Source organism: Trichosurus vulpecula, chromosome 4 (genome assembly GCF_011100635.1).
Source record: "Trichosurus vulpecula isolate mTriVul1 chromosome 4, mTriVul1.pri, whole genome shotgun sequence".
In the NCBI taxonomy this organism is placed as follows: domain Eukaryota; kingdom Metazoa; phylum Chordata; class Mammalia; order Diprotodontia; family Phalangeridae; genus Trichosurus; species Trichosurus vulpecula.
This window is the reverse complement of record NC_050576.1, coordinates 293,800,924-293,945,102: the sequence shown is the minus strand read 5'-3', so window position 1 is coordinate 293,945,102 and position 144,179 is coordinate 293,800,924. Positions and strand designations below refer to the sequence as shown.

Genomic DNA, 144,179 nt, shown 5'->3' with positions numbered 1-144,179 from the left:
GAATGAAATCTTCAATAACATTTTATTTAATTGGAATACTGACAAATAACATCTTCAATATGATTTCCATCATTTGTGATGCAAAGGTTGATGCACTTTGCAAGATTCACGTGAACTTGATGCAATAACTCCACATTGCCATCAATTTTAGTACATTCACTCCTTATTCGTTTATGAGTTCAATCAAGTGTGTTGCATCTGTGATTTTCATTGAGTACACCTTCTGCTTCAGCATACCCCAGAAAAAGAAGTCGCTGAACAACACAGAGTCTTCGGTGAAATGGTTAATGAAATGTTAATGAGATGTCCTATGTGTCCAGACTTTAGGGACACCCTGTACATGTTCACTGGCTGTTGTCTATCCCTGGAATAGCCTCCCTCATCTTCTCTGCCTCTAAGTACCACCTTTTATGAGAAGTCTTTTCTTATCTTTCTTAGTTCTAGTGCCTTCCCTCAATTTTTTTTCCCTGCACATAGCTTGTATGCGCATAGTTGTTTGCGTATTGTCTGACCCATTGGACTGAATTAGGTCCTGGAGGGCAGAGACTGTATTACCTTTCTTTGTATTCCCAGGGCTTAACACAGTACCTGGCACTTAGTAGGTGCCTAATAAATGCTTGTTGGCTGACACAAATTAATAAACACAAAGTATACATACATGTATACATATACATATATATATGAATATAGTAATACAGAGTAATTTCAAGAGACAGTAAGAGTTAATAATTGAGAGCATCAGCAAAGGCCTTGTTTAGGCTGAGTTGGTTATCAAAGGAAGCCAAGGTTTCACCAAAAATGGAGGTGAGGAGGAAGTATATTTCAGACAAGGGAGCTCATTTGGGCGAGGCGCAGAACTGGTGGATGAAATGTTATATATGGGGAGCAAGAAGCCGGACAATCTGATCAAAACAGAGAGTAAGCAGGGGAATGAGAGGCAATATGTATGAAATTGTAGACAGAAGCCAAATTGTAAATGCCAAACTGGATTTTGCAAATTATTCTGGAGACAAGAGGGAATCTTTAGGGGTTATGTGTGCGTGGTGTGGTCATATACATATCTTAGGAGTATTGATTTGGAAGCTGTGAGGAGGATGCATTGGAAAGAGGAGTGACAAGGCAGGGAAATGAATTAGGGGATTATTGGAACAGTCCAGGCAAGAGGTGATCAGGTCCTGAATGAAGGTCAAGCTTTCCAGAATAGCAAGCAAGGGGTAGGGGTAAGTCCTCATGGTAGAGGACTCAAGTCAGCTAAATGTTGGGCATAATTAATATGCTGTCAAATGACCATTACCCTGGGCTTGACCTGCCTCATAAAATCATAGTTATGGATAGATAGTTTTAGAGGGAACACTCAGGGAATGAGCAGCCACAAGGTCAAGTCTTTGAGAAGATTCCTTTGAATTCCTTGGGGTAAGAGGCTGTCCGTGTTATATCGGTATGAAAACTTGCCTCTAGTAGCAATCGATTTTAGTGTGAGATAGTATTCAAGGGCTATCTCTATATCCAGGGATGTTGGCAGACAGTACTCTGGAGACAACCTGTTCAGGGCATGACATCAGAGAGAGCCACAGACTGCTTCATTATCTGTAATGCTGTGTTAAGTTGAGAGGAAAGCTCATTCTCAAGAAAATATCAGGCCTTAAATATTTTGAAAGATGGCATAAGACAAGTGACACATTTCAAGGGATGCTACATGACCCACTAGTTCTAGTTGTTTTTTTTTTTAGGAGACTAATTCTGAAAGGAACATATTTGAATATGCAATGACATTTAAAACAAAAGGCCTAGAGAGAGCATAAATGAAGGGGGAGCCTTGTTAGAATTATAGTTCATCTAAAATGTATATCAAAACATACTTGTAAAAACAGCTTATTTGGAACTTATTATTTTTGGTATCCAAACACACTGCTCTAAATGGTGTTGCCATAGCAAAATATAGATATATGCGATCTCAAGTTCTTTAAAAAAAAAAGCAAATGTCTAATTATTAACACAAGCAGGAGATTAAACGAGGATAAATTTGTCAAAGGTGTTTGCATTGTCATGGAGGAGGTCTTTTATGAAAGTGGGGTCCGCTAGATATTCCTGTTTGTAAATGACATGGTGCTATTTCTGCTGAGACCCAGAACACTGCAGTTTCCTAAATGAGATGCACAATCATACAAAAGAGTTCAGATTAGCAATACAAAAGGAAAAACCAAGTGGATTGAAAATGCTTTTTGTTCAGACTATAATATGCAGTTGGGTGGATAGTCCATTGAATTGATCTATTAGTGTGTGTGTGTGTGTGTGTGTGTGTGTGTGTGTGTGTGTACGTATTTATATATGTGAGTATGTATTCATGCATACATTGTACATATGTATGTGTGTAAATACATACATATATAATTACATATCTTGGATAGTTATTGCCAATAAAAAATCAACTTGGCCTAGCACTAAATAGAAGGAAGAGTAAGCTGTATTGCATTTGGGAAATCATGTGATACCATCAACAACCCCAAGCTTCACCTTGAAACAAAAAGTCATTTTTCTAAAATCAGTTTGCTTTTGGTAAGAAACAGCATGACATAGTGGAGGGAAGGCTTTCCTTGGAGTCAGAAAGAGCTGAGTTCAAATCCTATCTGTGAAACATATTGACCAAGTGACCCTGAGCAAATCAGTGAATGACCCAGCACCCCAAGCAAATTGCTAAGACTATAAATTGCAGACAAATTGACAAACTATATTGATGGAGGGAATTTATACACTGGGAGGTCTCCACTCAGTTGAAATCACAATTCTGGAACAAAACAAAACAAAAAGTTTTCCAGTTATGCTACCAGGCTATGAATCATAAAATAGCATAATTTCTGAGAAATCAAAGTTACATTTCATCAAAAGATATATAGTGATAATAAATAGATTGTAGCATATTACCTAGCAAGTGTTATGTGCAAACATGGCATAAAAGGAATCATCCAAGAGACATATAACTGGGAAAGGAGGTAGGTTCATCACAAAATGAGAGTCAGGAGTAGTGGGTAGATCTCATGCCATTTACACAGTGTTAACAGACTTTTTCAAAAGTCCCAGCACATTAGACAGACCCCATGTGCAGGATTTATGGGACAACGTAGACAAAGTCTCAACAGATGAAAAAGAGTGAATGGATTGTGATTCCCATAGATGACATTGAAGCTCCATTGGAGGAAATGCAAAAATAATCTAATTTCTTATCCATGACTGATAATGCATACTCCTGGACTAGATGATCTATAAGGTACCTTCTAACTCTTAGATTCTGTGACTTTTCAGTTTCCTGTTATCACTATCCTGCTATTCTTACCCATGCTAAAACTACACAATAACTCAAGAACTTGTAGCTATGAGTTATTTTATTTTATGATTATTTTTTAAAGAGTAGGTCTCCCTGTCTCACCCAGACTGGAAAGGGAGGGGATTATCCATGGGCCCAATCCCCTGCTAATCAGGACAGAAGCTTTTTCTTGTAGCATTTCAGAACTGGGCTGGTTCACCAGCTCAGTTGCCATTAGATTATAAGATCCTTGAGGGCAGGGTCTGTCTTTTGCTTCTTTTTGTATCAGTAGCACTTAGCACAGTGACTGGCACATAGTAGGCACTTAATAAATGTTTATTGACTGATTGACTTAGGGGCCTCCCTGCTCCCTAAGAACTCTAAATTATTTTAAAATTAAGGAATTGCTAAAAAAAATGTGACTTGTGCAATGCTAGTAGGATAGGGTTTGAAAAATTTCGTGGAGGCAAAGCACAGCTGGTTTTCCTGTCCCTAGTTTCAGATATCATTACCCAAAAGATTTTTCCCCCAAGTAGTTTGTTTTACATAATAAGCACTTACACTTTGAGATTGGTTGCTATTTTATTCTTGGCAATGAAATAAAGGGAAATTAAGATGTTTTTAGAGTTGACAGTCTTTCTGTTTGAATATGAATGCCAAGTTTCTCTTAGGGTTATATGATCTAGATAACATAGCAACTGTGAGGGGAAAATGAAGTGAAGAAGAGCTATATTAGCCCTCTGTCTTTGTTAAATACTTGTACCAGAACTTTAAGTGAGGCTTCTCTGAAGGATACAAACCTTTACCCTGTGGTGTTTTTGTTTCCACTATATTATTGATATTATTTACAAGAGTGAGCTATGTCTTGTAAAGTAAGAGGCATCCATTGGCCCCAAGCCCCTAAAAAAAAAAATTATGCCAAAACAAAATTGGATAGTACGCTTTCTGCCCCTTTCACCTTCTTCCCTCTAAATCATCTTCGATCAATTCAACCTGGTTGACTAATGGTAAGCTCCCTTCAAAGCTTAGCTTTGAAAGTCACCTCCTGCAAGAAACCTTTCTTGATTTTCTAAGTTAATTAGTGCTTTCCCCAGTGAAATTTCTTTCTATCAATATCACACACACACACACACACACACACATACACATATACACACATTGTATTTATTTATCTCTGGTCATCTTACCCCATTCCCACCTCAGTAAAAAATAAGTACTTCGAAGGCAGGTCTATTTTGGTTTTGTATTCTCAAATGGGTCATGGAGAGTTGAACACAACCGAAATGACTCAACAACCAAAATTCCCAGCACCTCGGACAGAGGCTCTTGCCTAATAGGCACTTTCAAAAACACTAGTAGAATGTAATTAAGTCGAGAACAACTTTCAGGACAGCCCCCTTTCAGAGAGGAAAGCTTAAGTGGGAAAGGTGCTGGATTTGGAACCAGAAGGCTGGGCTACAGATCCTGACTCCTGCACTTTACTGACCACTTGTACATACTTGGATAAATTACTTAACCTTCTTGGGCCTCAGTTTCATAACCCATAAAATGAGGGGGTTGCGCCACCTGCTCTCCAAGGTGCCCTCTAGCTCTAAACTCTACCATCTTTTAAAAAACACTTGCATTACATACCATGTAGGTTTGTTGGGAGAAAAATGTTTCGTAAGCCTTAAAGCAAGCTATTTTTTCTAGCCCAGGAAGGGAGTATGATAGATTTGGCATGCTTTTCTACTCAAGCTCTTCTATCATTTCCTCTCAGGATACTTCCTCTTAATTGTCCTCACTCTTCCTTTCCTTCTTCCCCTTCCCATCTCCCTTTAAAGCTTCTTTCACTGTGTTGACCCAGCCCAGACCTACTACCTGATTAACCCCTACCTATTCTTCCTTTGTCCTGAATGGGCTGTCTTCCTCTTGCTGCTGCTGCTAGCATCTGTGGGCCTTGCTGCCGGCACTGCCTTTCAGTCGAGCTCCCTGTTAAGCTGCTCTAGCTACCTTATTAGTTCTTCTTATAAAACTTCAGCACTTGAAAACATAGAGAGAAATGTAGGGCTTTGTAAAGCAGTGAAAATAAAGCTTTGTTTGAAAAGCAGCAAAAGCCTGGCAACAGTTTTTTCCCTCCCCTCTCCTAAAATAGAAATTTGGATTCTCACCCCTTGAGTCTGAGTGGGAAAACTGTGTTTGGGGGTATTGTTCCTTACAAATCTATTACATCAATAACATAGATAAATAATTGCAGGGGGGAAACAATAGATCTTTCTTCTCTATCTGTGGAATCCTTGAAGGAAAAAAAGGAACTAGAGAAAATTCTTTACTTAGGATACAAAATCAGAACTTCTTATAAGATCACTCAGGATTCACCTTGGGACTAAAAGACTACTCAGGTTTTTCATGTCATACTAAAATGCCAAGTTCTTTCACTTCCAGGCTACTACACTGCAGAAAGCTTCCAGAAGGTCAGTCATCCCCCAAAAGCCCAGGTGATGTATCACTACATCCTTGGAGACACCTCCGGGGGAACTCCGGAAAAAATGCTTCCTGGAACATCTCCCTTTGGGTTCATTAAGTTTCCTCCACACCTGGCATTTAGTAAGTGCTGAATAAATACTTGCTGATTGATTGAGTAAAATGCATTTTATATCCTCTTTGGTTTTCCAGTGTTTCTAGTCAAAGCAGGCTATTTTAATAATTCTAGATTCCACAGAGTAGGCTTTGTAGTATTTCTAGGCTTGATGCAATTTGTACAACATTATGGGCAGATAGAAGCATTTGAAGAACAATTTTTTCCCTTTTTTGGGGGGGGCAGGGGGAGGGCAGGGCAATTGGGGTTAAGTGACTTGCCCAAGGTCACACAGCTAGTAAGTGTGTCAAGTGTCTGAGGCCGGATTTGAACTCAGGTCCTCCCGACTCCAGGGCCGGGGCTCTTCTCACAGCACCACCTAGCTGCCCCAGGTAGGTATTACTACTACCTTCTTTTTACAAGTGAGGAAACAGCCTGAGAGAGGTTAAGTGACTTGTCACATAACTATTGGGTGTCACAGAGAGCATTTAAACTCAAGTCTTGCTGACCTCATCTGTCTGTTGTGCTACCTAGCTGCCTAATCTTATGGAGAAGACTCCTTTAAATGATTTATGTTGGATACATTTTTTGTTTTATTAAGATAAAATAAATATCAGGGGTTTTAAAACTAAATAATGTTATACAAATTTAGTTTTTTTTCTTTATCTCATTCATTTGATCTTATTTTCACCCTAAAATTAAAGTTCATATAGTTTTAAAAACATGACATTTTAAAGTCACTACATGTTATAACTTCTCCCATAATAAATACAATTTAAAGCCAATTTGTGTAAAAGAAATTATTATTAAGTTTATTTTTAAAACCACAATGTAATTGTTTTTAAAAATGAGTTTCAGTGAGCAAGTTTCAAAGACTGAAAGCTCCTCCCTTTCCCCAGGTTTTAGACCCTGACTGATAGCCTTCATCTTTGCCCTCCAATCCTTTCTTATTCCCACCCCTGCTTGTGCCTCCACCCTGTCCACTTCCTACTTCTCACTCAGCACATGTGTCCTTGGCCAGGCCTTTCCCAGAAGGGCTGGACCAATGGCTGGAAGGTATAGTCAGCATTCATTCAGCTAATCCTTTGTCCTACACCTACCAATGTTAGCTTACAGAAATTAAAATTCAAAGCAGAGTTTTAGCCTAAAATAATCACCTTGGGGAACTCTTGGGGAATATCTAGCAGTATTTAAATTATTTTAAAGTATTGTGTATTTTAGGACTAAGCTAACTTATCGCTAGGCTAAGTTACATGGGCATATTGCAAATGAAATTAATTACAAATTATGAACACCCAATGGATATGAGAGTTGGACTCTAAGGTCCTTTAGAGCTATGGGATTATGTGAGTCTATAAAACCTTAAAACAGAATATTTTATACTCTTAGGAAGCAATAAATGACTAGTGCTAACATGAGAGATAGTAATATAATTTTTATCAGACTGTGACAAAAGCCACCACACATTAGTAGTAATGTTACTGCTATGCCATGCTAATAAATTCCAATGACTATGATGTGTTAGGTTGTTTTCCCATCTCCAGTAGAGTAGCAAAGCAGTGTTTATCTTTCCATTCTGTCTTCTCAAAGATTTATAACTTTCATTCCTGTAATTTTTGCATGCCCCAGTGCTTCAGCTGAGCTGATTTTATTGTTATATAGAAGACTTGTCCTAAGAGTCATCAGCATATGAAGAAGTGATAAATGGGCACTGGGAGGCAGTTGGTTCATGTGAAAAATCCATATAGATGCATTTCATGAGCAACAGAGACAAGATTTATGATAGGAGAGCCAGTGGTGAGCATGGGAACTCCAGGAGAAGGAAAACAAGTCCTGAATCAATAATATCAGAATGAGAGGTCAGCTAGGACTTCAGGATTCTGATGGGATCGAGAAGACCTGGGTTTGCAAGCTTGCTTTCAGCTCTGTGATCTGGGCAACTTAACACACTGTCATTTTCATTGCTGTCATGGAATGATAATAATAGCCACCTCTCCCTTCCTTTTTGGAATGTGTGAAGGACAAATGAGATAACAGATGTAAAAGTCATTTAGAAAAAGGCACTTATAGAAATCTGGGTGCTGTCATACCCAGAAAAAAACTGCACATTTGATGTTTATTTTCAAAAAGGGTAGTTTTTAAGAAAGGCAAAGCGGTCCAGTGGAATGAGCCTTGGTTTTGGAGTCTTAAACTTGCCTCTGCCATTTATTTACTACCTGTGGCAACTTTTGAAATCTCCTATCCTCTCTGAATCTCAGTTTCCTTATCTGTAAAATGAGACTGTTGGGCTGGAGAGTTTCAAAGTTCCTTTCAAACTCTAAATCTATGATCTTAAAATCACTCTCTGGAATGTCTGTGTCTTTTTTTTTTTAAATTAGGTTTCTGATGTTATTGACGTAGGTAACATTAAGTGAGGAAAAATCCCTCTACCGATGCAGAGCAGCACCTACTCTTCAACTTCTACAGAGAGAGAAAGCAGAAGCAAAGGGAGGAGAAGAGGAAATGTTCTGACATATGGCTACTCAGATCCAGAGAGCAGAGCAGAGTGTGGGACCTGAACGAAAGGATGCTGGAAGTTAGGCAGGGCCTATTTCTCTCCCCTAAAGATTCCTAGGGAGCAGAGACCTGATCTGGCTGAGGCTCCTGCCTCCCAATAAGAAAAGGCTAAAGCCTACCCGGCAGTCCACCTTCAGGGCCTATGAACAGGTGGAGGGGAAGAATGAGCAGGGGATTACAGGTAATATAAGGAAATGGTGGAAACACCAAATTATCAAGAGAAGAGGTGAATAAAAGCCTAGTGCACAAACAGATAAAGCAATAGATAATGTCCTAAAAACGGGCAGGGGTGGGGGCAGGAAATGAGTAAAGCCTCAAAGAGAAATAAAAAGCATGTTCAACAAGTAATATGATATGAAGGAAAGTGAACAGATATTCCCTAGTGAAAGATATAATCCTGTGGATTCAGAGATCCAGATGTTAAGGAACAATTGCAAGAAATTCTAGAATGGTTCAGAAATAAAATAAAATTCATAAAAGTAGAAACTAGGAGTGAATTTAGATCTGATAATAAAGCTTTTGATACACAAATGAAAACAATCAGCAGAGCAGGAAAACTGAACATATGGTAGAGAATTTCTCTAAAAAAGTAGAAGTTGTGAGCAAATAACAGATGTGGAATACAAAAATACTGAAGTGAAGGAAATTTTGGCAGAAGAGAAGCAAAAGGCAACAACACTAAAAGTAACCAACACTTGACTTACTTGCCAATTGGAGTAAGAAATGGCAGCCAAAGACAACAGCAGTTTAGAATATAAAGTCACTATAAAATCTTATGGAGAATGTGATGGAAAATTGTGAGCAGTATTGCTTCATAAAACAAAGAAAAGCCGTGGAGGTAAAAACCAATTTAAAAAAGGCTTGGTGAGAGACCCAAATGTTAGTCATGGAGATAAAAGTAACAACCACATAGGGACTGTGTTTTGTCATTGTTCAGTTGTGTCTCACTCTTCAAGATCCGGTAGACCACACCATCTAAGCGGTTTTCTTGGCAAAGATACTGGAGTGGTTTGCCATTTCCTTCTCCAGCAGATCAAGGAAAATAGAGGTTAAGTGACTTGCCCAGGGTCACACAACTGTGAGTATCTGAGGCTGGATTTGAACTTAGTTCTTCCTGACTTCAGGCCCAGAACTCTATCCACTGAACCACCTAACTGCTTCAGACTGTGCTTACCTCAAGTCAATTCCCTGCTTTTCCCTCTTCCTTTGTCTCTTTTCTCCCTTCCTTTCCTCATACCCTTTCCTTTTTCCCCTTTCTTTTTCCCCTTTTCAATGTAGAGGTACCAGACAGAGATGGAAGCATTAAAAAGTAGGGAATGTCGATTCGCAAAAGGATTAAGCTACTTTGTCCAAGAGGGTAGGGATTCTAAACCTGGGATGCACAGACCCATAGGCCTGTGTTTAGATTTCAGGGGGACTGTGAACTTGGATGAGAAAAAAGAATTACATTTTATTTTTACTAACCTCTAACTGAAATTTAACATTTCCTTTAATTATTTTAAGTCATTATTCTGAGATAGAATGCATAGGCTTCACCAGATAGATTGTTAAAGGGATGTGTGACCCACAAAAGGTTAATAATTGCTGCTCTAGGGCATCATTAACATTCTGAGGCTCTGGAGAGGGCTCATAGAAAGAGGAGTCCAGTTCAACTTCCTAATAGAACATCTAGATAAATACAGCATGTTTTTTTTCCAAAATATGTTGCAGTTAATGTTAAGCTATGCTTTAGAATTACTCATCAGAAATATCATGGATAAAATATTTAAAATAAATCCATTTCTTTGCTTGTCATAGGTAAGGACTTCACTAGACATTTTCTTTTCAGTTTTAGGACACATTTTGAGGAAGGTCCAGGTGTCTTCAGAAGGCTGGCAAAAGACTGTAAAAATGGCCTAGAGTTGACAACAAATTAGGAAGAAGATGAAGGAACTAAGATTATTAAGTCAAAAAAGAATGAGCAGGGTGGGGAGGGATGTGATAGTGCTGTAAAAATACCTTTGGAGTTACATATTCATGGTGATCACTGAGGTAAAGAGTACTGGATTTAGACTGAAACAAAGGAGGTTTAAATTAAGAGAACATTTTTAATGACTTTAGCATTTTGAAAACATTTGCCTACAAGAGATCTAGAACATCACTTATTTGAATCTATTAGGAATTGATGACTATCTGACTGTCTGGAATGCCCCTTCATTACCCCTCTTTATACCTACTGATTCTGATCTGTCAATCAATTACTAGGTATTTATTAAGCATCTACTATATGCTGGGCCCTGGGGATACAAGTACAAAGAATCAAACACGCTCTAATGGGGGAGACAACAAATACATATATAAAATGTAGACAGAATAAATATAAAATTAATTGATATGAATATACAAAAGGTAGTTTGAGAGAGAGAGTGCCAATGGGTGGGAAAATCAGTAATGGCTTGTTTCACATAAGATGGGGCTTGAAATGGGTCTTAAAGGAAGGGAGGGAGTACATTCCATGCATGGGGGACAGTTGGTGCCAGATGTGGAGATGGGAGGTAGGATGCTGTATATGAGGAACAGAGAGAAGGTCGGTTTGTCTGGAGGGAAGATAATGTCCAGCAAAGCTAGAAAGACAAGTTGAGGTCAGGTTGTATAGGGTTTTAAAAGCTAAACAGAGGAGTTTATATTTGATCTTAGAGGTAATAGGAAGCCACTCGAGTTGGTTGCATAGGAGAGTCACATGGGCAGATCTGTTTTTAAGGAAAATTTCTTTGGCAGCACTGTGTAGGATGAACCGGAATGAGAAGAAACATGAGACAGTGAAACCAATGAGGAGGCTATTCAATAATCTAGGCAAGAAGTGATGAGGGCCTAAACAAAGTGGGTAGCTAGGTGAGTGAGGAGTCGGATCCTGGAAAACTCCAGTTCTTCTGGAAGCCTGGCCTGACACCTTCCCACTCCTCCTTGGGAGCAATCTTCCATTCCATACCTCGCATAAGTCAATTCAATTCAGTAAGCATTTATAAAGTCTCTATCACGTACAAGGCCCTGCCTGGTACTGAAAAGACAAAGACAAAAGCAGCATGGTCCTGCCATCTCGAAACTCATATTCAAATGGAGAAATACACAAAGAAGTAAATGTGAAGTCATTTGAAGAGAGTGTGGGGGAGAGAAGTTCAGGCTATCTTCTGAGAAGAGTTATCTTGGAAGAAAGATAAGGATTTAAGGATTCTGAGAGGAAGAGATAAGGTTTTGCATTCCAACCACACGAGATGGCTTAGACAAGAGCGCTGAGCTAGAAGATAGAAGGTCAGTTTGGGGAAACAGTAACCCGTTAGTGTAAATAAGGAGAGAAAAGTAGGTTTGAGCCAGATCAATCAATCAACCAGTATTTATTAAGCCCTTACTATGTGCCAGGCACTGTGATTTATACAAGGTTTTAAAAGCCAGGCTGAAGAGCTTGTATTTTATCTGAGAGGCAGAAGGAAGTCAATGGAGGCTTTAGAGCAGGAGAGTAATGGTCTGAAAGTCCTGGTTTAGATCCTTGAATCCTCGATTTTATCAATTGTGAGCCATTGCGAAGTTTTAAACCAGATGGCGAGCCTTATTTGGTTGATGTAACACGAATTGATCTGGGCCCACTCTCTCAGAGCTAGGCCTGGCACATCTACCCCTCCACCCCTTCCTGGGTTCTCAGGTACCCTGAGGGGTTTGGAGTGTCTCTTCTACCATCAGCTCTATCCCCCTTTGACTGTATTCACCCCCTCCCCTCCACTGGGAGGGTGTCAGTAACTAGTACCCTAGTTCCATCTAATCACTTAACACTGGGTAGCTTTTATAAAGGTATAGCAAAAAAAAAAAAATAAGCATTTCCCCTAAAACCTCAGGGGCATAATCTGTTCTACACCACCTGAGAGGTTGCATGGGGATTAGGCTCAAAATTTAGCTCAGTTCCTACATAGCATTCCGGCATAACTGCCAAGATGAACCTGTCTCAGCTACCACTGAACTGAATTCCTGAAGTTCACAGCCCAAAAACATTCCTTGCTTCTCAAGGCATCAGTACTGGGCTGACTTTGAAACCCAGATAATGGAATGAAGGAATGCCAAGGAAGGCTCCACTCTCTTCATACCTCAGGATGTAGATGCTGCATAACTCTGGAACAAGGCTGTGCCAAGCAACCTTCTGAATCTTTCTGATGACTCCCTCCACTCGTCACCGAGCTCCCCGAGAGCCAAAAGAATATAATTCAAGCTGACAGGACTCTTTGAATGCTTCTGCAACCAAAGGGCCTCCTCTTCCATCAGTTACAGAATATCTTCTCACACTCCAAGTCGGCCTCTTCAAGACATTTTCTTATACATTATCACAATTCTCCCAGAAGCAGCAGCTTCCGAGCATCCCTTTTGTGGAGAGATGCCATCTCAGGGGATCTGGACATACTCCAGACACTCATTACACTTATAATTCATGAGTAAATCAATTCATTTTAAAAGTCTGTATGTGAATTTGAAGGGTATCAACCTTAACCTCTTTCATATTGAGGATAAATCTCATAAAATTCAGGTACCTGCTCCATTCAGGAAGAAGCCTGCTCAGTGGAGCTATGATTGGAAAAAGGAAAACCTACGAGCTTCTGAGTTATTGCAACTACTTCAGATGAACATTGATTTGGTTATAAACATAGATCAAATGAGATAGTATCTGTAAGTGCTTTGTAAACTTCAAAGTGCTATAAAAATGTTAGCTATTATTATTGGAAATGATTTGTATCATTGAATATTTCTGTACCAAACCATCCTGGTAGCTAAAATAACCTTGGAGTCCCTTTCAATGTTATTTACCCTTAATTTATTCTATAATTTGACAGAAATCTCATGGTAAGTTCACAGGATCCTACCTTTAGAGAGGGATCTTAGAGGTCATCTGTATAGCCCAAACTTCTCTTTCAATATCTAGCCCAAAATCTTGTTGCAGATGAAGAATCTGAGTCTCAGAGAGGTTTAGTGGTTGCTCAACAGGAATAAATAGCAGGATTGGACCTCAAACTCAAGATTTTACTCCAGATCCAACACTTTCCACTCTATCACATGATCTTGCCTAGTGATAGGTTTTGAAAAATTAGGTGCAAAAATATTCACCCAACCAAAAACACTTGATTATCTCTACTTGTGAAATTGTCAGTATCTCCACTACCCCACCAACTGTGTACCATGGCAAAGAAGGAAAGAAAGAAGAAAAGAAGAAAAGAAGGAAGGAAGGAAGGATAGAAGGAAGGAAGGAAGGAAAGAAGAAAAGAAGGAAGGAAGGAAAGAAGAAAAGAAGGAAGGAAGGAAGGAAGGGAGGGAGGAGGAAGGAAGGGAGGAAAGAAGGAAGGAAATAAGTGCATATTGAGTACCCACTATGTGCCAGGCACTGTGGTAAGCACTTTACAGACATCATCTTATTTGATCCTCACAACATCCCTGGCAGGTGCTATTATTGTCCTCATTTTACATTTGAGGAAACTGAGGTAGACAGAGATTAAATGACTTGCCTAGGGTCACACAGTTAGTAAGTATAGGGGGTCATATCTGAACTCAGGTCTTCCCACCTCTAGATCCAGAATTCTGTCCACTGATAGCACTACAGACTAAGAGAATACAAGTTCATCTTTCAGTCAAACCAACAGAATGCTCACAGAAATGCAAAGTCTCAGGAAAACTTTAAAAATTAAAGTAAGTTGAGCTTATTTTATTAAAGCTGATGGCTGATGACTGGTGACTGATAGAATTTAGGGCCTGAACAGAGAGGCACTTCTGTTCTGCATTCCTGTGCTCTCGTTCTTCAGTCGCAGGAAGACAGTTAAAAAGTCATCAGACCTAAAGTTGGTAATATGATAAAGAGGAGCAGGCAAATGTAGAATGCAAAGGCAGAGTTTTTAATGTCAGCATTCCCTCTCCATATGCTCTCACTGCCTTCTCAATCATTAAATATGAGCATATGCAGGGACTTATGCACTATGGGATGTTTGAATCCTATGTAAGGGAATATATCAGATGGAGCAGTTGGTTTGGGATAGATGAAGACAACGAGACAGAGTTCAGAGACAGAATAACAAAATTGCTGAGCTGGATGAAAGAACTGAACCTACCTTTAAGTCTCATCTCCTGCTACTTCCCTTTAAAAGCCTGAACTACAAGGGCATAGAACTACCCCCACACCCATCCCCTTACCAAATCTCTCCTCTCTCCCAACTGGGATTTGCTTGCTCACTCCATGTGCATACATGTTGGTAGATTGGTGTAACTGGTATAATTCTCCAAAGGTGTGGCCATGGAACTACAACTCACTTCCAGGTATCTCTGGTGTGGTGAAATATACGTATACACTAATAACTATAGCTCCTGAGTCCCCACCACTGTGCTTCCCTTTTACCCAAACTGATCATAATGACATCATTAACTCTTTTTTTAAAAAGTAGATTTGTATTGATACCTTTTTTTTTACATCATTTATATTGTCCCCTGCATCCTTTACTTTCCCTGCCTCCTAAAGAGCCATCATTTGTAACAAAGTTTTTTTTTTAAATAAAAAGGAAGGATAGAAAAAAAAATCACCAAAATGGATGACTACATAGAAAAAAATGACATTGTATGCAATGTTCTACACCCTTGGAAATATTTACCTACTTTATTTGCACAATTTCAAATTGATTTCCAAAATGGTTGTACTAATTCACAGTCCCACCAACAATGCATTAGTGTGCCTGTCTTTCTATACCTCTTCAGCATTGACTATTCCCATCTTTTGTCATCTTTGTCAATTTTCTGGGTGTGGGGTAAAACTTAAAGTTTGTTTTGACTTGCATTTCTCTTATTATTAGTGATTTGAAGTATTTTTTAAAAGTTTTAAAATTTATTTTAAACTTAAATACAAAATAAGAAAAGAAAAAAATTATCATGTACACAAAACATAATAGAGGATTCAGTATAAAGCAATAAGTTTCCATTTCAAGAAAATCTATATAATAAATACTACACATTATTTTCAAAGCTGTCCATCTTTTCTTTGCTTCCTTGTAGGTTTTCTTTTGTCTTCTGCTGTGTACTTTTTAACTTTATTTTTCTCCTTCTTCCCCCACATCTCCAAGAAGGCTACAATTAAGCTTGAAGATAGATATATAGTTACACATATACATATATATATATAAAACACATATACACACATATGTATATATACATATATCCATAAACATACATGCATAATATAAGACCATATTATGCTTATTTAAACAAATGCATATATGTAAGACCATATTATGTAAGACAATATATGTAAGACCATATTATGCTTATTTCCACTTGTCATCTATTTCTCTGAAGGTGGATAGTATCTTCCTTCATGAGCCTAAGTCTTTTCATATTTTTCTAAATCTATCAGCTCACCATTCCCTATACCACAACAATATTCCAACTCAATCACATTCTATCTGAGAGATTGTCTATAAGAATTCCGCCCCCCCCAATTTTCTGCATTCTTCTATTCTTGGCTACATAAGTTTTTATTTATACAGGAGATTTTTAAAAAATAAATTTTTTTTTATTTTTAGTTTACAACACTCAGTTCCACAAGTTTTGGGGTTCCAAATTTTCTTTCCCTCCCTCTTCTTCCCTCTCCCCCCAAAGAGGGCATGTAATCCAATGTAGATTCTACACGTACCTTCACGTTGAACTTATATACATAATAGTTCAGTTGTAAAGAAGAATTATAACCAATGGAATGAATCATGAGAAAGAAGAAATGAAACCAAAAAAGAAGGAAAAAAAGGAGAGCAAATAGTTTGCTTCAATCTGCATTCAGACTCCATAATTCTTTCTCTGAATGTGCATAGCATTTTCCATCATGAGTTTTCCATGCTGTCTTTGAATCTTGCATTGATGAAAGGAGCTTATACAGGAAGTTTTTAATTTAAAATAATCAAAATTATCTGTTTTACACTTCAAAACTGCTCTCATCTTATAATATGGTTTAAGGTCTGATACTACTGAATCTAGTTCCTTCACATCTTTTCCCCCTGGTTTCCTTAAAGTTCCCAATTTTTATTCCAAATGAATCCTGTTATAATTTTATTCTGACTCAGTAAGATTTTTTTTAGTAATTTAATTGGGATGACATTACATAAATCAATTAAAATTGTCATTTTAAAAATCATATTAGCTTTACCTATCCATGCATAATAAATGTTACTTCAATTATTTGGATCTAACTTTGTATAAAAGGGGTTTTGTGTTTATATTTGTATAGTTCCTGTTTCTGTTTTGGCAGGTATGCTCTCATTTTTTTTATACTCTCTAGTCATTTTATACAGTCTAAAACTATTGATTAATATGGTTGACATATAGTGTAGTTTCCCCATTTTCTCTTTGATTAAATTTATTTTAGCTTTAAATTTGTTTGAGATCATGATTATTATCCCTGCTTTTTTACATAATAAATACTATTCCTGACCTTTATTTAAGTTTGTATGTATCTCTCATTTTTATAGCATTTCCTGAAAGTAACATATTGTTGATTTCAAATTTTTTAATCTGTTATCAGTTCCCATTTTATGGGTAAATTCATCTCATTCACATTCTAAACTATAATTACCAGTTGTATATTTTCCTCCTTCCTATTTCCCTCACTATACTTCTTACCCTATTCCTATCCCTCCTCGTTTCTCTACTTAACTTCTACCTGCTACCTTGCCCTTCTATTCCTTAATTCACTCCACCTTCAAGAATCTCTCCCTTATCCTCTCCCTCCACCCTATCCCCTTATCCTCTTATTTCTTTATGAATTTAGAAAATTTTTATATCCTTCTACATATATATGTTGTTTCCTCTTTATCCCATTCCTGTTAGTCTAGACACCTTTCCATACCCCCTCCCCTTATCCTATTCCCTATCTGTCTGTTATCCTCTTCCCCCTCCCTATCCCCTTATCCTCTTATTTCTTTCTGAATTTAGAAGACTTTTATACTTTTCAAGATATATATGTATTGTTCCATCTTTAATACATTCCCGATGAGTGCAAGGTTCCAGAACTACCAACCCTTTCTCCTCCATCTAATTCCTCTGTATCAATTCTTCCACTCGTACCTCATTTGTATGAGATAATTACTCATTCTACCTTTTCCTACATCATTTTACTTTTTAGAGTCACATCATACTCAGCTCTACCCCACTCTTTTCTTTCAAACTACCCAATTACTAATGACAATCTTGATTTGGAGCATTCTTTCATATAGTTGTTAACAGTTTTCAATTCTTTTATCTATTGCAGCATAGTTTTTGGTCATACATATTTCTGCTGGTTGTCTATATATTAGATTCTAAACTCTTATCTGAGAAATTTGATAAAAAGATTTTTCCCAATTGACTACTTCCCTTTTCATCCTAGATGAATTAAATTTGTGCAAAAGCTTTTCAATTTCATATAATCATAGGTGTGAGGAAATCAAATTATCATTCTTTGCAGATGATACGAAGGTGTACTTAGAGAATCAATCAACTAAAAAACTAGTCAAAATAATTAACAACTTTAGCAAAGTTGAAGGATATAAAATAAACCCATATAAAGCATCAGCATTTCTATATATTACCAACAAAGTTCAGCAGCAAGAGATAGAAAGAGAAATTCCATTTAAAATAACAGTAGATAATATAAAATACTTGGGAGCTGACCTGCCAAGACAAACCCAGGAACTATGTGAACACAATTACAAAACACTTTTCACACAAATAAAGTCAAATCTGAACAAATGGAAAAATATTAATTGTTCATGTGAACGCCAGGCTAATGTAATAAAAATTATAATTTACCTGAATTAATTTAATTATTCAATGCCAGGCCAAACTAACAAAAAATTTATAGGACTAGAAAAAATAATAACAACATTTATCTGGAAGACCAAAAGGTCAAGAAAATCAAGGGAACTAATGAAAAAAAATGTGAAGGAAAATGGCCTAGTCTTACCAGACCTTAAATTATATTATAAAGCAATAATCATCAAAACAATCTGGTACTGGTGCTATATCAGTAGGGGAGATTAGGTGCACAATATACTGTAGTAAATGGCCACAATAATCCAGTGTTTGATAAAGGCAAAGATCCAACCTTTGGGGACAAGACTCACTATTTGACAAAACTACTGGAAAAACTGGAAAGTAGTTTGGCAGAAACTAGGTATAGACTAACATCTGATACTGTAGACCAAGATAAGGTCCAAGTGGGTACATGATTTAGACATAAAGGGTGATGTAAGCAGAGTAAGAGAACGTGGAGTAATTTGCCTGTCAGATCTATGGATAAAGGAAGTATTTGTGACCAAACAAGAGATAGAGAGCATTACAAGATATAAAATGGATGATTTTGATTATATTAAGTTTAAAAGTTTTTGCACAAACAAAACCAATGCAGCCAAGATTAGAAAGACAGCAGAAAGCTGGGGAAAAAAATTTTTTTTAGCAAGTGTCTTTAATAAAGGCCTCATTTCTCCAACATGTAGAGAACTGAGTCAAATTTATAAGAATACAAGTTATTCCTCTATTGATAAATGGTCAAAGGATATGAAGGATATAGACAGGCAATTTTCAGATGAAGAAATCAAAGCTATCTATAGTCATAAGAAAAAATGTCCCATATCACTGTTGATTAGAGAATGCAAATTAAAACAACTATGAGGTGCCACCTCACATCTATCAGATTGGCTAATAGGACAGAAAAGGAAAACGAAAAATGTTGGAGGGGATGTGGGAAATTGGGACAGTAATGAACTATAGATGGAACTGTAAACTGATCCAACCATTCTGGAGAACAATTTGGAACTATGCCCAAAGGACTATAAAACTGCATACCCTTTGACCCAGAAATATCACTACTTGGTCTGTATACTAGAGAGATTAAAAAAAGGAAAAGAACCTATTTATACAAAATATTTATAGCACCTCTTTTTGTGGTGGCAAAGAAGTGAAAATTAAGGGGATGCCCATCAATTGGAGAATGTCCAAACAAGTTATAGTAGTATATGATTGTAATGGAATACTATTGTGCTATAGGAAATAATGAGCAGGATGATTTCAGAAAAACCTGGAAGGACTTACACAAACTGATGCATAGTGAAGTGAGCAGAATGAGAACATTGTACACAATGACAGCAATATCGTATGATGATCAACTGTGAATGACAGCTATTCTCAGCAATACAATGATCCAAGGCAATTCCAAAGGACTCATGACAAAAAATGTTATCCATCTCTAGAGAAAGAACTCTTGGAGTCTGAATGCAGATCGAAGCATATTATTTTCCACTTTATTTTTTTTCATTTTTTTGTGTTTTCTTTCACAACCTGACTAATATGGAAACATGTTTTGCATGATCGCACATGTGTAACCAATATCAAATTGCTTGCCATCTCAAAGAAAGGGAATGGGAGAGAGAGAGAGTTAGAGAATTTGCAACTCAAAATGTTAAAATGTGAATGTTAAAAATTGTTTTTACATATAATTAGGAAAAATAAAATATTATTTAAGAAAAGAAAAAATGGAAAAAGAACAAAATAAAATAGCATTCAAAATATCATATAATCAAATACATTTTATCTTTTCTAATTGCCTCTGTCTCTTTTAGGTTAAGAATTCATCTCCTGCCCCTAGATGTAAAAACTATATGACCTGCTTGTATTCTAAATTTTTAATGATATGACCTTTAATATTCAGGTCATTTATCCATTTTGAATTTACTAGAGGATATGATATAGGATGTTGGGCTAAGTCCAATTTCTGCCAGGCTGCTTTCTAGTTTTCCCTGAATCTCTTATCTAACAGGAAATTCTTTCCTAGGTAACTATGTTTTCAAGTTTATTGAACACTGGGTTGTTAAGATACTACTAACTCTTAATCATCCAACATAATTAACCAAGAAGGTAAAAGCAGGAGTAATCAAAATGTAACCATCTACCCATAAACCCAGGTCACACTCTCCCACCAATGCACACTGTGGCCATGGAAGGAGGCTGAGAATGGGCACAAACTTACAGACAGAAGGAAAGCTAGCAGTGAAGACCATGAGCAGGGAAACCCATGTGTCTGGGGCCTTACAACACTGGATTGACTCCCTCAATGTCTGTGGTCTGTTTAGGGAACAGTGAGACAGCTGCTCTTCTCAGTTTTGCTAAGCTGCTGTATGAAACTGCTTCTTTGATACTCTTGGGTCAATGAAACAGCATTGAACCCTTTTAGCCTTTCGAATCTTCAGAGCTTCCCAGATCTACTCCTTCCCCTCCTAGATTGACTTTTTTTTAACTAGGTAAAAGAGGCCATTCTTTGACTCATTTCTAACCTAGCCTTAATCAGGGAATGGGCATTGCTTCTGTCAAACTGAGACCTGTAAAGACCCTAGCTTAAAAAGACCAAGGTCTCCCACTGCATTGGGGCCATCTCCAGTCATCCTGATCTATATTTTGCCACAGGACCCAGACATTTCTGGAGAAGAGAGTAAGGCTAGTGACTTTGCAAAGCCCTCCCTCATCCAATTCACTTACGTGTCATGGCATCACCTCCCTGATGTCATGGTCCTCTTTGAGAACGAAGGACAAACAACAAGGCAGTATGACACTTTCAGGGGAAAACAGTTCCCTTAGATCTGCAAAGGTATTCAGTTCTCTCTATGGGCTTTGAGGGGTTTTTCCCTTTCAAGGTATACAGGGTAATAGAGGCAAATCTTTGAGGAACTTCCCCTCTCTTGAGTCATAGATGATTAGAGAACAATGCAGCTTTTCCCCAGCCAACTCTTCCCACAGAAGAGGAGGCTGCTTTCTCCAACCAGCTCCAGACAGATCAGCTCCCCAAAGTCAATTGCTGAGCCTGCCTTTCTCTATGCAGGTGTGTTCAGCTCTACCGAGCCTCGGTTCTGTTAGCATATTTGTTGCCTTGTCTCCTGGTATCTCAGCTCCAGCGTCCATGTTCTGTCTTCTGTAAGCAGCTTTTTTTCTTTTTAACACCTTCTCATGGCCTTTCTGCCTCCTGTCATGTGTAGGGACTCAGCTCTCTCTTGGCTTAAAAACCCCTAAATTCACATTTCCATCAGAAATCATGCAACTAGTTAATATACAATTTTCTCCACAGTTCCCAAACAGTTTCTTGATTCGGGAATTCCCCAAAATAACCTCCAAAGTCATGAAAAGTCAGATTCGAATTAGCTGCTGGGCCACAATGTGCTGCAGCCAGATCTTACCTCAGTCAGCATTTTTTGGTCTTTGCTTTGATTTTTAAATTCAATTTTATTTTATTTTCAAATCTGCATTTTCTCCCTCTTACTCCCCCTCTCATCTTGCCATTTAAAAAAGCAAGAAAACAACCCCCCTGTTACAAATTTTTCAATCCTGTCTGACTCTTCATGACCACATTTGGAGTTTTCTTGGCAAATACTGCAATGGTTTGCTATTTCCTTCTCCAGCTTATTTTATAGGTGAGGAAACTGACACAAACAGGATTAAGTGGCTTGCCCAGGGTCATACAACTAACGAGTATCTGAGGCCAGATTTGAACTCCGGAAGATGAGTCTTTCTGACTCTGTGTCTGGCCCTCTATCCACTGCTCCACCTAGCTGCCCTAACAAACATGTATGGTCAAGTGAAAAAAATTCCTTCATCAACCAGATCCAAAGGGAAAAAAAAATTAATGTCTCAATCTGCACTCTGAGTTTTTCGCTTCACCATCAGGACTGCCAGTACTGTCTCTGAGCTGCTTTCACTTGAGTCCTCTCAGTACTTTTATTTGGGGGATTATTTTCTCTCAGGTCCTCAGAACTGTCTGTGTGTCTTCTCAAGCTCCTTTTCTGTGTCTGTCTCATACAAATATTCTTTTCAGGACCTTTCAGTAAATAAAATATCCACCTAAGAAAGGGGTGGTACGTTGCATTTGCATAGATCTTAGCTCTTCCACTAAACTGTAAGCTCTGTGAGGACACGTATTATAACCGACTTTATGCTTGCATTTCCCCACCCCTATCTTCAATGCCTAGTATGGTACTTTTGGCCACAGGGGAAAATGAAATCGGGAATGGATCTGTGATTTCATTGGCCTAGAGAACTCTCAGGTGAGGAAACAACCACCAACTAATTCAGATAGGCACCTTCTCTGTAACTTATTGTAGAGAGCTGCCTAGAGCCTAAAAAGATTAAGTGACATACTCAGGGTCCCATAACTAGTGTTTGTCAGAGGCAGAATTGGAATCCTGGTCTTCTAGGCTTTGAGGCCAATTCTTTAACCACTATATTATAATGATAGGCCCTCAATAATATTTGTCAAATGAATAGATACTGGATGGATGATAAAATATGCCTTGACTAATGATTAGTTATGTACTTTTTTAAAAAGTATCTGTGCATCAAAAGAAAAATATTTTGCACAGTGCAACAAATTAATTAGGCCCTACAGTTTGTGTGTGTGTGTGTGTGTGTGTGTGTGTGTGTGTGAGTGTGTGTGTGTGTGTAAGGACTTTTTTTTTTTACATCACAGTCATTTCTGGAAATACTCTTCTACCTCTTTTCCCTTGACCAAAATAAGCCCTTATCCTTATAACAGAGAAAAACAGTTAAAGAAAAATATCCAAACCAGCCGCCCCATCTGACAATGCATCCATCTTTCTGCCCTAGTTGTCCCCTTCACATCTGCTGAAATGGACATGTGTTTCATTATCTTCTCTCTAGGACCATCACTGGCTTTTCATTTACTCAGAGTTTGGATTCCATTTAGCCATCTGTTCCTTCACATTGTTGTATTTCATCATGCATGTTATTCTTTGGGTTTTGTGAATAACACTTCTCATCAGTTCACGTATATCTTTCAAGGTTTTCAAATGCATTTCTCATGTTCATCATTTCTTACTATACAGTAATATTCCATTACATTCATTTGCTACAATTCATTCAGTTTTTTTCCTATCAATTGTTTTGTTTCCATTTCTTTGACACCACAAACTACTGCTATGTTATAACAGATAATGCATACATAAGCAAAAAAAAAAATAGAAATGGCTATAGGCAAGGATAGTTGGAACAACCAGCAATACTAAACTGAAAACTCTAAAATAATTCCTCCAATAATTATGAAAAAGAAACTCAAAATGAACAACACAAAAAACTTAGCAACTGTTGAGATCTTAAATTATGGAAGAACAATATCCTCAGAGTTTCTACCACTTCACTATGACTTCAGCCTTTTAGAACTATAGACTTGAACAAATGACTGCAAATTATGAGACATAGAGCTTCAGTGGGAACAGAATATAGCAGTATATTTCACAGATAGCTACCCTTCCAGCAAAAGTTGGCCATGGCAGACCCTGAATCACTACAGGCAAGGCAATGATGAGGTGTACTCTTCCACTAGTTTCCTGAGGGTTGTTGCAGGAATCCTCAGATAATAAGATATTCCTAGCCTGCTACTTATTCCTGATTTTCTGTGAGGGGTCAATCTTTCCATGTTCATTATGTTTCTCTTTTTCTGGGATATGATTAATTTAAAAATTTATGCGTACATGGTTAATACAGAAATATGTTTTTCATGACTTCACATGTATAATGGGTACCACCATAGCCTTCTCAATTGGGGGCAGGGGGCTGGAGAAAGAGAATTTAGAACTCAAATTTTTTTAAATGAATGATTAAAATATTTAATTAATTTTTTAAAAAAATCTATGAATGATGACCTAGATTTCCCCCAGTGAACAAACCTATTTTCTGGCAGTACACACCAAGCACTTCTACTTTTTATATAAAATAATTTTTATTGGTATCCTTTGTTTTCCTATCACCTTCATTTCTAAATATATTCTAATCTTTGCTTCTCCTCAGAGGGCCTCCCTTGTTTAGACGACCATCCTTTGAATCAAAAAGGAAAAAAAAAGAAAAGAGAGGAAAAAAAGCAGTTCAATAAAACTAACCAAGACATCAATTGAACCTTACAGTATATGCAATGTTCTACAACCATGTTCACCACCTATGCAAAGAAAGGAGGGATCTGCCTTTTATCCTCTCTTTTTTAGGGCAAACTTCATTATCATAATAATTCTAAGTTCAGTTTTTTTTGTTGTTATTCTTTCCACTTACATTGTTGTAGGCATTTTTTTTCTGGTTCTCTCCCTTCACTGCATATGAATTCATATTCCTTTCCACTTTTCTTTTTTTTTCACATTGAATTAATTTATACACTAGTCAAGCTGTGGAGAAGAATTATGACCAATGGAATGAATCATGAGAAAGAAGAAACAGAACCCCCCCCCAAAAAAACCCAAAAACAAAAACAAAAGAGAAGGAAAAAAAGGCAAGCATGAAGTGTGCCTCAATCTGCATTCAAACTTCATAGTTCTTTCTCTGGATGTAGATAGCATTCTCCATCGTGAGTCCTTTGGAGTTGTCCTTGCACCTTGTGTTGCTGAGAAGAGTGAAGTCTGTCAGGGTTGGTCCTTACGGAATCCATATATCTGTGGTTGTGTATAATGTTCTCCTGGCTCTGCTCCGCTCACTCAGCATTATGTCGTGTAGGTTTTTCCAGGTTGTTAATGAAGTCCGTATCATCCCCATTTCTTATGGCACAATAGTATTCCATTACCTTCATATACCATAGCTTGTTCAGCCATTCCCCAATTGATGGGCATCCCTTTGATTTCCAATTCTTGGCTACCACAAAAAGAGCCGCTACAAATATTTTTGTGCATATGGGTCCCTTTCCCTCTTGTGTGATTTCTTTGGGATACAACCCTAGAAGTGGTATTGCTGGGTCAAAGGGTATGAACATTCCCATGGCCCTTTGGGCATAGTTCCAAATTACTCTCCAAAATGGCTGGATCATCTCACAACTCCACCAGAAATGTAACAATGTTCCAATTTTCCCACATCCTCTCTAGCATTTATCATCCTCCTGTTTTGTTATTTTAGCCAATCTGACAGGAGAGATGTGGTATCTAATAGTTGTTTTGATTTGCATTTCTCTAATCAGTAGTGATCCAGAGCATTTTTTCATATGCCTGTAGATAGCTTTAATTTCTTCCTCTGAAAACTGCCTGTTCATATCCTTTGACCATTTCTCAATTGGGAAATGGCTTGTATTCCTATATATTTGGCTCAGTTCCCTGTATATTTTTGAAATGAGGCCTTTATCAGAGATACTAGTTGTAAAGATTTTCTCCCAATTTTCTGCTTCCCTCCTAATTTTTGTTGCATTGGCTTTTTTTGTACAAAACATTTCAATTTAACATAATCAAAATTATCCAAAATTATCTTTTCTTTTTAATTAATTAATTAATTTTTAGTTTTCAACATTCATCTCCACAAGATTTTGAGTTCCAGTGCCACCCCAAGATGGTATGCATTCTGATTACCCCTTCCCCCAGTCTTCCTTCCCTTCCATCACCCCATCCCACCCCTCTTATCCCTTTCCCCCTTATGCTCTTATGGGGCAAAATAGATTTCTTTACCCCATTGCCCGTATCTCTTATTTCTCAGTTGCATGTAAATACACCTTTTAACATCTGTTTTTAAAACTTTGAGTTCCAGATTCTCTCTCCTCTTCCCTTCCCTCCCACCCTCATTGAGAAGGCAAGCAATTCAATATAGGTTATACATGTGTAGTTATGCAAAACATTTCCATAATAGTCATGTTGTGGAAGACTATATCTCCCTCCATCCTGTCCTGCCTCCCATTTATTCTGTTTTCTCCTTTGACCCTGTCCCTTTTCAAAAGTGTTTGCTTCTGACTACCCCCTCCCCCAATCTGCCCTCCCTTCTATCATCCTACCCCCTTATCTCCTTCCCCCCCTACTTTCCTTAAGGTAAAATACCCAATTGAGTATGTATGTTATTTCCTGCTTAAGCCAAATCCAATGGGAATAAGGTTGACTCATTCCCTTTTACCTCCCCCCTCTTTCCCTCCATTATATCCTTTCCACTTTTCAAATCTTCATTCACTTGAAAAATCCTAGAAGGCTAACTAGAGAATTCATGCTTCCATATCCTCCCTCCAAAGCCAGTGGATTTTTTTTTTCACTCTACCATACACCATATGAATTGGGCAGGTCACTTACTCTCCCTGGTTCTCAATACACATTGGTGAAATAAGGAGTTTGGATTAGAGAGTCTCGAGGTTCCTATCAATGCTAGTTCCACTGTATGATCCCCATGATCTCTAAGTCCTGGAAAAATGGGGAAATCATACATTAAGTGACCTAAAGCATCTTTTCCATTTCTAACTCATGATTCAATGTCTGCAATTTAGTGGATATTGTCAGAAGTAGGAAAAGAGAAATCAGCATACTCCCATCTGAGCTAAGCAAATGTTAAAAAAAAGCATCATAATATGTTGAAAGAAAGCCAGTGACCTAACAGTACCATCGGAGATAAGAACTTGACTTCACCATCTTGTATTCTTTTTTGAAATATCAATTTGTTGAAGCTTTTACAATCTTGTAAGATAATAACTTAGTTAAAAGTAATTTGAATCATTTTCCAGTTACATAGAAGAATTAAAGACCAGTGTCTTAGAGCATTCTCTTTCAACATAAATATATTTGACAGCATTGAGGCATTAAAATCTATATACAGTATCAGGGTGCCTCAGAGATGATGATGATGATGATAATGATGATGATAACATAAAATTATTATAATTACAGAATCTTAGAAATGAAATGGACTCCAGAGATCAGCCATTTAGTCCAAACCAAATCCAAGCAGGAATATTCTCTACAATATGCAACAGATGGTCATCCAGGCTCTGATTGAAGTGACACCTAGTATACATTGTTGTTTTTGTTGTTCAGTCATTTTCAGTCCTTTCTGAATCTTTCTAATCTCATTTGGAGTTTTCTTGGCAAAGATACTGGAATGGTTTGCCATTTCCTCTTTCAGCTCATTTCACAGATGTAGAAACTGAGGCAAACAGACTTAAGTGACCTGCCCAGGGTTACACAACTAGTAAGTGTACGAGGCCAGATTTAAACTCAGGAAGATGAGTCTTCCTGACTTCAGGTCTGGCACTTTAACCACTTAGTCACCTAGCTGCTCCTGCCTGGAACATAGTAGGTGTTTTAAAATGCTTAATTGATTGGTGGATTTATGGGGACCTTACCAACTGCTGAGGGAGTTTCCTTCCTGCTTCCCTCCCTCTTTCCTTCCTTCTTTCCTTCCTTCCTTTCTTCCTTCCTCCCTTCCTTTCCTTCCTCCCTTCCTTCCTTTCCTTCCTCTCTTTCCTTCTCAACCTTCTTCCACAGGAGATTAATGTATATAATGCCAACTGCTTTTCCATACAAGGCACACTGATAATTTGATGGTTAGCAATGGTAGTTGCCTGAAAATTCTTGACATAGTAGCCTAAGTCTTTGTTGTTTGTGGAAACAAACAGGAAATGTTCACATGGCATACCATGGTGCAACTTTTTATTCCTCCCATTCAATAGTGAGATAAATTCAGAAAGTAAACCTTGTGACTCATGTAGCTACAGAAATAAGCAGAGTTTTGATTTTGTTTGGGATATGTGGACTCAAAATTGGAGGACTTATTTTGATCCAGCTTAAGTCATTTCCAGTGCAGAAGTTTCATTGGAGTCTGTCAGATCCATAGAAATCAAGGTTTCAGAAACTTGGCCTGGACCTATAAAGATCTGTTGACATGGAGCCAACTCTGTACCTGAAGCCTTAGTCTTAGGCCTTCGTGTTTGAAATATATGCAGTTCCTACACATTTACCACCTGGTGTTTGGTGTCAATTCTCAAGTCAAATGAGAATGTCAAATGAAAATCATAATAGTCTAGGCTAAATGTCTACCCTTACTTTTAGAAGCATCAATCAACAAACATTTATTGTACCAGGCACTGTGCTAAGTGCTGGGGATAGAAAAAGATGTATCTATCTGTTTGCTACCCTTTGGAAAAATTAGAGTAATTATGAAAGTACAGTGGTTATTCCTTTATTTCCAATGAAAAGGAATCAGCTAAAGCTAAAAGCAATAATATGGCATATAAATCTCGGAGGGAAGAGTACACAAAGAAAGTATCCTAGCAGAAACATACTTAACATACTTATAGGGTTTCCTACCTAAACAATTTGAAATACCATTTTAAGAAGTACCATAAGAATACACTATAAATATTCAATGGCTCTGCAACAAATATTAACAATTTTAGCAGTCATAGCTGCCCCAAAAGACTCCAGAACATCCTTGTACTTATCTTGTAATTATTTCATATTTCATATATGTGTATATATATATACATTATATATATATATACATTATATATATATATATATATATGTATGTTGTCTGCCTGATTAGAATGTAAGCCCCTTGAGGGCAAGAACTATTTCATTTTTGCCTTTATATCCATAGAACCTAGCACAGTACTTGACACATAGTAGATATTTAATAAATGTTTGATGATAATGTTTAGAACCCAGAGAAGTACTCTTTGGTAGAAATTGCCTGATCTACATTTCCCAGGAGACTGTAGAATACAGCCACAGAGCAATGATGTCACCAGGTAAAGACTCTAAATCATGATGGCAGCTTTAAAAAATGAAGCCAGTGCCACCTAAGTGAGCAGTGCCTGGAGCAGCAACCCACAGGCTGCAGCTGGAATGCAGAAGCAGAAAGGAAGTATGTGAAGGCATATAGCCATGACATCCCCAAACGCCAGAGACCCAGCAAAAGCCCGAGAGTTGTAAAGCAAAGTGGAGAAGCAAAGCAGCTCTGAGCCAGTCCAAGAAGCTTCAGTAGAATTCTATGGGGCAGAGATCAATATTTAATCTCTAAACTTATAAATCAACCAACAAGCAGCTACTAATTATGAAAGTTAATTATTACCATTGAGCCATGAATTCTGAAGTGATTGGGTTCCTTCCCCCATGTTCTGGTAATGAGGGAAAAGAATGGGCAAATTTGTGCAGGAATTCCTGTGTTATTAAAATTATGTGATTGATTATATCATAGGTCCAGGCCTGTGATTATAATTCTGCATAATAATAATAATCATATATCCTTACTAATTATAATTACATATAATCATGATGTTATTAATAACAGTAGAATAGACTACCACCTACACATTAACAAAAAGGCCACCCAAGGCAGGGTACTTAAGGCAAAAGTGAAATTTCACCTTGTAGGTATATTGTCTTCCTAACAACTACTCTCTCCGGCTTTGCCAGTCTGGTACATAGCCTCCAGATATGTCAAGTGGCCAGATTTTCATTGTTAATGTGTGGTTAATAGAGAACATTCATTTTTATGACACTTTCATCCTGAAAGAGTTAATAAAGTGGTTCTATAGTCTTACATTTCTTTTGGCTTCCTAAGAGGAAGCCTGGAAATGGAATAACTTGGCAGAGGAAGTATGAGTGTTCAGACAGAACCCTGGAATCTTGGCGTGTGGCAGTTGGGATCAGGGAGAGCTGGCAGTTTAAGAAGTACTGGGTTGAGGAAACAGGGAGCTTGATGTTTGGATATAGGCTATTAACATTATTGGGGTGATCAGAGGGAAAGAGAAACAAGGCTACATTCTCCAGAATCAAGAAGAGTAGTTGCATGGAATTTAGTAGTAAGAAAAAAAAGGCTAAATAGTTGCAGGGAAGTTTAAAATTGTAATTATTTTATTTTATCCTACCTATCTACTTAAGATGGCAAAGTCAATTAGATAAGGAATTGGTGATACCAGGAAGTTGTAGGGAGGATTGTTGAGAGATTTGGAAGAGCTAGAATGGTAGTGAAATACGTAGACGTTTGGTAATGGTGGTAGGAAACAGTGGTGCAATACCTAGTTTCTGGGGCCTCCAATCAGCCTTTAAGATTTGTGGTTATGTCAAGAGTCAACTATCTGTTTTCCAAAAAAAAAAAAAATGGGAATGATATAAAATGTAGCTCAACTGTGGAAGCTCTTAGTGGGAGTGGTTATAAGATGAAAAAGTTTGGTAATTACTAACAAAGATTAGGAAACGTCAGATTTGACTTAACAGGACTAGTTGTGTGTAGGAATGAATGCTTATTTGCTGAAATACAAGATTTGGGAGTTCATCAAAGTGGGTGCTCCCTCACCAATGCAAACTGCATTCCAATCAAGCCTTCTCTTCTGTGACTCATTCGTTTCCTATCATAAGTCCTTCCCAAGACAATCACACAATGTCCTGCGGACACCTTTCTCTGGCTCTCTTGACATTATGGACATACCATTGAAACAAACTGGATTCTGACATCCTTCATTCTCACTGCTTAACCAGTCCACATCCTTTCCTGGTTGTACATCTATTTGATATCCTTTACACTGCTTCTGGTGTGTAACTCTTCGTTGGTGATAAGCTGAAGCCTATTTATATAGTATGTTTCCACTGCCCTTTTGGTTACTTGCCACCTTCTTCAGAGACTATTATTATTCCATTGTTCAAAGTCACATATGTTATCACTGGTCTGGTCCTGTCATTAGAAAGTTCTATTATCTGTAGTATATATTCTTTCTGTTTGACATTTTAAGCCATTTTCAACTGGTTTCAGCCTATCCAGGTTGATCTCACATTCCTCCCCCTCACAAATTCTGCATTCCAGTCAAACTGGCTGACTTGTTATTGTTCCCCGTATATGATATTTCATCCCTCTATCCCTTTGCACACGTTCTTCCTTATACCCAGAACTTTCTCCTTTCTCACCTTTGCCTCCTGGAAGCCCTTGCTCCCTTCAAGGCCCAATTAAAATGCTACCTCCTTCAAGAGGCCATTTCTCATTCCCCCAGTTGTCAGTGGCTCCCACCACTACCCTCTGCCCCTCCATTATTTTGTATTTATTTTTTATATATCCTGTATCTACTTACCTGTGAACATGCTATATCCTTTTGGTAGAATATAGGCTCCTTGAAGGCAGGGAGCATCTCATTTTTTATTTGTATCCCCAGTTAATAAATGGTCATTAATTCATTGCTTACTGGAAGAACATTTCTGTTAACATTTCTTTGTTTCAAGGTTTAGCATGGAGTCATTAAAAAGCACTTTAGTTTTCCAGATGCAATCCAGTATGTTCTCTTCTTTCTGTTCAATTTTGTGCCCAATTTTAGTGTCCAAGATATATGTATATGAGTCTTATACATGTATATAGCATATAGATATATGTGTTTGTATCAAGAAATGTGTGCGCATGTGTATGTGTTCACACATATACATATACATATGCATTTGTATATATATTTTTATATATATATATATATATATATGTATGTACTGAGATACCAACTCAATGGGCTTTCCATGCAACTGCATATCATATGGTCTATACATTAGGTATTTTTATCCACTTGATTGTCCTATGTGAAGAATTCAGCTGACATCTCTTGAGGGGTTATGTCTCATTTAAAAGGCTCTACAATATTCTGAGGGCTTGATGGAATCAATACCATGTCATCCATAACCAGGAGCATCTAAAGGACTTCACCAGGCTTCCATTTGAACTCTATGCTACTATCCTCCATAACAGTAGAAAACAAGTCTGGTGAGTACACATCTCCTTTGCTTGATATTAATAGAGTCTTATCAAAATTATCTTTATTGTCACATGTCTTCAAAGATTCTTGTATGATTTTGACACATATACATGAGAGACATCTTGTTGGAGCAGGGTCTTTGAGGCAGCGTTTTATTCTTCAGAATCAAATACTTTTTTTTTATGTAGCCAACAAACATAACCACAGTGGAGTCTTGTACTTTTTTTCACCCTTCCGTCAGTTATGTGACTATAAAGATGTGCTCTGCTGTGGAATATAATTTATGAAATTTTTTGATGTGTGTGTAGATAATTCTTACATATTTCATACAGATGGGAAAATAGAGCTATGAGTGGATAATCACTGATATTTTTTCAACGACCTTTTTATGAGTAACAATGTTTTTGATTTTTTCCAAGTGTTTGACATTTTTATCCTCCTATTATTCACATATATTGATCATTAATCTCTTGATGGCCTTAAAATTGTGTTACCTCCAATATGGGCCTCCTTCATGTATACTTGGTCTAATCCAGCTGTTCTTCCTATTTTTGGTCTTTAGTGTCATTTCTACTACTACATCACATTAGAACTATGATGGTTGAGTCCAAATGTGGTGTCTCCATTGTCAAAAGAAAGAAGAAAATAGTTTGTTAAAGAAATCTTGACAGATCATTTCCATTTTTCATCTATTTGCTGTCCTTCCAATTTCTTCTTTATGTAATATGAATCACTAGGAAAATGCCCTTTTTATTTTACTTGGGACCTACTTTTTGGCCCATTTTCTCAATCATTCATTTAAACCTTTAATTTATTGTGTCCCTTGTTTCTGAACCCAAAAGATAGGACACAGTCACAGAATAAGACTGAACCAAGAGTAGAGTCTTCTCTAGAAGGACATGGGGAAATCTGTGGCCTTCCAATCTATCTTAGGGCCCAAAGTCCCAGAGAGAAAAGAATTGTTTGTATGCCAAGTGCTGCCTAAGAAACGAGATTTAGTTACAGTAATTTTAATGGGCTCTATTGTGAAATGGTGATCCAGGTGAACTTGATAGCAGGAGAGAAACTAAGGCTTAGAATGAAAAAAAAAATGGAAGGAATGTTGCCCCACACCCATTTTGTCAGATTAATTAGTAGTATTTGCTAGAGAAGAAACTAGAAACTTGCTGAAATAATTTATTTATTTATTGGGTTTATATAGCCTTATCCTTCTCTGAGGTAAAGAATTGAATAATTAACTTTGTTTAATAGTTAGCATTTTAATATCCAAAATGCCTACCTATACAGTGGGAAAACAAGCCTTGAAAAAGCAATGGTGAGAGAACGGAAGGGGAGCAAAGGCACCAAAATGCAGACGAAACTGGAGAGTACATTAACACCACACTTGAAAGGGCAACAGGCCAGAACACAGAGTCCCAACACCTTACTTACTATCAAGTATTAGATTTCTGACCACTTTCTTCCCATAACTCATGATACTGGTGCAAAGATAAGGAAAGACCAGTTCAGGGGACTCTTACCACCATATTACCTTGTGGCTTACTCAGGGTTAAAATGCAATGATAGATTTGTGAACCATAAAATGTAGTAACAACTACTTTACTAATAACAAAAGATAAAAAGGATATAATTCCTAAGGTTAAAGAAAGAAGGAATCCCTCCTCTTCAGCATTCACTAGATGAGAAAGACATTCCTGTAGGGGAATAGAAATTCTGCTAAATTTTCTGATGCCAACTTCTTGTAGGCTAGCCTTTTCTGCCTCAGGTGACATGAAAACCAAACAAATCTTGAACTCCACCCCCTTAAAGGGAAACCAACCCTGCTCTATAAAACTGGAGCCATTGCTATAACAAGCCCCTATTGTCTTTGGTCTTGTTTAGTGAAATTCAATGTAATTTCATTCAACAAGTATTTATTGAGCACCTAGTACATGTTAGGCACTGGGGGTACAAAAACAAAAAAAGAAACCATTTCTGATCTCAAAGAATTCATATTCTACTGGAGGGAAACAACATATATATACACACACACATGTATGTATGTATAGGGTAAATGGAAAATACTTTTAGAAGGATTACTAACATTGGGGGAGATGAGGAAGAAGGGACACCTGAGTTTGCTTTAACTAGAGACAAAAGGAAGCTAATGGAAGACAGAGATTCTGTGACATAGAGCTAAGACATGGGAGACAGCCTGTGCAAAGGCACATTTGTGGGAGATGGAATGCTACAGATTAACCAGAAGTAGGCAGTTTGACTGGAACAGTGAGTGCATGAGAGAGATTAATGGGGGCTCAATCTAGAAAGATGAGGTGAGTTGGATTGTGAGGGATTTTTAGATGCCAAACAGAGGAGCTGGTATTTTAGTTAACAGGTAGCCACTGAGGTTTCCTGAGCAGGGAAGTGGCATGGTCAGACCTATACTTTAGGAACATTGTCTTCCTAGCTAGGTGGAAGACAGATTGGAGAGGAAAAAGACTGGAGTCAGGAAGCTGCTGCAATAGTCTAAGTGAGAGGTGATGAAAGTGTGAACTACGGTAGTAACTATGTGAATAAAGAGAAAGAGGTAGATGCAAGAGATGTTAGAAAGGAAGAATCAATAGAACTTGGCAATTGGTTGAATATGCGGGGAGGGGTGAGACAGTAAACAAGGTCTTCAAGGTTTTACAAATCTGAGTGATTGTAAAGCTGGTGGTGCCTTCTACAGAAACTGGGAATTTAGGAAGAGAAGTGGATTGTGTAGGGAAGATGAATTTTGTTTTGGGCATGTTGAGTTTGAGGTGACTATGGGACATCCAGCATTCTCTTAATTTCTGTGGAAAAGTTACATTTGCATACCTATGAAAACATTTCCTCTGCAGTATGTCATTTCATCTGCATTAGAACGAAATTAAGGGAGAGGTAGACTTCTAACAGTTTAGTTTTCAATCAGAGAGGCCATCATAACCACATAACCAAGTTTCCTCTTTGGAATTTAGAAGGCTATATGTTAATAAAATGGAAACTGAATTATCTCTGCCAGAAGATACTAGATTTGTCGCCTAGAATATTATTGTGAAATGTTTAAGAGTTCTATTTCTGAGAAGATGAATATGGTTGGAATGCATTTCTCAAACTTTTTCTCCTAACTGTCAAATCTACTGAAGTTCTTCCTCCCCCTTGCTGATTTTCCCTTTATAAGATAGACTTCTTTTGAAGAGGCTGCTGTCAAGCAATGCCTCTGGGGAAATAGAAAAAAAAATGTTAAATAATTGCTAGAAAAAAGATTCCAACTACAGTGAAGCGGCTGCAGCAAAGGCTCCCTTTTAACATCAGTAGGAGGTGACATATCTCAAGAGTAACAAGGATATTATAAAGGCAGACTAAGAGGGAACAGTAAAACCTGTATGTACTGGAAGCAAAAAGCCTTGGAATTTATGGAGGGGAAAAACAATAGAAAGACCATAAACCACCATAAGGCAATAAATAGTAAACAGGAAGAATACATGGTTTCAGGCTTTTCCAGGATTTTGAAGGAAATCTGAAAGATCATTTCGTCTCCCCTTGACTTCAATTAGCACTACATTCAAACTACTCCCCAAAGGCGATGATGATCCCTTTCCCATTTCAAAAGAATTTCAGAAAAGAAAATCTATATAACCTGCCTTAGCTCATGAACAGTTAGTCATAATAAGAAGCTGGTCTTGGCCACTTGACCTATTTCCATGTTTAACAACTTTTCACTGTTGTGAAATTGTTCCTTGCATGTATTAACCTAAATTCTTCCTTCTATGATTGGATGCTGTTTCTTCTGTCCTCTGAAACTGAGAAGAGCTGATTACAGTTCTCTGTGTTTTCCATGGGAATGCTATGAAACTGCATTTCACAGCCTTTCCTTCTCTTGGTCTATAATCTCAACTCTTTTTGCGTTCCTTAGAGATCTTGTTTTCAGATTCATTAATCATTATGGCAGCTCTCATATAAACCCCCTCCACATTTGCCATAATGGAACATAATACAGTAGTAAGGGTTTGTACAAAGCTGATTGTGTATGTTACTGTACTCTTTTTGCATGTGAGGATCATACTTTTAAAAACAATTGTCCTCATGACTTACTATTACCCCATACTTTTTTTTTTTGCTATACTTTGCACTTCTTTCCCCTTTTATGAAAATGCTTCTTCCCCAAAAGCAAACCATCTCTTCCTTTCTTCCAGTTTACTCTAAATCAAGTCTTATCCATCCCACCATTATCCTGCTCCCACCTTAACTCCATGTCATATTTAAAGTTACTGAATTTTCTCTTCATCATTCAGGTAATTTATAAAGATGTTAGACTACAGTAGACTCAGGATACTCCCTCTCCATGAAACAACAGATAACAGTGATACCCAATAAACACATAAAAACTCCTAATCAGTTGTGTATGCAATAGGCTTGTGATTTAAGAATTTATTTTCTTAATTTATTGATAAGTACAGCCTGTTGTAGTGGGTAAATACTGGATTTGGAATTCAGAAGACCTGCGTTCAATGTTGTATGACCACAGTCAAGTGCCATAATCCCTCAGTGTTCCTGACTGCTACAGATCTGTATTAGCGGGGAACAGTTTCCACACTGGGAGTTCCCTACGCTGATGAAATCATAGGCCAGACCAAAAAGTAATAATAATAGGATATATATTTGTGCCGCACTTTACAAATATTATCTCATTTGATCCCCATATCAACCCTGAAAGGCAGATACTAAACTTACATGCCTAGGGTCATGTCTGAGGCTGGATCTGAACTCAAATTTTCCTGATACAATGCCCCTTGCACTATCCACTAAGTCACTGAGTGGCTGAGATTCAAATGAGATAAACATATGGAAAGCACTTGGCAAATTTTAAAATATATAAAAATTATTTACTGTTATTTGCTGTATAGAAGTACCAACAGCAGCTGTAATAGTAGCATCAGTAGTAGTGACATAAACTCTTACTAAAGTCAAGGTAGATTATTTCTTTTTCTTCTGCGATCTGTGTGATCTGACATTCTATCATAAAAAGAAACGTAATTAATCTGACAGTATTTGATGTTTATAAACCCATATACATTGTTTTTTCAAGCAGTAGATTTTTCAACTTGACATTTGAGGTGCTTTCTAGTAACTTTTGGGGTGTAGAAGTTACAGATGTTTCATTTCTGAAGGCATACTTTTTCATTAACAAAAAGGACTACTTTAGCTCTTTCTTGATTTTTAGATTCCACCATGCATACTAGAATTCTGAAAAAAAAATCTATGAAGGATACAATTGTCAGACTTCAAAAAAAAATAAATTCTAGAATGTGAGTCACTAGGTCTTACAGATTTGGCTCTCTCTAGTTTCTTTAAACTGTTTTTTTTAACCTTATCTTCTCTTAATTCCAGCTTGAATTTTCACCCTTTCTATTTGTTTGATGCCTATTTCTAATTCTTTCTCATTTTTTAAACCTAAGGTAAAATAAACATTAAATCTTTTTAAATGTCTTACATCCTTTCTCTTCCCATCTAATAAAGGTAACTTCGCGAGTGGGAGATCTCTGATGTATATACATTTTTAAAAATTTCTTGAGCATAATAAGATTTTCTTAGATTGCCTGAAGCCCCACTCTACAAAGGGTATCTTTAAACTCTTTATATAAGCCTATTAAAATCAACTTTCTTAAAATGCCCCTTTTCTCCCCAGTGAATTATCTCTTTTAAAATATCCTTAGGAGGATATCTAAGCCCACCGTCCCATTTGAAACCCTCAGAGTGATCTTTCTTTTTTGCATCCGTCAGTTCCCAGGCATCCCTCCTGGTTTCTGGAGACCATTTGCCCAGTTTGCCCCACGCTCCCTCCCGTCTCCGGTCGGAACGTAAAGTAAAACACTCAAGGCTGGAGAAATCATGGGCTTCAGAGGAGAGGCCCTAGCTTCCAGGCAGTGAAGGAAGTGAGGCATCATCGGCTTGGGGGCCCAAGAGAGGATGGAGGATCCAGGAACAATAGGGTTAAGAGATACTGTGCATCAGATGTCAATGGGTCTGGCACAAGTTTGAGAACCAAGTTAGGAGCCCAACCGGCAGCGCCCCTCTTCCAAGTTCATTCCCCCATGGCAGTTCTCTCCCCCCCAACATCTGGAGAAGGATGAATGGAATTCGTCTCTGAGGATGTTAATTGTGAATAGGAGGGGTTTTTTTCCTTTTTTTTTTCCTTTGGGGGGCCTCTTGGTTGGGAATGGAGTAGATTACTGGATTTCCTGAGTGATTCCCGTTGGATTGAAATGCCTTCAGGAATTCTATGATTAATAGACTTACGCTCTGACTGGCTAGACTAGGTCTGGGAAAGGAAGCGGAGATGGGGAGGGGCAGGGGCAGGGGCAGGGGCAGGAGGAGGGACAGCCAGAGGGGGAGGGGCTGCCGGGGCGGGGGCCGCCCGGTGGTGACTGTGGGGAGGTCTTTGTGAGTCACATGATAAGCACTCCAAGGGGGCGGGAGTAGAAGAGGCACTCTTCTGTTGATTGGTTCTTAGTAGCCAGGTGACCCAGAGGCATTCAGTGGTTGGCGGGCGGTGGGTTTCCCTGCTCCTCAGGGCGTTTTACCCGGGGAAAAGAGAGGGAGGAGGAAGAGGAGGAGGACGAGGACTAGGGAGGGAATCGAGCCGAGTCCAGCCCAGCCCTGTGGCCCCGGCAGCAGCGGCGGCGGCGGCGGCCCCTCCTGTGCCTCGCGTGTTCCCACCCCTTTTAAATGAGCCCGATCTATCACTGCCCTCACAGAGTAGGGTGGTGGGAGGCGGCGGCGGCGGCGGAGCGGGAGCGGGCGCGGGAGCGGCGGCGGCGCTGGGTGTTGCGGCCGGGGCGCAGCTGCTACCGCCCTGCCGGAGCGCAGCCGCTGTCCTCAGCAGTGCGGGAAGGGAGAGGCGGCGGACTCGGGGCGGACATGAGCCGCCCAGCCCGGGCATAGCTCTGGGGCTGCCCATGCCCGGCCCCGCCATTGTTGGGGGAGGGGGCGGCGGCGGCGGCGGCAGCAGCAGCAGCACCGGCGGCGGCGGCTAACCCGGGCCGGGGGGACGGGCGGCAGGCAGGCGGGCGGGGAGGGCGGGCGGACAGAACGAGCGAGCCGGGGGCGGCGCGGGGGTGAGCCGCAGGACGCGAGGGCCGGGGGGCCGAGGGGTTGTCCCATGGGGAACACTGTGACCTGTTGCGTGTCCCCGGATGCCAGCCCCAAACTCGGCCGGGGTGCGGGGGCGGCGGGGCCGGAGCGCCGGCTGGACGCCTACGACGCGGCGGCCGGGGACGCGGTGCTGGCGGCCGCCGAGCCCAAGGAGGCGGACTCGGCTGGAGGCGAGGGACCGCACCTGCAGCATATCAGCGACCGAGAGTTTCCCGACGGTAAGCCCCCGCGGCCCCGGCACCGCCGTGCTCAGGCCGCCCCGCGCCGCGGGATCCGGGAGGGCGAGCCGGGCCCGAGGCGAGGCGGCGCTGCCCGGGCCCTCCCCCTGTACGCTAGCTGGGATTCTGGTGACTGGTGGGGCTCCCCTCTCTGCACACGTGGGTGAAAGTAAAAGTGAGCTCCCTTCCACCCGGGTTACAGAGCTTCCGCGTTCTGAGCTGCTAATCTCAGCTGCTTTCTGGTGCTCAGGCAGAGCCTGGTAGGTTCATGAAATCTGCGCCGCCTCCCCCCCCCACCGCCCCGTTTTCTCCTCCCTGCACCCCCCCCAGTCACACATTCTCATTCACTCACTTCCCACTGGTAAAATCTCAGTCCGCTTGTTCCAAAAATGAGTCGCAAAAAGATCATTCTCTCAGAAATTGCAGATCCTTCTGGAAAAAAAAGTTAATATACCCCTAATTAAATGCTTTTTGAATGAATGTCTATGATGGATTGTAAACTTTTAGGCAACTGAGTCAAATTAGAATTTGGCTGAGAAAAGTTGAAAGGGGATTCACTCAGTTCCCATAGGTAAAATCTCAGTCCACCTGTCCCAAGATTGAGTTGCCAAAGACTGGCCTCAGATAATCACATCTCCCTGTGAAAAACAAAACAAAAAAAAGTTGGTGTGTCGGGGAGCCTTGCCCATGAGCCCTAATTAAATACTTGTTGAATGAATGTATATGATGGGCTATAAACTTTTAGGAAACTTTAAGTCAAATTAGGATTTGGCTGAGAAGGGTTGAAAGTGGCAGAGAGGCTGGTAGCAGTGAAGAGTGGGGTGATAAATTAGGCCGATCCTGGCTGTGTTAACATTGAAGGAAGGAAGGAAAAGGTGGGGATAATTGTTTAAAATAAACAAAACATAGCGTGTGAAATGTCACTGCTACAGCTGGACTGAAGGCAGTTGATAACACAAAGGAAATGAGTCCCATTGAAAGCTCCACTTTGACATAGCTATTCCATTTTAGTCTTGAGTATAATCCTTCCATACCCAGACTACACCCACATGATATATACTACATTAGAGGTGAGTTGTTGAAATCATTTTGGCCGTAATTAGACTAAACTTGTAGAGTCCATTTTTTTTTCCAGAGTTTTATTTTCTTGGCTCTTCTATCCTTTTTGAAAATTTTGATCACTTGAATGTAAACTCAGATCCTTATAATGATTTGTAATTTTCCCTGTACTTTGGAAGTTCTGAACTCCTCCTCTGCCTTACTTCCTAGACAGAATTATCTTTAGCAGTGTTACTCTTTGATTAGAGATTTCCAAAATTTGCCACTAAAACAATGTTCTTACTCTGTTTTGAGGGATACTCTCACTTTTTTTGTTTGTTTCAAAGGATAGTTTTGCCTGCATAACATGGAAAGAATTAATTTTCAAATATGGTGTAAACATAGACCATTTCTTCTGGAGGTCTGTGAAAGCAATTTAAGGAGGAGATTTCTTGGCCCTGTTTTTCCATTTGCCTTTTTGAAATATATGGGAAGGCATCCTAGCTCTGTGAGGGGGATGTGTAAGTGCTTCAGTTAGTGTACGGAACCCTTATTTAAAGTTTCTCTCAGTTGATAATGTCATTCCTTCACAACACTGAAGAAACAATACCTTACTTTTGAATAGGAGTTAATGGGTTTATTGCCCTTGGTTCTCATAACTTTATAGAATAAATATTTATCCCCATTTTGCAGATGAGAAGACTAAGACTCAGAAAGACTTATCCAAGTATTTGGATGCCTGTTGCTGTGTTCTTTCCAGTTTGAGGGAGTGAACTAAAGCGCTAGAAATGATGTACTCAGGACTGTATAAAGGGTTTCCCCAGTTTCTTTTTGGCCTTGTAGACTTATAATAAGTTATGGATAAATTAAGAGGTATAGATTATTTGTATAATTGTGTTAAAAGGGTGTTTTTACTAAGTTAGCCTGCTGTGAGGCAGGTGTATAACAGAATAGCTCATCTTAGAAATAAGATAATAGTGATAGTAGCTTAATATTTATACAGTTCATGAAGGTTTGTAAAATGCTTTACATATGTTGTCTCATTTGATCCTCACAACAACCCTGTTAGGTACCATTACCCCCATTTTATAGATTAAGAAATACAGACTGAGAAAAATTGTGACAGGCCCAGGGTCACACAGCTAGTAAAGTGTCCAGAGGTCCACCATACCTTCTAGCTGACTGCCATATCGATCTGTTACTATCCAGCCCTTGTCTCTCAAAGCTAGCTTCTATAAACTAAAGTGGCTTATCATGTGGTTCCTAGAGCTATAGTGAAAAGGACTAATACACAGAAATAATAAACATCAATAAAGACATTCATGTCCAAAGTGTTTTAAACAGCTTTATTATTAGATATTCAAATACTATAATCACATCATTTTTTTTTGTTGGACCTTGACATTTTTTTCCTTCTCAGAGAAATCATCTTGGGGTATGGTCTGTATTCATAGTAACATGGTATCTGTTCAGTATTGGCTTAAAAATGGAAGTAAAACAATGATTATCATGGAAGAGAGTAACTGTTTGTTAATTTTTTCCACTTAATTCCTTAATAAGCATGAAAAGCAAATGCAAATTCTTGTATAGTTGACTTAATTTGAGGCAGAATGGTGAAGTGGAAGGAATGCTGTATTGGGGGTCAAATTCTGGCTCTGCCATTCTTTTGAGCCTCAGTTTCCTCATCTCCCAACATCCAGAGTTTTTTGACTAGATGACCCTTAAAGGTCCCTCTCAGTTTTAAGTCTGTAAACGTGTGGATTCTGTACTTTATAGTTTCAGTGAATGAAATACATCTAGAATATTCAAGATCATGAACTATGTTGAAAGGAGAAATTAAATAATCATTTTATTTTTGTGCAGCTGTCAGCATACTTGCACACCCAAGAGTAGTGGGTAATTAAGAGAAACTTAGTTTGAAAAGACTTACATTATGGACTCACATTTTAAAAATTGCCTGTCTAAGAAGACCTAAAGGGTTTTAAAAACAAAATTGACACTCTTACTGTTCATTCAATCCAAGTTGATAAGTTGTCACAAATTACATGGAGGGTTTGGAGAAAAGTCATGTGTATAGAATTTTGCAGGTAGAAGGGGACTAAGGAAATGAAGTTTAGTTCAACCCTATGGTTCATATTATAATGATAAACCTCCGAAGTAGACATCGTACTCAGTTCTGGAAAAACTGGGGCGATAGCATACTATAACAGTATGTCCATGAAGATTTTGTCTAATATAGCCATAGCATTACTTCCAGGTAGGAGCTGGAGAATTCAGTGCTGTGTGGCATAGTGGATAGAGAGAAGGCCTCTGAATCAGGAAGACCTGGCTTCTTATGCCAGTTGTCACCCTTGCTGGCTCTGTGACCATGGGCAAGTCACTCACTGAACCTCAGTACTGTAGAGAGTTCTTTAAGACTAAGTTGCAGAAAAGATACCAGCTTGCATATGTAGAGGGAGGTTCTTCACCTGGGAGCTCCCTAGAAGTCTGTGTTTGGTGACAGAGAGGTACGCCAGCTTGAAATCCTGCCTCAGACACATACTGGCATTTGCAGAAAAGGTATTAACCTGCATTGGTAGATGGAGTTCCTCATCCGGGGTGTTCCTTGTATCATGAAAATCCTAGGTCCAGTCTCTTTTCTGATCCTTGTCCTTGGAGTCAAAAGTTGTGGGTATGGATTGTATACTTCCCATGGTTAACTATGTAACCTTGGTCATGAAAAGTCAGACAGGGTTCAAATGACTGAAAAACAACAAATGTTCTTTGAGATGCCACATGATAAAGCAGATTATAGTAAGGCAAAATTCTGACCCAATGTGCATAAGTAAAGGCACTGGTATGTGAAATATTGCTGTTTAGTCATGTCCAATTCTTTGTGACCCCATTTGGATTTTTTTGGCAAAGACACTAGAGTGGCTTACCATTTCCTTCTCCAGCTCATTTTACAGATGAGGAAACTGAGGCAAACAGCATTAAGTGTCTTACCCAGGGTCACACACCTACTAAATGTTTGAGGTTGGATCAGAACTCAGGAAGATGAGTCAACCTGACTCCAGGCCCAACACTACTCACTGCACCACCTAGTGAAATATAGGTTTTTATTAATAATCATAGCTAACACCATATAGTGTTTACTGCCTGCCAGGCACCATGCTAAACTTTTTGCAAATATTAGTCTATTTGATCCTCGCAACCAACCTGGGACATAGGTGCTATTATTATCCCCATTTTACAGATGAGGAACTGAGGCAAAGAGAAGTTATATTACTCTGGGTTACACAGGTAGTTACGGATCTGAGGCAGAGTTTGAACTCTGAGTCTTCCTGTTTCCAAGCCTGGTGCTCTATCCACCAAGATGAATGAGCAGACTAGATAAAAGTAAAGACTGCCTATAGTGTCTTATGTTAACTAACATAATGACTGTTGAAAATGTTTTCATCTGCACCTGACTTTTGAAGCTAATTTTTTTGGCTTTTGGCTTTTAATCAATTCTCTGAAAGTGATGCGAAAAACTTGATCTATTTCCACACTTGTCTACCGCACTTGATTTTTGGGCTGCCCTTTAATCTCCATAGAAACAAAATCAGAGCAACACATAAGAAGTGCCCACATTCCCCGCCCCCCATTTTTAATTTCTTCACCTTATTTTAGATGATCTGTTTCCTTGGAAACTAAAACTGAAAGAACTACTTTGCCATCAAATATTTCAAAATCCTTTTTTGTGATGAAGAATTCTATTATTTTGAGAGAGGCTGTATGGACTGGTGAAAAAAACATGACCAGGGTTGGTAGACCCATGTTTTGGTCCTTGCCAGGGTACATATAGCTTTGAGACCATAACCTAGTTGGTTAACCTCAATGAGTTCCAATTTCCCCATCCGTATAATGTAATTTCATGAAGTATTGGCCCTTGTATAAGTTGTGGGACATCTCAGCAAGGCCTCTGCCTGCCTTTCCCCTCTCTTAGCTCCTAATACTTTCCAGTGCTACTTTACAGGGTTCCCCTGAAGAATAAATAAAATAATGTAATTGAAAGTGCTTTGTAACTGTGAAGTGTAACATAAAAGCTGCAATTATTATTTATCCAAATTCATTCTTTGAATGCCACTTTGTTTCTTTAAAAGAGATAGTATTTCACATGTATATTCTTTGAACTTTCTGTAATTTGTCATCCATTCTTTTAACCACTAATTCATTAGTTTTTCTTTTTAGTCCTAGTATCATAGAAATATAGCTAATAGTACCATTGTTCATGTCAGATAACTATGTGACTTTGAGGCTAGTTATGATAGGAATCTTGGGATTGGGTAATTTGTAAAGGATAAAGAGCTAAAAATAATAGGTGCAAAAAAAAAATAATAGGTGCCTTTCCTGGCTATCTACTATTCCTAGCAGCTATTGTTGAACAAAAAGAAAAACAACCTCAAAAACAAATGTTGGGTATTTTTTTTCACCATCAATTCATAATTTTCAATTTAAGCAGCCTCTAGTCATAGAAAGCAAAACTAGATTGGCAAAGTTTTGAAAACTCACTCTGTTAGCTCTTCCACTATCCATAATGACAGCTAGAGAGAACTGAAGCATTTAAAAAATGAACTTTACATCTTATAATGCTGGTTAACTTGATTTGGAGAGGGTATGCATAGAAAAGCAGTAAGTAGTGAACTTTGCCGTGCACTTAGAACATTGTGTTTCAGTCAGAGACCAAAAGAGTCTTGATATTTGTTTTTAGAGAAAAAATATAAAAATATAAGGTGTTAAAAGTACTATACTCTGTGAAGGTTGCGGGTAAGACTAGGAAAAGTCTAATCTCCCTTTCCTGAACTAGAACCATTAGAAAGAAAAATGAACAAGTCAACATCTTCCTGTATTTCTGGTGACCAAAACATACTCTCTTGAAAAACATTAATTCCATGAGCCAACATTTTCTACTTTATCACTGAATGGAGATTCCTCATTTCCCTCATTATAGCCTCCCCCTCTTGATCTCATCCTTTCTTGTTGATTCATTTATTATTGTGTTATGGATAACTCCTAAATTTCTAGTCAAAATTCCCATCTTGCATTACCTGCTGCCTTCTAAACATTGCTGTTAATACATGTCCCTTGGCATCTCAAATTCAACATGTCCAAAAGTCTTTTTCCTCTTCAATCAGTCAGCTAGGTAGCATTAAGAGCCATGTACGTGCTTTACATTGTAAAGAAAGACAGATAGACAGACAGACAGAGAGAAAACAAAGGCAAAAGCCAGTCCCTGCTGGAAAGGATCAGTTAGTTCACAGTGTTGTAGAGAGAGCCCTGTATCTGGAATCAGGAAGACCCAAGTTCCTCATCTGTAAAGTGGGGACAGTAATAGCACTGCCTTCCAGGGTTATTGTGAGAATAAAATGAGATAACACATGTAAAGCACTTGGTGAATTTTAAAATGTTCTATAAATGCAAGTTATTATTATTAAACTTGACTTGCCTCCACACTTGACCTATTTCTGTTGTCTTGTCAACCTAGGCCTGTAACCCCAGAAAATCACATTTTATTCCTCCAATTCCCTCACCTCTCTCCAACTCTACTTATGTCGGCAACCTTAACTCAGGACAGTATACCCTCTCATCTGGGCCTTCTAACTAGTTCCTTTCCGTATAGCTGCCAGATAATCTTCCTGTGTCACAGATCTGACCCCATTACTCCCTTGGTCATAAATCTTCAGTGGTTCCTTATTGCTTCTAGAATAAAATCAAAATTCTTTATCTGCAATTTAAAGCCCTTTCCTTTGGTTTTAACCTGCCTTTCCCACCTCATTTGACCTCCCTTCCCTCTCCCCTTTCTTTTAGCAAATCTGGACTACTAGTTCCCTGTTAAGTTGCTCCTTGAACTCAATAGTCTATCTCCGTTTTTCTGTCTTCTAACACATTCTCTCTGCTCCTTTGCTCGGAGCGCATTCTATCTTTTGCTCCTCTTCCTCTTTATCTACTTTCTTGTGTGTGTGCCTTGGGGCTACTGCCTCTGAATCCTCACCTGCATCTAACTATTAGTTGTTAGTGTTCTCTCCTTCTTCACTTCATCTTGTATTTTACTTGTTTGTATTTGTATCCCCCTCCACTGCCCAATAGTATACAGACTCCCCTTAGAGCAGGAATTGTTTCATTTTTTGTTGTTGTATCCCCAGCCTTTGTCTATGTCTGACTCGTAGTATTAACCCAATTGAATATTTTATGGAAGAATGGAAATTATGTATTTCCTATGCCTTTCTTTTAAGACTCAGTGACCTGCTTTTTACCCTTTGCATATTTAAATTTTGTTCCCTTTATAAAGTCATGTAGATGAAGGTTTGAGGTGTCTTTGAGAAATGTACCTCCCCCACCAAACCAGTATGTCTGAAAAGGAAAATGTGCTAAAGAGCCCGATTCCCTTATGAATTGAATTTATACTTTTTATCTAAAAGACATGAATTAGAAAATTTCTTTTGCTGTTAAAATAAGGTATTTGTAGATTGCGCATGGATATTGCCAATTTCAATGCAACACATTTTTGTTAGGTATCTATGTAGGGGAAGACAAAGGCAGCATGCTAGATATGGTGGGGATAAAATGATAAACACAATCCTTGCTCTAAGAAAACTTAATCTAATAGGTAGTTAAAATGTACACAGAAAACTATGATAGAGAGGAGAACCCATGATAGAGAGTAAAACCCCAAAGTGAATCTGAGTCTTCAAAGGCTATACCAACAAAACTCAAATTCTGCTAAGTTCAAAAGGCTTATTGTACAGTTCTCACAGGATTGTAGATAGATATGCCCTAACTAGGAAGTTTGAATGGAAAGGTTGATGTAGAGAGCAGCTGTGCAGTTTGTTGGCCAGAATATCATGTTTTTGGCCTAATGATTTTAGAAAACTATTTTGATCCTTCAGTTTCCTCATTAGAGGGATGGATGAAAATGCAAGAAATAACATTCATTATGATTATTTAAAATAGAATGGGCAAGAAGATAAGTAACTGGAAAAGTCTAGTGGATTTTAAAAAGTCTGTCTTCCTTTGTCTCATTAAAAATATTTAAAATAACTATCAGAATCTTGCTTTTAAAAATTACCTTTAAATATACCATTGATCATAATTATTTTTATTTCTTCCAGTCTTTAAAATGGGAGTCTTGTAATTGAATATTTTAAGGAAGATCTTGAATTCCTAACTTAACATAATTTTCAATAAAACCTGAGGATACAGGGAAAGAAATTACTTTAAACTTTACAAAAATCTGATTTTCTTAATATAATTTTACTATGCATTTTTCATGTTGGTTCAGCTTTTTTTATATTTCTTCTCAGCAGTGAATTCAATTCAGCAAGTTTTTATTAAATACCTACTATGTGCTACAACACTAACTTTGGGGTTTAGTAAAGTAGAGATTTTAGACAAATTGAGCATTTGTTAAACATTGATTCCGGTCAGTTCCGTAGTAACTGAATCAAATAAACATTAAAAGGCCCACTGTGTGTAAAGTACTGTAGTATATGAAGTTTAAGAAGTGGCCCCAACACTTAGTGAACTGTGTTTAGTACAGGGATATCATAAGTGAGTGAAGTGATACGTAAAGTTCAAGGTAGAAAAGGCCGTCACTAGGACTCATGGAAGACCTCTTGGAGAGGACTGTATTTGAGCTGGGCATTGAAGAATAGATGGTGTCAAATTAGCAAAAATAAAAACAGACAGAAATCGTGTTTGAAGGTCTATGGGAAGACAGGCTAATGCTCTTAGTATGCATGTGAATTAGCACAGTTCTGGAAAATCATTTGGAATTATGTGGAAAAGTTCCTGTCTTTTTTTTTCTAATTTATTTTATTGTTTATTTAATATTTTAGTTTTCACCTTTGATTTCCACAAGATTTTGAGTTACAAATTTTCTCCCCATTTCTACCCTCCCCCCACTCCAAGATGGCATATATTCTGATTGCCCCGTTCCCCAGTCAACCCTCCCTTCTGTCACCCCACTCCCCCCACACACACCCTTTCTCCTTTCTTGTAGGGCAGGATAGATTTCTGTGCCCCATTCCCTATATATCTTATTTCTCAGTTGCATGAAAAAACAAATTTTTCTTTTGAGCATCTGATTTTAAAACTTTGAGTTCCAAATTCTCTCTCCTCTTCCGTTCCTACCCACCCTCCCTAAGAAGGCAAGCAATTCAACCTAGGCCACACATGTACCATTATGTAAAACACTTCCACAATATTCATGTTGTGAAAGACTATATTTCCCTCTATCCTATCCTGTCCCCCTTTATTCAGTTTTCTCCCTTGACCCTGTCCCTTTTCAAAAGTGTTTGCTTTTGATTACCTCCTCCCCCTATCTGCCCTCCCTTCTATCATCCCCCCTTTTTTATCCCCTTCCCCCTACTTTCCTGTGAGGTAAGGTACCCAATTGAGTGTGTATATTATTCCCTCCTCAAGTCAAATCGAATGAGAGCAAGATTCACTCATTCCCTTTCACCTGCCCCCTCTTCCCTTCCAGTAGAATTCCTTTTTCTTGCCACTTTTATGTGAGATAATTTACCCCATTCCATCTCCCTTTCTCCCTCTCTCTCAATATATTCCTCTCTCATACCTTAATTTTATTTTTTAGATATCATCCCTTCATATTCAACTCACCCTGTGCCCTCCGTCTGTACATATATGTGTGTGTGTGTGTGTGTGTGTGTGTGTGTGTGTGTGCGTATATGTATATATTCCCTTCAACTACCCCAATACTAAGAAAGGTCTCATGAATTACACACGTCATCTTTCCATGTAGGAATGTAAACAAAACAGTTTAACTTTAGTAAGTCCCTTATGATTTCTCTTTCTTGTTTACCTTTTCATGCTTCTCTTGATTCTTGTGTTTGAAAGTCAAATTTTCTATTCAGCTCTGGTCTTTTCACCAAGAATGCTTGAAAGTCCTTTATTTTATTAAAAGTCCATATTTTGCCTTGGAGCATTATACTCAATTTTGCCAGGTAGGCGATTCTTGGTTTTAATCCTAGCTCCTTCAACCTCCAGAATATCATATTCCAAGCCCTTCAATCCCTTAGTGTAGAAGCTGCTAGATCTTATGTTATTCTGATTGTGTTTCCATAATACTCAAATTGTTTCTTCCTGGCTGCTTGCATTATTTTCTCCTTGACCTGGGAACTCTAGAATTTGGTGACAATATTCCTAGGAGTTTTCTTTTGGGGATGTTTTTCAAGAGGCAATTGGTAAATTTTTTCAATTTCTATTTTACCCTCTGGCTGTAGAATATCAGGGCAGTTTTCCTTGATAATTTCTTGGAAGATGATGTCTAGGCTCTTTTCTTGATCATGGCTTTCAGGTAGTCCAGCAATTTTTAAATTGTCTCTCCTGGATCTGTTTTTCAGGTCAGTGGGTTTTCCAGTGAGATATTTCACATTGTCTTCCATTTTTTCATTCCTTTGGTTCTGTTTTATAATATCTTGATTTCTTACAAAGTCACTAGCTTCTGCTTGCTCCAGTCTAATTTTTAAGGTGGTATTTTCTTCAGTGGTCTTTTGGACCTCCTTTTCCATTTGGCTAATTCTGCCTTTCAAGGTATTCTTCTCCTCATTGGCATTTTGGAGCTGTTTTGCCATTTGGGTTAGTCTATTTTTTAAGGAGTTATTTTCTTCAGTATTTTTTGGGGTCTCCTTTAGCCAGTCATTGACTTGTTTTTCATGGTTTTCTTGTATCTCTCTCATTTCTCTTCCCAATTTTTCCTCTACTTCTTTTTCTTGCTTTTCCAAATTCTTTTTGAGCTCTTCCATGGCCTGAGACCAATTCATATTTTCCTTAGAGGCTTTTGATGTAGGCTCTCTGACTTCGTTGACTTCTTCTGGCTGTATGTTTTGGTCTTCTTTGTCACCAAAAAAAGATTCCAAAGTCTGAGTCTGAATCTGAGACCGTTTACACTGTCTCTTCATGTTCCCAGCCAACTACTTGACCTTTGAGCTTTTTGTCAGGATATGACTGCTTGTAGAGTAGAGAATGCTTTGTCCCAAGCTTTAGGGGCTATGCTGCTGTTTTCAGAGCTACTTCTACTCCACTGTCACCGCAAGCTCTGCCACAGCAGCGTTCCTCCTCCCCCAAGAACCGCAAACCAGGATTGCTACCCAGATCCAAGCAGGGCAAAGCAAGTCCTGCACTCCTGCTCTGGTCTGCCACTTGATTCCTCCCACTGTGTGAGCCAGGGACACCGGAAGTAGCTGACCCTGAAGCTCTGAAAGCAGCCGCAGGGGCTTCCTGCTGCTGCTGTTACCACTACACACCACCTTTGCCACCCCTGGGGCTGGGGCCAGACCGCTTTCTAACCCCATCTAGCAGTTTTCCCACTAACCTGCTCCGTGGTCTTTGGCATTTGTGGGTTGAGAAGTCTGGTAACTGCCACAGCTCAGTGATTCATTGCCCTAAGACCTGCTCCAGGCCAACTCCTGGTCTGCTCTGTCCTGGTGGGGCCCACGCTGGGCTGCACTCTGCTCCCAGCACCGTGCAATAGACCCTTCCCAGCGACCGTTCAGGCAGTCCTGGGCTGGAGACCTGCTTCCCTCTGCTATTTTGTGGGTTCCGCAGCTGTAGAATTTGTTCAGAGCCATTTTTTTTACAGGTGTTTGGAGGGATTTGGGGGAGAGCTTAAGCAAGTCCCTACTTTCCAACCACCATCTTGGCTCTGCTTCCCCAAAAGTTCCTATCTTTTGACTGTGATTCTACTACTGGGAATGTACCTTCAGAAGGGGTAAAGATAGAAAGGTTCTATGTGTAACAAAATGATCATCATAATGCTTTTTATTATAGTGTGGGAAAAGTTATATGGACTAATTGCAGAATGAAGAGGGCAGGCCAAAATAATAATATGTACAGTGACTACAGTAATATAAAGGAAAACGGCACTAACTGGCCATTGAATTTGGATTAAATGCATTCATATTAGTTTCAGAGGAAATACACCCTTTCTTGATAGAGATGTGGGAGGTCACCAATGCATAATGGCTCCTATGCTCCCAGATTAGGTTCATGTGTCCCTTGGTTTTTTCTGAGTTATTTTTCTTGTCAGAAGGGTGAGTTCTTTTTTGGGGGGTGGGAGGGAACAACAAGGCTGAAGAAGGTACAGAGAGACATTAAGTAACTGGTATTTTAAAACGTTAATAAAACTTTTGGAAAGACAAGCATTAAATAGATTGAGGGCTTTCTAGGAATAGGGAACAATTTGAACAATCAATCAACATCCATTTAGGTGCCTATAGTGTGCTGGGCACTGTACTAAGTGCAGGGGGAAGACAAAGGTATGGTTTCTTACCTTAAGGAGCTTTACATTTGGGAGGGGAGGGGCTGGGTAAGGGAGTGATGAAGATAAGAAAAGGTAAGTAAACACAAAATATATACACTAAATAATTAGGGTAGGTGCAGGAGAGGAAAGCTCTCCGAAGATGCATTTGAGCTGAATTTTGAAGTGAGCTAAAAATTCTAAGTTGGGGTGAGGACTAAGTATATTCTAGGTATGGGGAACAGACTGGGTACAGATACAGAGACAGAAGATGGAATGGCTTAGATTTTGAAATGCCAAACAAGAATTTGAATTTTATTCTAGAGGCAACAGGGAGCCATTGGAACTTTCTGAGCAGAGAAGTAACATTCGGTCCTGTGATTTAGGAATGGCAGATCTGTATGGAGGTAAAATTGAAGAGGGAAGGGCCTAGACAAAGCCAGGCCAGTTAGGATGCTTTTGCAGTGTATGTTCTACTTGAGAGGTGATGAGAACCTGGACAAGGCTGGTGGTCCTGTGAGTATAGGGAAGAGGACAGTTGCAAGAGATTCTATGGAGGAAGAATTGGTAGGACTTGAATTAGTTGAATATAGGCAATGGGGAAAATTGAAGAGTCATGTATGATTTCAGGGTTGCAGATTTGGGTAACTGAAAGAATGGTGTTATCCTCGATAAAAGTTGGGAAGTTAGATAGAGTAGTGGAGTTTTAAGGGGAAAATAATGACTTTTGCTTTGGATTTGTTCATTTTGATATGCCTGCAGCAGTGATGTCAAACCTAAACAGAAAACAGATCCATGCGGGCTACGTATTGACATAGAAAGCTACAAGTTAACGTTATTTTTGTTGTGTTGTATTCTTACATTATTTTTAAAAACATTTCCCAGTTACATTTTGATCTGGTTCAAGCTACACGTTTGTGAGCATGGAGTTTGTGATGTGACAGCCAGTGGGAAATGTTCATTTGGTGATTGGTGATGCAGGACTAGAACAGAGGAGATATAGAGCTCTGGAAGTCATCTGCCTAAGTTGAATCAGTAGGCATTTATTAAGCACCTACTGTGTATCTAGGGAAAGCAGCCCTTGGCCTCCTAGAGCGCACAATTTAATGAAGAAGAGAACATGGAAACAGCTATATTCACATGTAAAACCATCTGGCCCTGGAGATTTTTTCCTAGGGAGTTCATTGATGGCATGCTCAATTTCTTTTTCTGATATGGGGTTATTAAGAAATTTCACTTCCTTCTCTGTTAGCCTGGGCAGTTTATGTTTTTGTAGATTTTCATCTATATCTCTAAGGTTGTCAAATTTATGGGCATACAGTTGGGCAAAATAATTCCTAATTATTGTTTTGATTTCCTCTTCATTAGAGGTGACCTCACCCTTTTCATTTTTGATACTGGTAATTTGATTTTCTTCTTTCTTTTTTTTGATCAAATTGGCCAAAGGTTTATCAATTTTATTGGTTTTTTCATAAAACCAGCTCTTTGTTTTATTTATTAATTCAGTAGTTTTCTTGGTTTCAATTTTATTAATCTCTCCTTTGATTTTCAGTATTTCTAATTTGGTATTTAATTGGGGATTTTCAATTTGCTTTTTTTTCTAGCTTTTTCAGCTATATGCCCAGATCATTGATCTCCTCTTTCCTTATTTTATTCATGTAGGCATTTAGAGATATAAAACTTCCCCTAAGAAATGCTTTTGCTGCATCCCATAAGTTTTGGTATGTTGTTTCATTATTGTCATTCTCTTGAATGAAATTATTAATTGTTTCTCTGATTTGTTCTTTGGCCAACTCACTCTTTGGAATTAATTTAGTTTCCAATTAGTTTTTAGCTTATTTTTCCATGGTACTTTATTAAAAATGATTTTTATTGCATCATGATCTGAAAAGGATGCATTGACTACTTCTGCTTTTCTGCACTGGATTGTGAGGTTTTTATGCCCTAGTACATGGTCAATTTTTGAGTATGTGCCATGTACTTTTGAGAAGAAAGTATATTCCCTTTTATCCCCATTCAGTTTTCTCCAGAGGTCTATCATATGTGCCTTTTCTAAAATTCTGTTTACCTCCTTCACTTTTTTCTTACTTATTTTGAGGTTAGATTTATCAAGTTCAGAAAGGGGGAGGTTGAGGTCTCCCAATATTATAGTTTTGCTGTCTAATTCTTCCTGTAACTCCCTTAACCTCTCCTCTAAGAATTTGTATGCCTTACCACTTGGTGCATATATGTTAAGCAATGATATTGCTTCATTGTTTATGGTGCCTTTTAGCAGGATATAATGTCCTTCCTTATCTCTTTTAATTGAATCTATCTTTACTTTTGCTTTGTCTGAGATTAGGATTGCTACACCTGCTTTTTTTACTTTAGCTGAGGCACAATATATTTTACTCCAGCCTTTTACCTTTACCCTATGCGTATCCCCCTGTTTCAAATGCGTTTCTTGTAAACAGCATATTGTAGGATTATGGTTTTTAATCCATTCTGCTATCTGCTTCTGTTTTGTGAGAATGTTCATCCCCTGCACGTTCAGGGTTATGATTTCTATCTGTGTCTTTTTCTCCATCCTAATTCCCCCTGTTTATGCTTTTATTTCTCCCTTTCTCCTTCTCCTCCTCAACAAAATTTTGCTTTTGACCGCCGCTTTCCTCAGTTACCCCTCCCTCTTTATTCCCCTCCCTTATCTTACCGTTACCCACTTGCTACTTCTCCTCCCCCTTCTGACCACCCCCCTCCCTTTCCCCCCCTTATCCTCCCACTTCCCGTAGGGCAAGTTAGATTTCTAAACTTATCAGAGTATGTTATTCCCTTCTTGAACTAGATCAGATGACAGTAAAGCTCAAATACTGCTCTTCTCCCTCCCTTCTTTCCCTCTACTATAATATGTTTTTGTGCCACTTCATTTGGTGTAATTTACCCTTTTCTACTACCTCCTTACCGCTTCCCTCATAGCCCTCCCTTTATATCTCTTACTTATATTTTATATCTTTACATCAGTTAATTTATACAGGCATTCACAACCTATGTATATCCCTTTCAATTGTCATAATAGCTGTACCATTCACATGAATGACTTATATGTGTGTGTGTGTGTGTGTGTGTGTGTGTGTGTGTATATATATATATATAACATACATCAGATGATATAATCCCACATAAAGATGTAAACAACCTAACCTTATTGGTTAATAAGGTTTGTGGGGTTTTTCCCCCTGGTTACCTTTTTATGTCTCTCTTGAGTTTTGTATTTGGAGATCAAATTTTCTATTGAGTTCTGGCCTTTTCATCAGGAAGGTCTGGAATTCCCTTATTTCATTGAATGTCCATCGCCTTGCCTGCAAAGTTATGCTTAGTTTTGCTGGGTAGTTGATCCTTGGTTGTAGTCCCAGCTCCTTTGCCCTTCGGAATATCATATTCCAATTTCTCCTGTCTTTTAATGTGGAAGCTGAGAGATCCTGTGTGATCCTGACTGTAGTTCCACGATATTTGAATTGCTTCTTTTTAGCTGCTTGCAGTATTTTCTCCTTGAGTTTATAGCTCTGAAATTTGGCTATAATATTTCTTGGTGTTTTCAGTTTGGGATCTCTTTCAGTGGGTGATCGGTGAATTCTTTCAATGACTATTTTGCCCTCTGGTTCTAGGACCTCTGGGCAGTTGTCTTTGATAATTTCTTCTAAGATACTGTCAAGGCTCTTTTTTTCATCGTGGATTTCCGGTAGACCAATAACTCTCAAATTGTCTCTCCTGGATCTATTTTCCAGGTCGGTTGTTTTGCCAATCAGATAGTTCACATTTTTTTCTATTTTTTCATTCTTTACGTTTTGTTTTATTACTTCTTGGTGCCTCATAGATTCATTAGCTTCCACTTGCTCAAGTCTAATTTTTAATGAGTTAGTGTTTACATTTTGCTTTTGAGTCTCCTTTTCCAATTTTGCCTCTTAGGGTGTGATTTTCTCTCTCTAGATTCTGAATCTCCGTAGCCATTTCGTCAATCTTTTTTTCCATATTTTCTTTTAGCTCCCTAATTTGGTTTTTAAAATCCTTCATTAGCTCTTCCAGCAGGGCTTTTTGGGCTGGAGACCAGTTCATATTACCTTTTGAGGTATCTGATGTATCTACCGTATCATTACTTTCTTCTTCCATATTTGTATTTTGATCCTGCCTGTCTCCATAAAAAGAATCTATTGTCCTCGGTTTTTTTGTGTTCTTCTTCATGTTGGTTTGCCTTTTGCTGGCTTTACAACGAATTTCTATCTGTGGGCCTCAGGGCTTTCTTTCCCAGCTTTCTTATTCTGGGGGTGGTCAGTCTAGAATTATAACCTTCAGTTTCCTGAGGTGTGGGGGAGGGGTCTGGCTCCCTTGCGTCTCACTCCCTGTGGGTGCTCTCCAGCACTTGCTTTTCAGCAATGGTCTCAGCTGTTTGTTGTTTGAGCTGATGACTGGCACTTCCCCTGGGGGAGCAAGATTATGTCTGGGCTCCCGGTGTTGACCCCTGCCGACTCTGCCCCTCTGGGACTAATGAGGTTCTAGTATTTGTCCTGTGAGGCCCCACTATTTTCTCCTCTGTTTCAGTTCTTTTTTTTTTTCCCAGGAATTCTCTGGGTGAGGGGGGGAGGGATTAGAGCCTTTTACCTGGCCATTGAGTCTTCCGGAAGTTCAAGAAGCCGAGTTCCTGGGTTTAGCAAGCGTTAGGAGTGGGTATTTTCACGGCCGGTGGCGTTGCGCTGCCTCTCATAGCTCGCACAGACTGCCGTCCTGTGTTGGGAGGTCTGGGGATCTCCGCCGGTTTCCGGCGCCCAGCTTTCTCCCAGCCCGTCTCCCACGTGGATTTCCCGGCCAGCCGCTTCCGCTTTGTTCTGGAGCAGCTCCGACCGAGCACTCTCCGAGCCTATAGGTTTGTGCCTCCGGCCTTTCAAACTCTCCTGGCTCGGAAATTTGCCCCACGCAGACTGCTTGCAGTTTCTGACTCTCTCAAATCTGCCCAAATTCACTTTTTTATGGGAATCTGACAGACCTTGTGAGAGAGCTCCGGTAAGACGCTGCCTTCATGCGGCCATCTTGGCTCCGCCCCTCGGAAACAGCTATATTCAAACTAAGATATATCCGGGATAAATTGGAGATAATCAGCAGAGGGAAGAAACAAGCATTAAAAGGGGTAGGGAAAGTCAGGAAAGTCTGCAAAAGGTTTTCGGCTAAGACTTGAAGGAAATTAAGAAATAAGGAGAGAGAATTCTGGGCATGGAGGATAGCCAGTGAAAATACAAGAAGTTGGGAGGTGGAGCGTCTTTTGCTAGGAACAGCAAGGAGGCCAGTGTAACTGGGTCATAGAGAGTATGTCAAGGGAATGAGGTATAAGAGGACTGAAAAGGTAGGAAGGGGCCAAGTTCTAAAGGGCTTTTAAAAGCCAGAGAGGGAATCACTGATATCTGTTGTATATAGTGGGGCTGGGTGACATGGGCACATCAGACCTATACTTTGAATGCTAGTTGGAGAATTAGCATGGGAGAGACTTTGAGGCGGGGAGACCAACCATCAGGCTGTTGCAGTAATCGTGCCGTATAATGATGTGTCAGGACGGAAGGGAGCGTATGTGAGAGGTATTAGAAAGGTAGATGTCCATGATGGTAATAGGGAAGTTAGCAAGAGGGGAGGGTTTTGGAGGAAAGAATGAGTTCAGTTTTGAACGTGCTGTGTCTGAGATGTCCTTTAAGCCAGTGGAGATTGCCTAGAGATAATGTGAACTCCTAGTAGCTGATGAGGTCACCTAGAGAGGGAAAGAAGACAGCTCATGATAGCCTTGAGTCTCACCCACTATTGGGGAGCAGGATTTGGATGATGAACCTGCAAAGAGAAGGGAAGGAGGCATTGTTGGTTTAAAAATAAAAACACCAAGAAAGCGTAGGTTATAGATGGAGGATAAGTAGTGTACTTTGATTGAACATAGATATATCAGAAAAATCGGCAGGAAATCCAAATGGAATGGTATGATAGTGACAGATTTTGGAGCTCTTGGATGTTAGGCAACAGCTTTATGCTTCATTTATTTTATATAGGGCAGGTAGGTGGTACAGTGGATAGAGTGCTGGACCTGAGGTCAGGAAGACCTGAGTTCAAATGTAGCCTCAGATACTTCCTACTTCTGTTCACTTCAGTTTCCTTGTTTGGTAAATGGGGAAGATAATAGCACCCACCTCTCAGGGTTGTTGTGAGGATCAAGTGAGATAATGATTATAAAGCCCTTAACCCAGTTCCCAGCATGTGGTATGCACTGTGTAAGTGTTAGCTGCCGTCCTCACCATCATCATTATTGTTACTATCTCGGTAAGCGGGGGAGTCACCGAAGGAATTTGAAGAGAGCTTTGATCTGACTGGATCTATTCACAAGGAAACCTACCTAAGTTTATTTAATGTCTTCAGTCAGAAATGGGTTTGGGGTTGTGTTCTTTCTTTGAGGAAAGTTAAACTTCTTTTTAGATAGGTGCAATGAGTATAATTTTAGCCCTGTATTGGAGTGTAAGTTTTCACATGCTATACTTCTGTTTGATTTTAATCTAAGCATATCTATGAACATGGCACATGGGAAAGACCACAGGACTTGGAGTGAAGAAGCCCAGGTTCTCATCATACTTCAGGCACTTCAGAGCAGCGTGACCCTGGGTAAAGGTCTCTCTGTGCCTCAGTTTCTTCATTTGTAAAATGGGAATATTAATTACACCTACCTCCTAGGAGATCGTGTTAAGGATCAGATGAGTTACCATGTATAAAGTGCTTCGAAAACCTTAAAGAGCCATGTAAATGCCAGCTGTCAACCAAATCACAGCCAGCTTCTGATTCTAGAAGCTTAGATTTTTTTTTTTCCGGGACATAACAGTTTGAAGGATGTGTTTAAGATGTAAATACTTTATTTTTGACTCATATGAGGATTTCCAGCAATAGGGCCTGGGAAATTCAGGGCCTGCTTAGGTATTCAATTTGAAGTTAGAGGTAACCAAATTTCATTTGGTCCATTCCGTGAATTCCTGAGAACAGATACTTTAACTTCTCCACATAATAATGCCTTTCACCTAGGTGTCTAGGAGAGACTGGAAAGTATCATACATAGCTCTTTCTAGCAACAGAGTCCAAATATAGCCTTTTAATTCAAAACCCTCATTTTAACACGCTCTCCTTTTGTTTCTTCCAATGGCGTGTTTACTTATAAGTTAAAATCACACTATATTTTAAATGCCTTGGATTGGGCTTGTCACTGTAATTTACTGTTTCCATAAAGAAAAACATCAGACTTTATCTGTGTTTTGGGTGGTACCTGATGACTAATTTTAATTTATTTTTTCTAAAGAAGAGTTCTTGAGTATTAAGGTGGCCTCATTCTTTAGAGCTATGAATCCAGTTTCCTGTTGAATATTTAAATTGGTTTCAGACATTTAAGATAGTGCCACTTGTCTCTCCTAGAATTATTAAATAGTAAAAGCATGTAAAAACTGAATAAAGTAAGAAAGTTAAGCTTAATTTATGACATATTTTTATGTTATGGTCTATTTTCAAGATAATTCAAGGAAATTTCTGTACCAGGAGTAGTATAGTATAATATAGTATTCACATACTACAGGCGGTGAATACTTTACCTTCATTTACTTTAAACTACACTCCTCCTTAAGCTGTAATATATTCGCCAGCTCTGATACAGATTTATTTATATCAAATAGATCCTATTACTATACGGCACTAACAGAGAAGAACTCTTTATTCTGAATAATAGTATAGAAGTTAAAAAACAGCAACTTGAAATCCTGTGGTTCCGTGTAAAAAAGTGATTTAAGCAAGAATCAATTTCTTTGACTTTTCTTTACCTGGGCTAATCAGGAAGGAGATAAAACAAGATGTCTATTTCTACTTACTAATAATCTAGATTTAGGTATAGCAAACATACCAATTACCCATGTTAAGCAAGTATCTTACATTGTGTCCCCTTAAAATAAGACACAGTACTTGTTAGTATAGTTAATTTAATTATAGTAAGATTTTATATTAACTTAGATACATTAGTATGGAATTGGGCTGCTGGGCTGAGGTTTACTTTGTACATCTGTTTCTAGATAGATAACTCTCCACCTCTAGTTGGGCTAAATAAACTAAGGCTGTTTTCAGCTTTTAAAAATTCTAGGAGCCTGTGATTTATTTTAAAAACAGTCTATAGTTCAGACTGACTTTCTACCTCAAATTATTTAAGATTTGTCATAGAGCAAGAAGGGAATCTTGACCTGTAATTTCTTTGGTGTAAGAAACTCAGTCTTCCCTGACTACAGATTGACCATTCTTCTGCAATAGGCTTAGAATATTTAAAGCAACTCTTGAGGTTCTGCCTTCACCCCATCAGATTGGCAAAGTTGACAAAATGGCACATGATACAGGTGCTTTGGAAAAACAGGTACGTTAGTACACTGTTAGTAGAGCTATGAATTGGCCTAGTCATTCTGGAAAGCAATTTGGACCTATGCCCCAAAGTTAGTTCTACTAAATTTTGATCCCACAGTGCCATGACAAAGCCTATCACCCAAAGAGATCAAAGAAAGAGGAAACGGACCCCTATGCGCAAAGATATTTATATCAGCTCCTTTTGTGGTACAAAGTACTGGAAACTAAGGGGGTGCCCATCAATTGGGGAATGGCTGAACAAATTATGATACATGAATATAATAGAGTACTATTGTGTCATAAGGAATTATGAAAAAGGGCAGTTTTAGAGAAGCGCCATAGGGTGGCTTGTATGAACTGATACCAAGAGAAGTAACTAGAACTAGGAGAAGAGTTATTACAGTATCTGTTAAGACAGATAGTTTTGAAAGACTAGCAATGCATTGACCAGCCACAATTCCAGAGGTCAGAAGATGAAGCATAGTACCTGACACCTGATGGAAAAGTGATGGACTAAGGCTGCAGAATAAGATACATATTTGATGGACATAGCCAATGCAGGGATTTGTTTTTCTTGAATGTGCATATTTGTCATAAAGGGAATTTGGTTGTTTTTGTTGGTTTTTATATTAGGAGAGAAGGTGGGAGGAAGAGAAAATTGGTATTAATTGAAAAATTGAATCTAAAATAATCTTAGGGCATTGCTGGGACATTGTTAAGTGACTTTCCCATGGTCAGTCATTTAGTCGGTTTCAGAGGCAGAACCCAGATTTTTCTGACAGGCTGAGCACTGCGTCCACTCTGCCAGGATTCCTCTCATTATACTTTTATATTGGAATTCTGTGCAACAGTATAACTGCTATATACTATGCAATATGGTATTGCACTTAACTGCTTAACATACTTCTGTGAAAGTCCATCTTAGAAGCTGCCTTGTGACATGGAATTGACTCCGAATTCTGGCCTGTGATAGGTTCTCTCAAGTTGGAAAGGCTTTGAGTATGAGCCTAGTGAGAGGCTTTGCCTTTATTATGTGCAACCTGGCTAAGTTTGTAGAGGTTCACTAAAAACTGTTTTGCTTTAACTCCTGTAACTCTTGTAATTTATTTTTAAAAAAACATAATTCTGCTTCTGCAATGACTGGCAGAATGGTTAAAAGGGGAGCAACCATTGATTGGGCAGATGAATGTAGTAGATTCTTGCATACTAGTTAATGATCAAGTATGAAAAATTCAGAGGAACGTGAGACTATTCATATGAACTACCTCCGAGTGACATAAACAGAACCCAAAGAATAATAGGCATAGTGACTGCAGTAGCTACAAAATGTAAGCAAAGACAACACTGCAAGGAAGCTAGACTCTGAATGATTGTGATAACCTCTTGGTCTTCAAGAAATCTACCTCTTTCGTCTTCGCAAAACCCAGGGCTAAGTGTTCTATCTTTTATAAGATAGAACACTGTCACTGTATGCACACTCATTTCTATAAGCTTTCTAATATAAATTTAAGTGTCTGCCTTTCAGAGTTTTTCATAAAACCTTCAGCTTTATATCTGAGCCACTGTAGAATATTGAATTTATAGAACTGTTCATTATTAGGGGCATCTAGGTGGCGTAGTGAGTAGCGTTCTGGGACCAGAGTCAGAAGACTTGTCTTCCTGAGTTCAAATCTGGCCTCAAACATTTAGTAGGTGTGTGACCGTGGGCAAGTCACTTAACCCTGTTTGCCTCAGTTACTGGAGAAGGAAATGGCAAACCACTCCAGTATCCTTGCCAAGAAAACCACATTTGGGGTTGCAAAGAGTTGGACATGACTGAAAAATAACTCATTTGGCCTCAAACTTGTTTCAGTATGCAGTGATAGTTAAACCACTGCTTTGAGAGGACAGCTTTACTATATGAAATAAAACAAAGTTAATTTGCAACTTGGTAAAAATGTAATCCGTCCACAAGCTTTTATTAAACACCAGCCATGTGCTAGGTGCTGAATATATGGTTTCTCCCTTTACAACATCTATCCCACATCCTTTCCTTCCTTCTTTCTACTCATACAACTGCTGCCGCTCAAGGGTTCTTATCACCTCATGCCTGGAATGTTGCAATGCTCTGCTGGTTGGTGTTCCTGTCTCAAGTCTTTCCCTATTCCATTCCATTCCATTCCATTCCATGCTCTCTTCGATCCAGATAGCAAAATCACTTACCTTAAGTGCAGGTTCAACCATATTACCTGCCTCTCATCCACAACTCAGTAAACTCCAGTGACTTACAATTACCTCCAGGATCAAATGTAAAATGCTCCGTTTGGCATTTAAAAGCCTTCACAACCTGACCTTTTTCTACCTTTTCAAGCTTCTTATACTTTTTTCCCCTCTACTAACTCTGCGATCTAAATACACTGGCCCACTTTGTGTTCTTCACACAGGGATATCCTACAGCTCACCTTTTTCTTTGTATAATCGGTCCCCGCCCCACCCCCTACTCCCAATACTCCGCCTCCTCAGAACCTCTTGGCTTCCTTCAGGACTTCATTTAAATTCCACCTTCTGTAAAAGGGCTTTCCCAGGTCCCTCCTCTTCTCCCAATGCCTTCCCTCTGAGGTTACCGTCCTTTTACATTGTATATATCTCTTGTATGCATATGCATATGCGTGTTATTTGACCCACTACAGTGTCAGTTCTCTGGCATTTTTGCCTTTCTGGTGCCTGGCACATAGTAAGCTCTTAAAACCTTGCTGACAAAAATGCAAAAATGAGACCAGGAGCTTACATTGCACTACTAGGGGAAACTTATTTACACACATGCAAATATAAGATACATACAAATAAATACAAAGTGATTGGCTGGGGGATGAGAAGACCACTGAGAGAATGTAGAAAGCCTCTTGAAGAGATTTGAGCTGAACCTTGAAGGGAGCTAGGAGCTCTGTGGAGCAGAGGTGAGGAGGAAGAATGTCTGCGTGTTCGTGGCCTGTGGGCCAGCTTGTTCCGTGTATGGAGATAGGAAATGGAATGTTGAACAGCCAGGTTGGAAGCCAGATTGTGCATGATTTTTAAATACCAAGGAGAGCAGCTTGTTGTTTATCCTAGGAGTAATGGAAAACCATGAAAGCTGCTTCATCAGGGGAGTTACACAGTCAGACCTGTGCTTTAGGTATTTCAGTTGGGTGCTGTGTTAGGGATGTATTGGAGAGGGAGGAGACAGGATTCAAGGAAAACATTTATGTATCACTGTGAAATCATGCAAAACTCTGGATTTGAAATCTCAGGACTAGGGTTCAAGGGTCACTATCAATGACCTTGTGTAAGTCATTTCACCTCTGTAGGCCTGTTTCCTCATCTTTAAAAATGAGAAAGCTAAACTAGATGACCTCGAAGTGCCCTTCCAGCTCTAGATCTGTCATTTTTATAATTCTGTGTCATGCTCCAAAGCAGAGAGCTAAGATTAGGAACAAGACTGGAAACTAAGGAATCACACATACTAGAGACAAAGTGGACCAAGATGATGCCTTGAAACGAGTGTCCAAATGGGCAAGCTGTTGGGCAAGACGGCAAATGAGACATTAGTGACAGGAATACTTGAATGGGGAGCTGTGTATACTTAGCTCTGATCCTCCTGACTACTTTGTATTTTGCTACTAAACTTGTATAAGTCTTTTCAACACATATAACTCAGACAGGAAGCCTCTTGTGTGCTTCGTGATGGGATAGACACTAACCATAGGGCACGTCTATTCCTGGGCCTGCAAGTGAGAGCAGGGCAGCTCTGTTATGGCTGTGGCAGGTATTGAGGTAGCATAGACTGTGTATAAAGAACAGGCCTCAGGCACAAACCCTTTTGCTTCAAGTCCTCTCTCTGATACCAGCTTTGTACACCCTGCTTCCTTGGTCACTCAACCTTTCAGTGGCCTCTGTAAGTTGTGGATCACTTGCTAATTATCATTGGTAGGAGGAGTTTCCTAATGGAACTCAGTGTTCCATACCTGTACTTCCCCACCCCTATAAAGAAAGGAAGTAGATGCATTCTGTTATCTTTTCTTTGAGGTCAGTCTTGGTCAATAAAATTACAGTGTTCATTTGTGCTTTTTTTTCCTTTTCTTTTACACTTTTGTCACTATGAATTTTATTTTCCTGGTTTTCCTTACTTCACTTTGTATCAGTTCATATAGGTCTTCCTGTCAAGCTTTACTTTTCCATTCTAGGTTTCTTCCTATGACTTGTAAAAGATTACATGAAAACTCAATATTACTTTTTTTGTCTCACTTTTTCCTACAACTCCTAATCTTGCTATCAAATTAGGTTATATTTTAATAAACAGTAAATGAAAGGGGTCTTAAAGTGCATTTTTCTTTTCATCACTTTTAATCATGAATTCCTAATTTTTCTTAAGAAAGTATTAATGTAAAATTTTTTTTTAAAAATTCCTAGTTTTTAAAGAAAAGAATACAGTACTGGAAAAATGAAAGCATAATGTGAAAAATCCTTTTTTTTTTCCAGAAATATCTCTAAATCCAATTGTCAGTGTTCTCTTTACTAACAGATAATGAAACTAGGGTGGTACAGCCATTTGTTACTATTGGCTTATTCACTTGGGAAAAATTTATTGTAGAGATGTGATTTAGTTTAGTGGCTTAAATTTCCATTGTATTAAAATGTTAGTGTTGTAAGCAATAGTGATGTCAGCTAACGGAAGAAAATAAAAATGTTACCATGGGAAATATTTGAATATTGGTATTCTTGGTAAATTCATATGCTTAAAAAGTTGATTCTATAGGAAAGAAAATGAAATTATGTCTTAGGCCATCCATACTCATTAAAAGGTAAACCTTATATAGTTATTACCTTGCCATAATTTGCTTTTTTTCCCATTTAGAAAAGTTAGAAGACAGGAGAATCTTGAGTTGATCTTATTTTTTGGTTATTTGCAAGCATAGATATATTATGGTATATTATTATTATTTACATGTAGCAAATTGTCTATAAATGTGAGATTCTTACATTTTCTTTTTTTTTTCCTTTTCAGTCTTTTGATTTTTGTTTTAATACTTTGAGGTTTCGTGATTAATTCCTCTTTGGTTTATTCAGGTTTTCAGGGAGTCTCTGGGGTAACCTTTTACTACTTTCTCTTTTAAGCTAGTCTTCTAATTCTTTCCTCAAGAGCTTTTATTCATTTTTTTGAGAGTTTTTAATTCATTTTTTAAATCTCTTCATTTTTTTCTAGGTATTTCTATAGGCCTTGTGCAAAGTCCATATTTTTCTTTAACTCTCTGTTTGAAATTGCTGTGGTATTTCTTATTCTCCAGATCTCTAGATATGTAACAATTTTTGATACTTGGTGGATATTTTCTTTGATTTTCTTAACTTTCCAGGTTAATTTATGATTTGGGGGTTTGTGCCCAGACCAGGCTGTGCTCCTTTCTGTGCTTTTCAGTGGTGTGGTTAGCTCAGTTTTTTCATTTCCTGGGTCTCCTCGATTCTCTGGCTGACCACTTCCTCCCAGAGTTAGGCCAACTCTATCTTCAGGGCCTCTCTAGTTTCTCAGGACTGATCTCCTCCAACACTTCTAGGCTCGTGGGGCTGGGGAAGTCTTCCACTCTTCCACTTTTGATGCGTCTGGACACAGAACCTCACAGGCTACATGTTTCCTAGCTTGCTTAAGGCCTTTCCCAGAAACTCCCAGGTTTCAGTCTGGCCTCCTGTACCAGTTTTGCAATGGAAGAAGTCACTGTAGTTTCTCATTGGATTTCTTGATCATTTTTCATTCTAGTATAAAAACTTCAAGATTTTGCTAGAGTGGAAGTTGAGTGGTTTACCTCCCTTTCTTGGAAGGAAGCTCCTTTGAAATTCTTTTCTTACCTAGTGAAAGTTACTGGGTCTTCAGTAAATATGATCTGCTCTGACAAAAGTATGTCCTGATTCCATGTAGTTGTTGTATTATGTTGGAGATTTATAGTATTTGTGATTTGTTAGAAATTAGATACTTGTTTTACATAGAGCTAACCAGAGCAAGTTGAACTTGATTTCTAAGCCTTCACTGTTGAATTGCTTCTTTTAAATTTTCTTTTTTTAACTTACTGGTAATATTAAACCTTTTAGCCTTCTTTTGAGAATTGCTAATTGAGCTATAGGTGTCAATCAAATTTTATTTGTCAGACATCGATTAGCCAAAGTTTATTTTAAACGCATCCTTCTTTAGTTCTATCCTTTTAGATCAGCCCTTTAGTATCTTTTAAATATAATTTGTCATGAGTCATCTTTTGGGCTTCATCTGCTTGATATACTTGATAGCTGATATGGATAGAGAGGTATGGTAATTTTCTGTTATCTAAATACATAATCACACACTGTTGAGTGCCCCTGATCAGCACTGTCCCTTAAAGGGATAGGAGGAGCTGCACTACTTATTGCCTCAATGAGTGGATTTGGACTGGTTCCGTTTCAGATGATGTGTTGTAGCAGACAGCTGTTATAAGGGTCTGCTTTCAACTGAGGTCAGGTTCAGACCTCTGGGGAATCTGTGGTAGGCTGAAATAATTCTAGGGTCATCCAAGGATTCAAATTGGTTTTGAAGAAGCCCTGACCTAAATTTAATATGTAGATTATTTCTAATGTATTCCCTTTTCTTGTCTGTGTGAGCCCAAATAATGGAAGGACTTTACAGTGCCGTGGTATTCTATATTAATCCCCTTTATGTACATGTGCTACTTTCCAACCAGGGCCTTTTTGTAGTCACTGTACTCAGCATGACATTTTCTGCCTCCGTGCCTGGGATGCATGCTTTACTCTCATTCATTTAGAATCCTTGCTTTCCTTCTACATTTAATTCAGGTGCCATCCCTGTGGGAAGCCAAGCTTTACATGATTTCCACCTAGTGTTTTGTGGGTTTGGCGGAGAGTGTTGTCTCTCCCTTTTTCCCTGTCCCCTTTTCCTCTTTTCTCCCTCCTTCCCTTCTCCCTTCCTCTCTCCCACTCTCTCTCCATCTATACCCGTTTTCCTCTCTCCCCCTCCCTTCTTCCTCATTCACTCCTTCTCTCCCTCTCCCCCTCATTCTCTCCCTCACTTCCTCTCCTTCTGTCCTCCTTTCTCTCTCTCTCTCCCCTTCCCCCTCCCTCCAGATAAGCTTCTATTTATTTGTTTTTGTTCTCCTTTCCTTCCCCACTGTTGGAAGAAGCTCCCTGAAGGCAGGTACTATTTTCTAATTCATCTTTGTATCCCCACCACCTAACACAGTGCACTTTACATATTAGGTGCTAACTTATCAGATTGAATGTGGTGATCCTAATTTTCAAAATCTGGATATTTGATATGATTTGACAAGGATTCTTTTTAAAGATTCCTAGGAAACTAACTCCAATAGATCTTTAGTGCAACTGTGCCAATCCTAGATTGATCTTATAGCACAAATTTCTGGTGATATCTGTTTTTTATTAAAGCCTAATGCTTAATTCAGCAAATTGTTTATAGCTTTTTTTGTGCTAAGACAGTCTCTCATAGATATGTGTGGGTGTCATTGAATGCTTCGCATATGTTTCAGTTAAGGGGGCATGCTTTATGCTTGAAGTTTTATTTCTCTTCCCACATTTTTAATGGTTTTCTCAATGTTTGTCTCAAGGTCAGCTTCAGAAGTCAGAAGTGTGCTCCTCTACTCCCAATCCTACTTTGACTTAATTTACTGTCTATCAGTTATCCTTTATAAACCTGTTTACATTTTCAGCTTGTACCACTTCTGGGGTTGATGAATCTTCTACATTTATTACTTACACTATATAAAGTATAACATTTTTAAAACATTCCCCAAATTATCCCCTTTCATGAGTAATATCTTCTAATGTTTCAAGTTTTGGTGAACATGGTAGTGTTCATTTCATGTTTTTATATTTATAGATGCCATTTTTTTTACCCCTGTCCCCCTCAAGATTTGTCTTTGGAAATTGGATAGTGAGTCCTAAACTTTTAATTTCTTGACATAGAGTGTACTTACAGTTGCCTTTCTTTGGGTCTTTTTCTTACTATGTCATTTGATTTTTTTTAAAGGGTTTTTATTGATAAATTTTATTTTTATATTGCTTATATCTCTGTATTCCTCCTTGTCTCCCAGAGAGCCATCACTTACAACAAAGAATTTTCTTCAAAGGAAGAAAAAGAGGAAAAAAATTCAACAAAACCAGTCAACACATTTTTGAAATGACATTATATGTAATAATCTCTGGTTTTCAGTAATCTTTTGAATAATCACCTCCATTTTTAATTTTTTTAAACTTCATTAGCACATTGTTCTTACCTACTTTAGTGATCTCTTTTCTAGAATTTGGATCCTATCATCATATCCTTGGGTTAGATTAGGTCTTAAAAGTCAGATTTACAATAAAAATTTATCCAAATCTCTGAGTTAGTCCTGTGTAATCATTACATGAACAAGAATTTCCTCTACAAAATGCTCAACAAATGGTCATCAACTCTGCTTGAAGTGCTGCTCCAGTAAGGGAGAAACTCATTACTTCCCTAGTTAGCCCATTCCATATTTTGAATAGTTCCAATTGTTAGGTTTCTCCTTATTTCAGTACTAAATCTGCTTCTGCAGTTTTCACCCATTGCTCCTAGGTCTGCCTTTGGGGGGAAAACAGAGCAAGTCTAATCTTGGCACTTGGCCATCCTGTTTGCCTTCCTGTGGACAATCTATCTTATCAATAGATTGTGATATTCCAAACTAGCCAAAAGACTCCAGATGTGGTCTGGACCAGAACAGAGAACGGTGGATACTACACCTTTCCTAGAGAACAGTGGATATTTTGCCTTTCCTATTGTAGCCTCATTATAGCTCTAGCTTTGGACTGCCGTCTCACGTTTCTGCCTCATATGGAACTGATAGTCTACTGAAATGCCAATGTCTTTCTTTCTGACAGTTTGCAACTTAACCATACCCAGTCCATCTTATACTTATGAAATTGGTTTAAATTTCATAAGGTTGTATTTATTCCTGTTACTTTTACTTGATTCCAATGATCTAGCACCTGTGGAGCTATTTTAGTATCCTGACCTGTAATCCAAAATACAAGCTGTTCCTCTAAGTTTTATGTCCAGTGCAAATTTGACTGGCTATGGGATTTTTGACTTGAATAAAATTATCTTTATTCATCAGCATCTTCTAGTTTTAGTTGCCTGGGCATATACTGAGAGCTCAAGCGATTTGCCCACAGCCACAGAGATGGCATGTGTTAGAGCCTTGTATGCTGGGTTGTTTTGGAATTTTTTTGACACTAAGGTTGACTCTGCTCTGTTCTGTGAATGTACATTTTATGTAGTTTTAAATCAGTATAGAATATTTCTTTGTTTCCTTTGATCCCTTTATTTCTTTATGCTTCTGATGTGTTACTTTTTATGATAGTAAAAACTCAATTGCTTAAATTTACTTAGCATCTATTTATTCCCAGTCATTAGCTATTTGAATTGTCTATAGTTTTTTTTTAATTGTTATTGCCATTAGGCATAGGGCAGCTAGGTGGTTCAGTGGATAGAGTACCAGGCCTGGAGTCAGGAACACTGAGTTTAAATCCTGCCTTAGGCACTTACTAGCTGTGTGACCCTGGACAAGTCATTTAACCTTGTTTGCTTCAATCTTCTTATCTGTAAAATAAACTGGAGAAGAAAATGGCAAACCACTCCAGTTACCTCTGCAAAGTAAACCCCAAAAGGAGTCACGAAGAGTTGGACACAGCTGAGACAATTGAACAACAAATTAGGCATAGTGCTGATATAAACATTTTCACGTAAATAGCTTTTTTTCTTATTTTGTTTCCTTGGGATGTATTCCCAAGATATCTTGCTTTAGTGAATTGATAGAATGTTGACCTAGGAAATCATTTAATCTCTTAGTGCATTTTCTTAAATCTGTATGTTGCTAATCTCTACTGGTAGAATGAAGAGGTTACTATTCATTGAGAGTTCCCTACACTGATGAAATCACGATCTGATGGAATCTAGTTTAAAAAAAAATCCAAAAAAATGTTGCTAGTTGTAGATTTACTGGTTCAAAAGTGGCCACATTGCTTTCAGAAAAAAGATTGTACCCATGTGCATTGCTCTGCAGTCTTTCAGATTGTCCTGCTTTGTTGATAACATATTCTTCTAGCATTCCAGAAATCCTTGGGGAAAAGACAAACATGACTTGTCTCATAGATGGTTGTGAAGGAAATAGAACTGGATTGGAAACCAAGTGACCTGTGTTCTGCTCCTGGTTCTGCCCTAATCAGCACTGCAGCCTCAAGCGATTTATTTTCTCACTCTGTCTCTTTCCTTATATCAAAAATAAAAGTATTAGACTAAATGCTATATAAGCTATTTTCCAGATGTAAGATTCTGGGAATGTCTTATAAGTAATAGACTTCACATTGAAAATTAGCCCTATACTTTGTTGCCAACTTATAATATTTTCATGTATGTTTAAATGTATGTACATACACATATACATATATAAATATTTCTATATTTACAGCATTTTCTTTTACCTAACTGAATGTCAAGGTCCACCTTAATATTTTCCTTTTACTTTTTTAGTCACTCTGATGTTGATTTCAGTCAGCTTGATATTTCATTGCCTAGAGTAGCTCTGTGTCCACCGTACACTCGTGCATCGCTGTGAACCCTGTCTTTTAAATATTTTTTAGAGATAGATAGTAGACTCGTGATTTCACTGGTATAAGGGAACCCCTCTATAGCTTGCTAAGAATTTAAGATGCAAAGATGCTGACTTGTATTGACAAAATTTCTCAACCAAGTAGTTCCTTATGCCAAAACATTTATAAATATTTGTAAAGGGACCTAGTTTGCTTCAAGAGCCCTACTCTTTTTACTTCTACATTCAGAGAAATACCAATTTATTCTTGTCGATCAGTCAGTAAAAGCACTGGAGATAAAAAGAAAAGGCAGAAGCTATTCCCTGCCTACATGGAGCTCATAATAAAATGGTGGGGTGGGAGGGAAGGCATGAGAATGAGAGTCTGGGAGAAGCTTCCTAGAGAAGGTTAGGGTTTACCTGGGGACTTGAAGGAAGCCAAGAAGTTTAAGAGATAGAGATAAGGAGGGAGAGAATTCCAAGCATGGGGGAGAGCCAGAGAAAAATGTCTGGAGCTGCGAGGTGGAATTTCTTATTTGAGGAACAGCAAGCAGGCCAGTGTCCCTGATCTGAAGAGTGTACAGGGAGTAAGCTGTAAAAAAGACTGGAAAAGTGGAGAGAAGGCTGAGTTATAAAAGGGCTTTGAAGACCAAACAGAGGATTTTATATTTGATCCTAGAAGTAATAGGGAATGTATCAGTAAGGCAATACAACATCAGTGATAACTGTGAATATGCCTATGTCGTTCTCTATCGCAAAGTATGAGAGACTCTCCATAAAGAAGGTAGAAGAAGTTTAACATTTATTCAGACACCAGAGAGCCATATCCTGTAACCAAATGTTCAACTCCCACAGCCAGTTAGACCACTTTATCATAACAGCAAGGAACTTCAAACACCTTATCACAGTCTGTAACCTTGCTATCCCAAAACATCTCCCACCTCCTGCTGGAGTCTTCTCAAAGACAAACTCACAGTACAGCTAAGTCACAGTCAGTTCAGCTCTAACTATCAGGATGGTGGACATTAGCAGCCATAACTGCACTCTCACTCTCTCTCTTTCTCTGTCTGTCTCTTTCTCTCTGCATTTCCTGTAACATAACTTCCTTTTCCTGTCAGGAAGCTCCTCCTACCACATGTGACTTAGGCTTCCTGTGATGGTAAGCAGGTCACATGGCCTATTAATGGGTAGGAAAGATCTTCAAATCTAAATTGCTACTACAAGGAGCTGCTGGAGTTTATTGACTTGTAGGGTGTTTGGATGGGTTGACTTGGTCAGACCTGGACTTTAGGAAAATCACTTTGGCTTCTGAATGGATGATAGACTTGGGTGGGGAGAAACTTGTAGTAGGCAGGCTAACCAACAGGCTATTGCAGTATAGTTTGGGGTGAGGGGATGAGGTGCTGCACCAGGGTGGTGGCAGTATCAGCGGAGAGAAGGAAGCATATTTGAGAGATGTTTCAAAGGGCAGAAGGGATGTGGGATGATAGTTAGCAGGCATGAAAAGATTAAGTGGTTGTAGATATGTTTGTAGGCAGTAGGGAATGAGCCAGAGAGAAGAGATGATAGATGGGGCAGTCTGCTGGAGGTGGGTTGGAATGAGATGGCTTGTGCAGGTAGGAGGGAGGAGTAGGGCTATCTCTTCATGTGGGACAGGAGTGACCGAGTGAAGGAGAAGAGAGTGGCAGAAGGCATCTGAGGGGATGGGAGAAGAGGAAACTCTCAGCAAATGACCCCAATTTTCCTTTGTTTCCTAAGTAAATTCTTCCTCTATGAAATAAATTCTCAATTGTATGATGGCTTAACTTCCACAGTCCTAGTTCTATAATTAAGTTACAGTCATCTCTCAACACAATTCTGATTATTTGGGGATTAGCCATTAGTAATTACATGGGAAGTTTTGGAAATTTGCAGCAATGTGCATATGTAAGGAAAACTAAAAAGAAAATTTAGTAAGTCATAAATGCTGTATATTATTCATCTATTTTATCAATTATTGCCATAAGAATATATACATAAATTTATTACAAATAGTCAAATTTTGTTTAAAGTTTCATGGCACTAAAGAACTATGGACTGTGCACTCTCTTTGGTAATGCCTTCTCTTTGTCTCTCTGCCATCTATGCTTAGTCACGTGATTTTTTTCTGTAGTGATCATTTCTGTCTTGCCGTGAAGCAGTTGCTGCAGCTTCACAGGTGGCTGGGAAGACTGCAGAGTGTGCAAAGATAGTAATCTCTCTCACGTAGAAACTGCAACTTTTTATGGATGCAATGTTTTGTTTTACTTTTTTTGTGTGTTAAATATGATCACAATTACTAAAGAAAGGTTTGCGGTGGGACCTAGCGTTACTCATGGTTCTTTGCATTGGGGGGTGTTTCTGTGCCCCTAGCTTCCCAAACATTGAGTATGTATGTGCTCTTTGCTGTTTAACCTCCATTCTTTTATATTGCTAATAATTACTTCTATTTACATAGCATTTCAAAGATTTACAAGGTGTAATTTTTTCTCACCCTTTGTGGTTTCTTCAAGAAGTCTTAAATATTGCCTCTTTTTATAGAAACTATGTTGTCTTTCTCACAGTAATTGATTTGTGTTCAAAGATCATAACACTTATTAAAGTGAGAATCAGAGTCTGAATTCCTTTGGAACATTTTGGTTGTAATCATGTTTTCATTCATTCGGCTGTCATTCTTTGGCCATCTCTTCTGTGCATGGCACTTTACTAGGTTGTGGAGGATATCATGTCAACTCTGTCCTCAGGGAAATTGAAACTATAAAATGTAACATATGAAATGTTAAGTACTATTAAATTGTATCTACCTCAAGGCAGGCTGTGATTTCAGTGGAGCAGACAGCAAAAGTTAAAAGGGTTGCAAACTCACCACCTTTTGGTACAGCAGCCATTTCTAATTGACTGAGTATGTTTTTGTCTGTAACATCACTCTCTTACCCTTGAATTTCTTGCAAACTTGTGTGTCTTGTCATCTAGTCTCTGTGATCTAATTCTAGTTAGTCAGTTAAACGTAATACATTTAGTTATTCTAATACCTTTTACTTTTCTACTTTGAATGACAGTATTAAAATGGAATCACTTAAGCATCTTTCTCAGTTAAGAAGAGAGGTCATTCATTTGGTTTTTTATCCTGAATATGCATGCCTTTTTATACCTTCATCCAAGTAGTCCTACTGATTCTTTAGTTTTTCTTACTCTTTTTGGATTTAAAAGACTGGCATTAGTCTCTTGCAAGCTGCCTTCTCCGTATTGGGGATGAATGAGGGACATGGCTCTACTGTATTTCTAGTTTCTACTTGGACATGGTTTTTAAAAAACTTTCCCGTATTTCAAAGACACTTCCAAACCTCGTCCCCACCCCTGTTTGATCTTTGTCCTGTAGCCCTGAAGTGATTGATGTATTTTTAGTTTGGGTTAACTTGAATGCATGATGTTTTTGTCCTTGGGCAGCTTGGCACAGTAGATAGAGCACCAGACCTGGAGTCATAAAGATCTGAGTTCAAATATGGCCCCTGACCTCTCTGAGCCTTAGTTTCCTTATTTTTCAAATGAGGATATTTATTGGCAGTGCCTACGTCACAGGGATGTTGTACATGTCAAATGTAAAGCTCTTCTTTAAATGTTCACTTGGAAATCTCTAGACTTCCTCTGGGTTGTGTGCTTTTTAAACTTTTCAATTGTTTACTAAAAATCTTCTTGTAAATTTTTTTAATGAAATAACTAATAACTTTTTTTTCTCTTGTCACAATGGCCAACCTTATGATTATCAGTATTATGTAATGCGTTGGCCTTGCATGTGAAAATATTCTGCCGATTTCCTTGTAGATCATTATATATGTTTTGTTATTATCTAACTTAGTTTTGAAGTTTTCCCAGTCATATATTTTTAGCTCAATCTCAGATCGTCTTTTATATATCCCCATTATTCCATTTTTATTATTTATTATTTTATTCCTTTTGTTAGGATTTTTAAAAAATTGGCATGAATTTCCTTCACATACAGCCTTATTATACATTTACCTTGGGGGTGACTTTAAAAAACAGTCAACAGAGCAGTGGCCTAAAAGGACTTACAGATGTTTTTAAAATGCACTAAACTATCTCACATTTTTCCTTATCTCTTTCTTCAACAGATTTAGCCATGGAATCAAACCCATCTGACCATCCCAGAGCAAGCACAATATTTTTGAGCAAATCCCAGACTGATGGTAAGATGACATCTATTTTCTTTTCTGAGAAGACTATCAAGACTTCATTTTTTTTCTATTATAGATTGCCCCTTTTTGGCTAGGAATTATATATCATTTAGTTAAGATCATGGATTGATGTGTAAACAACTTTCATGATAACACTGATAATGTATGTGGTTTATTTTGTTTGCCATTTTATCGGTTAACAAAATGCTATCCATTTTATATATGCAGATTATAGATAGCTGTCTAGTCCAGCTCCATCACTTCACAGGTGATGGAGTTAGATGGAGACCCAGAAAGGGAAAAGGTGACTTGTCCGAGGTTACACAGATAGTAAATATCAGACCTACCTGGATCCTCTGATGTTGAATCTTGTTCTCTGTCCACTATGCCACAGTTGCCTCTACTAATCAGGATTTTGCGTAATAATCAATTTCTGCACAAAATCAACACAATTCCAATTTGTCTCCATAACGCAAACTCCTTTTTAAGATAGCCATAATTAAGGGTGCTTTCAAGCTTTGGAGAGCCAATCTGACATAGTAAGTGAACCCGTGATTTGGGCCTCATTTAAGCACCATGTTGTAATCTGTGATCAACTGAGGTACCCACTGCCTGGCATTCATTACGACCACTTGAGATTTTGAAGCTTTTAGTGTCCCATTGACCCTTTCATAACCCAATAGAGTGACATGCCTAGTCCTCCGTGGGTGCTTTGTAAAGAAGTTTCCCAAGTGGGAATGGGAAGGTGCAGTGGGAGCAGCCCTAATAGCTGAATTGCAAGCATAGGCTCACATCTCAGATATGCTGATGTGGTGGTCCTACTACCTCTGTCACTAATCCCTGCCTGGATTTTCTTTCTTTCCTTAATACAATTGAGACAAAGCAGAATTTTTCAAAATGCTTTATGAAGCAAAGGGGATAGTAATGTAAGGTCGAATAACTTGATAAAGCTTACATAGTTGGGAAGTTATCTTTGACCGTGTCTCCTGAACCTACTTCAGGTCTCTCACCAATTTTAGTTTAGGACAGTTGGCTTAGCGTATGTCCTAAAGGTAGAGAAGTACCATTCTTCCCTTCAGGGTTAATCTAATCTTCCCATCCACCCAGTATTTTAGCCTGACAAAGCTCATTCTGTGTGGTTATAATTGGTTGTACCAGTCTGATGCCCCAGTGCCAGTCTTTATCATGGTTCCCTTAATCACATATTAATCGATGATGACTTCAGGTCCTCTAAGATAATAGCCCTGTTTATCCCAGCAAGGTAACTTTAGGCTATTAAAGCTAATATGTCTTCTGTCTGCTGTGTGATGGAAATGAGGAATTCAAAATTTCCTGTTAACTTCTCTGCTGTTTGCTTGCTTTCCCTAAAGTTGATTCCTAGGGTTTGTTTTTTGTTTTTTGAGTTTGTTGCCCCTATGAACAACTCTTTGTATGATTAAAGGCAGACAACTTGGTCCTGTGTTTCCTTTTGAACACTGTTTGGTTGAATAGAATGTGAAATTGTTTGCAGAAATAAAAGTATAATGTATCTCACCAAATTCCTTCTGGTATAAATATGATCTTGATACCTAAACCAGGGAGATGTAAAATAGAGAAAGCAAAGACCAATATCCCTAATAAATATTGACACAAAACTTTTTAAGTAGAGTATTAGCAAAGAACTACTATAACATGTCAGAAAGATTTTCCCCTATGAGCAATTTCAGCTTATACCAGGAAACTATAAACATCATAGTCCCAGTAATAATTACATCAGTAGATTTTTAAAAGCCTTTGGCAAAATTCAGTATTCATTTCTGTTTAAAAAAAAAAACATTCTAAAACATAGGTATCAAGATAGCTCCACAGAAAACTCTCAAATTCCCCAGTGGGAACCATATTAAAATTAATTTAAATGTTAATATTTAACAAAATAACTAAAAATACAGTACAACATAGAAAATGTTAATTTGTGGTTTACCTCAGTTCCTATTTGAGTTTGACACCACTGTTCAAATGCATATGAAATAAATGAACCTTCCCTTAATATGGTAAATAGTATCTATCTAAAACCAATACTCAGTTTTATATGTAATGGGGATAAACTAGAGGCTTTTCCAAGTAAGGTCAAAGATAAAGCAAGAATGTCGATTATCACCACTATTATTTGATATATGATGCTAGAAATGCTAACTGTACCAATAAGATAAGAAAAATAAACATGTAATAAGTGGAGGTGAAGAAAAAAGTGATTACTTTTTTAGAGATATTTTAAGAATGAGTCAATTAAAAATTAATAGATGCAATTAACAACAGTACGGTTGCAGAACATAAACTAGATCGACATAAAATATAAGCATGTCTCTATATTACCAGTGAAACCAGCAGGACAAGATGTAAGGAGAAATGCCATTTAAAATAACCACAGAATGAAAGTGTGTGTGTGTGTGTGTGTGTGTGTGTGTGTGTGTATGTTGGGGGAGAGATGTCAAGAAATGCACAGAAAGTACATACACACACATTTTACAGGAAAATAGTGATGAAAAAATGGAAAATATTCATTCCTCATGAGTAGTCTGAGCCAGTATGATGAAAATGACAATACTGCCTGAATTAATTTACCTGTTCACTGCCACAAAAATCTAACTATCAAAAGGTTACTTTGTAGAGCTGAAATTTATCTGGAGGAAATAAATGAAAATAAGTGGAAAAGAAAGGGGATCTAGCAGTACCTGATCTCAAACTATATTACAAAGCAATCAAAATGATTTGGCATTAGTCAAAAAATAGAAAAGTGGTTCACTGTAACAGATTAGATACACAACAGAAGCAAAGGAGCCTAATAGCCCAGGGTTCTGTAAACCTGGCTGTTGGGATGGGATGAGCACTTACTCCAAGACAGAAACTGCTACGAATACTAGGAAAGCAGGCTGTCATAAATTAGACACCATATTCCAGGATATGCTCCAATGGAAATATGATTTAGGCATAAAAGGTCACATAAATCAGGTTTGCAAAGAAATTACCTTTTAGATCTTTGGTTAGGGGAATAGTTTATGACTAAACAAGAGATAAAGGATCACAGAAGATAAAATGGACAATTTTGATTATATAAAATTTAAAAGTTTTTGCAGAAATAAAACCAGTGTAGTTAAAATTAGAAGGGAAGATGACCAGGAAAAAAAATCTTTCCAGAAAGTTTCTCAGATAAAGGTCTTATTTCCAAAAGTCTTAGCGGGTAGTTTAAGGCTTATTGAAGTTTAAAACAGCACTTAAACTTTTGTGACATCTTGTTTTAGGAACTGATTTTAAAAGGGCTATTCCCCACTTGATAAATGGTTGAAGGACATAAACAAGTAGTTTGCAAAGGACAAAATCCAAGTTATCAAATACATAGGATATAATAGTAATTCAGATGAAGCAGTTCACTTTAAATCATTTAAATGATTACTGGGATAATGATTATACTTTAGAAATAGAAGTTTCTTAATATGGATTTTAGGATCATAGATCAAGAGCTAGAAAGAACTTTAGAGACCATCTAGTGCAACTCTCATTTTACAGCCAGATAGCTGCTGCCTAAAAAGGTGGTCACTTGTCGGAGGTCACTTGGATTTAAGTACGTGACAGAGCAGGGAATCCAAGTGTGTGTACTTTGCCTATCCTTGGTAAATCACCTGAGTTGCTCTAGCTGTGCTCCTCCTCAAAGGAAGCCAGCAGTTTCCAAGAGCCATTGACTGGTCTTGCTCAGAGTAAGAAAATAAAATGGATGGAAGATTGTGGCTGTCACACTTCTTTGATCAGTGTCATTTCAGTTTCTACACTGCCCCCAGAGAGTACCAAGGAACTATGCAACATTAGTGCCTTTTCATCCACTTGGTTGTTATGAGCACTACAAGATTCCATGTCATAGATGATTAATTTTAAGATGAGTGTACTATTTTAATTGAAAATGCAGTGTTACTCTTTAACTGTTCCAAAAAATGATTTAATTTGACAGTAACAATGTAACATAGAATCATTGGATGACTGAGTTAGGTAAAGATGGAGCACACCTAGCTGTAAATCAATAAATTGGACTTCGAGCTGTTAAACCTAGAATATGACTTCTTACTTTCTTTTTTTTTTAATTTTATGTTGCTGAAAAATTAGATATGAGAAAGTTAAATGGCTTTAGCTGCTAATCTAATTTGTTCTATCTATTTCTCTGTATGGACTATCTTCCCTTTGTATCTGTATCTGTTAGGCCCCAAAGTGAAACTGATAATGTTAATATGGATTTCATTTTGATTTCATTTTCTCCCTGTGGGGAAGGTTATCTTATCTATTAATTTTAGAGTTTGTATTGGGAACTACAAAACAGAACATACTTTTTATATGCTATATGATACACAGAAATTAATATATAATGAAATTAAATTATATATCTAATTTTACATGTAACTTGTCTTTATGTATAGTGTATATATATATTATATATATATATATAAAATCAAATAAACTTTCAAATATGACTAATTTTTCCAAGCTGTAAATATCAGAATTAATCGGTTAATTTGTTTTTATTCTTAGTGAGAGAAAAGAGGAAGAGCAACCATATAAACCATGTAAGTAAACAACAGTTCAAGTGTAAAGTTTTTTGAAAGAGCAATTAAGTAGCTAAAAAGTAAAAGTAATTGTACCACGATCCCCAGTGAACAGAAATAGCCTAATACTGTTGGTTTAATAATGAATGCTATGTTAACATCATTTTTTCCTTTGAGTTTTTCTGCATCTCTTGCTGATCTTAATATCTTAATAGATACCATATGTATTGAGGGAGAAATATTTTTGGCTCAATATATCTTCAATTTTAACGTCCCTTTAAAAGTTGAATTTCAGCAACATTCCTGTGGTTTAAAGACATGCATTGAAAATAAAAATATAAGATATCTAGATAAATCTTTGACAATATAATTTTTTGCATGTCAGAAAACATGGTTTTTTCTATCTTGTAAGACCCTTCTGAGACATTCATCAAACTCAGTAAATATTTGGGAGAGGAAAGGTATTCAGCCTATGTAAAATAATGAGTTTTCGTTGATAGATAAGCTCTTGAAATAGAAACTTATACCAAATGCTCTTGGCAAAAGAAGGAAAATGAAAAATGAATTAGCATTTTAAAAAAAACTAGATAAAATAAGAGTAATATGATAGAACTTCTCAGTGGAAAGGAACTGAGTTTAAAGGAGAAATATAACCATATTTCAAATGGTGATCATAATAGCTGTTAAATAGGATTTTTATCCTATTTTTACACTTAACATGCTGTTTTACAACCTATTTGTGTCAGATGCCTCTTTTTCCCATCCTTCAAACATCTTAAAATTTCAGTTCTCTCTGAGAAATTTGTACTGAATGAGTAGAGGTGATATGAGAACTCTCCTGCCCAACTAGTAATGAACTGAAATAATTTTGAATTAATTAGCTCTCTCCATTTTTTGATGTACTTGTCTTTGTTACAGGGATCAGTTTCAAAATGTAAATGGCTAAAGAGGAAGTAGATGGGTAGAGTGCTGGGTTTAGAATCAAGAAGGCCTGAGTTCCAGTCCAGCCTCTGACACTTAACTAGCTCTGTAACCCTGGGCAAGTCATTAAACTTCTGCCTCAGTTTCCTCCACTGTAAAATGAGGATAATAATAGCACCTACCTCCCAAGGTGGTTGTGAGGATCAAATGAGATAATATTCTCAAAGTGCTTAGCGCAGTACGTAGCACTTAATAAATGCTTGTTCTCTTCCCCCTTTCCATGGAAGTCTGATTTGTTCTTGAGTAAATTGGGTGGCTTTTGAGCTCATTTATGTCATCTGTGAACCAGAAATAAATGGCATGTAACATGTCTTCCATTGACTCATCAGATCATCCTACCTCTCCCAAATATTTACTGAGTTAGGCTGCATTCGTAATGCCCTCCTGTTCCTTCCCACAGTAGAGTGGTGGGAAGAGGGGCACTAGATCTTAAATCTTTTGGCTAATAGCTTGGGGGAAGTGTTTGAGTAATAGTGGCTATTCCCTTGTATTCCCTTGAATGGAGTGATTCTCAAGACTCTCCTTACCAGAAGTTTATTAACAAGGCTAAGAAGATGGTTATGGCCCAAGTTTGATAATTTCATAATATTTAGCATCTTTGGTTGGAATGGATTCAGCTTAGGGACAAACAGGTTGGTGACCTCTGTCCTTAGTCTTTAGGAGTTGGAGACTGGGTCTGTTATTTCCCTTTTGTTTCCAGTGTTGTATGTGTATAGGGGAATTTCAATGCTATTTGATGGCAGTAACCTTTACAAGGCATCTTTATCCTACTTAGTAACTTTAAAAAGGTCATAATTGAAATCAGTGCATCTATTTGAGATTTTGGATTTCATTTTATGAGGCAAACTGAAATATTTTTCCTTTTAGTACTTAAAAATTTGAACTATATTAAGGATTTCTTGTTTAGACGTAACCCCCCAATATGTATTCATCCCCTCTCTTGAAAGTGATTGAGGTATGGCTTCAAGCCAAGAAACGAGGGGGAAAGAAATGGAAAATAATCTTACTATCAAAACAATCGAAGGAGCATTTTATCAGTTACTTACATGATGCTGATTATCCAAGATTTTAGTTACTTTAAATGTTAAAAGAATAATCCAGAACTGCCACCAATATTAGGACAAGGTTAAACAATTATGGTCCCCATTAAGTTTATCTGAATTATAAAATGTTTTCAGGGCAATGCAGTTTTGTTAACTTTTAAATATATATAACAGTTGGAACAAAGTTAACCAAGTGTTTCCTGCTAAAAGTATTCCCTTAATGAATAAATAAGTAATGCATAGAAAAGGATCAGCCTAAGCAGTGTGGCCTCTCCTAGTTGACGTTTTTTTTTTTTTTTTTGCAAGTACTACAATCTAGCATGCCAGATTTAGATAAGAAATAGGCTCCACCCTCATGAAGCTTGCAGAGTTAAAAATGATTCACAAAAATGACATACAAAAAAGATAAGTGAAACTTCTAAAGTGCTTTAAAATAGGCTGTATTTTGTGTTAACAAGATGGTCAAATGAACATTTTATAATATTCAAAAAAAACCTCTTTTCCCCAAGTCCTGTCAGAATTATATCAGTATTCAGTTTTTGAATTAATTAAATTAATGATTTCAAATAGTCAGTTTACTGTAAGTAGAAGTGGATTGCAAGTTTTTTTCTGAAATTATAACCTGAGGAACTAAAGTTTCCCAGTGTTTAAACAAAGTGAATATAAATTCCAGGAGGATCATATTTTGACGGTTTATTCATTGCTAAGAGATTCATGTTATTACTGTATTATCTGTTCTGTGCATTTCATAATAATCCTAATATTTATATTGTGCATGTATGCCAGGCATTATGCAGGTGTTCTGTGATTAGTATCTCATTTGATCCTCACAACAACCTTGGGAAGTAGCAACTATTAGCCCCATTGTACAGTTGAGGAAACTGAGGCAAACAGTTAAGTGACTTGACCCAGCATGAGGTCACATTTGAAGTCGGAGCTTTGTGACTCCAGGCCCAATGTTCTGGGCACTATGCTGCCCCCTGGCTGTTCCATCATATCATAAAATGGCCTTAGAACTTAAAGGGACCTTGGGAAATAGATGAGAGGAGTATTCCCAGTGGGGTAAAGGAACTTGCCCAGGGGACATGGCCAGTCCGTGTCAGAGGCCAACCTGCAATCCAGCTCTTCACAACTCTCAGAGCAGCTATTTGGACATGATACCCATCAATTCTTATTTATTACAATAAAATGCCACTGTATGAATTTTATTTCAGCTGTTGGCATCTTATTGCCATGAATATTTATTGCATTCAGTCCATATTGAAGTGTTACACAAACAAGAATATAAAAATAAATTTTCAGCTTTTTCATTCGTCCTTAAAAATCACAAATCTTTTTCTAAGGCATACCTGTGTCAAAAAGGAGATGCTAACAAATGTTTCGTTGTTATGTCTTTCATACAGTGATGCATGGTATTATCACATACTTTTTGTGTGTGTGTGTGTGTATAATTTTATGTTTTTGAAGTTGTAATCTATGGGGTAAAAATTTACCTTTAAAAAATTATCATGCTGTTTTCTTTTTATTTCCTTTCCCCTTCAGTTGTCTCCAGGGCAGCTCACTAAAAAGTATAGCTCGTGCTCAACAATATTTATAGATGACAGCACAGTCAGCCAGCCTAATCTTAGAAGCACAATCAAGTGGTAAGTACAATTAAAGTGCCAAAGGTTGAGTGACAAATCACTCTTTCTTTATGCTAAAAGCAAATTTGGAAACTTTTTGAGCTCAAGTCATCATTTTTAGTCAGTGGATTGACCCTCAGTAGCTTGTTTCTCAGAGACTGGTTGCAGCTTCTAGGTTGATTTCCCAGACCTTAATATGGGATTTTATATTTATATCCTATGCCATATGAGGGAAGGAAAAAACTAAATAAGATATCACAGGAAAATCTTTTATTTGATGCCTTATATTACTCAGTAATTCAAGCATTGGGAGAAATGAGGAGGAAGATGCTTTGATTTTAAAGTAGAGAATTTCTAGACAAGCTTGTTTTTTCATTCTTTGTGAAGGTCTAAAGTGGCTTATACTTCTTTCCAGTCTACTTTTGGAAGGGATGGCTTGTCCCCCTACTGGCAATACATTTCATTGAATTTCTGATGCTATTTTATGTATCAATTTAAACTTGTGGATTTTTTTAAAAATTGGCTTCCCATATCATAATCTTTCTAATTTGAAAAAGTAAATTTGTGGTGTTAACCCTTCATATTTCTAAGGTTGTCCAACTGGGGTTTTTATTTTCCCCTCTATCTCTACTTCGACCTAAGTAGAGCATAATCTTTTTTTTACTTGGGGAAAAATGCTCAAAAGAGGAAATAAAAATAAGAAAATGCAATTATAGTCATTTACTGTAGTTATGTTCTCATAAAGAGCGTGAGTGTTCTGGTTCTGAAAACTATGTACGAAGGAACCCTATTCCAAGTATTCAGCCACAGGTACTATAGCAGACCTTTTTAACCTTTAAATTCCCAGGGCAAAGAGGATCCTCTCAGAGAAAGCTTTCCATTTGGTTATGTTATCCTCACCTGAACACTGAATGCAAACTCCAGGTACACAGTAACAAAACCGGACACCTATAGTGAGATTTTTATAGTCTAGGCCATCCCTAACCTTCTGTTCTTGCTGCAGTTTAGTCTCATGGCAGAAACTATCTTCAGATTTGTTGTTAATTCTACATGTACAATTCCTCAAGGTTGGAGAACATCTGGATCTCATTTTCATACTAACAGGGGAAAAAAATAAACTCTTTCCAAGTTGCTGGAAGCGAGAAGTGTAACATTATCCAGGAGATCCCCCTGCCCAAATGTTCCTTGTTGCCTTATGCCTTCCAAAAGTTTTCTTAAAGCCACCACTACATGCCCACGTGTGCACATTTACATGTGTGCACACATATATATGTGCACATATGTAATGATCACAACAGACCTCCCCTCTGAACTTTAAGATACTATTGAATTAAATCCATACTATGTCATAGATGTTTGGATAAAGCCCTTATTGTTTCTGTAGTAAAGAACCAAATTCTGATTTTTAAAAAAGCCATAAATGGGCTTCAGTTTTTAAAACCACTGCAGAAAAAATTATATTCTGGTTTATTGAAACTCTTAGGAGATTATTCTCTATTATCAGTTAATGTTTGCATGCTTGGGTACAAAACCTTACAATAACAGTATATGTTTTTTCCATTTTAATTAGTACTGAGTCTGAAGCCACATGAAAGACATTGAATAAAATCTCTTTTAGTAACAACTGATGCCATGAATGGTGTTTTAATTTTCTTTTACTTTGCTAATAATAAGAACCAAAAGTAGAAAACTTATTCTTTGTCATCACAGCTAATTACTATGGAAAAAATAAATCGGAAGAGTGATTTCAGGTGGGGAATAACTGTTAAGATGCACGGCCCATTTTCTTTGGGTGCATCATAATAAAATTCGCAGAACAAATAAGATGGAAAAAATTACTTTCAACCTTCTTTAAAATCTTAGATTAAGGCATAAGGATTAGTAATGCTTCGAAGAGTGATTTTAGGAGACTGTTGCAAATATTTCCAAAGTCTAGTGCTTGGGGAAAATGTATTGTTCATTGAAGATGTTATTGGTTAGCTAGCTTTTAAAATTTTCTCAGTGATGTTGAACAGTCTCCTTTATTAACTTCCTTCCTTTGACCTGCTGAAAGTAAATAGAACACAGGTAAGAGCTTTTGCTATTTCCTCACCTAGACTATGTAGAATTTTATATCTTCATAATCAGAATGCTTAGTATTTAATATTCTTAAGCTATTTGAAAAGACTCATCAGGATTCTTTTTTTTAATGTTGCCAAGACAACTTCGGGAGAGGGGAAATATTAATCAACTTTGTGAGTTCTGTCTTATCACTGGTTTGGGGGACCAGTAAAGAAATTGAAGGATTATAATCCAATTTTCTATTTTGCAAGTAATTCTTTTTTTCAGATGTCTTTGATGTTTCTCCTTCACTTGATTTGAACTTAGTATGAGACATAGCTTCTGGAAATGCTCAGCCCTTGGAGGGCCAATGCTTTCCAATTTTGCTTAGTGACTGCTTATCTAAGTAGGTGTTTTTTTAAGGGCTTAAATGTTATTCTGCTGACTTGGATACACTCTATAAAAACCAGATATCAATTTCAGAGCTGGAAGGGACCCTAGAAGTCTAGTTCAGTTACCCCATTTTGCAGAGTTGGCAGGTAAGGCTAAGATATATGTCAGGTGGTCTAAGGTCATGCAGCTGCTTTGGGTAAGAAAGAAGCCAAACTAGCACCCAGCGTGCTTGACTCCCAACCCATTTCCCACATGGGACTGTTTTGGTTTTTTACCATACTAGGACACTCCAGTGTTGTGTGACCAAAAGATAGGAGTTGTGTGCAAATCGAATTATATTCTAGCCCTTTTTATTAGCAGGATTAGTATGAACTATCAGAAGCAAAGATTCCAAAACTTAAAATAGACTTCCACTCTTGAATAGAGAGTATTTTTACCTGGGGTCAATGAATTTGATGGGTTTAAAAATTTTTTTTTGATGGCTGTATTTCAACATAACGAGTTTTCCTTTTAATCCTGTGTCTTTTGTACATTTAAAAACATTATTCTGAGAATGGTCCACAGGGTTCACCAGACTGCCAAAGAAAGAGGTCTGTGATACAGAATAGTTAAGAATACCTGCTCTAAACATTGAAGATTAACATCATACAAAGCCTATATCCAAGTAATTCAAAATGGACCAGACATTTAGCTCTGCTGCTAAGTAAGCGGCAGAGCAATGATACATGCTAAACCTAATTTGTATTGTGTTCTGGCATCATACACTGAAATAAAACGTTGTGAAGTAGTCTTCTCATTGATTTAATAGAAGGTGATTCAGAATTCCTAGTGTAACTTTTCATTGTATGGAGATTCTTGGCTTATTCCTGTAGTATCCATCTGAGAAAGGAAGTGTATGTATAAAAAGAGAATAGCATTGCAAAGCAAGCTTCTTTAAGAAATTTGTAATATTAAGAGTTTATGTGTGAGGCATAGCTATTAAGCACTTTTAGTGCCTAGGAGCAGATTGCTGAATTACGAGCTAGGAAGTACAATTCTTTGGATTGTCTCTTGCTCCCCAGTTCTAGAAATTTTGTGCATTGTTGTCTTAGACGAGATACAAGCGTAATTAACATTATAAATAAATATCCTCTAGAATAGAAATTGATACTTCAGAATCTTGATATATTCTCATAATAGCTTTCTCTTTCAGTATTATGAACCTGAGTGGTTTAGTAATTGATCTTGTTGGGAGTATTTATAAATTTGCCAGTCTGAAATTATATTATTTCAAACAAATACACTTTTCTCTCTTGGTTTTTGTAGTAGTAGCAGCAATACCAGTAGTAGTAGTAGTAGTAGTACTAGTAGTAGTACTAGTAGTAGTTGTAGTAGCAGCAGTAGCAGTAGTGTAGTTAGCAGTTTTCCATTGTCATGCCTCCTAGGAGTAACTCAATAAAGGTGTGTTCATAGCTTCATTGAAATTAGGGTTGATAGTTGATTAGGGATAAGAAAACGAAGGAATGAAGACGCGCTTTCCCCCTGAGCCTTAGCTTCCCTCATGAGTCTAAAAAAACCTTTTGAGGTTAGTTTACTACTTTTCATAGAATTTTAAATTACGTTTAAACGCCTAATTTTAGTACAGTAAGTTCTGTAAATTGAGATTCTGCTCACTTTTAAAGTAATTCAAACAATGCTTATAAAAAAGGCTTTGCTGAGCAAACTAATAGCTGTAATTGGGATCTCAGGAAGAATGTTTAAACACCTACTAGCTTAAACTGTGCTTAAACTCATTTACAAGTATCCCTTCGGAAAACTAATATTATCTGTTCTTTAAAATAGCTCCCTGAGGAGACACTATTATGTATATCTTAAATTAACACATTTTTAAAAGTAGTACTGCTTTTCTTAGTTAAAACCAATACTTCTTTTAAAAAAATTGCGCTTTCCCCGCCAGTTCTGATTCTATTAGGCTTTATCCCGAAATCACATGGCAGATGTGTTGGTGGTTGTTAATAAAAATCAATGGATGAAAACAATTTTATTTTATGCATTAGTAGACAAATTTATCCATACTATAATAGCTACTAGAAGACTTCCTAGAAATCTTTTTTTATTGAAATCTTCTTTCCAAATAATTTGTCGAATCCTTGTCATAAATTTACATTTTGTAGTATATGTTTCATTCATCACTGCAGACTTCATAATAGCTACCATCTTCTATATTGAACTTGCTCAAATATTTTCTACTAATTACAGAAAATGAATTTTAAATTACTTTATTTAGTAAATCTTATTTTACTAGCTGTCTAATGGTAGATAACATGAAAATTCTTGGGAACTGGTTTGGTAGTGAGAGAAGGATAATTTTTCAGTGTTTAACTGATGTAGAGTAGCTATTTACTTTAGTACAGCCTTTATAACTGTATACAGAGACATAAAGCACATGAAATGTGGAATTTTCAGGATTATGTATTGAATAATTCGGTGTAGTCTTAACAGAATGTTTTTTGAAGTATTTATACTTTTTCCTCTATAAGCCAGATAGACAAGAAAACTGTCAAAATGGTATGCTTATGAATTAACGTATTCAGGCCCATAGAATTTCACAATCATTTAATAAATGTATTGTAAAGAAGAGATATCCAGCCGAGAAAAGTAATGAAATATGTTGCTATAAAACTATCTTTTTCCTCCACAGTGTGACGTTAGCAATATACTACCACATAAAAAACAGGTGAGCTCTTTTAAAACTGTATAGTTATTCCAAGTTGTCACTTTGCATGTCTCTGGTTCATTTTTAGGCAAATTTAGTTTTATGGAAATAATTAAAGCCAGCTCTGTGAGAATATCAATTTTTAGAAGGTTTTCTTATAGCAATGAAGAGGGAGTGAATCATTTCTGGCTTTGCCTTTGGCGTGCTGACCTTAAATATATACAAAGAGGGGGCAGCTAGGTGGCGCAGTGAGTAGAGCACTGGCCCTGGAGTCAGGAGGACCTGAGTTCAAATCTGGCCTCAGACACTTCACACATGTACTAGCTGTGTGACCTTGGGCAAGTCACTTAACCCCAATTGCCCTGCCCAAAAAAAAAAATATATATATATATACATACAAAGAGACACTATGTCTATGAGATGTATTCATCACAGTCAGAAATATGAAAAGGAAGAATAAGAACGTGATTATAAATTTAATACATATTTTCTCATTTCATTTGTTTTAAGAGCCTGTTAACTGAGTTGCAGTTAATTAGTAATTATGCATTTAATGGACACAGAGAGTTGGCGAGGCAAAACTTCGAATGATTTACCTATCTTAAAATTTTTTTTAAAACACTCTGTTGACTCAGTCAGAGAAGTAGTTTGCCTTAGTGCTTTGGGAGGCAACTGGGCAAGTCCCCTGACCTTTCACTGCCCCAATCAGCAATCGTCATCAAACATTGCCCTCTGCCTTAGGGACGAGGAGGGGGAAGGGCTTCTTTACATCAGTGAATATCAGGTATAGATAAATAAAATTGGTTCAACTAGATATAAGTAAAAAACAATAACATAACAAAAGCTGGTAGGGGCAAATGGGAAGAAATCCCTAAATGGTTCATATGTTTTAGAGCTTCTAAAAATTCTTTAGGAAAAAGAAAGGGTGACATCTATCACTTGGCATTTCCTCCCTTTCTATTATAAGGATTTAAGGTAAACTCTTAAACACACTACTATATTTGGCAATTGGGAGTGTTTCTAAAGTTTTTTTTTTTCTTTAAGTAATATGTGGATTGTTTAACAGAAAAGCTAAATTGTAGGGTCTTAGCTTTAAGTTAACAAAATTATAGGGTCATGGTTTTAGTTTAATACTTAATGGTTATTGCCCATTATAGAGAGTTAAATATTTAGAGGCAGCATTGGAAGATCTCATTATAATCTTTTATCCTGAATACTTTGAGGCTTTAAGTCTCAAAGACAATAGAAGAAAAACATAATGTTAGAATCCAGGAAGACAATCTATAAAACCATATATATGTGCTGTTAACCATGTTAAACTTTAAAGCTTCCTCCTACCCCCAATGGCAGATAATTTACTAAGTTGATAACTATATTCCTGAATTAGTTTAAAAAAATGCATGCTCTTGTTTTATAGAGATTCAGATAGATCCTTGGATATTTTTGATGAGAAATCACATCCACTCACAGTAAGTGTCTTTTCCTGAGGTTTTTTTGTATAAAATCATGTTTTTTTTCCTATTATCTGGTTTGCATTTTAAAAATCACTTCAAGAAAAAAAAATCTAGGTTAGGAGATCAAAGTTTATTTTCTATAGCTGTAGCTTGATAATCTTGTACCTGTTGTGATCAAATTCATGTACATGAAATGATTGATTATTTGAAAAAGCGCAAAATAAGAATCATTGTTGACATTTTAGGTAATTAGTGGTCCATGGTGAGTACTGAATGGCTCAGATTCCTCAGAATTCCTCAGACAAGGGAAAGCCTTAACGTGCTCTGTTTGGCAAAATCGGTTTAAAAAAAAAAAAAAACCAGTTCACCTTTTAAAAGTATACACTATGGGGTAAAGTTGATATTTTTGGTAAGCCATTTAAAAAATAGTATATAGCATATTAGAAAACACTGCATTTTTATATAATAGAAATATCATTAAACAAGTGATATTCTCACTAGTAGTTTAAAGAAACATTTAGGTAGATTATTAGTAAGAGACTTAAGAATTAGTATGTGAAAAAGCTGAATCTATTTCACTTCTCCCTCTTGAACCTGCTTTCATGATATACAAGAGCAGAAAGAAAAGGTTCAGAGTTTCAGTCAAAATAATTAATCTGTCAAATCCAGAATACTAAGATACGTCTTAAAGTAAATTCCTACAGTGAAATCTGGCATTATGAAAATCAAAATTAAGTCACTTTGTGGTAAATCAGAAATATCTTCTTATAACTTTAATTATTTTGATCCATGGATTTAAAATCTGGTCATACAAGTCTGTTGCCTAGCAGCTATACATTTTTTACTTCATTGACTTTTTGAGAAAATTTCCACACTAAATTTCAAGGATAGGAAGCTAAACACATCACAATATTAAGAGAAGCATAAGAGTGGTTGATCATAGATGGTTAATCTAATAAGACTTTAATAGTGGGCTATGAAAAGCTCTTGCTCTTTGCAAAGACTTATTATAAAATACTGTTTTTAAGGTGGTACATTGGCATTGTACACTCCTGCTTTCAGTAGACTGCTTAAGCAGACCCACCTCCATGATAAGTGAAAGCAGCATAAAAAGATTATTTAGATGTCTAACAATAAAGAGAAATGAATGAAGAAGCCTTTTAGAATGAGTATAAATAGACTATCAAAGCTGAAACAGTTTACTAAGGCATTTCTTTGATGTACAAAAAGCTTTGAAAATATATTAAAAGTTGCTGTTTGTATTGAGGAGACTGATAAATTGAAATCCCTTGGAATTACTGAGACAAAAATTTAGTATCTCTTAATATCACAAACAAGTTAATGGAAAAGAAAATTGTCTCTTAGACAGAGATTCAAGAAATTTGTATTGGTAAACTTTAGGTTATCTGATCCTGGCATTGTCTTGGGTCATTCTTATAATTGTTTCTTTAATACCGTATTGACCTTGGTTACCGGAAGAGGAGAAAGGAGCTTAATTTTTAAAATGACATTGCTGTTCTTGATTTTTAAAAATTTATTTCTGTGGTATTTCTTAATCAAAACAGCAAGTTAAGTATTTTTATTCTAAGTAGGTAAAGTAATACAACTTGGGGGAAAAACATTAACACTAAAAGCCTAGTCACATTTTTTCCCAGACTCTGACTTTTCCTAGAATAAAATTTAATTGGATACTTATTTATGTGGAAGATCACTTAGGAATAAGGTTATGATTATAGTAACCAAACTTTTTTTCCCCCAATACTTGCGGTCTTTAAGATTTGTATGTCTCAAGAAATTGAATGCTAAAATTGTCACCGTTTTGTCTCTGTATCTTTAGGGCCTAGTACCAGTGCTTTGCTCATGGTAGAAGATTAATAAATGGTTGTTGAATTGTTAGTTCTACTCGGGAATGTTTGTGTTAAGAAGAGTCTTCCTTTTAAAAAAAAAAAACAAGGCATAACATTTGCAGGATTAATGAGAGTTAAGGGAATAGTACTACTTTCCCCATCAGAACCATCCCCATTGTCTTGCCACAGTTTGATCTGTAACATGCATTTTTTATCCCAAAAACATATAATGTTGTTTTTTTTTTTTTTTGCTTTGCAATTGAGAGTGGATTACTGCTGTATGAGAAAAATCTTAGTTACTTTGAATTGAAAACCGGTTTACCTCCTTAAGATATTAATTGGATGTTGTCTGCCTTATGGTTCAGCTGAGAAGATGATTTTTTTTTTCTGAAAGATACAGCTTTCTGGAGGAAATTTAGGACCCTCAGTCTATATTATTACTTTCTGTACTGTAATATAGTTATAAAACAGTGAGCAAGAGACTTGAAATTTCATACTAAATTTTATATTCTTTACTCAGCTTATTCCATCAAACTTAAAGACAAATTTAAATTGAATATACACTTAATTTTACATTTCTTTTTAGCTTGGCAATTTAGAGGAAGAGAAAGTTGTATAAGACTTTCTAAAGTTTTCCAACTGATATATGCATGAGTTTTACAAATCTCTGAAAACTGTTTAATTCCTAATTGCCTTCTAAAGGTAAAATTATTTTTAGTTATCTGACAACTCTTACTCTAAGAATTGTAATTATAGTAGCAGCCCTGGTATACTTACGTTTTAACTGTACTCTGAAAATTTCCCCTTTTCCTTCTGCAGCTATTTTCTTATTAAATACCTCTTCCTTAACTGGGTGATGAGTTGAAATGAATCTTTGACCAAAGAAATCAGGAAAGATAAGAACAAATAAAGCAGTTGGTCACCTTTGAGAAAGTAATTCTAATGGAGTTGAAAAGATGGAAGCCAGTTTTTGGTGAATGTAGGAGAATAGGTAGTAAGGAAATGGAAATAATTGGTATAAGTAATATATTTTTTAAGGGAAGAAATAAGTTGGTTGGTAGAGACTTACCTGGGTTCAGTGAAGGTTTTTCTCCGGAAAGGGAGAAATGTGATTGTGGACCAAGGGAAAGATTACTGGACAAGGAAAGATTAATGCCATAGAGAGAGCTAGAGTAATCATTAATAGATATCTAATGAAGTATACCCAGGGAGAGCTATCCTTGCCCTTTTTGCTTTTAAAATTTTATCAATGAATTGTATATTTGTCAAGGTGCAAGTGGCATGAAGCAAAGGGGGATAGTTAATATATTGGTTAACAGAAGAGACATTCAGAAAATTGACTGGCTAGAACAGAGGAACAGAAATAAGAAAGATTTAATAGGCATGAATACTCATTACTAAGTTAAAAAGAACAAGTTTTATAAATACCAGTGCTGAAAACTGTTTGATCTCTATTTTTAATAAGTTTGTTTTCATTATCTTGCTATAGGAACCGTAGTTATACTAGAAGCTCTAGGATTCTAAATGAAACTGTGAAATGCATTTGCTAGCTATGTACTTCTCTCTCTCTCTCTCTCTCTCTCTCTCTCTCTCTCTCTCTCTCTCTCTCTCTCTCTCTCTCTCTCTCTCTCTCTCTCTCTCTCTCTCTCTCCCTCTCCCCTTGTGGCTAAGTTGAAATTAAGGCTCCTTTGGAGACCATCTGGCCAGTTATATGGAATTGCTCCATAAAAGAAAGATGTTCCCAATGGTGAAAGAAAGAAGAATGGCATCAAGAGAACCTTCTTCTACATCTACCCTCTTTTTAAAGGGGGCAAGGGGGCAATAACCCTGTCCTGAACTGAGCTCCCTGTTGCCTCTTAGAGATCGTTTTCAGGTGGTAGAAATGAAAAGATGACTGTATGGATTAGCCCAGCCATCAGAGTCCTGATAAAGAACCTTTTAAGAAAATTATGATTTCATTAATTACTTAAATATGAGAAAAGTGAATTTAGGAAGAATGGGAAAAGAAAATTGGAATACATCTCTTATGTAAGATTTTATGTAAATGAAGTTTGCTCCCTGCCCCCCCCCTTTTTTTGTCCAAGCCTAGACACTTTTATCTCCTGACCATTATCAGAAAATAGTTTTCTTATGTTAAGGTTGACCAGAAACCTTGGTTCTATGTAATGGCTGATTGAATTTTTACCCTTGAAATTATGTGCATGTGTGATTAAAGAGGTATTTTTCAATTCAGTTTTATAGTATTTCATTATAACTACAGAAGTAGGTGCTTTTCTTCTAATTTCATTCATTTTCGAGGTAAGATAGCTCTCTTTGTTCTCCTGTTATTTACATGGTTACAAAGCTCCAGTAGCCGGTATACGAAATGAGTATTAGGAAGCTGAGTGTAGTACTACACTGTCTTATTTCAGTTGATGCTGTAAAAGAACATAGTTACTTGGATCTCTGAAAAATATTTTTATACTTTAATAGTCTCTGATTTTATCAGTGTATGCCTTCTCTTCACAGACATACCTCGAAGCCTCACTGCTTAAAGCCTTCTTTGCCATGTATTAATGAACCTATGCTGGTCCTTGGATAACTGGATGGATCACTAACCTAACTGGCATTGTAAGGCTCACCAGAGTTAGGTGCTTCATTGGCTTATCAGCTTCAAGAACCTAAGGTCACTTCCACATAAGAATAGGGTTTGGTTGCTGTCCAAACTCCTTGGGTGTAATAATTGGCATTTCTGTGGTACTGTAAAAGGGCTTTTGCAAAGCCCTTTTTATATATTCTCCTGTGAAGTTCCCAGGTGAAGAAACCAAAGCTCTATCTACCCAGTGTCAGAGGCAGGATTTTAATCCAAGTCTTTCTAATTCCAAATATGGCTCTGGATCTACTCTGCTTTACTTACTGCTCCCATCCCACCTCCCAGGGTGATGTATCTATTTGTTTAATGCTTAATTTATGTCTAATGCTTTGAAGTAGATTTGGGGTAAATAATAGTAATAGCTTATGTTTATATAGTATTTTGCTATTGCAAAGCACTTTCCAATAATCTCTTTATTGTTATAATAATCCATGAATATTTTTGCCTATTTCATAAGTGAGGAAATTGAGATTCACAGAATTTAAGGCAAAGATGATGACTCAGGTACTGTTTCCTATAGAAATGTAACTAATATAAAGCAGTTGTCACAAAAGAGGAGGGGAAAAAAATCCAGAAATGCCCTTAGCCAGCAAACACTTATTGTCCTTGTAAAGTGGAGAGGGAAAGAAGGTGAGGACAATACTAGTTTAGAATATAAGCTCATTTGTAAAACACTCTGGAGGAGGATGGTGGAAGATTATAATTAATATTACCTTATAAAACAGAGGCAGTAGCTTGGCCATTAGACCCAACTAAGCCACATTTAAAACCTTGGCCTGGACCATGCTGTTTGTTTACCTAGGTTTATTTCTTTTTGTGTTTAGAAAAATCCAAGATAAGTCATTTGGAAGGATTGTATGGTATGCATGCAGGTCTCATTTTTGTCTGTTGTTAATGGCATTTTTCCCAGACTCGAAGTCTTGTAACTAATCTTCCCTGTATTTAGTATAACGAGTCCATGTTTCTTCCTTTAAAATGTCTCAAAACAATATCGAATTAATAATGGTAATAATAGCTAGCATTTACAGATTAACAAAGCATATATATTCCCATTTGATCCTCAGACAACACTGAGGTATAGGTCCTGTTATTTTCATCTCCATTTTAGAGATGAGGAAAGCAAAGCTTAGAGAAGTTAGTGACTTGCCCAGGGCCTCACAGCTAGTAAGTGTCTGAGGCAAGCAGCCCCAAGGCCACCATTATCTACTGTGCCACCTTGCTGCCTCCAACCACTTTCCACTATTCCTTAATGTTCCCCTTTATATTGCAGCAAATCTAGTGTCTTCACTGTCCCCCTACACAATTCTTGCTATGTCTTTATTCACTCTTTCTCCCTCTAGCTCTCTCTTTGTCCATCTCTTCAAATCTAATCTATCCTTCAAAGCCATGCTTTAGTCTAATAATATTTCTTATGCAACATTATTCACCTGGCATTTAACACTTGGTAACTCTTTTTAAACACCTTTTGTTCTTAGTACAACAGAAACCATTCCTTATTTTATGTTAATCCTATTTCCTCACCTGGGTATGCTCCTTGAGGAGCATACTTTTCATATATAACTATTTTACATGGTTCCTAACAGCACAATACAGAATGCATGGTTGGTATTAAATTTTGAAGTTCAGAGAATTTGACTCTGAATAAATGGGAGTAAAATCTATTGTAAAGAAACTCCAAAAATTACTTAGTAAGGTTTTAGAGACTGAAATATAGTTGATAGTAATCCCACAAGTATAGAAAAAGAATACAAAGTTAAGCTGACAATATGTATTTTTAGTTTAATTCTAATTAGCAGAGTTAGACTATTTCAGTTATTCCTGGTGCTGTGTAGCTAGTTTAAGCAATTAAAGTGTTGATATAGAAAGTTGATTCAACTAAGCCTTATAATTCATGGATATCAGTTGGGGGGAGCAGTAAAAGTTTTAACGGGACATTTAAAAGCCGTGTGTGATGGTGAATTTCTTTAATATTAAAGACTCATAACAAAGTTTCTTTATTTTAAAAAATAATGTTTTAAGTGTGCCAAGGAGCACTAGTTGACATCTGTAAATAAATTCATAGATTTAGGACTCCAAGGGACCTTACATACAGGTCATAGGATCAGAGATATATGTCCTCTAGGCCAACCCCTAATTTTTATAGAGGAGAAAACTAAGGTCCCCAAAAGGTTAAGAAGCATTTCCAAGGGCAAATAGTGGGTTCAGGGCCAAGATTTGAACTCCTTTTCTTCCAGTTCCATGCCCTCTTCCACTGTACCCTCTTCCATACTTGACTGATTCTAGTGTTCCTTCCTCATCTATGCCTCCACTTTTGTAGGGCCAGAATTTTCTTTTGGTTGAGAAGACTAGGAAGTAAGGTGGGAAGCAGGAAACTGGGGTACACCAACATTAGGAATATTGCCTTCTCTTTAACCATCGTAGGAAGATTTTCCCCCCTTGTCTGGGCAGTGCCACAGGACTTTGCAAACTCCATAGCAAATAAAGAAAAAAAAGTTTAAATAAAGAAAATCATAATCACAGAAGTATGCACCATGAGAGTTACAAGGGTCCTGAGATAAAACAAAAAAAACAACCTCTTCTAGGTTTATTGATGTATGACTATGAAATCATCGAATCTCTCCCCCTCCTCTTTTACAAATGAAGACACTGAGACCCTGTGAAATGACCTTCCTTAGAAAATGTGAGAGACTTTCTGGACACTGATGATTGTTGGTTGTAGTTTTGAATAGTCTCTGCAGTAGACCCAGGTAGTCTCTAAGCATTAGTAATTACAACCTTTTTATTCTGGCAAAATACAGAAAGGGAGTAGTAGGGCATGAGAGTAGGCAAGAAACTTATGGTGGGTCACTAATGCTTCTGCCATTCCACCAATTAAATCTTCAGTGACTCCTTATTTACCTTTAAGATAAACTATCGACTTAACAGCTTAGAATTTAAAAACTTGTCACAGTCTGGCTTAAGCCCATTTTTCTAGATTATTTCATACCACCTTCCTATTCACTCACCATATTCCAGCCAAATTAGCCTGCTTGCTGTTCCCTAACTTTGTATTGCACCTCCTGTCTATGTTTTTGCACACACTGTCCACCTGAGCTGGAAATTACTTCATCCTTACCTGCCTCTCCAGTTCATCTCCGATGGGGGAGCTTTTCTTAATGTCCTGGTTATTCCATGCTGTCTCATATCTTGAATTTTTTTTTTTTTTGCATTTACTCACCTGTTTACTTAGTATATTTTGGCCTTCCCCCTCCCCAAAGTAAGCCTTCTGAGGGGAGTCACTTTTTATTTTTTTGCCACTAATAGGCTTATAATAGATACCTGTTAAATTGGATGAGAAATCTGTTTGACTAAGGAGCTTTTCTATACAAATGCAAACTCAAATTCTTGAGCCCTTGGAATATAGTTTTGATTGGAGTAAGAAGACCTTGGAATATGAAGGCCAGAGTGAAATGAGATAGCAGGAGAGGGGCAACTGTGGACAACCAGGGGGCATAAAGTGTTTGATGGACAGACAAGTAACTGGTAATACACCAAGGAAATTTGACTGCCCTGTGTAATTTCTCCTGGGACTCAACATTATTCCTATCATTGAGTTAAGATCAGAACTAGTTTGGAAGGCTGTAAACTTAGGCTTTCCCCAGCTAAGCCTGGTTTTGTCTAGTCTAGCCTCAGCTAGGCTAATTCATCTCTTATCTGTTGGGAGGAGGAGGGGAAAAGGAAGAAGAGGATCTGTATGTTCATGCGCCTTCAGCCTTTTCAGATATAGTATTTGAGAGATTTTCTCTGTTGGACCCTTAGAACTTATTCCCAGTGAAGTTAAGAGCTGGCCGTTCGGATAGCTTTGAGTACCTATTTTAATGCACTATATATTTTACATATATACTTACATATTATATGTCATATACACACAAATAAATATATATATATACACATACATATATATACACATATATAAAATACTGGTATCTATTTATATGCCATATAGCTCATTCCCAGTTCATTGAGAGTTCTCACTGATTACACAGACCTTTTAAAATGTATAAATCTAAATTAATACCCCCAAATAGGTTTTTCTGAGTAGATGATGATTTGCAACTACATTTTACACATAGGTGGCTGTTATTAAATTTAAATTAAGAAAGTGATATTGATATTATTTGTTTGGTGCTATAAATTCAGTTATGAGTATCATATTTTATTATATGCAAAATCTCAGTCATCTGCGTTTGGATGATTCTCATGACTGTTGACCTACAGGATACTTCCAGCCTTAAATTCAACTATCTAAAAGTAAGGGGCTATATATATGTATGTATGTATGTATATAACAGAAAGAATACTAAGAGAGAAGATCTGTTGACCCTTTGCTGTCATTACTTAGTTCTGTGACACTGAGGAAGTCACTTTATCTTCATGAGGCTGTTTTATCATTTGTAAAATGGAATTGAGCTAAATTGTCTCTAAGCCCTATACTGTGTCTATTGGAGTAGGGGTCTCTCCCCCCACCCCGCCCTTTCCTTCATGAGGTTGTTTTATCATCTGTTAAATAGAGTTGAGCTAGATTGGCTCTAAATCCTATATGTCTGCATTGGTGTTTATGTAGTGCTTACTCTGTACCAGGCACTTTCCCTTACAGATCCTCACAACAACCCCAGGAGCTGGTTATCCCCATTTTACAGATGAGTCAACAGAGGCAAACAGGTTAAGTAACTTGCCCAGGATTACATAACTAGTAAGTGTCTGAAGCTGAATTTGAACTCGAGTCTACTGATTACAGGTCCAGCTTCTCTGCACTGTACCACCTAGCAGCCCCATATGAAACCTCATATCTTGGGGATTCCTTTTTTATATTCAGTAAAAAGCTATGACTTTTCAACATTTTATTAACCAAAACACTTAAAAATTTGGGTTTGATGTTCCCCTCTTGACCCCACAGATCTTCAGTTTTAATAACCCAGGCCAATACATCAATCCAAGATCAATAAACTTTGCAAAGTACATAATAAGAAAGCAGTTAAAGTTGGGTCTGGAAAATTTTTGCTGTACCTCTGGGGAGAAAAGTAAATTTTTTTCCCAACTATTTATGGCTGACTTAAGAAATTCACGAGGTATAATCACTATTTTTAAAAGTAAAGTTATTCTTATTCAGCAAACTTTTATTAAGTATCAGCTGTGTACAAAACACTGGGAAGTACTTACTTTTCTAAGCATTAGGGATACCTCTCCCCCCCTCCATTTTTTTTTAAGATTTTGTTCTCAGAGAACTTAAATTCTAATAGGGGAGGTGGACAACATGACAAAAACAGTACCTGACATTATTAGGGAGTTGTAAAACAGTGCTATAAGAAAGTCAGTGGGGAAGGTCATTGTGGGATTAGAGAATCAGGAGGCTTTCATGAATTTTTAAGAACAGGACTAAGAACATCTGAGTACATTAATAGACACAGGGAAAAGGAGTCAAGAGAGAGAGTCATTGAAGATGTGTAAAAGGGTAGGGGGAAGGCATGGGATCAGAAAAGCATAGAAAATTATCCTTGGTGAAGATAGGAAATCTCTTTTAGGATCTTAGAGCTGAAAAGGAACCTTAGGGGTCATCTAGGCCAGTCTTCCCATCTTACAGATAAGAAACTGAGGCTCCAAGAGGCGGAATCAGAGCCTGGCTTGCTCTTTTCATTATACCACACTACCTGCTTCTGGAGGGTAAAAAGAGTAGGTGACACTCCAAATAGTTGAGAGAGTTGATGTTAGGAGACCTTGGTCACCTCATTGAAATAGAAGAAGCGAGGTCACCTGGGGTGGGGGTGGGATTGCAGAAGGTGGGTGGGGTCTTACAGTTGATGGCGAGGGTAGGAAAAGAAAGATTTGGAGCAGCCATTGTGGGGAATGAGATAATGATAGAGTCAGAATTGTTCAGCTCCAGATATCAGCTTCATTTGGTGACTTTTCCCAGTGATTGCTTAGCATCCCTACAGTGATAGGAAAGTTGGTGGAGTTTATTCAGCAGCGAAGGATAACAGTGTTGGGGGAAACATCAGGTCCCAGGGACAAAGGATTCTAGTAGGGAGCACATGAAACGTTAAAAGCAGCAGACAGGCCTGAAACTCCGTATGAACTCAGAGCCATTTCTGGGTTGACAGTAGGTACTAGATTAAAAGAATAAAGATGGGTCAGGGGGCCTTAGGGTGTGATAAGGGTTAAGCCACTTTAGTGTGAGTCCTCTAGATGGAAGGATTCAAAATTGTAAATAGAGAGTAAATTTTGAAATTGAGTCATTTAGAAACAGAAAATACTGGTTTCTGGCAAAGTGTGGTGATTTGAATGTTCTGATTGATTAAGCTCAAAGAGCAAATGATACAAGTTTGTTGTTCTGTCTGATGTAGTTAGCTAGCCGAATAAATCTGGAGGGTGAGTTCTTAGAATGAATTTTTTCAGGTGAAATGTTTTTATAGGTGAAAATTATGTCATCCTTGGCTCTGTTGCCACTGCTTCAGGTGAGTGTAAATGTAGATTCAGAAACTACAGATTTGCATTTCTAGCCTTAGTCCTCTAAGCCCAGTTTCTTTAACAAGTATTTCTCAGTTTTGCCAAGATTATCCATGGCATAGAGGTTTATACTTTAAGCAGCGTTTTATAACAACATCATTTATACATTATAACCCAACCCCCGGAGAAAGGTAATGATTTTTAAAAGATTATTTGTTCTGTTGATAGCCCAAGGTGAAAATGGAAATTAAATTGTTTTGGGGAATGTTCACTTCTTCATTGCAAGGTTTATTATACTGCTCCTTTGGAACTAATTCAGCCTATTATCTGCCTTTTTTCCTAAGAATATGACTCTTAACTGAATTTTTGTATTGATATGCTCCTTCCTCCCAACATGGGAGATCATAGAAACATTTACTGTGCTAGTACAGATTTCATTTCTAAGCTAATGCTTTCTTCTGTTGTACTCTGGTTACATCTACTTATTTTAAAATTGTTTTGGTACTTGACTAAGGAAAATAAATATAAGATCAAATTCCTATGCAAACAATCAAACTTTGCCTATGCAGAAAGTAAGATAAAGGCACTGGTGGACTAGGAAGATGGGAAGGGTGGGGGCAGGAATAGGTAGGAGTCAGGAGTGTAAGTATGAAAGTAATCAGTGATCTGATTCCTGTTCCTAAAGAAAGTCTTATCTTTGGATTATCTATTGATATTTGGGGCTAGGTGAACAAATCTTAGTAAAGGTCCTCAAGCTATGGTTTTCAATTCTTATTATCTAATGTTTCTTTTCTTTTTTTTTTAAATCTATCACTGTTCTATTGTTGTGTCCCCCAACTATAATCAAGACAGAGAGAAATGAACCTGGGCAAATCCTCAGGTTCACGCTGCTTCATCTTCTCCTCATCCCCACGGGCCAGATTGGTTTCAGGACAGGCTCACCTTAGAGTGAACCTGAACCTTTAAATTAATCCTGGAACTGGCCTGTACTCCTGAGACTCTTGGAGCTGGGGTGACTGAAGGGCCAGTCTGGATCTCCTAAGGACACTGGCCTTAAGGCCTTGGTGAGGTACAAGGTCCAAAATTGACTCATGACATGGAACACATACTATGTACACTCACTATAACAGCTGCACATTTTCTTAAAAAGCATATTTTAAAAAGGACTTTTTTCTTCCTTGGGCGCTAAGTGTTATTGTTTGTTTTTCTTTCAGCGCGATGATGTTCCTGATGACTACTTCAAGCACGATCCTGATCACAAGCATATTTACCGATTTGTTAGGACACTCTTTAGTGCTGCCCAGCTAACAGCAGAATGTGCAATAGTCACTTTGGTAAGGCATTTCTCCTTTTGAAAGGACTCTTTTGTTTTTACTTTGTATCCACATTGTATGTCCTGTTTTGTCATATTAAAAATAAAATCCTTAAATGACCAAGTGTCAGCCAGCCAGTCACAGAAAAATGATGTATGTGTTTTAAAAGTAGTCAGCGTGGAGCTCACTCACCATTCCATCAAATGCCGAGACACCGCAGTGGTGAGAGTCAAAGGTGGAGAAGACTGAGCTAGGGTATAAAAAAGAAACTTTTCACCTTTGTGTTTGATTCAGGTTTCAGATAGTTGGCAGTTCATATCACAAAACCAGAACTGCTGTTGAAAGTGTCAAGAGGCCCCCAAAGTTGAATGCACACGGGAATTGAACTACTCCATAATATGTGGAAGGGCTAGCCAGAGGAGACTGGCAAATCTGGGCTCTCATTCTGGTAGCTTTCACAGTCATTAAATGTATTTTTTGGAGTTGTTTTTTTGTCTTTATGTAGAAGCCTTTAACTAGGTGATAGGTATGTAGAGAGAATGTGTGTGGGTGTGTGTACGTGTATGAATATATATGTATATACAGTTATATAACTGATGTAGAGAGAATTCTGTATCTGTGTAATTTAGCTTATAACCTTGTCTGAGTCATTTATAGAATTGATGTTTGGTATTTGTAAAACACATGGCAATTTTGTGAAATGACACACTGGTAGTTCAGAGGGTACCAGTGACTGGCACCGCTTCTAGTTCATGTGGTGTCAATTTAGTGCATTTTGTGGTGAGCCAAAATAAGTAGCTTAAAAATGGTGCAGGTGAGGGGCAGGGGTGCAATTTGGACATACTTTTTAATGGACTGTGTTAGCAGGCAACTTGAAAGAACAATTATTCTTTTCACTAGCCAACCACAAAAATACTTTTGCGCTGCTTATTGTCTTTAGTGTCACTCTGCAAGTTAGCCACTGGGAGGCTCTCTTGACCATCAGTTTTCACCCTTAAAGCCAGAGTAGCATTCTAACGAGCCAAGCAAAAGCAACTAAGTTCTTCGGAAAACATATGTGTCTACAATCGTTCCAGTAGCTTTACACATAGTAGGCACTTGGTAAAAACTTGTTGGATGAACTTGAACTTGGCTTCCCAAGTGCTGTTCATTGTATTTAAAGATAACACTGTTGACCTATTGTATGCAACAGTAGGAAGAGTGCTGGATTTGCACTTGAAAGACCAAGGTCCTGTTTGGTTCTGCCATTTACTTGACCTTGAGCAAGTCATTTAATCTTTTGGGCCTCAGTTTCCTTATTTGTAAAGTGAAGGGGTTGGATTAGGTGGCCTAAGATCTCTTCTAGCTCCATTCTTTTAGGACCCTACTTTCAGTAGGATACATTCTTTCAATAGCTCCTTGATTGCACTGAGCCATCCACCTTTATGACCAGGAGAACACATTTTGAGCTGGCTGACTATGGGTTTGCACATGCAGAGTGGTCTGTATGGGGATGGAATCCATACATCCTTGGTTTTTGTTCTTTATTTTAATAACTGAGCTGAATGTTTGCTCATTGCAAATTTAATGTGATGCATTAAACTTTTTAAAAATATCATCAAATAGACAACAATTTTCCCAAAAGCAATTAATATTTAGTTTTATTTATAGATGTTTGTTGCTTCTAAGACATAACTAGAACACTGGTACAACCTGTAAGATTCTTTTTATAAATTATAGAACTAGAACAAAATTTTATGGTGCAAGTTGGTTATGAAATAAGACTATATTAAATTATTTGAAGTTCACATAATTAAATCAGTCATTTAAATTAGATTTTAAATTCAGTTTTAAGAATAGGTTAGTAAAATAGAGTTTTATTTTCCTGAGCTAACCAATTGCCTGTAATAATTTGTCATTGCATTTACACTGAACTAAAATTAAAGGCCAATGATCTGCTTTTTCAGGTTTACTTAGAAAGACTTTTAACTTATGCCGAGATTGACATTTGCCCAAGTAACTGGAAAAGAATTGTTTTGGGAGCCATTCTTCTTGCTTCCAAGGTTTGGGATGATCAGGCAGTTTGGAATGTGGACTATTGCCAGATCTTGAAGGACATTACAGTTGAGGACATGTAAGTTGTAAACTTTCTACCCTTTTCCAACTGTAAAATGAGAATTATTTACATAATATCCATTTTTAGTTTCATAAGTGATCAGAGAACCAAGAGACATGCAACCACATGTATCATCTTCCCTATCTCAGAACCCTGTGGCCATATTCCATCCCGTAATTTATTCATGGGCCATTTGTCTGTTTCTCAAAAGTAGTTAAATTATTATAACTTAGATTTTTTTTTGTAGTCACTTTTGATAGAATAGGAATTGAGGCTGGACCTATTTTTCATACTTCCATTTTGCTTCCTAAATCAGTTTTTCAACTGCTCTAGAAATAATTTGATGAAATTAAGCTTTCACTTGCTACGAAATACTTGGAATAATATTTCAAAGCCTGTTTATCTTCTCTCTTCGTGAGGTAAGTTCTGCCTTCGAAGGAGGAAATAAGGGACCTAAGTAGCTCTATTAATCAACAAATTCACTATACATATAAATGACATGCTGTTTGTGCTTGTGGCTATGTGTTTGTTTAAACTCACACAAAAACCTAGACTTTGCATGCTCTAGGTGTACTGACTTGTTTCAGTGATTAAACATCTATTAATAGACATGTTAATCCTATGAAGTGCTGTATCGCTACACAATTAAAATGTATTAGGGTGACAAGTATAAAAGACATCGTGACGTGCATTTATTCATGAAGTAAATCAAGCCCTGATCATCTCATCATCCCAACATGATGAGATTTACATTTCTATAGGCTTAACACCACATGAACAGGAAATTAATTTTGCCGGTATGTTTAATAGGACCCAAGGTGATGGAGTAAGGAAGCATAAAGCTTCGCTTACATTATAGAAGCTATCTGCAGAATGAACCATTGATTTTTGCATTTTTTTCTCTTCAGTGAGCAAAATAGATTTTTTAAAAAAGCTTAAAATTCTTATGACTTAACCAGTAAGTTCCTTTCATTCTACTTAGGACATTTTTAGTCTAATAAAGAAATATTAAGACTCCTCAACAAGGGCTGCAAAGACTATTTTTTTTTTTATTTGCTGACCTCTTGTCAACTTGTACTAGCCCCAGGTTTATGTTTACTTTTAGGAAGAGCTGATAACACCTTACACCTGCACCATTTTTCTTCTCTATGTTAGTAGACTTGCAGCCTTGCTATCTATACAGCTCAAGTTCACAGAGTGTTTCACTCTGAAAGGCAACAAAGGCTACTTTATAATGTTTATTAGAAGTACTCATATTTTAAACAGCAGAAAGCTTGACTTTCCAGGGCACAGAGGGATTTACATCCCAAGCCTCTGACGGACAATAAGACACAGGCCACAGTTTCCAAACCCTACCTAGAGCATACAAATGCACTGTCCCTGCCCTTGCCATGGCTCATTTTGTAAAGCGGGTTTAGTATGAGACAAATTTTATCTTTGATCTTTTTGCTTTTTGTTGATGAAAAGAGTATTTTCTTCTGTAGAACTGCCCAGGCAATATGTGTTAAGATGAGCAAAAACTTGCATTGTGCCCTTTGCAGGGAGGGGGAAAAGGGGGGGTGTCCATCTCAGATCTGGGGCTACTTATTTATTTATTTAATATTTTGGAGATGAATCCTTGTCGCTTCAAGAGGCTTTTTTTTTCTTAGAGATAATAGCAGTAGCTCTTCATAGATCCATTTGTTGCCGTGGTGATATGCCTACTTCTTTTGTTGGTCTGCCTCTACTTCAATAAACCCCTTCCTGTTATCAGCCTGGTGAAAATGTCTGCAAGTTCTTCAGAGCTAATAAACAGCATACATCATTCCTTTCATCTGATCACTATAGTGGGGCCTTATGAGAGTGAGAATGGAGGATGAATTGTCCAGCTGCACTAATGGAACTCTGAAGAATGAGCCCCCTAAGTCAGCAGCCTGAGAGCACAACAGTGCCCTAACCTTCTGCCCCCCGATATCCCCAACTCAAAGTGCTGAGATTCAAAAAGGACCATAAATAACTGTACCTTGTTGAAACATTAAGTGTATTCATCCTGCTGCTAGCCTTTATTTATTTCAAAACAGAATTTAGAACCATCCTGGTAGCTTAGAATGGTATTTTTAAAGGTGGACCGATACCTTGACTAAAATTGTTTAATATATTGTATTTCTTCTCTAATCTCCTCTAGGAATGAGATGGAAAGACACTTCTTGGAGCTCCTGCAGTTTAATATTAATGTTCCTGCCAGTGTTTATGCCAAATACTACTTTGACCTTCGCTCTTTAGCAGATGACAACAACTTGAGTTTTCTGCTGGAGCCCCTCAGCAAAGAGCGCGCACAGAAACTTGAGGTAATGGATATTGACGTTGTGTCACATAGCAAACTGTGACTGGCTGTTTCTAATCATATTGGGAGGTAATTTGAAAAACTGAAAGCTTTTACATTAGCATATTGAAGAGTTTAACCCTTTGTCATCAGCATTTCCTATGATGCTTTTGTGGCTTGAGATCTACAAAGGACGAAAGTTACAGGTGCTGCCCTTGAGGAGCATAGTTCAAATGAATGTATCAAAGCAAATAAATTTGAAATTTAATTTGCTTTTAATGACATGCAGTCATTTTTTGGTATTGTATTCTGTTATATCTGGGTATCTGCAGAACTTACTATGGTGATTGCTTTTAACTCAATTTCCAGGATTTTATTTAAGACATAGGTTGCTATCTGTTCCAGTGGAAGAAATGCCTACGTTGATATGATCTCAGTCATTGGTATGACCTAAACTAGACTGTCTTCAGCTATGTCACGAAGCAAGTATTCAATTCAGCAGTCATTAAATGCCTTTTGTGTGCGTGCTTATGATAGGTCACTGGACTTGGCATCTGAAGGATGACCAGAGTTGGCACTTGGCTCTGCTCCTGACTCGACTTGGGGGGATTTGAACATATTACTTAACTTTTCTGACCCTCAATTTGCTCATCTTTAAACAGAGAATATTAATAAGATATTGTGTCTCCGTTTGGAGGGCTCATGCGAACATAAAAGCAGATAGCATAAGTCAAGGACAGACTGCCCAAACACACTTCTCTCGGGAGCATAAGCTTATGGGACCAGTTGTATACAGTCACTATCGCTTGGTTTTGATTTGGGGGTGTTTTTGTGGTCATGGGCCTATATTTTTGTATAATCAATTTGTTGATGAAAATTAAAATGTATTATATTAAAAACAAAAGGTTATCATCATGGGGAAAATTTAAATCTAACATCTTTCAGTTGCATCAGTTTTTTTTTAAACTAAGCAGAGGATTGTACTCTAAAATAATAAAGAAATCACTGCTTGCTCTGAACTGTAATCTACCCTATGGACTTTTAAGGCCAGTTGGCACAATGTAATGTAGTAACACTATAGGCCTCCAGGTCAGAGGCGCAGTCATCATAGAAAAAAATCATTCACACTGAATGTGACACAGTCTTCTCTAAATTTATAGAGTTTCCATGTTCCTTTATTGATAGAAGCCAAAACACAACTAAATAATATTTAATGTTGACTTTTTTCTAATCAGAAACTTCCTGAAACTCAAGGTCAGGACCCGTTTATTTCTTAACAAAGTGAACAGTTGGCATTTTATTGTCTTTAGCCATTTTTTTAAAAGAAATTTTACTTTTTTCAATTAATGATAGTATACCTTTCTCTCTCCCTCCTACTTCCCAACTCCACTGAAAAAGAATGTAAGTCAAACAAAACAAATTCCTGCATTGACTGTTGCCAAAAAAAAAAAATGTCTCAATCTGTACTGTTTTTTGTGAATAACTTCAGTAAACCCCAAAGTATTCCTAAGTAATGTGATTATAAAGTACCAGGACTGATTTATATAAGCTGCCTATGAAAATTTATCTGGTTAATTTATGTAACAGTATTAGTAGGACATAAAAGCCAACTTGTAATTGGAATGAGTTTTTTCTAAGAATGAGCAAGGTGAGCTGAACAAGACTTAATGAAGCGTGATTATGCCAGTGAATATCCGTACATTTCATTGCCTTCTTGGCATGGAATTTTATTATAAGTAAAATCACCTTTGACATGTTTTGAGTGTTTCAGTTGAATCCAAGGTAGACTTCTTTATTTTTCGCTTCCTCTACTTATTAGTACAGTAATGCACTTCCTGTCTAATGTGGACATCAGATCCGTTGAATTTACACAAATGTACATGAACCATTTTTAAGTGAGCGAATGAGGTTGTGATAAGGTGATCCTTTTTTAAAAAATGGGAAATGTTATTTCTGGCAGTTGAGAATTCAGGTTTTTTTCATACCCTTATTCCATTTCTTCTCTCTAATATTCTTTACAGCAACAAAGGACATTTTGCTGTAGCTTACAGGACAGAAGCCAGGAGTCCTAAGCATAGGTTCTGTTCTCACAGAGACTAATAAAGAGGGAGGCTCTGAATTTCTGAAGCCTTGCTTGTCTCTCTGCTCCTTCTCTAGGCTATTTCCAGACTGTGTGAAGACAAATACAAAGACTTGTCCAAAGCTGCCATGAGACGATCTTTCAGTGCTGATAATTTAGTCGGTATCCGCCGTTCTAATGCCATCCTCTCCTGAAGGAGGAGTGAGGTGCAAAGCGTCAGAAAGCCAGCATCCGTAAAGAGCGGAGAAATGCTCCCTGCCCGACAACCAGCACGATGGTGTTTTCAGCAAGAGGAAGGAAGGGCACTGACTCCAAGGGACTCGGGGACCTGAGGATCACACTCCATAGGAAAGATGGGACCTTGTCAAAGCAGCACATTCTCCTGTCCTTTTTAATGTATCCAGAGGTGCAAAAACAAACTTTATAATGAAACCTCCTGAATCCCATCCCATACACAGATGTTTGCTTACTGTGTAGGCCTATAGCTGTGAACTATGTAAGTTTTTTTAAAAATTAGTAGTTTTAAATTTTAGCATTTAAACACTAACCATGTGACTAGTTAAAAAGTTCCCTCCACCTTTCCAACCACTCCAGAACCTTGCTGCAAAAATGCCTTTCAGAGTCAATGCAGTGTTAACTTTAGAACATGGGACTCTTAAATAAAGTTTCAAGCCACTTAGGAGCAGATATTTGTACCATTGGTCAGCATTGAAAGGTTTTTCCTCCTTACTTTGTTACCATTAATGCTGCTAATTACTATTAGCAATCAAATTAAGCTGCTGGGCAGAGTGTATGCTGGCTCTGGATCACCGTGTTATCCTAGTAAATACAGTATGCAGAGAGTCTTAAGTATTGGGTTTGTGAGCAAAGAAAATTTATATTGGGTCCATGCTGCTTGTGAATTATGGTGCTTCTCATTTTGTTCCTTTTGCTCCTACTCTGAAAAATATGCAGACTACAAAATTTTTTCATGCATTTAAGGAAGTGGGTTAAAACACTTTAATCTTCCAGACATGGTGATCCAGCGACACATAATTAGTCTAACATGCTGTTTCTGAAGTTTTATTTTCCGAAGCGCCATCATGCTATATTTAAGTGGAGTTTACAGTGCAAAATACGGTTTATCTTCTGTCTCCTAAAATTTCTGCTTCTAGATTTTGGAGGGCTGGAGGGAAGAAAGGGGAAAATGGTAGGGAATTGGATTCACAATGAATCTGTAATGAATTAATGATTAGGAAAAATTGGACTCAGTGATAGTGATAGATAATTATTCTGTTCCTAACATATCAGACTTATCCAAACTTTTTAAACTTTATGTGTAACTTAGATGTAGTTACAGTTTTGTTCCTTCTCATTCTTGGCATCTCAAGAGAAGACTTAATCACAAGGTCAAAACGAAACAAAACATTATTTTTGGTTTTTGAAAGGTGGGGAGAGGGAGATTCAGGAGATTGTTGTCCATGCCAACCAAACTCAAAATAGATCTGAAACATTAGAGCATATTAATAATTTTACGTGTCTTCTCCCTTCTCCTTTATGTTTAGAGCCTAGGTGTTTTGCCCAGTGAACAAAACATTTCTGGTCTAGGAATCCTGTGTCCTCTTCCTCCCAACATAGTAATGCTACATATTAAACCCGCAGATCTGAGTGCTGCAGGCCCCATTGTTGTCAAAGGAAAAGAGCTATATAAATGATAAATAATGGTATTTTTAATATTTCAATCTACCAGCTCCAGAAACATGGTTTATGGAGTTTGGAGCTTGGAGCTTCAGGTATTGATTGCAGTTTTATTTTGAAAAGAATGCTACAACTTCAGGTGGTTTTTCTTTCTCATGTTTATATTAAAAGAAAAGCTAATAATAAACTCTATTTTAATTAAAATGTGGTTAGTGTGTTTTGTACCCTTTTTTGGTCCTTAACAAAGCTTGACCTAAGTGTTTTAAATTCATTTTCTTTAATTCTTTGGACCTAACAGAGGGTTCCAAAAGCATTTTCCAACTTTCAGTATGCTTATTTGCAAATATCCATTTGACCTGTGCTTCATTGTTTATAATTGGTTCTTATATTCAGACTGTATTTTACTTCTTGTTTTGCAAATGAAGAACATTTTGCTCTACAAATTGTGTAAAATATATAAGGTATATCTGATAAGATCTGAAGATAGTTTGGTGCATATATTTGTATATATTTGGTGTTTATTTTTCTTTAAACAGATTTAAAGAATGGATCCTATGTTTAGCATCTGCATGGAATCTAGAGGTTACTTAGTCCAACTCCCTTATTTTAAAGATGCATATAGTGAGACTCATATGTCAAATGCCTTGCCCAAACAAGGGCCTTCCAAGTCCAGGCTTCTTTCCACCCCCAGCTGCTGTCCTTTCGCCAGGAGATCTTCACATCCTCCCCTCCCCCCAAGGCCATTAGCATGTACTAGTGGGTCAGCAATAAAGAACTGCATAAAGAAAGGCACTTTAATGATTACATCCCATATGCTGCATGTCACTGCTTACTCTAAAACATCCTGATAAGCTAGTAGCATAGCAGATAGGATTGAAGTCTTGCATGTCAGAAGACCCTAGCTCTAATCCTGCTTTTGACACTTAGTTGTATAACCATCAACAAGTTACCAAACTTCTGAGCTCTTCAGTTTATCTGTAAAATTGTGATGATATGATAGTGCCTGCCTCACAAGCTTTTTGAGAGGTTCAAGTGAAACCTTGGAAAGTACTTTGCAAACTCTGTAAATGCAGTTGTTATTAAAATAGCTTTAACCTGTGGGGGAAAATGAATGAGCTCAATGAATTATCTGATGTCAGTGTTAAGGCTAAGAATTGTTTTTGAAAGTTTAATTAGTTTTCAAGGTGTAGAATTTGTTCATGAATCAAAAGTTTAAAATAGTCTCAGAAATCATGAATTATAGAAAGTAGGCCATTATACTATGACAGAAGTTGTCAAAAACCATTCAGAAATTTCCCTTATCCCTACCCTAAAGAAATCGGTGTTTCTGTATTTCAGTCTCCAGAATCCTATTTTAAATTATACTTATGATAATGGAAAACTGACCTAATAGCACTAGATTTATTTTACATGGTTTTCTCCTATGGGGGGGATGTAAAAGGATCATGTACCCAGGAAGTACGCAGGTAGAAGAGGTTGAATTTCCTCTTAAAGGCTCCTTGAGAGATTTAGGATATTTTTTAGAGCTGTTGAGTGTAAGAAATCATCACTAAATTATGATATTATGCCTTCTTGCTTGGTGCTTAGGGTGGCTGAGGACAAGTCTGTGAATCGACAGCTGATGTAACTGGACCTCATATGATTGGTAAATGGTAAATCTGATAAATTTTTACTCAATTGTTATATTTTTTTAAAAACTCATTAATTCATGATATCAATACAGTTTAAAAAAATTGCAGAATCAAACAAGGTGATTGCTATTCCAGTACTCAGTCATCCTATTCAGTGCTATGTTTTTCATGGTATAAAATTATGAGTTGGTATGACTATTTTAGGTTTTATATTTCCAGTGACTAGAAGAGTGGAAATAATTACATGTAATCCAAATACATATTAAGCCCAAGGGAAAGGAGATGGCCAAGGTCAGGTAGGCATTAGCATGAGTTGCACTCTAATTCAAAGTATGTCGTTTAGTATAATTGCATTTTATCTCTCTTTTGCTTTATTTCTCAACAGGAACTGAACCATTTACCAAAATGAATTAATAATGATTTGGGTAGGTGGGCTCTAGCATATGACTACAACTCTACAAAAGGGCAACCCAAGAGGTCAGCCAGGTGTTGTGGAACCTGGAGAAGACATAGTAGTATTTTCCTCTGTTGGCAAACTTCCCAAGGTTCTGTAGCTGGGAAAGGTATGATGAAGTAAAAATCTCGGGAACATTCTTCTGTGAATTAGATGTGCCTCTAATCCCCCAAAATATGATTTTGTGAAAATGGCACATTGTTTCATGGGGTTGTACCCATCTGTTCATTTTGTCCACATATGCTTTTCTATGAAAATCTATTGAAGATTCAATTGAACTTTGTTTGAATGTTCTATTGCCATTAAAATTTCAGGTCCTTTGTTATCGGAAGAAGATGAAAGACTGAAATTAGGTAACTTAATACTTGAGTGTTAAGCAACAGATAACTCTCCAAGCCCTTATCAAGTTGTTAGCAAGGCCCTACTACCAAATTTAAAACCTTTATTTAACGTTTCCGCTTGTTACTGCGCTGTCCTCCTATTTCTGGTCAGCCTGAGTTCCATCAGAACAGTTCAAACCTAGGATTGTAATCACTGAACAAAAGGGCAGGCAGAGCAAGATTAGTCCCATCTCAAACCCAGGTATTCCTATTATCAAGAACTTGTAAATCACCATTAACTGGACAAGGTGACAAACAAGTGTCTTATTTGTTCTCATGTTTTAGGCCTTAGGAGGAAAAGCTCAGTTAACAAGTCCAGCCAATGTTGCTATTAAAAAAAAAAAAAAAAAAGCTCTCACCCAGCCCTTCTTCCCAACCACATTAAGAAAAAAAGTTTTGACTTGTTCTCTGACCCCAGAGCTGCATTCTTGAATGCACCGTGATCTGGGAAACTACTAGCTGGCTGGCAGGGAATTGCCTAAGTGAAGTCCTGGTTTCTAGGCTTAATCTTTAGATGAAACCCAGCATCTATCAACAAGTTAAGGATTAAATTATCCAAAGGCTAAATACTCTGCCCACGCTAGCCTGGCCCTGTACCTGAATGAAATTTAGAAGATCCAGAAGCCCTTCAGCCCAGGCCCTTCCCTGAGCTCTCACAGGCACAATCTGTTTGGTTTCTAAGGCGATTTCAAATAAAAACTATTTAAAGTGGTTTTGTCAGGTGAGAGAACAAGGACTTCAGGGTTGGCATAAATGTCAAGAACACCTGTTTGTGGTTTGGGATCTGGGCATCAGGAAGGCCATCTGGAAAACTAGAGGTGTAAAGAAATTGCAAGATAAGACTTTGCAGATAAATGGAGTATTGCTAAGAAGACTTTGCAAACAATGAAATGGAGTAATTGATTACTTTAAATCTTATCAGAACGTCACTAATTTTGAGGGTGGGATTAGGGAAATTCATTGGTTCCCAACTGCTTAAGTTGGTAAATTATAAGGCAATTATAATGTCTACTGAAAAAGACCTCAGTTAAAAGTCATTAAGAAGGTACACAATTTAGTACTGCACCATTCTGTAATGTACACATTATTAAATTTACTATTTCTAAATTTTTAAAAAATTATTTTTAAATTTATTTATTTTTACTTGTTACCAGCAACTGTCATCTACCCTCATTCCACCAGCCTCTCTCACACAGCCCGCTTGGCTTCCTAGAACTCAGGCTTTTTGGTTCTTACCACAAATTCCTCTCTTGTTCCCCATCTTGCCTGCCATCCAATTCCTCCCACTGTATATAGTTGGTTGGTGCCCTTCTCACTTCATCTGACTCCTTCTCCCTTATAAGCCTGCCACGGCCACTGGGCCAATGCTGATTGACTCCATTTAGCTCTCTTTGCTAAATTTCCTGCTACTGGATGCCAAAGGAATGTTGAGAAAAGGTTCAGGCATGGAAAGCTGGTTATTCATGCTGTCCAGCTTAATTGAACCCTTAGCCCACTATCTAACTGTTCTTTCATTCAACTGATACCCTGCTAAACTCCCCACATTGATGCCAATCCACCTATTCCAACACTCGAAGCAGTTGGTCTCCATTGAATGGGTGGGAGGCCATCCAAGGGAAAATTCTCACATCTGTAACGTAGTGGGGAAAAGCCTGGTTTTACAACTGGAAGAGCTGGTTCTTCCCAGCTTGTCATCTTCACTGCCTATGTAACTTTGGGCAAATCACCTCACCTCTTTAAGGACTATATTTTCTCATCTGTAAAATGAGGAGAGTGAACTCATGACCTCTGAGTTCTCTTCCAGCTCAAGAAATGATTCTCTGCTGTATCCTCATCCCTAATTTAACCTTGTCCTTTCCTCATTTCAAAGATCTGTTCTTCATTCTAAAGCTAACCTCTTCCAACTGCTGAATAAGGTTCTCCCCAGTTCAACCCTAACTTCTGAAGAAGCTTAGTCCTCCATTTATCCTTTTCTTCTCTGCCACCTTAGCTGATCTCCCTGTGTGTGGTTTCCCCAGTCTTGATAAAAGCTCAGTTATACTGCCAAACTCTCTCATAGCTATCTTCTTTATTACTTTTAACTGACACGCTCCAACTGGTGTGGTTCCAGTCCTTGACACCTCTGTTTCCTCAGCCCCTTCTCTTTGGCAGTCTGGCTTCCATTTTCCACCTTTCTGCTTGAAATTTCTGGAAGTCTGTAGTAATTTTCTTATGAGTTGAAACAGGCTTCTTTAATTCTCTGCAGAATTTGTCACTGTGGACCATCCTTTCCTTGAAACTTTGACCTTGGCATTGCACTTTCTGGATTTTTTTCCAATATGACTTCACTCCCTCTTCTCCCCAGACTCACACATTGGATCCTCCTCATCCATTAACTGTGAGTGCTTTCAAACTTTGTCCTTCTGGTCTATACTCTCCCTCAGAACTGAGCTGTCTTCCAGGCATTAGTTGTCACCCTCTGCTCATGGCTTCCTGATCTGTCTCCAGTCACATAGAATGATTCAATTTCAAAACTGGAAAAGACCTTAAAACTTCTTTCTTCATCCCATTCCCCTCCCTACCCAGTCTAATTTAAATTTCAAATGCTTATTGAACATTTCCACTTTAATGTCTTGTAATTATTTCAAAGTGAAGATGTTAAAAACCAACCCATCTTCCCTTCTAAAGATCTCCCTAATTTACCTGATCATTCTCTAGTCATTTGGACTCAAAATGGACTTTTTGCTCATCTTTCCTTCACTTTCCATGTCTACACAGTCACTAAATACTCGGTTTTTTTCTTTCAAATGCTTCTCTCTGCCCCTTCTCTTCTGTCACACAGATTCATCTGTCTGATTCTAGGTTTTCCTCCTTTCATACCTTGCACATAACCTCAGACTCAGCTTAAACATCAATCCTCAGAAATCACTAGTAGCTGCCCACTCACCCAGGATTAATAGCCTAGTGTTATCAATCTGGCTAACGCTGACCTTCAGTTTTTTATAGTCCTCTATATTCCTTTGGTATCTCCGAGACCTTGATTAGGCAAGCCACTTCTCTGTTGTGTCAGTTTCCTCATCTGTACAATGAAGTGTTGGACTAGATGATCTCCCTCCTAGCTCTAAATTTTATGAATCCATGAGCAAACTCACATCTACTGCCATATTTTTGCATAGGTATTTCTCCCCACCCTTTTCCACTCTTCCCTGCTGGTCCAATACCTTCCATTATCTTTCTCCTTTCCCAGCCTTCCCACACCTGCTCTAGCCTACATCAGTTGCCTTTTTCTCTGGACCATTTTACTTAAGCTGGTGCCCTATCTTTCCAGTCCTAAACTAGTACCTGCCTTCTACTAATATTTCCTACTTATCCTGTATGTTTGTATAGATTTGCATGGAATCTCTCCCATGAGTTTTCGAGCTCCTTGGGGGCAGGGATTGTCTTCTGTCTTTTTTGTGTTCCCAATGCTTAGCACAGTGCCTGGCACAGAGTAGGTATTTAATCTTGATTGACTACATTTCCACATTAGCTCTTTTGATATTCATACATGTCCTGTTTGTTCTGCCTCACAGACTAGATTCCCTGAGGACGTGTGTTTTGTACTTATTATAGTGTCCCAAAAGTCTGAGTACAGCCTTAAACTTTAGTAGCATATGACTTAATAAACCTTTAGATGTTATACAGAGAATTTTGGGACATGCAGCTAGCATGAGAAATACTTGATACATACTTGATTGTAGAAACATCTACCTTCTCTCCCAACACAACCAATGCCACAGGGAATCATAGGAGGAAACTTTGCAATAATCCTCACATTAGAATGGATTGTTTTGTGAGATTTTTTAAACCCCACTAGACTAATTCGGCTGGTGCAAAATAATTTGAGTCTCCACTGAGGTAGCTCTGCCACTTAGCAAAGAGGTACCGTCTTTATTCTTCTTTGGCATAGCTCTTGCCATGAATCTGTTGCTAGCCTTTGGATTCTGGATCTGTGTGCTCTCTGTCCACCTTTCCTCAGATTCCTCCTTGGACCTAAACAGGATCAAGCAGAGTTTGAATGAAGCCATATCCAGTGTTCCTAGATTGGCAAATGAGCTTTATTTACTCCTGTTTTGCAGTCATCCATTGTCAGGTTCTTTCATCATTTTCGAGCTCACTGTTATCCTGAATACTAGAACTCTGAAATAAAGTAGAAGCCTTGTTTGTCATGAATAATGTGAAGAATTTTTTTTTTAAATATTAAGGATTCTAATGAAGCATCACTGGAGTTTTGAGCCTTCATTAAAGCAGTTAATTTTCATATCAACAAATTTTAGCATTAATAAATTTCAAAATACTTCTTAGGGACAACCTAGTTCTAGATTCACTATTAGTGTAGGAAGAGAATTTGAGAATTCAGGTCAGTTTTTAGGAAGAATGTCCCACTGATTTTCCTAGAAAGGCCTGTCTCCCAAGGAAAGGAGAAAATTCATTTCCACAGCATCTTCTCATTTTTTCCCATTGCTTTAATGGTTTTTATTTTGATCTACATTAATCAAGAACAAAGAAAAAATAGACATTTCTTTGTTTTCTCATAAATAACTAATCTCCATAATTTTATAAAATCTCAGATGATTTTACCTTTTCACAAATATAATACATAAAAAAATTTTTTAAGTAACAAAGTCAGCAATTTAAGTATCTGGAGACTAAACATAACATAAAACTGTTTTGTCTACTGAATACAGGGCACAAAATAGCCACTCCTTAAGCAATGGATTCAGAATCATAATCATGTTAATAACTTATGTTTCCAAGTTGATTGTCTGCAATGTAGAACTACCACTGGCAGAGATGAGTGGTCTCCCTGTTCAGTAGCATGTGATTTGTCAGGATGCTAGTTACTGTATTACAATAAAATAGGCACTCTACAAGTTACATAGCTATTAGAGAAATGATTAATGCCCTGTACTCGACTAACTACTGACTCAGTGTTTGCCTCATTTGGCTCAGTAATTAATTCACCTGCACCAAACCCGTATCAAAGGTCGCTAAATCTCTCATATATATAATATATATTTATATTATGTATACATATATATACACAGACGACCACGAAACAAAATTATACTTACATAGTTTGTAACAACATGTCTCAAAAGACGTACCATACACTGTTGGTTAAAATGGATCCAAACGAGTGGAATCTCCCATCCTGTCCTGCTCTTTCTTTTCCATCCTCCTAATTCCTTGGTAGCTGTTTAAACCCATAACCCTGTTTGAACCCTGTTTCCTTTGAAGTTTTAACTGCCTTCTTTTGGAGTAGGATAGTTGCCATGTCCCAGGCTGTCTGAAAATTAGGAAAGGCTAGCAGAAATCAGGTAACTGACGAAGGTCCCCCACCCCTGTCCAGATGTGTGAGGTGTGTGTTGTGCCCAGAAGTGGATTTTCAAAGTTTCTCTCTCTCTGCCTCTTATTCCTCCTATAGAAAACCAAAGTAAACAAGGCCTTTTAAGGTTCAGGTAGCAGTTAATTAAAAATATATAAGCAGATTTCTTAGCTTTGGGATGCTCATTCTGTGTGTGAAAATGCTATCATCAAGCTTCTATGTGTGAACCAGGAGGCTTTCTGGCCTAGCAGCCAGTGGTACAACGAGTGCAGCCCTGGCTTAGTGTATTGTAATGAATGTCCCACTTTGTAAACTGTTTTGCACCTTAAAAACAAACAAACAAAACACACAGACAGTTGGGAGAGAGTTCATGGATACCAGTAGAAAGGGGAAAGAGTTTCATATAGATGATAGACCAAGAAGGCATCTCCTAGTCATTTAGACATTTTCAGACTGTGATAATGCAGTATAAATAATTTAAATTCAACAGGTTTCCCGAAAACTTGTCACCTTAATTTAATACATGGGTCATTAACATGACAATTCTGCCCCTCAGGGTACCTTGCTTAGCATTAAGATCTTTATAGTGCTTTAACTTGAATGGACAGCTGGGCTCAAATTGCAAACCCCCATCTCCTGTGGTAGAGGAGTCTGCCAGCCTAGGTGACTCAAACATCCACCTGGGCCTAAAGAAGAGGTGGCATGGAGGGTGGGGGCATGGCTACATGATGTCACAAGGAATGGATTTGAAGGGTGGTGAGATAGACTTGGGAAAGGCATGTAAGGTTTTGTGTCTTTCTCTTTTAAAAGACAAAAACGAACAGGTTTTTAAGGCAGCTTAAAAGGATAAGGATGTGTGGCTTTTAGGGAGTTAGAGAATTCATCTAACAGTAGGAATACTCTCACCTGTCCATGAAAGTGCAAAGATGAGGAATTTAACCCTGGAAGTATTGCCTGGCTTCAGACACGCTTGGCCCTCATCTACAGTGTAACCTGTTTTCATTTACTAACCTGTTTTCATTTACTAAAACATAGGTTTAAAAAAAAATAAACTACCTAGCAAACCAGCCTGGCATTTTTGCAAACTCCCCAGATTTTTTCATTTTCCCCACCTCATTCCAAAACCTACATTCCTATACAGAAAATGCAGAATTACAAAAGGCCAACCCGAATTGGAGATAATTTAAACTAAAGGCTATTATGTATACTGTGGAAATGAAACTGACTAGGTGCAGGGAGGAAATTCCAACAGTGACCAATGAAAAGTGCGTCCTCCATGTAATTATGGAAGGGTTTTTGACTATAAAGGGAAATACTCTCCAGAAGAATCCAGGATGAGGCTCTCAAAGCAGAGAGAAAAGAGTACACACAATGCCACATCCCGCCCCCCCCCCCAAAAAAAAACCCTAAACCTGTGGCTACAGCTTTTCCATTCTGAGGTCTAGCCCTCACTACTCAGAACTAGGGCATACTCTAAGCCCTTCCATTCTCATCTCTTTTTTTTCCCCAGGTAAGAGAGCACCTGTATAGACTTGGAAGCTAGCACCTAATCGCTGCCCTTATCACATGAGAATTGTGTTTTGGTGCTCCCTACAATTCTCCCTACAAGAATTCATGCATTCTGAAGGCAGACTTAGAAAGGGGTCTAGAAATCACAGCTTTTTCCTCAGGATATTTTTGGAATTCCCCTCCTATCTACCAACCCCATGTTTTACCCAGGCAAAACCCATCTACATTTGTTCTATTAGGGACTATGCATTTTTCAGTACCTGGGACTGAGGAAGAAAAACCTGCCTTGGCATACATTTCTTCACCAATGTGTATACATAATAGTGCAAACAATAACTGAAAGGCCCAGGCCTCCCATACTAAGAATTTGCTTCCTAGACAACTTGAGTAAGTTTTCATTGCTTTGGGTATTCAGTTGGCTCAAGTTCAGCTCTCACTAAGTCTTGTTTAAAAAAAATAAAGTGGTCTCCCACCTTCTCTGCTCAATAACCCCAATGGCTTTTGATCAGTGGCTAATTAGATTTGGAAAACAAACATGGACTTTTGAAACTGCCAAGGGACCAACCTGCAAAGTATATACTCATTTGTTCTATCCTTACCAGACAAAACATTTTAGATTATTATTCGGAGAGGTTTGCTGGGGAAGTAGCTGCCCACCGGGCTATGCTTGGAACCTAGTGGAGTCTGTGGAAGACACAGAGGTCCATAAATTAGCTAATCACTGAACCCAGGCAGCTTTGACCAATTGACCTTAAACTTGTCCAGAAGTTGGGACATTTATTTTTCCTTCTTTGTTTTGCTCTTCTCTAGATCCTCACCCCCACCCCAGATTTCTAAGGAGCATGGAAAGCAGAACTGCATTCTTTAGGAGCTCAAACTGCAAGTGCCCCCAGGGGAAGAAGGGGGAGGAGAATGGGGTCGTGGACCAGAAAGAGGTATTACCAAGCTGCAGCGCACATTGAAGGATAGACATAGGAAATGACTCCGAGCCAAAAAGGCAGTTTACAGTGTCAAGTCAACGTAAGAGGCAAAAGGGCCCTGGTAAACTACAAGGGTCAAAACTACACTAGCCAAGTCCCTCCTGGGTTAACAAATAGTTAATAGCATTTGGTGAGGGGTTGGTGGAGATGTTCTGTTTAGATTGTTGTGGCAAAGAAAAACACACATGAATATATTTTTTAAAAGATTTCTCCATCTCCTCCCTAAAATTCTAAAAAGATTAAGACGTAGTTTCTATGTGGCAACCACCAAACTAAGTACTTGCAGAAGTAGGTAACTTAACTTAACTTTCCTGGCAGGCAAATTTCCCTTTTAAGTGAATAGGACACTTGAGTTGAAGTTCTTCCCCCTCAACCAACAGCTAAGTTTCACAAGGCTTGAAAATTACAGCTCCCCAGTCTACTTTCCATGCCTCCGAAAGTTTGCACCAGATAGTTTAATCGACCTACCTTTAACGTTAAGGTTACACTATACCTCCAGAACCAAAATCTCTAGTCCTAGAGAATGGGATGCAGCAAACAAGCTTGAGAAACAAAAGTTGCCGTGTCTTCCCTCCCCACAGCCTTATCACTTTGGAAGACCCTAAATACATGAAAAAAGCACTTCCATGGAATTTCGCACTTTCCCAGTTTCGAGGAACATCTAGCCATGCAAAACAAACATGAGATAGCCTTAAAGACACAAGAAAACTGTACTGGTGTGGGCTGGAGACAGTCCTATTGGCTCCACCAACTCCACAGTCAGATGCCCAAACTTACCCTGTTCACATTTAAAAACACACAGATCTTTTACAGGGTATAACAAGCTAGAAAAAGTTCATAAAAAATAGATACAGTTGAACGTCATCATAATGCCCAATCAGAATTTTGAAGCCAGCCCTCCCTCCTCCCCAAAGCCAAGGTACGGTTCATTGCCAAAAAGCAACTTGTACCCACACAAGATCGAAAATGAGAAAATTTTTTAAAAATTATATTTAAAAACAAGGTCCCTTCAGAAGTCCCGGGACTATCGTGTTCCACCTCAAAATTGTCTCTTCTCCCTCCTCCCAAATTCCGAAGTGAAGCAGCAGCAGCAGCACCATGAAGTCAAAACAAATGACCTGTTATAAAGCTACCAAAATCAGTTCAGAACAACTCCCCCCACCTCCCGCAACCCCGTGCCTCCAGCGCCCGGCCTTTCAGCCTGTTCGCAGCCAGCCAGGCTCCGCCACACGTGAGGCAGGGCTACACGTGAGACAGGGACACCTGCTTGTGGTAGGCGGGGGCACCCGGGCAGGGGGCCCCAGTCCTGCAGCCGGTCAGGGCCGCGCTGGCCTCCGCGTAGTCCCGGGCGGCAGTGGCCCCGCCCGACTTGTGGCCCCGCTGCGGGCGGCAGCAACAGCGGCTGGTGAAGCGCCTCCAGGACTCCACCGTTTTCCCTGACCAAATCCAGACGCCCGAGGTGATGCCCACGAGCAGGCACATTAAGTACTTGAGCATGAGCACCCAGTACTCCGGCTTGGCCCGGGGCTGCCCGGGCTCCCCCGCGGGGCAGGGGCAGGTGATGGCCCGCTCCCAGCTTTCCCGGGAATGTTGCTCGTACAGATAGCAGGCCACCACGATGCTGGCCGGCACGGTGTAAAGCACAGTGAAAAGGCCGATGCGGATCATAAGCTTCTCCAGCTTGTCCGTCTTGGTGCCACCCTGCTTGATGACGCTGCGGATGCGGAAGAGGGACACGAAACCCGCCAGCAGGAACAGCGTGCCCGTGAGCAAGTAGACCACGAGTGGGGCCAGCACGAAGCCCCGCAGGTAGTCCAGGTTCTGGTTGCCCACGTAGCAGATGCCGGCCACGGGGTCGCCATCCACAGCACTCAGGGCCAGCACTGCGATGGACTTGACGCTGGGGATGAGCCAGGCGGCCAGGTGGAAGTACTGAGAGTAGCCCGCGATGGCCTCGTTGCCCCACTTCATGCCGGCCGCCAGGAACCAGGTAAAGGAGAGAATGACCCACCAGATGGAGCTAGCCATGCCGAAGAAGTAGACGAGCAGGAAGACCACAGTGCAGAGCGCCGGCCCAGTGGTCTCGTAGTGGATGTGGCTATGCTCACGGTTGCAGGCCACGCTGGCGTGGCCCATGACCAGGCGCACGAGGAAGCCCAACGACACGAAGAGGTAGCAAGCCGACAGGAAGATGATCGGGCGCTCGGGGTAGCGAAAGCGCTCCATGTCAATGAGGAAAGTGGCCACCGTGGTAGAGGTGGAGACGAAGCAGAGCACAGACCACAAGCTGATCCAGAAAGTGGCGAAGGTGCGCTCGTCCGGGCTGAAGGTGGGCTGGTAGCAGGGCACTGCGCAGTTCAGCACCCGGCCCGTGCGCACCTTGTTGAAGAGCGGGTGCGTTTCTTTCAAGATGGGCACGAAAGGATCCCGACACTTGCAGGCGCCGCACTCCCCGCCAGAGGACGCCGAGCTGCGCGGGGCGGGCTGAGTGGGTTTGGCCGGGAAGGGCCGTGGGGGGGCCGTAGTGGCTTCGCTGCGGTTATAGTCCATGCACAGGGTCTCGGCGTCCCCCAGCACCGGGAGGCGGTCGCAGTTCATGCGCTCCGGCCAGGCAAAGCCGTACTGGCGCATGAGCGGGGAGCAGCCGGCCTTGGCTCGCTCGCACACCGAGCGGCAGGGAGGCAGGGGCTTGGGGTAGTCGGGCAGGCAGATGGGCGTATACATGGAGCACAGGAAGAAGCGCAGGTCCGGCGAACAGTGGATTTCCACCAGCGGCCAGAACTGGTGCACTTCCAGCCCAGCCTCGTCCTGGGTGTCGTGGTTGAACTGGTTGGGCATGTGCGTCAGGTTGTAGCCGATGCCCCTACACATGGGCACCGTGATTTCCTGGCACACTAGGGCCTTGGAGGAGGCCTCTCCCCACCCCGCCAGCTGCGCCAAGAGCAGCAGCAGCAGCGACAGCAGTGGCGGTGGCGGCGGCCCCGGCAGCCCAGGCAGCGAGTCCAGGTCAGGGCGAGCCATCTCTGCCCCGCTCCCGAATCACTCCAGCTCCGTCCCCTTTCTCCTTGACCCTCCTAGGGACCAAGATTGGCAGCAGAAACGGGAACACTTTTTCTCAGTCCCGAGTAAGGCTGGCTTCTTCAGGCTTTCAACCTGTTGGTTTCTTTTTCCCTTATATGAAATCCCTCCCAAGACAAGCTGCCACGAAGCGGCTCCGGCGCCACTGGCTGGGCTTCAGCTCCTAGCCGGCGCCGCTCCGGGGATGGGAGTGTGGATCCAATTCCGGGAGCAGTGATCTTAAAACAATAATCACAGACACAGACACACACTCGTTATTAAAGAAAGCAAAGCTACTCACAAGTTCAACTGTCCCTTAAATCCCGGAATCAAACTCATTAATCTTCCCCCCCCCCCTTCCTCTGGGTCCACGGCCAGACCAATCCGAGGCCCCCTAACCTTACACCCCTGCCTCCCTCTGGAGAAGGGACGCAACGAGAATCGGACTCAGGATAGGACTGGGGTAGAGCCCGGGACCAAGCAACTCTCACCTCCTCGAACCGTGGGCAGTCCTCTGCCGGCTACCTGCGGTGCTGGGGCCGGGATACTACGCTGAAAACCACGGAAGGAGATTCAAAGCTGAGCCTGGCCCAGGGAGGTTCTTTCAGATTGTAAAGTTGGGCAGCGATGGAACAGCAGCCAGCGGCGGCACATGGCAGCAGGTGTGCGCGGCAGCTCAGGGAAGGGAGCCCGCTAGAACTGCCCCCGCCCCGGACTGGGGGACCAGCTGGGCTCTGGACTCCCGTGGGGGCGGGTCACTCCCCCTCTCCTACGCCTCGGTGTCCTCCTCCTCCCCGGCCTGCAGCTCCCAGCATGATGGGCAGGCAGGGGGCGGGGCGCAAGGCTTCAGGGTCCTCGGACCCCGCTCAGGGCTACTTCACCTGGACAGGGGAGGAGTGGGTAGAGGAGAAACAGAGATGAGAGTGTCTGCCTTGCCTCGAGGGCTGTGTCCTCAGTCCGTCCTCGCACCGGGGCTTTGAGATAGTAGTAGCCGATGTCTGTACCGGCTTTCCTCTTCTTTCTTGGGGCTCACAGCAAGTAGATTCCGTGTCAGGGGCTCTCTCCGCGCCGGACGCGCTCCGCTTTCTCCTCCCAGTGTCCAGCGTTGCCTTCTCCCGGGCAGAAGCAACTGCCCCGCTCAGACTCCGGCTCCGACTCCGCCCTCGCCCTCCGCGCTCGCCCCCACCCCCGACTGACACAACAGCCCAGGAACCCTAGCAGCGGGCTGACCGGCCTCTCCACCCCCTCCCCTTGTCACCTGCCTCCTAAAGCCGGGCCAGAGGCCACGCCCCCTTCTCTCGGCCCTGCCCACGGGCACGCCTCCTCCGAGAGGGGCAGCACATGCCACGCTCACTCCGAGTGGGGCAGCACATGCCACGCTCACTCCGAGTCTCCTCCCACTGCTCCACTGCCTCTGCCTCCAGGTCCGGAATTGTGCAGTCCGGGCAGCACTCGCCAATCCCCAGCCTGCAAGACCACAGTGGGCGGAACCTATGCTAATCTACCGTCTTGAGATCCCGAGCGGGAAACCCTCCAGATTAAATTCTGCCCTCCTTCTCTCCCGCGCCCCACCCCCAGGATTTGGGGTTCTCGCTTTGCTTTCTTGCTCCCTGGCTCACTCGGTACTTGCTGGTGCTGGCTCTGAGGGCCTGGCTCTCTCCTCTTGTAGTTAGGATCCTTACAGATTCCAGCCTTAACAAAGACTAGGATAAAGAATTATTCTTAGCTTTCCACCTGTCTCCCTTTCAGTAGTGCACGAATGCCAAACCTTCCCTAGACTGGGGATGGAATAAAAAAGAATTATGTCGGGCCTCTAACAGCTGTCTCAGCCCTGGGTGCAAGCATTAGTGTCCAGTCGTGGCAGAAAAACTCAGAACACGAACCAACCTATACAACAAACGTGAATACAAGCCTGCGTTTGGGAAATTTAATCGAAGTGGGCGCCGAAATTGGTTTGCACTTTCCGGCAAAGAAAAAGAAAATATAATCAGGGAAGAGGTGACAATGGGGAGGTAAGGAATGCTCCCCCTCAACCACCCCCTCCACACACACACACATACCCGCCAGCTCTCGGTAGGGTTAAGCCGCTCCCCAGCCCCCTGTAGGGGTCCTGTGGTGGTGCACAATGCAACTGGAGACTCGGGACAACCTGCTGGGACTCCTCACTGGTCTTACAGTTGTTGCGCTCTCGGCTTAGGTTATTAGACTGCAAGTTTTAAATGTCCTAAAGAGTCTTCCTTCTGAATAGTGATAATTAGGTAGGAACACGGAGGTGTTTAGCATGCTTGAGAAGTCTTTCATTCACATGCAGAGAAAGAGGTAGGGTTTTTTTTTTCTTTCCTATTTTGTTTCTCTTCCCCTCCCCCTCTTCGGGGGAGGAAGGCTAGTGAATCCATCGGGATGTGAGTTAGTGGATTAGGTTTATCTGGTCCTTAGCCCTGAGTCTCGACATCCATCTATAAAATGGGAGAAACACCGCCCCCCCTCGCCCCCATTGAAAGGGCATAGATTTTTGAGCTAGAAGGGATTTCCGAGATCATCTAAGCCAGGAATTCTTAAACTGGAGTCTGAATCATCTCTGGTTTTTTTCATATACATCTATCTACATACATGTACATATTGATATATGTATATATACATATTGATGACCATTTCAATATAACTTCTTTCTTTTGTAATCCAGCGTGTTTTATGCATTTAAAAACCTTCCCAGAAGGGATCCATTGGCTTCAGCAGACTTTGGTCAATGTCGTTGCTGAGGTTGTTTGGCTTTTGTTCTCTAAGAGAGAGTGAGGTTGGTGACTTTGCCCAGCCCTCCCTCACTTCAATCCAATTCACTTGCAAGGTCCATGAAACCACAAAAAGTTCTTAAGGAACCCTGATCTAGCCCAATTTTCCAGTTTTACATATGAGGAAACAGGGATGAGGCCCAGAAAAGTGGCACAAAGTCACACCCATGGCAGAGACAGACTTCCAAACCAGGTCTTCCAAGTTCAAATCCAGCATCCTTCCCACTGTCCCAAGCTGCTTCCTCTCTGCTGTTATGAAAATCAACAAGTATTTGTGCATGCTTGCTATGGACCAGACAGTGCTAAGGGCTAAGATACAAAGAAAGACCAAAAATGGTCCTGTCCTCACAGAGCTTATGTTCTAATGAAAGAGATGATATATACAGATATAAGTATAATAGGATACAAAGAAGGTAGATACAAGGTAGCTTTAGAGGGTATAAGCCTAGCAGTTGAGGGGCCTGGAAAAAGCCTCTTACAGAAGGTGTCTTTGGAACTGAGTCTGGAAGGAAGCTAGAGATTCGAAGGAGCCACAGTGAAGAGGGAAAGCAATGTAGGCATCATTGTATATGAGGACCAGTAAGGTTGTGGGATGGAGTAAGTGGAAAGGAGAGAGAAGCCTGGAAAGAGAGGAAGCCACCAGGTTGTGTAAACAACCTGTAGCTTTAAATGGTAAACATAGGAGTTTAAATCTGATGCTGGAGGTGATAGGGAGCCACTTCAGATAATGACGTGGTCATATCTGTGCTTTAGGAAAATCACTTTGGCAGCTGCCTGGAGGCTGGATTGGAGTAGGGAGGATAACTTGAAGCAAAGAGACCAGTAAAGAGGCTGTAAAATAGTCCAGGCTAAAAATGATGGGGGTTGGACCTGAGATGGGGGCTGTCACTCGAGAGAAGGGGATGGTTTCAAACTATGGCAGAGCTAGCATATCAGGAGACATCGCTGAGGATTGTAGAGCTGGAGAGTAAGTTTGGAGCTGGCCAAGGTTGGCTATAGCACTGCAGTTTGGGTCTGGGTGCAAGTCCTACCCAAACGACTTTAGGGTTCTTCATTTTGTTCACTCTTTTTTATCATGAGAAAGACGATCTCTAATTTGAGAATCAAAAGTGGTCCTTCTCTGAGCCTCGTTTTAATCATTTTTACAATGAGTGGTCTGAATTAGATTATTTTCAGAGGAGATGAGGAAATGGAATAAGCCTACCTAGGACCAGGCGATTGATCCTCACAAAAATTTGGGGAGGTAGGTGCTAGTATTATTCCCATTTTATAGCTGAGGAAACCGAGGCAGAGGTTAAGTGACATGCCCAGGGTCATACAGCTAGTTAAATGTCTGAGGCCGCAGTTGAACTCAGGTCTTCCTGGTGCTGGGCCCAGTGCTCCAACCACTGTGTCACCTAGCTGCCTAAGTGGAATTGAATTTAAAGAATTTATAAAAAATTCCTACAATGAAGATGAGATTTATGTAACATAATTTTAAGCGATTTGAAGTATGGGACTATATACCATATAGCCTTGGACATAAAAGGACAGAAAGACCTGAGTTTAAATTCTCCTCCCCCACTTACATCTGTGTAATGGTAAGAGAGTTCTTTAATCTCTCTGAACCTGTTTTTTCATCCTTAAATGGATAAAGTATTTGTAGTACTGACCTCATAGGGTTGAGGATCAAATCAGATAATATATGTAAGGGGTTTTAAAAACCTTATAATTATTACATTTCTCCTCCTCCTCCACCTCCTCCTTCTCCTTCTTCTACTACTACCTTCTTCTCCTCCTTCCTCTCCTTCCTCTCCTTCTCCTCCTCCTTCTATTCCTTCTTCTTCTATCTTCTTCTTCTTCTTCTTCTTCTTCTTCTTCTTCTTCTTCTTCTTCTATCTTCTTCTTCTTCTTCTTCTTCTTCTTCTTCTTCTTCTTCTTCTTTCTTCTTCTTCTTCTTCTATCTTTCTTCTCCTTCTTCTATCTTTCTTCTCCTTCTTCTATCTTCTTCTTCTTCTTCTTCTTCTTCTTCTTCTTTCTTCTTCTTCTTCTTCTATCTTTCTTCTCCTTCTATCTTTCTTCTCCTTCTTCTATCTTCTTCTTCTTCTTCTTCTTCTTCTTCTTCTTCTTCTTCTTCTTTCTTCTTTCTTCTTCTTCTTCTTCTATCTTTCTTCTCCTTCTTCTATCTTTCTTCTCCTTCTTCTATCTTCTTCTTCTTCTTCTTCTTCTTCTTCTTCTTCTTCTTCTTCTTCTTCTTCTTCTTCTTCTTCTTCTTCTTCTTCTTCTTCTTCTTCAGTGACCTGCCCAGGGTCACATAGCTGGTCAGTGTCTGAGGTCAGATTTGAACTCACATCCTCCTGAGGGCCAGTGCTGTATCCATTGTGCCACTTAGCTGTCCGTTTATTATATTTATTCTATGGAGCAGTGTATGTGTTGTTTCATATCCGATTTGTGTGATATGTTACATAATTATGTTGATGAAATCCAAGCTCAGAGTTAAGCAGTTATAAATACCCATTGCTGCATATGAAGGAGGCTTAAATAATAACAATTCCCAACTTTTACGGCACAGCCTTCATTACTGAAGGTTCTACAGATGTTTATATTGTGAATTTTGGAAAGACTTGGAACTTGACAGCTGCAGTAATGGGCAAGGGGAAGAGACTCTCTTAGCAATAGCTGAGGAGAACAGTAGCATCCCAGGCAAGAAGGGAAGAGAAACATTATTCAGTGGAAAATGTGTGGGGACTGTGAGCGTCCCAGATGAGAGACTATGTCTCATCCTGAGTTCTGGGCAGCAACTTTTGCTTTGTTGGGACTGGACAAATGTTAGTAGTAGTAGCTAATAATAACCCCCCAATAATGACTCTCATTAGAATTTGGCCAAAATGGTTGTGTTCATTGGTTTGCTTCTGAGTGAAAAGGAATAATGGCGCCTATTGGTTTGCCAACCCTACTTTCTTTCTCCAGCTGTTCTTTAGAGGTCTTCTGTTACAATACCAATCCAGCTTATTGATATCTTCTTGCACGTCTAGAGTGTCTTCCTCCCGGAAGCTCAAGGCAATTCAGCGAGATACCCAAGTAGGAGAGTATTAACCTCATTTTACAGGCAAGGAGCCTGACCAAAAGGTGACTTAACCAAAGTCATTCACTCATTAAGTTCCCGTTATGGAACAAAATAGAATTTGGCTACTGATTCACAAGCAGCTTTTCTATGAAATAAAAAATACTAAATGATAGTAAATGTATTCTAATATTTAAACATTGACAGATATATATAAAGTGTTCCCTATGACACCAGGACAAATAGACTAGAATAGATAGAATGTAAGACTTGGAGTCAGAAGCACCTGAGTTTGGATCTTCCCTCAGTCCCTTACTAGCAGTGTGACTCTGGACACTTAATCATCCTCTCAAAAATTTTTTTTTTTGGTTCCAGGAATTGAAGTTAAGCTTATTGGCCAAATCACTTAACCTCTATGAGTCTCAGTTCCTTCATCTGTAAAGTGGGCATAATATCTTGCCTACTTACCTTACAGATTTATTGTGAGGAACGTGCGAGTGCTATAGAAATGTGAATTATTATGATGTCATTCTATGCATATTTTATTCTAATGTATTTGAAAGTTCTCTATTTTAGGACTGAAGGCTTGTAGTTTACAGCTTTGATATCTTGACTACTGTGATTAGCTGACAATTTTCTCTGTACTACACAGAGAACAAAACCACTGGATCCAGTCTCCTTCCAAAAATGAGACCGGATCATGTGAAATATACCTTGTTTCTGGGCTTTTTTTCCTAACTGTCATTAGCTATCTCAGTCACTTAGGGATGAGTTAAATTTAACAATGACTAAAAAAGATTCATTTTCTCTTGCCAAGGTTTAAAGTGGAAGAAACCAGATGTCTGTCCGTCTGTCCGACAATGACATTTCTGGCTTAGTTCCTGTTAATAACATAGGCAGAACAGCTCCAGATTTCCTCTAATTACTGCTCTTTTCATTGTATCCAATATCAATACCACAATGTAGCCAGAGAAATATCAAAGGGGTGTGAGAGGAAGCATGATACAGTAAATATCAACCCAGCCTCTGAGACATTGATTCATTTATCGATGAAATTGCAGCCCATTCCCTTTCCCCCTATTAAAGAGATGCTTTAAAAAAACACCAAAGTATCTTTCTTTTCACGAACATTTCAAACCTTTGTCTTTTCCACTGCTTATCCTTTCCCTTCTTTGACATTAGAAGAGATGTGGGGGCCATTTTCTTTTTCTCCCAGAGGAAGGCAGACCACCTCAGATGTAGGGCTATGTTATAGGTCCTTCCCCCTTTACAATACTTGACAGGGCTGTGCTAGAGAAAGTGTTAAATCATGTAAATGAACAGGATTTAACTCCTACTGAGAAGGTGCCCTTGCTAGCTAATTGCATCTGAATCTGTTTATGCTAGGAGTAGGAGGTGGAATCATACCTAAAGCCATCGAACTGCCCCTCAAATTTAATAATGCTTTCCTTAATAGAGGAAAAATTGTGTTGGGGAAAGCACTAGCCTTGGTGTCGTGGGAGAAGTGTCCGATTCCTATCTTTGTCTTCTCCAAGCTTTTAAACCATAAGCAAGTGTTCCTTTCCGCCAGCTCCGCCATATTCCAGTGAGTTGCCAAAATGACGAACACAAAAGGAAAAAGGAGAGGGACACGCTACATGTTGTCTAGGCCCTTTCGAAAACATGGTGTTGTCCCTTTGGCTACGTATATGCGAATATACAAGAAAGGTGATATTGTAGATATCCAGGGTATGGGCACAGTTCAGCAAGGAATGCCCCACAAATGTTACCACGGCAAGACTGGACGAGTCTATAATGTTACTCAACATGCTGTAGGCGTTGTAAACAAACAGGTTAAGGGCAAGATTCTAGCCAAGAGAATTAATGTGCGTGTTGAGCATATTAAGCATTCTAAGAGCAGAGATAGCTTCCTGAAGCGTGTAAAGGAAAATGATCAGAAGAAGAAGGAAGCCAAAGAAAAAGGCACTTGGGTTCAACTAAAACGTCAGCCTGCTCCACCCAGAGAAGCACACTTTGTGAGAACCAGTGGCAAGGAACCTGAACTGTTGGAACCAATCCCCTACAAATTCATGGCATAAATGACTGCTAAAAAAACAATAAAAAAAAAACTTGGATTAAACCATAAGCAAGTGCCTAGGCTTCAGTTTCTGCCCCTCTGTAAAACAGGGACCAAGGCCACATAGCATGATCGATACAGAGCTGGCCTTGGATGCAGAGAGAGCTCGCTCAAATCCCACCCCTCATCTGCCCTGGACACAGGGACCTTGGACCAGGGACTTCACCTTTCAGCCCTGGACAACTTTCTAAGGCTATGAGTAACAGAGGAGGTGCCTATCTGCACTTGTGAAGGGACTTTCCTCATGGGGGACCCTACAGAGCTAGTTGTCTCTTTGTTTTAATAGAGATACTAATATCTCTGTTTACTTCAGAGCATTAATATCTATTCTGATGGTTCCAGCTATGCTGCCAGCTCTGAATCTATGTAACTCTCCTGTTGGGGAGCCTGCACAAGAATTCCAGGTAGTATTTTGTCAAATGCTTTCTAAAATCTGGTAAACTGACTTATGTGATCTGATGCTGAGCGAGGGGAGCAGAACCAGGAGAACATTGTACACAACTAAAGACACACGGTATCTGTGATGACTAACTTTGATAGTCTTGGCTCCTCTCAGTAATGCAAGGCTCTAAGACAGCTCCAAAGGACTCATGATGGAAAGAGCTATCCACATCTGGAGAAAGAACTACAGAGTCTGAATGCAGACTGAGGCAAGCCATTTGCTCTCTCTTTTTTCTTTCTTCTTTTTTGGTTTTGTTTCTTCTTTCTCATGGTTCATTCCATTGGTTATAATTCTTCTTTACAACTTGACTATTGTATAAATAAGTTTAATGTGAAGGTATGTGTAGAACTTAGATTACATACTGTCTTGGGGGGAGGGGGGAGAAGAGGGAGGGGGAGAAAACTTGGGACTCAAAAACTTGTGGAGCTGAGTGTTGTAAACTAAAAATAAAAAAATAAATTTAAAAAAATAATATCTGGTTAACTATCTCCAGCTTTGCTCTTGGTCCATCACTTTAGTAACTCTGTCAAACACTGTCATGAGGCTCAAACAGGAAAACACAGGTAAGATAAAGCACTATAAATGTCAGCTATTATCATTGTGATCTCTACTAGTAGTGACTAATAGCCCTGTGCCTGGCACATAGTACGTGCTTAATAAATGCTCATTGACTGACTGATTGTGTGCATTTATTAAATGCCCATTTATTACTAAGTGGATGGAGTGACCTTGCAGAGACTACCTTGTCTCTGTGGTTCTAGTTTCCACATCAGTAAAAGAAGAGGGAATTAATTAAAATGACTGCTAAGGACCCTCTAGCTCTCACATTCTATGCTCTAGGATCAAAATTGAATCCTGGCTCTGCCACTTACCACCTATGTGACATTAGGCAAATCACTTTACCTATCAAGGACTCAGTTTCCTCATCTTTAAAATGGGATTGGATTAGATGACTTTTGAGTGACCTCCCTTCTGACTTTTGATCCTATGTGCCTGCATATGTGGAAAAAGTTAAATAGCAGATATGACCTAGTTAAAATGAATATTAGGGGAAAAAAAAAACAGTGCTACTGGGCCATGTTCTGGGGTAGACCATATCAAAGAAAGTGACTTTTGTTAAATCATGAGAATCCATTTAAGCTGTTCTAGGACTGTCAGGCAGCCTACTCTGCTCTTCATCAGGTCAATAAGCATTTATTAATCACTTACTACTATGTGTCGAGCATCGTACTAAGCCCTGGGGATACAATGAAAGGTAAAAACATGATTTCTTCCCTCAGAAAGGTTACATTCTAATGGAGGAAATAACATGCAAATAACTGTGTAAATACACGATATATACAGTATAAATGGATTGTTGTTCATCTTTCATTCTCAAAGGGGACCAAGCGAATTGGATTTAAGCGAGGCAGAGCTATGCAAAGTCATCAGCCTCACTGTCTCCTCCAGAGTCATGGGAGTCCAGTGGCAAGACACAGTTCAAGATGACTGGCGATGGCCCGTGTAAATGAAAGGTAATTTTCAGAGGGTAGACACTAGCAATGACAGCAGAGGGGAGAACTGGGAAAGGCCTCCTGAGGAAGGTCAGATTTTAGCTGAGTCGTAAAGGAAGCCAGGGAAACCAGGAAGCTGCTCCTCACATATGAGGAGCAGAAGGAAGACCGCAAGCTGGATTGTAGATTAGGAGGTGGGGCATACGGAATACAAAGCCCAGAAAGATAGGACTGGTTGTAAAGGCCTTTAATTGCCAAATGGAAGATTTTATATTAATCCTTTGAGCCAACAGAGTAGGGGATGACATGGTCAGACCTACACTTTAGGAAATTTGCTTTAGCAGCTGAATGGAGACTGAATTGGAGTGGGGCAAGGCATGGGGCAAGGAGGTCAATTAGAAGACCATGTTATCAATCCAGTTATGATAATGGAGCAGCGTCAATAAAAGTGGAGAGAAGGGCATACGTAAGAGAGATGTTGACAAGGCAGAAACAAGACTTGGAACAGATTGGATGCATGGAATGAGCCTGAGAGATGAGGGAAGGTTGTGGGGCTGGATGACAGGGAGGATGGTGGTACTCTTGACTGCTGGGAAGAGTGGAGGGTTTGGGGAAAAGATAATGAAGTCTGTTTTGGGGCATGTTGAATTTGAGATGCCTATGGGACATCTTGGGCAGCTGGGTGGTGAAGAGGATAGAGTGCCAGGCCTAAAGTCAGGAGGACCTGAGTTCAAATCCAGCTTCAGCCCCTTACTATCTGTATGACCCTGAGTGAAACACTTAACCCTATTTGCCTCAGTTTCCTCATCTGCAAAATGAGCTGGAGAAGGAAATGGCAAACCACTCCAATATCTTTGCCAAGAAAAGAGTTGGACATAACCAAAACAACTCAACCGCAACAACAACATGGGATATCTAGCCCAAGATGTTCAAAAGGTGATGCCAGACTGAAGCTCAGGAGAGGACTTAGGTCTAAATTCACATACTGATTACAGCTATCCCTTCCGCGTTACAGGGGTTAGGGGTACACTGTCCCCTTGATCTGGAAAATCTGAGTAAAGTTTTTTGACTCTCCCTTCACACCAGACAAGAAGTCTGAATCATTGTGGTATCAAAAGATAAAACAGGTTGATGTACAATATTATACATATATTTTATGTATTTCTGAGTTTCTAAACGTTTTCTGTGACGTCTTCTGTCTTTTGCATACCATCTGTGACTTCCTCAAAACTCCTCCAAAATTCCCATTTAATTTCTTATGCAAACCCTCAATATATCAGAACTGTGATGGGGAAAGTGGCAATGTGGAAGGGATAACTAACTGTACTGCATTTATCCTACTAGTCAGACCCGTCATATCCTTCAATGACTCTAAACTCGTGGGGGTGTTCACATCCAGTGCAATGGACTATAAGACAGAAGTGGGGAGGAGAGAAGAATCCAAACTTTGATTTCATTGCTGTAGGGAATTCCCGGTTGATAAAATGCAAACCCTGTCTTTAATCTCTGTAATTTACAGTTTTCGAGGGGCTGCCTTCAGGAATCCCTCAGAAGTGAAGTGACTTGAACCCAGTTCTTCCTGCCCACAAGGCAGACATTCCATCTACTAGCATCTTGCCTCTCTCCTCCTTGCCATAATCCTCCAATCTCAATCTGCCAGTACCTCCCTGATCCGCCTTCTTTTCCAACCCTGGATGACGAGGGGGACAACTTTCTCCTTTTTTTGCCTGACCCAGTTGGTGATCAACTTATGCACCGAAGCTCTCGGACCAGGATCCCTTTCATCCCCCCTACTTTTATCCTATTGAGGCTTGCTGTTGATGAGATGCATGTGAAATGTCTCATCTTTTAAAACATAAATCTTCCACATTGATCTTCATATCCTGCTGCAGAGGGTTCCCCAGGTCAATTGTGTATGGTAGAAAGAGTTCCTCCTTTTATCCATTTTAAACATGCGTCCCTTTCATGTCATCTCATTCTCTTGTTCTTTCCCAAGGAAAGTGAGTTTGGCTTTGTGGATATGAGACACAGAGGATTGAGTGGAGACCATCATCTTACTTTGTGCCGGCTACCCAAAAGGCCTTAGGCACACCAGGGAGAGAGGGATTTGAGCCCGTGACTTAGAGGTGGGAAGGAGCTCCATTTTAATTAGTCATAGGTTTTAGTTCCTGGTCATTTGAAACATTGTCAAAAATTCTGCAACAGGCAGTTGGGGCTTTCTACATAGCCTTGGCAAGCCCTTAAAAATTAAATTATGAAGGTTGAACAGATAGCCTTTCAGAAATGTACAGTAAATCAATGTTTTGTCACATTCTAAGAGCCCACTGTGCATTTCAGCTCAAGATGGTCTTGAGGCAGAGAGGAAAGAAAGGCCTATTCTGAAAAAAAAGAAATTGTCATTTTACTAGCAGTAGGAGGACCCCAACTAGGGCTCAATTACGAATCTGATCTTGCTGTGAATGTTAAGTGATCATTTCGGCAGCCTAATTTCTGCTGCCTTCTGGCTCGCCCTTTCTGTCGCCTTCCTTTCATAGGCCTACCTCCAACCCTGCATCGGGGAGCACAATAATTATTGGTATTATTATTCCAGCATTGGATCTCACAGCTGCACTGCTGTGCCTTTGTGGTGGGCTAACTTCACGCCAACCCTGACGAAGGCCTCATGGGAGGACTGGCCGGCCTGGCTGCAGCAACAACTTCTACCTTTGTGAGCTGCCTTCAAGCACCGGATGAAGGTGACTTGTTACCCCCATCGTTGTTACTGCTATCAAATGCACTTCAGAAACCTGATTTTTCCTTTTTTACTTTTCCAATTTTTCTTCTTTGCAGAGTGGCCTGTCTTTTCTAGAGCTCCAGTAGGTCTCCTGTACCCAGCAGGACATTTATTCTCAAGGCATCTAATATCCTTAGGCTTAATCTTTTCTTCTTCATCACTTGGCTTGGTTCTCTATGGAGAAACATTTTTAAATACATATCTAATTAGTAAGGAAATGGCAACTGTATAAAGATGCAATAAAATTCCACTTTTGATTGTGCAATGGAATGGTACAATGGGGAGAGCCCTGGATTTCACATATGAAGATCTGGGTTCAAGTCCTGCTCCACTTCTTTATGGCTGTGGAACCACCCTTGGGCATGGCACTTAATTGTTCTGCACCCCAATTTCCTCATCTATATAGGAAGAGGGTTAGAATAGGACAGGGTGTCTCTTTCTATCTTTCTCTATCTCCCCACTCCCCACCTCTCTCTTTCTGTCTCTGTCTCTGTCTGTCTGTCTCCCCTCCTCCCTCTTTCTCTCTGTCTCTCTCTCCCTCCCTCACCTCTCTCTCTGTTTCTCCCCCTCCTCTCTCTCCCCCTCCTCTTTCTCTGTCTCTCTATCTCTTTTTCTGTCTCTCCTCCCTCCCTCATCTCTCTGTCTCTATCTCCCCCCTCCTCACCTCTCTCTCTCTCTCTCTCTCTCTCTCTCTCTCTCTCTCTCTCTCTCTCTCTTTCTCTGTGTCTCTCTCCCTCTCCCTCTCCCTCCTCCTTTCTCCCTCCCTCTCTCCCTAAACACACACACACACACACACACACACACACACACTGATGGACTCCGGGTTAAGAACCCCAAGACCAGATTTTCTCTAAGGTAACTTCCAGTTCCAAATGTAAACAGGGTGGAGTTTGTGGAAATATTCCATGTCTTTCCTTTTGCAAGCCCTCTGTTGTTGACCACTATGCATTGCCACTCTAGACAGGCTCTGCTTAGCAAGGGAAGAAAAGAGAAATTTGCTTTCCTAGCTGTAGTTAACACAACTCAGTTAGGGGCCTTCCCCAGTTGGGTAGCATTTCCTTCAATGGTTCTAACTTAAAAACACTCTTAGGGTAGGAGGCATTATATAATATAGGGAAGAGTGCTAGCTCTCTGGTTCCAGAGTCGGGCTTCCCATCCTGCCTTTGATACCACCAGAGTGACCTTGGGTGAGCCACTTAATCTCCCTGAGCATCAGTTTCTTTATCTCTAAAATGGGGGGATAGTCTGGATCAGAGGAGTCAAACATGAACCCCTTGGGCGACCTGCAGCCCACAACACTCCAGTGATGGCAACCAGATGAAAATTTAATTGAGAAATATTTAACAAGATAAATAAAAATACACTAAAACATAGAAAATATTGCATGTTAAAATGAATTCAGTGATCCTCCCACAGTGATCCTTTTGGACCAATTAAAGGCCCTTGTTTCTGAGTTTGACACTACTGCTCTAGATGGTTTTTGACGTTCCTTCCAGGTCTCGATATATAAACTTAGTGTCATTAAATACCACTAGACTGTAGCCTATCTCCCTGAGTTTTGCTTTCTAATATCAGGTAGGGAAAAGTCTTTTCATCTCCAGCCTTGAAACAGACTCAGAGAGTTGAAGGGACGTGCCTGAGGTCACACAGTAATAGTCAGAGCTTGGATTCTGCCAGCTGGGATAATGATAATATGAAATCTAAGTTCTTAAAGGCAGGAGCAGTTTTTTTTGTTGCTTTATCAACAGCACCTAGCCTAGTGCCTAGCACAGGGGTGGGGAACTTCACAGAACAAGTCTAGATTCTGTCAAAGGGGTGAACTTGAGGACCTAGAGGGACACATGTGGCCTCAAGGCCAGTAGTTCCCCACCTCTTCAGCCTGGCACATAGCAGACTCTTAGTATCTGTTTGTTGAAATGAATGTCAGTCAATAAACATCTATTAAGCACCTACTACATGCTGGACACTATGCTAAGCACTGATGATAATAAAGAAAGGCCAAAAATAGTCCCTGCCCTCAAGGAGCTTCAAATCTAAGGCATGGAAGTTCCTATGTAGTATGAAATTGCCATTTTTTATAGCACACTAGTATTAATGAAATGTTTTTCCCCTAACCATCCTGTAAAGAGGGTACCGTGAGCTATGTCTCAACTCAATCCTACACTGTTCATTAAACACTTACTATATGCAAGAAATGACTGTGGTCAGTATCATCACATATGCTGAACCTTTCATGTTTTGGATCTTATCATATGTCAAGGTTAGAAGGGATCTTAAGAGATCACCCTGGATCACCCTCTCATTTTGCCAAGGACTAAGACAGTAAAGTGACTAGCCCATGATGAGTAAAGGGCAGGGTCATTACTCAAACCCAGGCCTTCCACTAGCTCACTGCTCTGTTTCAAGGGCTTCCAAGAAGTTGGGGTATGCTTCGGAACACCTAATAACCACTTCTCCCTGTTCCCCTCTCCTGTTTAATGAATGAGAAAATTGCAGGCTAGTGAGGATAAATGATTTGAGCGAGTCTCCAAAGCAAGTCATTAGTGGAACTGGAATGTGAACTTTGGGCTCTGATGCCCAAAGTTCTGAGGGGTATGAGGTAGCCTTCCTCCCTTGCACCCTGATCAAGGTGCCAACTTTGAAGGTTTCTTCTGGAGGTTTCACAGTCCACAGACAGTGTTTGGACATATTTCATCCTCTTTAAGCCCCAGAGATCCTGGATTTGGGGTCTTGGTACTTAAATAAATAACAGATAGAAGTGGTCAGTCACTGGGGCTAAATTTAAAAACAACCTTTTTAAATGGCCAGCGAGAGCTCCTAGGCAAAGCCCTGAAGAGGTCTGTTTTGCTTCAGGAAGCTGTTCTGAATGGTAGGAAGACAAACAAAGTGAAGGGTATGTCACTTTAAGATGAGTACTGGCCAGCTGCCAACTTAAACCTGTAGTGCTGAATATTTTCTGACCTTTCTTGATTCTTTCTGTCCATTAAAAACTCAAAAGGCCTTTATACTGTTGAAGAAGACATTCCCTACCTCCTTCTTTTAAAAGTGCTAATGACGGTTCAATTAGAAAGATTATGTCATTTCAAATGACTGCTGCCTACTGACAAGCATGTTTTATTTGAAGAAACTGTGGTTTTTGCAGACAAATTCTGAATCACATTTCCAAAAGCCTACTGGACATTCTCATCCCTTCCATTCTCCGAATTCAACAAACATTTATTGAGCATCCACTCTATACCAGGCACTACGTTAGGGGCTGGGTTTGTCCCACTGAATATCTCGTGGGCACCTGAAACTCAACACATCAAAAACTGACCTCTTCCTCTTTCCTCCAATCCTGCTTCTCCTTTTGACTTCCCTGTTTTGGTTAGGGGCATCACCACCTTCCTAACCACACAAACTCAAAACCTCAGAATAGCCTTTGGCCTCTCACTCATCCTCATCTTTTATGTTTAACCAACCACTAAATCCTCCCAATTCCACCTCCACAGTACCTCTTCCATAGATCATCCATTTTCTTCTTTCCATTGTTACTTCCACCACCATCAGCACCACTGTAGCCATAGTTCAGCCCTTTGTTATGTTATTACAGCAGCCTTCTAACTGGTACCCCCTCTTTCAATGATCTCTCCCCTCTCCCCTCCCACCATTGCCAGATTAACATTTCTAATGCACAAATTTGATTGAGTCACTCTTCAGCTACCTGTTGCCTGTCAAACCAGTGAAGATCCTCAGCCTGGCACAAGACCACCCACAGTCTGCAACCAACCTACCTTCCCATCATTTTTCTCACACTACTCTAGCTTCAGTTTTCTTCACGCCAGCCAAAATGGACTTCTTATTGTCTTCTGAGCGTGTCTTCTGCTTTTCTATCTCTGTTTCTTTTCTCATGCCATTAAAACAGCCTGAACTCATTGGCCTTCCCCCAGCTCCCAATCCTAATTCATTTCTAATGTCCCATCCCATCCTTCTTGAAGTTTGATGTGTTTTTGTGTCTCAGTGCCCGGCTCAGGATCTTGTGCAGAATGCATCCATAAATATGGGATTTAAATGGTTCTAACATTCGATAAACTGCACACCCCAAAAGAGCAGAACTACAACAATAATGCTAGTGACACTTAGATGATAACCAATTTCCGATCTCTACACTTTGTACTTGTTTTAAAAACCAATGGAGTATGACTTCATTTCAGTCCAACAGATACTCATGTACAAAGTGCTATGCTAGGCTCTGAGAAAGATACCATTTAGAGAAAATCGGTCCCTGCCCCCACGAGCTTACAATGTAGCACAGGAAAATGGCCATTACAAGTAACTATAGAATAAAATAAAAATGCATAATAAGTATTTTATAATAAATGTATCCACAAAGTGAGTTGGGAGAAAGGTTGGTATTGAGAGACAACTCAATTCATTTATCAGCTCTCTCTGTGTGTGTGTGTGTGTGTGTGTGTGTGTGTATGTGTGTACCAATGAAATTCTAGGTTCCGTCCTTATCACTATCCTCGATAGACAGTGGGGAGCCACTGAAGATTTTTGAACAGAGTGGCATGGCGAGATCCAAAATACTTTAATCATGATCACTTGCAAGGATCTCATTCATTCTCAAGAGCCATCCTCCAATTGATAAATGGTTGAAGGACATGAATAGGCAATTTGCTAAAGAAGAATTCTCAGCTATCAATAGGACATGAAAAAATGTTCTAAAACATCAGTAATTAAAGAAATGCAAATTAAAGTAACTCTGAGGTCCCACCTCAAATACATCAGATTGGCAAAGTTGTAAAAAAGGAAAATGGCAAATGTTGGAGGGGGTTTGAGAAAATTAGGCATTATTATTAATATTAATATTAGCGCACTATTGACAGGCCTGGGATTTAGTATAGTCATTCTGGAAAGCATTTGGAACTTTACTGTGAAAGTTACTAAACTGTGATATGAAATCATTCTATTACCTTTTGACTCAGCAATACCACAACTAGGCCTATCACCCAAAGAGCTCGAAGAAAGAAGAAAAGTGTACAATGTACAAAAATATTTATAGCAGTTCCTTTTGTGGTGGCAAAGAACTCAAAACTTAAGGAGGTGCCTAGCAATTGGGGAATGGCTCAACAAATTATAGTGTATCCATGTAATGGAATACTATTGTGCTGAGAGAAATGAAGGAATGGTTTAAGAGAAACCTGAGAAGACTTGTATGAACTGATGTAGAGTGAAGTGAACAGAACCAGAACAGAGTATACAGTAACCACTTTGTTTAGAGATACAACTTTGAAAGACTTAAGAATGCTGATCAACACAATGAACAGCAATTCCAGGGGAGTAATAATAAAGTCAACTTTCCAAATGATAGAGAAGTGATGGACTTATGGTACAGAATGATACATGACATATACGTGTGTATGTATGTGTATGTGTGTCTGTGTGTCTGTCTGTCTATGGTGTTTGTGTGTATATACATATATATTTTATATCTATATCTATAAGACATGGTCAATGCTTGAATTTTCTCTGCATTTTTGTTAATTGAAAAAATAAAATTTAATTAAAAAAGAAATTGTTCATTCTTATTGGGTAGTATTTAATAAATGTGTTCAGGAGAACTATAGTTCCATGTTCTATTAATAATGTTGAAAAATAAAGAAGGTCTGGGTGAAAATAATGCAAATTACAAAATGACTAAAGTGCTTTAGCATTATACCCATAAGGAAAGAAGTGAATCCCAAATATGTAAAGGAATTATTACAGAAAAGATTGTTCTATCTTTTCTCAGATGAGAAGGAAGAAAGGAAATGGATATGAATTATAGAAATCAAAATTTAGGAAATGTTCAAAGAAGAACTTTCTGGCTCTATGGTTCTCATAACTGTAGTGAAAATAATGGAACCAGAAGGTGCCAGATGGTATTTCTTTCTGTGAAGATTTTTTTTTAAAGGAAATGCGACTGAGTTGGTTTAGGCAAAACTTGCCAGGTGTTGAAGACCAGTCCTGCTGGAAGGTAGGCATCTTCCCTGTCTTCATGCCCTAGGGTCCCCAGCCTCTACCAGTCAATGGGGAAGGAGCAGGTCATTAATTGCAACACAACCCCAAAACTTCACGTCTTTCTCTCTGCTCTTCTGCCCCTGGAATGGGGGAGGGACAGGGACAATGAAAAGTGATGGCGTATTTGTGCTTTCAGCATTGGCTTGAGTATATGGCATAGAGAAAAGGTAATTGCGTTGAGAATCAAAGACGTGGGTTCCAGTCCCAGTTTGAACACTTTATAGTTGTGTGACTGTGAGAAAATCACTTGACCTCAATAAACCTCAATGTTCTCATCTACAAAATGGGAGCAAAATATTTACACTATCTCACTAGACTATGCTTTATAAACTTTATATATGTATGTATGTACAACACATATATTATCTGAATCCAGAGAAATAACTGATAAATAGAAGCGTTCATAGAATGATTTTACATATGTATATACGTATTTGTATCTAATAGCAGCCATTTCTAGGGCAGGAGAGGTGAGAGAAGGGAAGAAAAAGGGAAAAAATTTACATGATAACTTTATTATATATTTAAAAGGAATAGCAAATTGTACATAATAGATCTGCATTTTCATGTATAATCATTTTTTATTCTACCATGTTATAAAATGCTTATTTTATTTCATAAATTAAAAATAAAATAAAATTTTAAAAATAAAAATAAAGTTCAGTGGGACTGTGAGTTATTATTACTAACAGTGGTAATAATACTGATAAATAGCCTATTGTCCATTAGGCCTGTCTGAAAACCTCAGGATGGACTTACAACCTTATTCAGGAGGAACCTCGTTCAGGCTTCATAATTTTATGGGCACTTTGATAAAACCCCTATAATTTGTGAAGGGATCCATTCGGGTTGCCTGGTAAAGCAGACAATGGAAACTAAATCTATTGGTTTAGATATTTGACCCCAAAACTGAGGTTTTTCAACCACAAAGGATCAATAGCTAAAATGAGAAGTTGATAGATAATCTAACCAAGACTTGCAAATAAGTGTAAACCCCGAATAAGTGTGTGTCCTTATCTTTAAAATCAGGATCATAAAGCTTAGATTGATTAATACCTCAAAGGAGTGCTGTAAGAAAAGCAATTTGTAAACCTTAAAGTACAGCATGGAGAGTGGAGACAACTTACCTCTTTCCCCTCTTTGCAGAGGTGGGGGTCTATAGCTGTAGAATATAGTCTATATGCTGTCAAACATGGTGGATGCATGGGTCGATTTTGTTAGCTTGATTTTTTTCTCTTTTTAAGTTTTTGTCACTAGAGATGGCTCTGTGTGCAGAGAAGCTGGGGGAGGGAAAGACTTAGAAATTAAGGTGATATTAATGCACTGTTGGTGGAGTTGTGAATTGATCCAACCATTCTGGGGAGCAATTTGGAACTACGCCCAAAGGACTATGAAATGTGCACATCTTTTGACCCAGCAATACCACTTCTAGGTCTGTATCCCAAAGACATCATAAATAATGGAAAAAGACCTACATGTACAAAATTATTTATAGCCACTCTTTTTGTAGTGGCAAAGAATTGGAAATTGAGAGGACACCCATCAACTGGGGAATGGTTGAACAAATTGTGATATATGAGTATGATGGAATGCTATTGTGCTATAAGAAATGACAAGCAGGATGCTTTCAGAAAAACCTGGGAAGACTTACATGAACTGATGCAGAGTGAAGTGAACAGAGCCAAGAGAACTTTGTACAGAGTAATAGCAATATTGTGTGATGATCAACTGTGACTGACTTAGCTATTCTTAGCAATACATGATCCAAGACCATTCTGAAGGACTCATGATGAAAAATGCTATCCACCTCCAGAGAAAGAAGTGATGGAGTCTGAATGTGGATCAAAGCATACTATTTTTTGCTCAGTGTGTATGTGTGTGTGTGTGTGTGTGTGTGTGTGTGTGTACATGTATGTGTGTGTGAAAGAAGCATCACCAAAAAGTGATTACATGAAAGAGTTAAGATTTTTGTTCTAGATTTGGGAATATTTTAGCCTTTTTCCCCCTCAACCCACAAGTGTATCCTTTGTTGTCTTGAAATAAT

General features: G+C 38.8%; 3 protein-coding genes across 3 annotated transcripts; 2 read left to right on the top strand and 1 right to left on the bottom strand.

The window, feature by feature from the left end:
- Positions 1-39,018: 39,018 nt before the first annotated feature.
- Positions 39,019-110,283, top strand: CCNYL1 (cyclin Y like 1). Its single transcript, XM_036757364.1, has 10 exons — positions 39,019-39,305; positions 74,795-74,869; positions 79,409-79,443; positions 82,989-83,089; positions 88,182-88,217; positions 89,614-89,665; positions 101,827-101,946; positions 103,872-104,038; positions 106,185-106,347; positions 108,480-110,283. Exons 1-10 carry the CDS (start codon positions 39,095-39,097, stop codon positions 108,594-108,596), a joined length of 1,077 nt encoding a protein of 358 aa, XP_036613259.1. The 5' UTR covers positions 39,019-39,094; the 3' UTR covers positions 108,597-110,283.
- Positions 110,284-121,352: 11,069 nt separating this feature from the next.
- Positions 121,353-124,412, bottom strand: FZD5 (frizzled class receptor 5). Its single transcript, XM_036758151.1, has 2 exons — positions 123,929-124,412; positions 121,353-123,676 (listed from the first exon to the last, which is right to left on the bottom strand). The coding sequence occupies exon 2, from the start codon at positions 123,399-123,401 to the stop codon at positions 121,623-121,625; it is 1,779 nt and encodes a 592-aa protein (XP_036614046.1). The 5' UTR covers positions 123,402-123,676; positions 123,929-124,412; the 3' UTR covers positions 121,353-121,622.
- Positions 124,413-130,833: 6,421 nt separating this feature from the next.
- Positions 130,834-131,385, top strand: LOC118848750 (60S ribosomal protein L21-like). Its single transcript, XM_036757763.1, has one exon. It carries the CDS (start codon positions 130,868-130,870, stop codon positions 131,345-131,347), a length of 480 nt encoding a protein of 159 aa, XP_036613658.1. The 5' UTR covers positions 130,834-130,867; the 3' UTR covers positions 131,348-131,385.
- Positions 131,386-144,179: the final 12,794 nt, after the last annotated feature.

Excerpts from the sequence above, each read along its gene's own strand:
- LOC118848750 (XM_036757763.1), top strand. The coding sequence starts at position 130,868 with ATGACGAACACAAAAGGAAAAAGGAGAGGGACACGCTACATGTTGTCT.
- CCNYL1 (XM_036757364.1), top strand. The coding sequence starts at position 39,095 with ATGGGGAACACTGTGACCTGTTGCGTGTCCCCGGATGCCAGCCCCAAA. Across the intron at positions 101,947-103,871 it reads AATGTGCAATAGTCACTTTG|GTTTACTTAGAAAGACTTTT; the intron begins GTAAGGCATTTC and ends CTGCTTTTTCAG. Across the intron at positions 104,039-106,184 it reads GACATTACAGTTGAGGACAT|GAATGAGATGGAAAGACACT; the intron begins GTAAGTTGTAAA and ends AATCTCCTCTAG.
- FZD5 (XM_036758151.1), bottom strand. The coding sequence starts at position 123,401 with ATGGCTCGCCCTGACCTGGACTCGCTGCCTGGGCTGCCGGGGCCGCCG.